At 61.8% G+C, this 133256-nt stretch overlaps 8 protein-coding genes, 1 long non-coding RNA gene, 2 other non-coding genes and 1 pseudogene across 26 annotated transcripts; 9 read left to right on the forward strand and 3 right to left on the reverse strand.

Moving 5' to 3' along the window:
• Positions 1-2460: 2460 nt before the first annotated feature.
• LCN15 (lipocalin 15) lies at positions 2461-5222 on the forward strand. Of its 3 annotated transcripts, none has more exons than XM_032635662.1 (4): positions 2461-3136; positions 3283-3421; positions 4333-4434; positions 4735-5222. In XM_032635662.1, the coding sequence occupies exons 2-4, from the start codon at positions 3310-3312 to the stop codon at positions 5019-5021; spliced, it is 501 nt and encodes a 166-aa protein (XP_032491553.1). In that variant the 5' UTR covers positions 2461-3136; positions 3283-3309; the 3' UTR covers positions 5022-5222. The 3 variants fall into 3 exon arrangements, with proteins under 3 accessions (XP_032491553.1, XP_032491554.1, XP_032491555.1); XM_032635663.1 differs by having other exon boundaries at positions 2461-2889; positions 3031-3421; XM_032635664.1 differs by having other exon boundaries at positions 2461-2889.
• Positions 5223-7103: 1881 nt separating this feature from the next.
• On the forward strand, positions 7104-9999 carry LCN8 (lipocalin 8). The gene is made up of 6 exons (XM_032635146.1): positions 7104-7608; positions 8574-8722; positions 9173-9207; positions 9503-9610; positions 9690-9779; positions 9878-9999. The coding sequence occupies exons 1-6, from the start codon at positions 7525-7527 to the stop codon at positions 9958-9960; spliced, it is 549 nt and encodes a 182-aa protein (XP_032491037.1). The 5' UTR covers positions 7104-7524; the 3' UTR covers positions 9961-9999.
• Positions 10000-11775: 1776 nt separating this feature from the next.
• LOC116755842 (epididymal-specific lipocalin-5-like) lies at positions 11776-14201 on the forward strand. The gene is given in 8 exon segments (XM_032635845.1): positions 11776-11871; positions 12092-12119; positions 12122-12224; positions 12782-12822; positions 12825-12860; positions 13340-13444; positions 13670-13771; positions 13849-14201. Coding segments are annotated over 8 exon segments (684 nt in total). The 3' UTR covers positions 14022-14201.
• A 4893-nt stretch (positions 14202-19094) lies between these two features.
• LCN6 (lipocalin 6) lies at positions 19095-29086 on the forward strand. Of its 3 annotated transcripts, XM_032636411.1 has the most exons (11): positions 19095-19225; positions 19405-19544; positions 22829-22899; positions 23413-23523; positions 23878-23979; positions 24280-24305; positions 26532-26671; positions 27005-27075; positions 27400-27507; positions 28549-28647; positions 28961-29086. In XM_032636411.1, exons 1-11 carry the CDS (start codon positions 19136-19138, stop codon positions 28987-28989), a joined length of 987 nt encoding a protein of 328 aa, XP_032492302.1. In that variant the 5' UTR covers positions 19095-19135; the 3' UTR covers positions 28990-29086. The 3 variants fall into 3 exon arrangements, with proteins under 3 accessions (XP_032492302.1, XP_032492301.1, XP_032492303.1); XM_032636410.1 differs by having other exon boundaries at positions 28549-29030; XM_032636412.1 differs by lacking the exons at positions 26532-26671; positions 27005-27075; positions 27400-27507; positions 28549-28647; positions 28961-29086 and adding an exon at positions 24480-26460.
• LOC116756133 lies at positions 28247-29607 on the reverse strand. Its single transcript, XM_032636414.1, has 3 exons — positions 29419-29607; positions 29008-29293; positions 28247-28571 (listed from the first exon to the last, which is right to left on the reverse strand). Exons 1-3 carry the CDS (start codon positions 29436-29438, stop codon positions 28275-28277), a joined length of 603 nt encoding a protein of 200 aa, XP_032492305.1. The 5' UTR covers positions 29439-29607; the 3' UTR covers positions 28247-28274.
• A 6054-nt stretch (positions 29608-35661) lies between these two features.
• On the forward strand, positions 35662-40188 carry LOC116755581. The gene is made up of 5 exons (XR_004350399.1): positions 35662-35941; positions 36381-36422; positions 36778-36865; positions 38966-39056; positions 39980-40188. It is a non-coding gene; the product is annotated as an uncharacterized LOC116755581 (long non-coding RNA).
• On the forward strand, positions 36571-36701 carry LOC116756191. Its single transcript, XR_004350563.1, has one exon. It is a non-coding gene; the product is annotated as a small nucleolar RNA SNORA17 (small nucleolar RNA).
• On the forward strand, positions 37980-38113 carry LOC116756188. Its single transcript, XR_004350561.1, has one exon. It is a non-coding gene; the product is annotated as a small nucleolar RNA SNORA43 (small nucleolar RNA).
• Positions 40189-41114: 926 nt separating the features above from the next.
• DIPK1B (divergent protein kinase domain 1B) lies at positions 41115-49327 on the reverse strand. Of its 2 annotated transcripts, XM_032635228.1 has the most exons (5): positions 49142-49327; positions 45498-45632; positions 42888-42995; positions 42608-42784; positions 41115-42207 (listed from the first exon to the last, which is right to left on the reverse strand). In XM_032635228.1, exons 1-5 carry the CDS (start codon positions 49202-49204, stop codon positions 41398-41400), a joined length of 1293 nt encoding a protein of 430 aa, XP_032491119.1. In that variant the 5' UTR covers positions 49205-49327; the 3' UTR covers positions 41115-41397. The 2 variants fall into 2 exon arrangements, with proteins under 2 accessions (XP_032491119.1, XP_032491120.1); XM_032635229.1 differs by lacking the exon at positions 45498-45632.
• Positions 49328-52977: 3650 nt separating this feature from the next.
• Positions 52978-53107, forward strand: LOC116756181 (annotated as a pseudogene).
• Positions 53108-67756: 14649 nt separating this feature from the next.
• Positions 67757-81163, forward strand: AGPAT2 (1-acylglycerol-3-phosphate O-acyltransferase 2). Its single transcript, XM_032635426.1, has 6 exons — positions 67757-68113; positions 76813-76946; positions 77372-77547; positions 77797-77892; positions 79576-79648; positions 80452-81163. Exons 1-6 carry the CDS (start codon positions 67932-67934, stop codon positions 80625-80627), a joined length of 837 nt encoding a protein of 278 aa, XP_032491317.1. The 5' UTR covers positions 67757-67931; the 3' UTR covers positions 80628-81163.
• Positions 81164-81619: 456 nt separating this feature from the next.
• Positions 81620-91345, reverse strand: EGFL7 (EGF like domain multiple 7). Of its 11 annotated transcripts, none has more exons than XM_032636353.1 (9): positions 88496-88529; positions 85608-85729; positions 85245-85361; positions 84147-84262; positions 83840-83935; positions 83542-83706; positions 82892-82956; positions 82171-82333; positions 81620-81964 (listed from the first exon to the last, which is right to left on the reverse strand). In XM_032636353.1, the coding sequence occupies exons 2-9, from the start codon at positions 85685-85687 to the stop codon at positions 81942-81944; spliced, it is 825 nt and encodes a 274-aa protein (XP_032492244.1). In that variant the 5' UTR covers positions 85688-85729; positions 88496-88529; the 3' UTR covers positions 81620-81941. The 11 variants fall into 11 exon arrangements, 9 of the variants coding, with proteins under 9 accessions (XP_032492244.1, XP_032492239.1, XP_032492241.1 ...); XM_032636352.1 differs by lacking the exon at positions 88496-88529 and adding an exon at positions 89628-89715 and having other exon boundaries at positions 81810-81964; XM_032636348.1 differs by lacking the exons at positions 82171-82333; positions 88496-88529 and adding an exon at positions 89628-89715.
• Positions 91346-133256: the final 41911 nt, after the last annotated feature.

Raw genomic sequence — 133256 nt, forward strand, 5'->3', positions numbered from 1 at the left:
CATATAAGTGTACAATTCAGTGGGTTTTAGTGCAACCGTCACCACCATCAACTCTAGAACATTTCCCTGACCCCACAGGGAGAGCCTATGCCCATTAAACGGCTGCTCCCCACTGCCCCAGGACCTGGTAACCAGTAATCTCCTTTCTGTCTCCACGCACTTGCCTCTCTGCACGTTACGTACAGGGGGGGTCCTACACCACGTGGCCTTTGGGGCCTGGTCTCTCACCCAGCGCCCTGTCTTCACGGTCCGTCCTGTTCCTTGTCATACGGACGACTTTCTGACGTGTGGATAGACCCTGTTTGTTTATCCATTCATTGGTAACAGGTTTGAAGCTTGGAAACCCTGCAACGGACGCCACTGCAATATAAGGTGACCTTCCTGCTCGGGGACCCCTCCCCAGCCCCAGCAGGCACGAAGCCCCATGTAAGCCCTTCTGCCAGCCCGGCAAGCAGGGTCCCTTTGCTGCCGCCCTGTGGCCGTCGCTGGGACCACACCTGCTGTGCTTGGGTCCAGGGCCTTGCCAGCTCTGGCCTGACCACTGCCCACACCTCTCCTGCCAGTGCCCTCGTCCGCGTCCTGAGCCCCCGCAAGCCTCCTGTGCACTCTTCCTAATCTCCTCCAGGGAGCTGAGGCCGGCAGGAAGCGACGGAGGCCCTGGCAGCGGCGCCCCTGCACTGCGGGGAGGGGGGCGGGGCTCCCACTGACCCGCTGCTATCTGGGCCTGCGGTGCCAGCTGCAGCCACGGACCGTGCAGGTCAGATGTGGCCACACAAACTCTGCCCCGGCAGCAAATGTGTGCTGTGAAGATCCCAGTTTAGCAGACCTGCGGGTCAAAGCGACTTGGCCCCTGTCCTTTACACATTCACAAGCATTAACTAGCCCCTCCACCGCCAGGCCCTGCGCTCCAGGCTGGGGAAACAGACACCAACGGGCTGCCAGCAGGCCGGTACAGCTCCTCTTGTCACGGGGTTTACAGTGTGTGCGGGAGAGCAGACCACAAATAAACACGGCAGACAATTCGGATGGTGCTAAAGCCGCCAGAAAACGACCGGCAGGTGAAGGCTGGGGTTTGAGGAAGGCTGCTTGGAGGATGCAGAGGGTGAGAAGTAGCCCAGGGAGCAGGGGGCTCCGGTGAGGGGGCTGGAAGGGGGCCGCTGGGGGGGAGGGTGCAAGCAAGAGGCCTGGGGCGGGGCGGGGGCTGGCTGGGCTGACCGCTGGGGAGCTGGGCTGGGCACAGGGCCGGGTGCGGGTTTTGCGCTCAGGGCCACGATGGCTCAGCAGCCTCTCAAGCAGGGACGCATCAGATTGATGCTTTACAAGCTTTGCTCCAACCACTTTGTGGAGAGTGGACTTGGGGGGTGAGGGTGAGCGGGGAGGCCAGGAGATGACCGGGCATCGAAGACTCGCGATGGAGACACACCGGTGGCAGGTCCTCCACAGCTTGGCAGGCTGCCCTGCACCTCTGAGGCTCAGAGGGGTCCCCGGAGGGGTCTGCAGGTTGTTCATCTGGCCCCCCGAATGGCACTTGGTCATTTCCACTTTCTAGGGATTGTCAGTAAAATCACATGACCAGCCACCGGCAGATTTTGTGGGTGTCTCATTTCTCTTGGGTAAATACCTAGGCGTGCGAGCGTCGAACCGTATGGTAATGAATGTTTACCTTCCTAAGAATCTGCTAAACCATTTCCCAGGGTGTTGCACCCTCTCGTTTTCTCCATCCCGGTGGTGACAGCCTTGATTTAGAAACAGATTCGCCATCCTGCTGGTGTGCAGCTGCGTCTCCTTACGACAAACGCCCGTGAGCCTCTCTGTGTGGGCTTGCTTTGTGTCTGGGAATCTTTTCAAACCTTTTGTCTGTTTTAAAAAAAAAAAAATTATTTTTTAATTGAGTCTTGAGAGTTCCCTACAGGTTCAGGATTTAAGTCCTTTATCAGATAGATGTGCGTTTTGTAAATATTTTCCCGGGAAGGCTTTCACTGCATTCTGTCCAATGACTCTGGGACCTGACTGAGAGGCGTGGCCTGAAACCCAGTGGAGGCTGTGAGCCGAGCGCTCGGCTCCGCCCCTCCCTCCCTGCTGGCCGCTGGGGTCTTTCTCTGACTCTGAACCCACTTCCACTCCAGAGCGCGGTGCTGGCTTTCCCTGGGGACCCCTGCCTCTGACCCGAGGCCTCGGGGTGGTGTGTCCCAGGTCACACGCTGTCCCTCAGAGTGTCTCTGGGGCCCTCTGAGTGGACACGAGAGGTCGCCTGCAGAGGCCTCGGCAGCTCAAGCCCCCTCCAGCCCGCGGAGCCACCGGGAGACGCTCTGGTCCATACGCTTATGCAGCCAGGGATAAGGTGGCCGGACACCCTAACCCACCCTAAGTGGCAGCCCAGACCCACCCTCCTCTCAGGCTGCTGGAGGCCCAGCTGGGGGTCTGGAGTGAGGGGTGCCCAGGCTTCTGACATCACCTCTGTCATCCCAAGACGAGGTCCGGAGGCCTGGCCAATGGTGGCTCCACCCCTGTGAGAGGAGTGGGGACTCTGGTCGAGGCAACCCGACCGGCTGAGCCGGTCACGGAGGTGGCTGGGACACGAGCCAGGTGAGGGCCAGGCTTTCTGGAGCCTCCGGGAAACGACTCCCGGAGCAGGTGCGGACACTCGAGCGATTGTGCCAGACAGTGAGCAAAGAGGGCCTGGAGCTTCCGGAGCTGCTCATCGGCCGAGCCCCACTGCCGGGCCGGGCTGCAAAGCTGGGCCGGCGGGGCGCGGGTGGACTGGGCGCCAGGGGCCAGAGGACTGGCCTGGGGATGGAGGCCACCCTGCTGAGCTGCGTCCTGGCGCTGCTCTGAGAGTCCTCGGCGCAGGCTGAGGTCCTGGGGCAGCCAGATTTTGATGCCAAAAAGGTATCGGAGGCCTCTGAGCTATGCCACGCGTGTGGGGGTCTGGGCTGAGCCCTCACTGGAAACAATAACGACGATGTGATAATAGTACCTCCGGCCTTCCACTGAGCACTTGTTTGGTGCCTTGGGCCGCACACCCTTTAGAGCCGCTCTCCACTTAATCCTGAAACAGCCATGTGTGTGGGTAATTACCGACCCACTTCGTGATTGGGAGAACTGAGGCTCACAGTGGCCATGAGACCTGCCCCAGGTGAGTGGGAGAGCAGGGACCCAGATCCAAGAGATGGACACTCCGGAGACCCCCGGCTGTGTGGCTTCGGAGAAACCTGTGGTCCTTGTGGCCCAGGGTCCCGGTGCCCGGAGGATCGGGCCTGAGGTCATTGAGCTGTCTTGCAGTTCTCAGGCCTCTGGTACGTGGTGCCCATGGTCTCTGACTGCAAGGTCTTCAGGGACAAGAAGGACCACCTGCTGACGTCCACCAGCAACGTCAAGGCCACGGCGGAGGGCAGCCTCAGCGTCCACATGCAGCTCCCCGGTGAGCGCGCTTAGGGTTAGAGGGGCGCTCTGGGAGCGGTCGGATGGGCGGGGCTGAGAGTGAGGCCGGCTGTGCACCCCCAGGGCTGAAGGCTGTAACCAGATGGGTGCCGAGTACCTGAGGGAGGGCTGCCAGGGGCACATCCGAGTCCCGAGTCGGTGTCCTCCACCTCCTTCTCCATGCGGTGACATGGGACCATCCTTCTACCCGGGACCCTCCCCCACGCCCCCCCATCTCCTGCCCCTCCCCTCCCTCAGCCCCTCCCCTGCCTCGCCCCCCCCCCTCCCCACCTGGCTGCCTTTTCAGACTGTCCCCATCTCTTCTCCTGCCCCCCCCATCACACACTCCCAGGTCAAGGTGGGGGTGGTCGAACTCCACAGCACTTTGGTCGGGTAGGGATCGACTGGAGGGGCTTCCGAGGGCTGGGCACTCAGGCCAAAGCTCATGCCTCCCTCTGGCTGGGGACCCGCTCTCACCTGCTTGGCCCGCTGCCTCACACCCTGAACGGGGGCCGAGATACTATTTTGCTTTCATTTCTGGGGGGCTTGGTAGAGTGAACCGGGGGGCTCCCCAAGGAGAGAGGCTGGGGTGAGGGCTGGAGGCTGGCATTGGGAGCTGCCAATGGATGGATGCCTGAAGGGGGCGAGCCCGGGGGAACCTGGTCCCGGAGGACAGCCAGGCCACCCCAACCTCCCAGGTGCCGCTGTGTGAATTAGGAAAGGGCGCTCCTCTGGGCAGCTGCCGGTCCCCAGCGGTCCCTCGGCCATGCAGTGCACAAGCTGCCCAGCCTCGGCTGGCGGCCCTGTTGTCAGCCTTCAAGAAAGTGCAGTGAGGCCAGGAGACCCTCATCTGCCCTTCTCTCTCACCTCTGTGAGCCACAGGGGTTCACAGGGACCCCTGCTCTGCCCCAGGCTGGACCCAGGAAGCGAGCCCCCAGGCCTTGAAGACCTTCCAGGACTTCTACCCGACGGTGGGGCTGCCGGAGGACACGGTGGTCATGCTGCCCAAGTCAGGTACCCGCCGAGCCCCGTCCTGTGGGAAACCCCGCCCACCAAGCCCAGCCCCGCCCCCTTTCCGGAGTCCTGGGAGGCACAGGCAGGAGGTGGCCTTCTCTTCTAAGGATGGGTTGGCAGCCCTTCCAGCCACTCTTCTTCACACCCCGCCCTTCCCCTTAACACACATGAGGGAGATGTTTGGGACAGTCGGGGCCCGAGGGCCCCACGCTCTGTGGGGGGCTGTCCTGGGCAGGTCCCAGGAGCAAGTGGGTAGTCCCAGCCAACCCAGCCTCTCACAGACCCTCTGCCTTTCTACAGATGCGTGCTCCTTGGGGGCAAGGAAGCACCCTGACAGCTCGGGAGACCCACCGTGGCCCTTCCTAGGTGGGGGCCAGGGTCACTCCCCCCTCCCATCCTCCAGGGCCTGTGCGTGTGGGCTGCCCCTTCTCGCCATGCCTCCTGCCCGCTCACCTTCTGAGGGCTGCAGGTGCAGATCCCCGCCAACATCCATTGTTCTGCCTGGACACTCACCTGTGTGCTCCAGGCCTCAGCTTACACATCACCTCTTCCAGGGAGCCTCTCCTGATTACCTAGGGCTGCCATAACAAACTACCACAAACTGGGTGGCTTAAGACAACAGAAATTTACTCTCTCACAGTCTAGAGGCCAGAGGTCCAGAATCAAGTTGTGGGCAGGGCTGGTCCCGTCTGGAGGCTGTAGGGGAGAATCCCGGCCTCTTCCACCTTCTAGTGGGGCTGGTGAGCCTTGGTGTTCCTCGACCTGTAGACCCATCACTCTCATCTCTGCGTCCGTTGTTACCTGGCCGGATTTCCCTCTTCTTATAAGGACATCAGTCATTGGATGTAGGGCCCACCCTAAATCTAGGGTTATCTCATCTCGAGATCCTTAACTAATTACATCTGCAAAGACCTTATTTCCAAATAAGATCACTCTCAGAATTCCAAGTGGACTTGAATTTGGGGGACACGGTCCAACCCAGTACGTTCTGTGTCCCCGTAGCCCCTGGCTTACCCCTGGGACACTGGGTCCTGCCTTGGAATCCCCTGTCCTCGTTCGCTTCCTGAGGGTCCCACGAGGCAGTCTTCTGGGTTGCTGCCATCACAGGGCTGGGTCCACAGGAGCTCTTGGGACACGGATGCAGGTGGGCTCTTGGGGACACCTTCTCCCAAAGTGGACACCAGGAAACCATTGGGCCCCTCACCCGTGTTCATCGTGAAGAATTTGGGAACCTATGTAAAACAATAAATAATGGACACGACGTGACAGTCACCAGCATTGGGAGGTGCCCCTGCAGCCTCTCCTGGCAGGATTAGATGTCGCTCGGTGGGGACTTCCTGAGTGGCCCGTGGGCAGTGTCCCTCCGGCCTTCACCGCCTTCTGCTCTCCTGGCCGGGCTGGGTTTACCCGGTGCTGTGCTGGGGCCGCCGGGGCTGCTGCATCTTTCCATGGGTCTGAATGACACTGCCCAGGATCCCAGCCCTGTCTCCTGTCGCATGAGTGCTTGTTTCAGCAATGTTACTGGGTGGGAGAAGGTCGATTAGGGATCGCGTCACAACCCCCTCAGGAAGGTTCGAGCTGCGGAAAGTGTGAACCTGTCTTCCTGCTCTGTGCCCCACCCTCCAGGATCATCTTAGAAAAAAGCAGCTTTCGGAGTAAAGTGCCCCATGTGGACCCCCTCTCAGGTGCTGAGTCTGTGGGGTTCAGCATGGTTTAGTGGCCATTCTGGGGCTTTCTTGCCACGCCAGCCCCTCACTGCTAACCAGGGAGTGAGCGAGGCCCTGGGGAGAGTGGCTGGGTCCCCAGAAGCCCGGGGCAGGGGCGGCCTCCAGCCTGGGCCCCCGGGGGGTGGGGGCAGCGCTGCGGGTGTGTTTCTGGTGATGAGGAAATTGGGGGGCCCTGCTGCGTGAGGGGGACAGCTCGGGGTGTTCCAGGAGTGACCAGACCTCTCCTGTCTATGCAGGGTGAGCCGGAACAGGAGGCCATGTCACGCGGAGCCGTCTGGACCCAAGGCCCTCCTGATCCCCGCACCTCCCCATCCGCGGAGCTCTTCCGGCAGCTCCTTGGGCCTCCCCCTGGCACTCAATAAACAGATTCTGCAGTTTTGAGGCCCCTCGCCTCTCTGGAGAGACCGTCAAGGAGGGCACAGCGGGCCAGGCCTTGACCCGGGCCCTGGGGCCACTGAGGCAGGGAGGCTCGGGGCTGAGGGCAGGAGGCGCTAGCCAAGGGTGGCACCTGTGGGGGCTGCCACCACAGGCAGTGTCCGGTGCCCCCCGCCCAGCTCCTGTGGGTTCATGGCACCTGTGGGGAAACCGAGGTGCCCTGTGCCGCCCAGCCCTGTGGCTGGATCTCCTCCAGGTGCACAGATTCCCCCCCACAGGCCCGGAGGCAGAGCGGCTGCTGGCTCCCTGGCGCCTGTAGAGGCTCACGGGGCCTGGTGCGACCCCACTGCACCCCACTGCCATCTCCCGTGGGCCCTCCCCTCCCACTGGGCCTCTGTGCCTTTCAGGCACTGCTCCGTCTGCAGGGAACGACCTTCCCCACGCAGGCTTCGCACTGCCCGCCGTCGTTTCCCCCACCCGGGGGAGGAACCCCCCACCCGGCTCTGCGGTCCAGGCCCATGGAGCGTATGTCCACTTGTCCCAAGAGCCATCGGAAAGAGCCTGAAAACCACCATGTGTCCTGGGAGGAGGGCCCGGGAGTCCGTGTGGAGCTCTGAGCCCCTGGGGGTCTGGGCTTGGTGTATCCATCCCATTAGTGCCCCCGGGGTGGGAGGTGCCGTCCTGGGTCACACCCGTGCAGGTGGGGAGGGCCTTGTCCTGCTCTCAGGCCCCCAGGTGGGCCCCGCCGCGGTATCCACCATCATCCCCAGGCCAGGCAGCGGGTGGCGCCGGCATCTCTAGTCCAGACCACCCCCCCTCGGCCCCTCCCCAGGGCTGTGGGTGTCACGGGGCCCGGATGCACGCCCCCTGAGCATTTGGAGGCCAAGTTCACCGAGGAAACTCTTGGGTGATTGCGCCACCCGCCAGTTCTCCCTCCCGATATAAACCCAGGTGCGGGGGGCACAGGTGCGGGGAGCACAGACCCTCCATGGAGGCCGGGCTGCTGAGCGCCGTCCTGGGCATTATCCTGGTGCAGGTGGAAATGACCACGCAGGACCTGGACCTGCAGAAGGTGGCTTTCTTTCTGGGCCCCGCGAGGAGGTGGGGCGGGGAGGGGCCCACGTGTGCAGCTACTCCAGGCCCCGCCTCTGCCCCAGCTGATGCTGGGTAGCTGCGTCGGGGGCCCCAGGACTCACCCAGGCCAGCCCCATGAGGGCGGGTGGCGGAGCGTCTGAGCTCAGCCCTGCCTGGTCTCCCCTCTCCTAGCGAGTGGGTGTGAGGCAAGTGGCCAGGGCCGCGCAGGGGCGGCGCCCTCCCTCAGGGCCTCCTGTGGTCTCCAGGGTGTGGGGTCCCCGCTGTACCCTCTGACCCCGCACACTGGGGGAGCCAGAGGAGGAGGCTTTCCTGGTGTGGAGACCTCGGCTGCGGGCTCTGGTTTCCAGCCCAATGCTTCTTTGCCGGAGCTCCTTCTTCGCCAGCCCCGTGTCGGCTGTTGGGCCAGGAGCACATCAGTAGGCTCAGAAGTGACAGATGTCGGACACGGATGCGTTTCTCTTGCAAAAATTATCAGTTTTCAAAAGTTTCAGATGGAAGGTCTGGGCTCTGGGTGGCCGTTTCTGTGGCGGGCGCTCGCTCCCCCAGCCTGGTTGGGCAGAGCCGGGCCTCTTCCGCGGGGGAGGGCTGCTGGCCACCGCTCCCCAGCAGCTTTCACATTCAGCTGGCCCTCTCCAGCCCCCCTCTCTCAGGCTCTAACCACCTCCGCCCCTGGCGTCCCGTCCCCAAGGACAGGCAGCAGCAAGGCTGGTTCTCCTTGGAGACTGGGATCCAGCCCTGTGGCAACTGCAGACAGGCCTGTGCGGGGAGGGGCTCGCCCTGTCGCCCCCAAAGGGACCCCTCAGAAGGCCGACGGCTGCTGCTTCAGAGCCTGCCAGCTCCCTGCCTGGGAGGTCCGGGGAGAGGCGTCTGCCTCCTGGGGCCCAGGGGTGGGGTCTCTGTCCGTCTGCCCGAGACGGGCTTGGCCCCGGCCCCTTTCTCTAGATTGCAGGGTCCTGGCGGGAAGTTGGGGTGGCCTCCAGCCAAAACCTGGCACTGCAGACCGCAAAGAGGCTGGAGGCCTTGTTCCTGACCTTGAGTGGGGAGGAGCTGACTGTGAAGGCTGCGTATAACAGGGAAGGGGCCTGGGCATAGCCCGGCTGTACTGGCTGCAGCTGTGGATGTGGACTTTACTGTCACTTGGGTGGACCAGCCCTCCCTGCGTCTATCTTGACCCTCCCCTGAGACCAGACCCCCAGGCTCCTAGAGCTGCATCTTCTCCCAAATAAAAGCACAGGGTCTTAATGAAGCCCCATCAGTTTGCAAGAAAGGAAAATGGACTTAGGGGTAGGTGGCTCTCTGGAGGTCACAGAATCCTTGGGTGAGGCTGGCACGGCCCCATCCTGTGCCTCTGCCATCCTTGCCCTGCCCCAGGCTCGCCTGGGGGTGGACACACTGCCAGAGCCCTTCCTGAAGACACGCACCCCCCCCACCCCCCGCCCCCCGCCCTGGGATGTGCCCAGCAGAAGGAACGCAGGCTGGCGTTTTCCTAATGCGTACTTTCCTGCCTCTCAGTTCAGGAAGCCGTGAGACTGAACAAATAGCTCAGAAATAAATGTTTCGGGGAAATTTGTTTTCCTGGTAAGAGCCGTTCCCTTGCTGCTGCGGCCACAGCCCTCTGGCCCTGCGCACCAGCTCTGCTTGGCCTCACTGTTCCCCGTCCTGCGCGCGCCCCAGACGCCCGTTCTCCCACCAAGACGCTGGTCATCCTGCCAGGGCCGCTCTAGTCCTCCCCTACCCGACCCTGGCATCCCCAGAGGGTCCCGGCTGGGTGGGGAGAGGATGGAGTCAGGCCCTGCCGACCCTGGCCTCTGAGGTCCACCCACCCCGAGGGTGCCCGGTCCGCCCATGCCTGTCTCTCCCACCTGCTTGCACAGGCCACAGGGAGATCCAGGTGATAGACACAGACTACAAACAGTACGCCATCCTGAGGGTGTCCCTCCACTGGCGGGACAAGGAATTCCACGTGCTCAAGTATTTCAGTAAGCTGCCCCTGGGGTGGGGCGGGGCCGCTGTGGTCCTCCTGGGGACCACTCAGCCCAGGCCCCTGTGCTCCCACAGTTCGGAACCTTGAGGGCGAGTATGAACCAGGCTTCTGGAAGTTCCGTGAGTTGACCGCAGACACGGGACTGTACCTGGTGGCCCGGCACGGTGAGCTCCAGACCTTAGGGTGGGTGCTGGGCTAGGGACCCCCCCGGGTGGGGTCCGGGCACCTGTCCCGCAGCCCCTCACACTGTCCCATCCCACAGGGAGGTGTGCCAAGCTCCTGAAGGAGGCGAGCCTTTCCCAGAGTCCCGGCCTGAGGGGAGCCCCTGGGCCTCCAGGGTGGTGACACCAGGCTGCCAGGAGGGGACCCTGGAGGCTGGAGGGGAGGGCAGGGCTGGGTGGGGAGGGGAGGAGGCTGGCCCTCGTCCCCCATTTCCATGCAGCATGGTCCTGCCAGGGACGGTGGGGTAGGCGCAGGCCCTGTGGGCCCCTTCTCGGGCTCCCCAGGTCCCCCACTGTGCTAACACGTCAGCTGCACGACCCCCTCTGTCTCAACGGCCCCGAGAGGTTGGGACAATTACCCCGCTTTGCAGGTAGAGAAACTGAGGCCCAGGCCACACAGCTAGGACACCCACTCCTGGCCGTGGCTCCAACCGCCGCCCCCCGGGGTCCTTGGAGGCCGGGCGGCGCCCTGAGGCCCTGGCCTTCTGTGTCACAGGAGCTGATCTAGGGAAGCCCCTGCCACCATCCGGGATGCTGGGACCCCCGCCTACCCGGGCTCCCCTGGCCGCCCAGCCCTGGGGGGCCCGCCTGCACCTGCTCTGAATAAACTCTACTGCCAAACCCTCTGCCCGAGTCCTTCCTGGGGCCGAGGGGTGACAGGTGGGGGTGGCAGGGTCAACAGAGGTGAAACCAGCTGCCCTGGACCTTCTGCCGTGGGGAGGTGGGGTGAGCTGAGCGCCGTGAGGCCCTGCTCCATCCGCAGGGGCACAACCGCTCAGCTCTCCTTGGAGCCGGGACCCCAGGAGTCGTTTCCGCATTCCGTGTGCATCTCTCCCACCCTGCCCCCTTGTGTTCTCTCTCGGTCTCTCTGTCTCGGCGTCTCTGTGTCTAGCTCTCTCTCTGTCTCTGTTCCTCTGTCTCTCCCCCACCCCTCTGCCTTGGCTACTGTCTGCTGTGTGCTGGGAAACCCTCACCCGGCCGGTCTACCTGTGAGGACGGCTGTGGCACTTGGAGGCGGGGTGGGGTCAAGGGCGAAGGAAGCGGCTGGTATTCCAAGGGCCGCCGCGTGTCTGCTGCGTGGACTCGGACAGGTGCCTTCCGCCCTCTGCTCAGGAAGCTCTTCGCCCATACGATGGGGAGACGCTGTCCCCGCCTGGGGGAGCGATGCTGGGGGTGAAAAGCGAGGACCAGCAGGCGGGGTCTGGTCGGCGGGATGCTGCTGGTTGGCCAGTCGCTGAGCCTGTGGCTCCTTCAAAGGACTCAGCCGGCCAGCAGGGCTGGAGGCGTCCGGACGTCCTGGCCCACTCCTCGCTGCCCACAGCCCAGGGTGGGCTGCGCTACACAGAGTCCGCGTGGCGTGGGCACCCATGTCCTTGGTGCTGCCCCAGTGACCGGGCCCACGCCTCCTCAGCTGGCAGGCCCTGGGGGGCACGCGCCCACGTCCTGAGCATGCCTGGGGCTCCCAGGTGGGCCGTGTACTGGGAGCTGCTGAGGGCTCCTGCTGGAGCCTTCTGGGCAGCTGCTGGGTCCTGGTGCTGTGAGGGGCCCTGCCAGCCGAACTCTCTCAGCACACATTCCCAAAGTGCTTCCCAGAGCACCTCGTGCCCTTTCACGTCCCCATCCCCTCACCCTGGAGCCTGGGGGCCCTGGAGGCCCCTCTGGCCACGGGACGTGGTCTGAGCACCTGGGCGGCCTGGGGCCCAGCCTGCAGGGGAGCGGATTAGGGGAATGAACGCAGGAGGGAACCTGGGCGACACCCGCGCCCCATGGGTGGGTCCCCCTCGGGTCTGGCCCCGACGGCGCGTGAGCTGCCGGACTGCGTAATAAAGCCAGCCTGTGCCTTCCCCGACGCCCACAGGGAAGGGTATAAGCCTGGACTGGTGCCGAGGCCCGTGTCCTGCGGCTTTGGGGAGCCGGCCCCAGCCCCTGCCTGCCAGACATGAGGGGCAAGGTGATCGCAGCCCTGCTGGGGCTGTTCTTGGCGCTGGCGGCCGGTGTGGAGGACTTGAGCCTGAAGGACTTCGACTTTGCCCAGGTGGCCGGGTCGGGGCGCCTGCCGTTGGGGACAGGCCCGTCCCGGCAAGCCTGGGAGACCCTGCAGGACCTGCTGCCTCTGGAGCCCCCTGCTAGCTCCACAGCATGCGGGGCCCTGGAATTTCCCAGACCACTGCCCTGCTCTGTGGTCGGGGGGATGGCCCTTGATCCTGGCTGCGGCTTCCCCGGGGCAGCCCCCCTCCAGCTCTCCATCCCCCCAGTTTTCAGGTATCTGGTACGAGATTGCCTTCGCTCCAACCTGGAGCCCCAGGGCTCGCCCCGGATGAAGAAAATGGGGACCGTAATGGTGCAGCAGGAGGGGCCCCACCTGGCCCTGACCTCCGTGTCTGACCAGTGAGTGGCGCCTCTCTCCCCTGTGCCACGCGGTCACCCTGCTGGGATGAGGGTGGGTTTTGGGCCGAAGGACACTGGGGGTACAACCCTTTCCAGATGAGGGGTCCGCAGAGCAGAGCAGGAGTGCAGGGGGCCGTCATTTTCTAAGACGGCGGAGGAGGTGACGCTCAGCCTCAGGGCCAGTGCGGGCTGGGGCTCGGCCTCTGGCCCCACCGCCCGGGACCCCTCCCTGCCAGGTGTCGGGGCCTCCCCGCGAGGCTGCCCCAGCCCAGGCACTGTGGATGAGCCCATGCTGTCTGCGGGCTCGCACGCCCATGGCCTGGCCACCTCTCCTAGAACGTGTATGGGCTGGGGAGGTGTCTCTGGCCCCTCAGAGGACCCTGAGTCTGAGCCTCAGAAGTGGGCACACTTTCGCTGCAGGAGAAGTTTGTTCCCATTTCTTCCTGCCCGGCCGGGAGGCTGGGGGCTCCCGGGTGGTCTCGGGGCTGCCCCTGGTCCAGAGCAATGGCGTGGCGGGGTTGGAGGCTGCTGGGCTGACAGGCGTCTGCTCCTTGCAGCATGAGCTACTGTGTGGAGGAGGAGAGCCAGGCTGTGAAGGGGTTGCCCCTGGGAAGTTCAAGCTTCCTATGGAGTCTGGTAAGAGCCGCCTGCGGGGGGGCCCTGCACTCCGCCTAGCCTGGAGGCCAACGTGGTGCCCGGTAGGCTGGGGCCCTCTAGCCACGCCTTCCCTGCCGACTGGACCAGGTGGGGACGCTGTGTCCCGCCACATGCGGCCCTTGCTCAGTCACACCAGGCACCGAGGGTCTTCCCGTGGGGACCCGGCCTCAGTGGGGTGCTACTGGTCACCCGGCCCAGAGCCGTCGGCATGAGGCTCAGTGCAAAGCCCGTGCGGAAGCCCCCCAGCCACCGTCTCCAGCCCCCAGGCTCTGGCCTCAGCTGCCAGGACTTCTCTGAAATCCTTGACAATGTCAATCAGACGTCTTCCTGTCCTGGTCAGCGGGGTTCCCTGCCCACCGTGTGTGTGTCCTTTACGAGGTGAGGGTGGGCCCAGCGGCGTGGCCCGTGGGAGGTCCCCACCCAGAGCCTGGGAGGCCTGTCTTTGGTTCATTTCCCAGGAGGCAAAGAGGTCACTGTGGTGGCCTCGGACTACGAGACATACAGCATCATGAACGCTGTCTTCCACAAAAGAGGGAAGGCCCACAGTGTCCTGAAACTTTATAGTGAGCCCATGGGGGAGTCTCTACTCTACCTCTGCCCTGTCCCAGCCCAGAGGGGGCAGGAGAGGGCTAGGAGGTGGATGGGATGAGTGGGACAGGCAGGGAAAGGGACAGGACAGGGAGGGGGACGGGGTAGGGCAGAAAGGGGCACAGGACAGGGCAGGGAGTGTGTCTGTGGCTCCAGTCTCCGCCTGTGCTGCCCCAGCCAGCGGCAACCCTTCCTCGCAGGCTGGATGGTGGAACACGACGAAAAAGCCACGGACAGGTTCCTCGTAAAGGCCATGGAGCACGGGCTGTCAGCAGTGGATGTGCAGCTGCTCTCCAAGGACTGTGAGCGTCCGGGCCCCCGGGGCAGGCCTCGCTCCTGGCACCCATCTCCCCGCGTCACCGTCTTCTCTTCTCCACAGTGACCTGCGTGAACTTGCTGCCCCAGGTGGTGAGTTCCTGCCCCCACTCTGAGGCTGGGGCTCCATCCACCAGGCCTTCCCGTCACACCTGGAAGAGGAGTCTGGGGTCCGAGGGGCGGTGGGACTGTCTGGGGCAGACAGAGCAGAGGTCCAGACAGTGGGCCGAGCCGTGAGGGGCTGCCTGAGGGTCGAGGCCGTCAGCAGTCTGTCCTGGGCCAGCTCCTCCTCTGGTCACAGAGGCTGGACTGAGAGTGTGGTCCGGGCACCTGTCCTGCAGCCCCTCATGCTGTCCCGTCCTACCAGGAGGTAAGCCTTTTCCCCGGTCTGAGCCCCACCCGAGTCCTGGCCTGAGGGGAGCCCCGGCTCGCTCTAGTTCCTGGGCCTCCGGGGTGGTGACACCAGGCTGCCAGAAGGGGACCCTGGAGGCTGGGAGGGGAGGGCAGGGCTGGGCGGGGGAGGGGAGGAGGCTGGCCCTCGTCCCCCATTTCCATCCAGCAGGGTCCGGCCGGGGGCGGTGGGGTAGGCGCAGGCCCTGTGGGCCCCTTCTCGGGCTCCCCGGGTCCCCCACTGTGCTAACACGTCAGCTGCACGACCCCCTCTGTCGCAACGGCCCCAAGAGGTTGGGACAATTACCCCGCTTTGCAGGTAGAGAAACTGAGGCCCTGGCCTTCTGTGTCACAGGAGCTGATCTAGGGAAGCCCCTGCCCCCATCCGGGATGCTGGGAGCCCCGCCCACCCGGGCTCCCCTGGCCGCCCAGCCCTGGGGGGCCCGCCTGCACCTGCTCTGAATAAACTCTACTGTCAAACCCGCTGCCCGAGTCTTTCCTGGGGCCGAGGGGTGACAGGTGGGGGTGGCGGGGTGTGTTTTCTGTGACTGCCCTAAAAAGGACAGCAAACCCAACTCTCAGGTGGCCTGGGTTTACTGTGACCACCTCTGTTCCACCCCTGGCTGGACCTCCCCCTGCAAGGGGGCTGAGTCGGCCGTAGGTCAGGCTGCCCTGGGGGTGGTGCGGGGGTAGGGGGACGGGGGCACCATCTGCCACACTCCTAGGGTCTTCTCTGGTCCCTGAGAGCCAGAGGCAGCCCCAGGCCGGGCTCCCTGAGCAGAGCTCCTCTCAAATGAAAGGTGACCACAGCCGGCGCCTGTCTACCTTCGCCCATGGCTCCCTACTGCCCCAAACTCAAATCCACGGGCACTGGGTCCAAGGCCCTCGACCACGGCTGCCCTCCGGCCCGCCCTGGCTCACACCCGCAGGTCAGCCCAGCCTCGTCAGTGCCTGGGGTCACCCCGCATTCTCTCACCCCAGGACCTGCACTGTGTTGTATGATCCCCCCTCTCCTCCCATCGGCTGGGGCAGGGTAGAGAATGTGGGCGGGTGTCAGCCCCTACCCACGTGCAGAGCAGCGCGACCGGGCTTCCAAGCACGGCTGGGGGGCTGGGGGTGCTGGTCCAGCCAGAGACGAGAGACCCTGCTGACCCTCAGGCGTCCAGCCAACCACCAGTAAGCCCTGCAGGAGTAAGGACCAGCCCTGAGGGAGGACCTACCTGGGACTCGCCTTAGCAAATCCTGAACCGTCCCAACAGACCCACAGGGGAGATGTTTGGAGACCGAATTCTGACACATTTGAGGTGCTTGGGGAACATTTCGACTTTTCCCCAGACCTGTCGGGCCAGAGCTCGAGGGAGTATGGTCGTCTGCCTGAGGGGAATTCCCCATAGAAGATTCTAGGATGTCTGCTTGGGCTTGGGCTGCTTGATTCTGTAACACAGAACCCTGCTGGGCGTGGTACAGAAACAACAGTTCACTTTCTCGGGTTCCTGGAGGCTGGAAGCCTGAGATCAGGGTGCTGAGAGGGCTGGTGTCTGGTGAGACCCCCTTGTTGGCTTGTGGACGGTGGCCTTCCTGCTGCATCCCCCGCTGGCCTCTTCTCTGCACACACACAGGGAGATAGATCTTTGGTGTCCTTCCCTCTTCTGAGGGCACTAGCCCTACTGGATCAGGGTCATACCCTTATGACCTCACTTAAACTTAAACTTATCACCCCCTAAAAGGCCCTAATGCCAAATACGGCCACATTGGGCCGTGAGGGCTTTGGCACAGGAACTTGGGTGGGGGGAGGGACACAAATCAGAGGGTGATAATGGAGGCCAGGGCTTCTACTGTGCGTCATCAGTAACGTCCAGCACAGAAGTTACTACACATACAAAGAAACAGGAAAATGCGACCTATGGTTAAAAAAAAAGAAGTTAATAAAAAGTGATCCTGAGAAGGGCCAGAGCTGGATTTGGAAGGTGAAGGTCTAACTAAAGCAGCCTTTACATTCTGAACTTTTACTCTGCTCCACTGTCCCATCTATTCACGCGTGGGTACCATTCTGCCATCCATTAGTCTAGTCCTTCCTCATAGCTTCTGTTTTATCTCTATCATCTATCTAACTATCTATCTATCATCTATCATCTATCTACTATCTATCTATAGATCTAGCTCTTTGTCTAATAGGGTAAATTTCGGCAAGCTGAATTTTCCTGTAAAATTATCCATCTCATTGAGGACTTCAAAGTGATTTGCTTAGAGGTCAGCAAAGTACTTTCTGTTGACGAAACATCTTTTTCTTCTGTCCCAAAGGTCATTTCCCACCCTTTTGTCACTTCTTACTTCACGTATTTATGGTCTCTCCATCTCTCCTTATTCATGTTAGTTAATTCTGTTCTTTTTAAAAAGAATACTAATGATTTTGTTAATAATTCTGCAAATGAACGGAAAAATTCTGTTTTTTTCCGAGGATGAGGACTTTGTTTCATTAATTATTTCTGCTTTCTCTATACTCTATTATTTCCCGCTTTTATCATTATTATTTCCTTCCTCGTGACATCCTACGGTTTATTTTGTTCTTTGTCTAGCTCTTAGAGTTGGGAATTTAATGTATTTAGTTTCATTCTTTTATTTTTTTTTATTTTATGTTGTTGCTGTTGTTGTTTGTTTTTTTGCGGTACGCGGGCCTCTCACTGCCGTGGCCTCTCCCGTCGTGGAGCACAGGCTCCGGACGCGTAGGCTCAGCGGCCATGGCTCACGGGCCCAGCCGCTCTGCGGTACGTGGGGTCTTCCCGGACCGGGGCACGAACCCGCATCCCCTGCATCGGCAGGCGGACTCCCAACCACTGCGCCACCAGGGAAGCCCCTCATTCTTTCATTTTTAATGGTGCGTTTAAGGTTATGATGTTTCTTCTGGCCCTGAATTACATGGTATTTTTATGATATTTATTTTAAATAAATTCTGTAATTTCAGTTGGTATTTTTCCTTTCATCCAATAGTATTTTTTAAAATAGAAAATTTAAAAAAATCTAGTTTTATTGTATTTTGTTTTGTTTTGGGGGTTTTTGTGGCCGCGCTGCACGGCATGTGGGATCTTAGTTCCCTGACCAGGGATCGAACCCACATGCCCTGCATTGGAAGCACAGAGTCTTAACCCCGGGACTGCCAGGGAAGTCCCAGTTTTATTGTATTTTGGTCAGAGAACGTTGTTTGTAATATTTCTACTTTGTGGAACTCATCGATGCTTTCTCTGTGACCAATCAGTTTTGCGCATGTTTTACTCTCTGTTATCAAGAGTACAATTAGGGCCTCCCTGGTGGCGCAGTGGTTGGGAGTCCGCCTGCCGATGCAGGGGACACGGGTTCGTGCCCCGGTCCGGGAAGATCCCACATGCCGCGGAGCGGCTGGGCCCGTGAGCCATGGCCGCTGAGCCTGCGCGTCCGGAGCCTGTGCTCCGCAACGTGAGAGGCCACAACAGTGAGAGGCCCGCGTACCGCAAAACAACAACAACAAAAAAAGTTAGAACTATGAGAAATAAATGTCTGTTGTTTACAAGCCGCCGGCCTGTGGTTTTCTGTTATTTCAGCCCCAACGGACTAAACAGCCTGCCTTTAATTCCCGCGTAGGAAGCATCGCCCATGGGTCCGCTTCTCACTCACATTGTCTTCGTCTCCCAAGTGTTTTTTTAGGAAACTGAACTTGAAAAAATAACAAACGAGGTTAATGTCAAGGTCGGGGTGATGTTTTGGTCTTTTATTGTCATTTTCTTCCGTCAGGCATCTGGGAGGCCGGTGGTCAGGGACCACCCCCATCCAAGCTCAGGCTTGAGGCTCTCTGGGCCCTGAGGCAGGGCAAGGCTTAGCTGCAGATATGCGTGCGGCGGGCTTACTTTCATCCCCTTTCCTGCAGGGCTCATCTCCCAAGCAGGGCTGGGGTGCTGGCTTGGCCGAGGTCCCTCCTGGGAAGGCCCGGCAGGACAGATGGCTTCATCTGTCCTCACCTTCCAAACCCTGCCTGTTCTGTGTCCACAGCACCCCTGGAAGCCAACCAGCAGAGGGGTCTGGGAGCTGTGGCGTGCAGGATCCCCCACCCCGGGCGAGGCATCTTCCCAGTTACTTCCACCTGGGTTTCGGGGGCTCAGACAGATCCTGCCGAGCCCCCTGCCCTTCACTCCCAGGCAGGGTCTCCGATGACCCAGGGCGGGCAGCCCAGGCCCAGGGAGAGCTCCCATGCGGCCTTGGGGGCCTGGCCAGGGTCATGGTGAGCAGAGGTAGGAGGCAGCAGGGTGAGGCTGCCAGAGAGTGGGCAGGTCCAGACGGGCGAGGAGCGGCGGGCGGAAGGAACAGGGCGTTCCGCTGGGTGTTGCCGTGATGGGGCAGGAGCCCGCAGCCCGCAGAGCAGGAGGGTTGCTGGGCCGGGAGGAGGTGGGAGCTTTCCGAAAAGCTGCGCGGGGACTTTTCATACTTCTAAGGATGAAAACAAAAGATATGCACAGCTGCAGCTTCTGGAGGGGCTACTTGTTCTTGACGCTCTCCTCAGACGTGACCTTGGCCTGGGTTCAAGGGCAGGGTCCCTGGCCCGCCCAGACTGAGCCAGAGACTGTTGGCTCCCCGGAGAGGAGGGGAGGGGAGGGGAGGGGATGGTGCGGCTGAGGGCTGGATGCTCCTTCTGGAACCTTCCAAGTGAGAGAAACGGGGATGGCACGAATGTGTCTACATAGGAGGGGCTTCGCACACGCTCCCCAGGGCCCACGGCCCACTCTCTGGCACGTCTGGAGGATTAATTCCCCCGCCTCCCCCCCCACCACTGCCCCAGTACTTTTGCCACCTCGCGAGAAGAGAGGCCAGGATGGTGCCCTGGTGGTTAGCGGCCGCCCACAGCAGTGCATTCCGAGCCTTTTAAAGAGGCTTCCGGGGGTTGGAGGGCTCGCTCACCCCCGCGCAGGTGTGCTGGTGTGCAGACCTCTGCGAGGATGAGGGCTGTGCTGTTGGCTGCCCTTCTGGCTTTGGTCTTGGTGCCCAGGGCCCGGGCCGCGTGGCTGGGCAGGCTGGACCCTCGGCAGGTGACAGCCGTCTTGTGCCAGCACATGCCTTGGGGCCGCACGGCCTCTGGGCTCCCCCAGTGCCAGCCCAGACCACGGGGGCTGTGGGTGGATGGGCTAGCCTGCGTCAGGGCCCCCAGATCAAGAGGATGGGCCGGGGCTGGAGGGACAGACCCCCTCACCCGTTCCTCCTCCATCAGCTCCTGGGGTCCTGGTACATTCTCGCCGTGGCCTCGGGGGAGAAGGACTTTGTGGTGGACAAGGCCACGAAGAACATCGAGGGGGTCACGCTGACCTTCACGCCACAGAACACTCTGAAGATGCTGTCCTCCCGGAACCGGTGCGTGGGGCTGGGGTCTGGACGGCGGGCCCCACCCTCTCCTCCCTCCCCCTCCGCGCTGGGCTCTGCTCTGAGAGCCACCCTCTGCCTGGCATCTGGGCTCTGCATCCCTGGACTCCTGGCTGGGGCACCCCTGGGTGGGACTCACGCCTTCTCCACCGGGGCCGGGCACAGCTTCTGACCTCCCCCGCTGCTGTTCCAGGCCCTTGGGTAGCTTGGCAGGGTCTCTGGTCAGCGGGAGAGGCCTCTTCTTTGCTTAAGGCCCTCCTTGAGCTGCTACTTAAGGTGGGTCCGTGCATCTGTGGCTTGGAGCCCCTGGTTCTCTCGGAAAATGAATCCCCCAGAAGACGTGGTCACTGAGGTCATTTATCAGACAGGACTTGTGGTGTCAGGCTGAGCCTTGGCCGATTTTGGCCAGTGGAGCAGACCCCACGCACACCTTGGGGCAAGGGATGCTGGAAGGAGGGGTCGTGCTTCTGGGGGACCTTGCTGCCTGGGACACCCGGGGGGAGCCAGGCAGAGGGCGGGGGGCATGGCGTGCTGGGGGAGGTGTCGTTCTAGCGTCCCCATCTTTCACGTGGGGAAGGCCAGGCAGTCACCAGCTGGTGGTGCACCACGGGCATTTCCACCCTGAATCTGGAGCCATCGCGCGGCCTGAACAGCCACGCAGACCCCGGCCTGAGAGGGGAACTTTCTCCCCGGCTCCCCGAGGCGCGCTCACTGCCTTCAGGAGATGGCGGGGCTGCCGTCCACCTGGGCCAGCCAGGCCGAGGATGCGCAAGGACCGAGGGGGTCTGTGCTGGGGCGGGGGCCCCTCTGAGTTGGGTGAACATGGGGTCACATGTGGCGTGGGTGGCAGCCCCAAAGCCACATGGCTCGGTGAGTCCTGATGAGGCTGGTGGGAAAACAATGTGCATATGGAAACCTGGCCTCTGGAGAGCCCTGGGCCCTGTGGAACAGCCGTGGACGGGGAGAGGACTACGGCAATCGCAGGGGAGGGGGGTCTCCGACACTCTTGCTGGAACCTGCTTGCGGTTGGGGCTGGTGAGTGGCCTTGCTCTGAGCCCCGTCAAGGTGCTTCTGTCTGAGGACCTCGGCCAGCCCGTCTGCAGGACTCACACTCAGACCAGGGCTTACAGGACAGGCAAGCAGCCGTTTCATTTTGTTATGTAACGTGAACTTCATTTGCCGGATTTTGAATAGGAAACACATTTGCGTGTTTCAAAAAATCAGAGTGCCCCGGGAATTCCCTGGCGGTCCAGTGGTTGGCACTCAGCGCTTTCACTGCCGAGGGCATGGGTTCGATCCCTGGTTGGGGAACTAAGATTTTGTAAGTCGCGTGGCACAGCCAAAAGAAAAATCAGAATCCCCAGGGGTGGAAAGCAGGGGTCTTCCCCCCCCACCTCAGCCAGCGGCCCCCTCCCCACAGGTGGCCCACGGTTTTGATCTGCTGCAGCTCCTCAGGGACGTTCAGGCACACGCAAGCCCACGCGCATCATTTAAACACGAGGGCCAAATACTGTTCCGTGTCAGTCCCTGCGGTCTCTGTCCTCTTTTTTTAAAAAATAAATTTATTTGTTTCATTTATTTTATTTTTGGCTGCGTTGGGTCTTCGTTGCAGTGCACGGGCTTCTCATTGTGCTGGCTTCTCTAGTTGCAGAGCATAGGCTCCAGGCGCGCAGGCTTCAGTACTTGTGGTTCGCAGGCTCCGTAGTTGTGGCTCACGGGCTTAGTTGCTCCGCGGCATGTGGGATCTTCCCGGATCAGGGCTCAAACCCGTGTCCTCTGCATTGGCAGGCAGATTCTTAACCACTGCGCCACCAGGGAACCTGCCCTCTTTTGAAACATTTAAAATTTTATTCTCTTTTGTCTTTATAGGCGACAAACTTCCCCATGTTAGTTTTTGCTTCTTTCTCTGATCACGAGGGAGTGAGACGTCTCGGTACCTGTTCCTTCTGTGTTTCCTTCCCAGCCCAGCGTCTGTTCATATCTTTTGCATACTTTTCCCTCAGGTGGGTTATTATTGACTTGCAAGAACCCTTAAGTATTAGGGATTTTTAGCCACTGTCTGCGATACAGTTAGATGCAAATATATTTCCCATTTTGTCATTTTTCTTATACCACCGAGGAGCTGTTGATAGGAAGGGCTCTTTTAGTTTTAGTGCAGGCGTAAACACCTGGCTTCTCTCAGGGCTTCTGGGTTTTGTGTTCAGAAGCCTTTCTGTCTCCCTGGAGCTAAGAGGGCCTCTGACCTCTGACCTGCTCGGGGCTGAGCCTGGGGATACATGAGCTGTGACCATCGCTGAAGGGCCCAGTCGCCCAGCTCCACTCACCCAGTGGTTCCTCTTCCTCCACTGACTGAGATGCTACCTTGTCTCCAGCGAACCTCCTCTGCTTTTTGCTTCCTTTTTGAGCTTTCTCTTCTGTTCCTTTGATTTGTCTATTTCTGTGCCAAGTCCCATTGTTTTCCCTCTTGGGGCCCCACAATAGCCCTGTCAGTTTACTGGCTTGTTTTCGCTGGTTACACTTCCTTTTAGGCTTTTCCTTGCTATTCCTGTGTCTTGCGCGGAACTGGGCCGGGAGCTGGTCTTGCTGGGCTTACAGAAGTGGGTCTGCTCATTTTGCGGACTGGCGGCTTAGGGAATTTGGCCCCTTTTGGTGTTGAGTCTCTTTATCCAGAACTGCAGACCTGGGGCTTCCCTGGTGGCGCAGTGGTTAAGAATCCACCTGCCAATGCAGGGGACACAGGTTCGAGTCCTGGTCCGGGAATGACGCCTAGAGCCCGTGCTCGGCAACAAGAGAAGCCACCGCAGTGAGAAGCCTGCACGCCACAACAAAGAGTAGCCCCCACTTGACGCAACTAGAGAAAGCCCGTGCGCAGCAATGAAGACCCAGCGCAGCCAAAAATTTAAAAAATAAATAAATTAATTAATTAACAACAACGACAACAAAACACAACTGCAGACGCCCTGTTTGTCTCATGCTCCTTTGGTGCCCTCAGCAGCGATAAAAAACTTCTAAGTTTTCTCCGTGTGGTTCTGGCAGTGCGGGTCTCTGGGGAGGTGACGGAGCAGACTCGTCTTCTGCAGGTGCCGAGCTGGCCCATTTCCCTGACAGGTTCGCTTTGGTCAAGAGCAGGGTTTCTGGCTAACTTGGGCCACCGAGGGGGAGGCGGAATCCCCTCTGCAGCCACGCTGGCCCCTGGCCGGGTCTGGGTGGCCAAACCTGTCTTCTCTCGTCCTGCATACGGACCCTGGGTGATGACAGATCCTTTTCTTTTCCAGGCTGGAGAGATGCCACCTGCATGCTGTGGAACTGATGAAACAAAATTCCAGATGGGTGTTCGGGAATCCCTGTAAGGATGCCGGCCACGGTGGTCCGGATTCCGGGCAGGCTCCATTTCCCTGACCGTGATCGGGGCCGGGTCCTGCCCCTGGCAGCCCTGGGCCCCCTGCGCCTGCAGGCAGGGTCAGCACGCAGGAGGGGAAGGGGAGGGGGCGACTCCACCCCAGGCTTCAGTGGCGTTCTCCCCCGGGAAGTGAAAGGTCCTCATTTTGTCAGAGGTTTGGCGCCAGTCCTGAGGACAGAGGACTCGACTGTGTCAGGCGGGCTCAGCTGGGACCCCAGGCCTCTCGCTGTACTGTGTGGGGGCGGGGCGGCTGGCACTCTTACCCCGTGGGGACAGGATCACGGGAGGGCACCCCAGGATGAGCTGGGACTCACCTGCTGTCCATCAGCCACCGCAAGCCTCTGTGTGCTGGAGCCGGGTGGGGGTCAGGGACCAGGGGGACAGAGCTGGGAGGCTCTCGGCCAGCTGGGGGGCCCCCCCACGAGGTCTGACCCCACCCCGGCGGCACCTGTCTCCTAGCCCTGGGTGTGCTGGAGTACCGGGTGCTGGCCACCAACTTCAGGGACTATGCCATAGTGCTCACGCAGCTGGAGCTCCAGGACGAGGCCTTCAGCACCGTGGAGCTGTACAGTGAGTGCGGCCGCGGGCGCGGAGGCCTCCCTGCCGTGCTGGGCCTCCGTGCTCCCGGGGTCCCAGCCTTGAAAGAGCCCAGCGGGCTGGCGGCCGCTCCGCTCCATCACTCATCCCTGCATGAAATCCCCACCGGGGCCCCGAGCCTTCCTTCCCTGTCGCCCCCTCCCTGCACTCGTCCTCTGTGGGAGACGTGACCCTGCCTGGAGGGAGGGACGGGGTGGGAGCTGCACGTGGTAAAGGGCCTTGGGGTCAGAAGAGCGCAGGGTCCCAAGTGTCTGTCTGGTTCCTGCTGCGGACCCCCTGCTCGCCCCCGTCCCCCAGCCCGGCTCTCAGGGGGCACCTCCCCTGCAGGCCGGATGGAGCTGGCCAGCCAGGAGGCCATGGGCCTCTTCACCAAGTGGAGCAAGGGCCTGGGCTTCTCGTCCCAGCAGCGGGCCACGCTGCAGAAGGACCGTGAGTGTCACCGAGCCTGACGCCACCGTGTGCTGAGGGGCACGGACCGTGGGGCCATTTGCTGGCTTCCGCTATGCTCGGGGACCCTCCAGGCCTCAGGGCTGGCAGGGCTCGGGGGTCTTCAAGGAGTCAGCTAGTCCCCGCCCAAAGTCAGACCTGTGGGGACGGGGGGTGCGGGGGGGGGCTGTGTGCAGGGGCCGGCAGGGCCCCGGGTGCTCTGCGGCCATGGTCTGTCTCAGGCGCCCGGCTGGGCAGGGAGACCCGCCCCGTCCTCACTGCCGTCTCACTTTCCTCCCCCAGTCACCTGTGCACGCAAGGTCTTCCAGGTAAGCGGCCTTCCTGAGCGTCCCTGAGCTCCTGTGTGGTGGGTGGAGTCTGGGGGCCCTGGGGGCCCCTCCATCCCAGTGGCTCTACCACCGCCATGCAGGGCTGGGGGCTTGGGGGAGCTGATGCCTCTCCGGGCGAGCCCAGGGTCCCCCAATGTTCCTCATGGTTTCCAGTGAATGCTGCAGCCCCCAGGGGACCGGAGGAGGCTGGCCAGATGCTACCCTCCCTGCTCAGCCTCCCAGGTGCTGGGCTTTGGGCCGGCTGCTCCCAGGGGCTCTCGACGCAGATTGCAATAAACCGGTTCCACAAACTTGTGCTATGCCTCTCGCCTGTGTCCAAGCAGGGCCCTGGGCTGAGAGCAGACAGAAGAGCCGACAGGGAGCTGCCTCCTCAGGGCTGGGTGGCTGCAGGGAGAGGCGGATGGGCGGGGTGGGCTTGTCAAGGGCTGAGCACAGAGCACAGAGCCAGCCTGGGCACGAGAGTGCGGGCCTGCAGCCCCGTCCCTCCCCAGCGGCCCTCTGGCCCGGAGGTGGGAGCTGGGCTGCAGGCGGCTGCCCCTTCCACAGGGCTCACGGCGCCCCGGGCAGGCAGGAGGCTGGTCCGCTCAATTTGGAGGACGACCCTGTGATCTGGATGAAGAGTGGGCAGGGCGCTGGGCTGGGATGCCCAGGGTGTGAAAGATTGGCTTTTCCTGGCTGGAGCTCTTGGATGGGGGGTGGGGGCAGGGACCCCAGAGGGCTCGAGCCTGTTGGTCCTCCTGTGTCCTGAAGTCCTGGCAGAGCACAAGCCGTCAGGGGAGGTGGGCTGGGAGCAGGGTGGGGACTGCCTCTCACTTGAGGTGAGGTCAGGTGTGCACAGGCTGCCACCCTCTTCACACACACGCATGTGCACCTATGCAAACACGTCAGTACCTTCTAAGGGCATCGAGAAGGCAGCCCCCGCGTCAGCGCCGGCACCATCTGAGCCCCGTCTTCACGTCCTTCACTTTCGTCCCTGTGAAGTGACTCAATGACACGTTCCAACCTTTGCCTCTCTCCCCAGGGGGCTAGGACAGGAGGCCCAGGAGCCTCCCTGCCAGGTGCAATGGCTCTAGGGGACATATGGTGACCGGAGGCCCAGGAGGTGACCTGGAGAACATCATGGTCTCCATCTTTGGGGCATCCCGGGACAGCAGCTGTGCCGCTCCGAGGGCCAAGGGTAGGGCTGGCCCTCCGTGCGGGGAGGGAGGGCCCCAAGCTCCCTCCCCGCCATTGGCCCACCAGGCTGGCTCGCGGCTGCAGGCTGGCCGGACACCCACGCAGGGCTGGTGGGTGGGGACATTTAAGCGTGGCGTCCAGCGGGCAGCTGGGAGGAGGGCCAGGATGGGGCCAGGCTGGCTGTTGCCCATGCTGGGCCTGGTGCTGGAGCTGCCTGGGGGGTCCCCGGCGCAGAAGCAGCTCCCCAGGGAGCCCCACAACCTCAACTGGGGCAAGGTGAGTCTCGTGCCCCCAGCCCACCGGCCGGGCGCCGGGGCCAGGGTGGGCAGGGGCAGCAGGAAGAGGGGTCCCTGGAAATCTTCGCAGAGCCACTGGAATCCGCTGGATGGGCTTTCAGAGGGCTCCGGCACAGGCTTCTGTTGGCCCCGTGGGGCAGCCGACGGCCTCTTTTGGGGACAGGCTGGGGCTTCAAAACTCAGCTGACGGCCGTGGGCCACATGCCAGGAGCCCCGAGGAGGGGCCGTAGCAGAGGCCCCCAGACAGGCACAGCCTGAGGTGGTCCGGAGGTGCCAGGTGGGCAGAGGGGAGGCAGCGCGAGCAGGACACGTCCTGGAATAATGAGGCCTCTGGCCGGGTGGAAGTTTCCTGTGGGGGCGGCCATGGGCACAGGCTGAGGAGACTGGGGGGCATCTGGGAGGGGTTCTGCTGCAGGGAGAGCAGTGGGACGGGGTGCGGGGGCCAGCTGGGAGGGAAGGGGCCCCCACGAGGCCCACGTGGGCAGGAAGCTCTGACACCCGGTGCCCAGGGCCCTGCCTGGTGCCGCCTCGGGCCCTAGAGCAGCCAGGCATCTGCGTCCTCAGCCTGGGGCGGCAGCGGGGGCCCCGAGGCAGGGCCGTGCCATCCTGTGGGTACTGGACGTACCCTGGGCCTCAGGCTAGGGTCACCTGTCCTGTGGGTTCTCTGGGGCTGGGGTGGGGGCTGAACCCGTGTGGCAGCCCAGACCCCATGCCCCCAGCACCCTCTCTACAGTTTTCAGGGTTCTGGTACATTGTTGCCATCGCCTCTGACACCCAGGGGTTGTTGCCGGCCAGAGACAAGAGGAAGCTGGGGGCGTCTTTAGTGAAGGTTCACAAAATGGGCCAGCTGAGGGTGGTCCTCGTCTTTAACTGGTGAGTGGACCAGGGCAGGGGTCTCAGCACATCCTCTGCAGACCCCTGAGCCCAGGGAGGGGAAAGGGAGCCGGGGGGTGGGGGCGGGGACCAGGCCCGAGCGTCAGTCTGGAAATCCCACAAGGGCTGTCTCCGAAACCCCAATACCCATCACTTTCTGCCCCTAAAACTCAAACGGCTGCTTTTGGGAGAGGCTCCCACAGTCCACCAGGGGCTCAGCGGGCAGAGGGCATTTGGAGTGTTTCCCCTGAGCTGTGGGACCGGCCCGGGTCCACGCTGGAAAGTCCCAGGGCGGCAGAGCCCAGAAGGGGCTCACAGCCCACCTCCCCCCAGGTCACAGGGGTGCAAGGCACACTCGCTGATCCTGCGGAAAGACAGGAAGAGGGCTGTGTTCAGGAACACCTGTGCGTAACCGCTGGGCCCTCGGGAGAGCAGGGGGAGGGGTGTCCAGGGCTTCCTGGCCACCGGGACCCAGGCTTGGGCTACCGACCGCACTGGCCCCAGCTGTCCTCCTCTGAGAACATGGGCCGGTGGGGATGAACGCCCAGGACACGCGGTCAGGCCACCGTGGCCCAGAGCCAACGTGGCAGGTGTGTGCCCAGGGGCCTGGGTGGAGGGGACTCTGCGGCCCTTCCAGACACCCCCGCTGGGCAGCCGGAAGGGGTCAGGGGGTCGGGACCCGCCGTCCAGGCGCGAGCAGGCGACTCTGTGCTTCTCTTCCCGTCCAGTGAAGGGGGTGGCGGGCTTCCACGTTCTGATCTCTGACTACAAGGACAGCGTGGTCTACCTGCGCCTGGGCCGGGCGGGCCAGGCCACCAAGACCCTGCTTCTCCTCAGTGAGTCCAGTGGCCGGGCGTGCGGGGCAGAGAGTGGGGGCCGAGCGGGCATCGTGCCGGACACCCAGACCAGCGGTCACACAATGGGCACTCACCCCTCAGTCCAGGGTGCCAGCCTGTGGGGTCTGGTGGTTTGCAGATGGCTGCCTTCTCGCTGTGTCCTCGCACAGGGGTTGGGGCGGTGCTCTGGTCTCGTCCTCTTCTAGTAAGGGCACCAACTCCATCATGAGGGCCCCACGCTCACGACCTCAGCTACCCCGATCACCTCCCAAGGCCTCCTATGACCACCCAGTTGGGGACTCAACACGTGAATTCGGGGGACACACGCACGTAGCCCACAGTGGCCGGTCACGGCCCGTGGGGTGTGGCCTGGCAGGAGGGGTGACGTGGGGAGGTAGGGCTGGCCGAGGATGTGAGCACAGGGAGGGAGGGAGGGAAGGAAGGAGGGAGGGAGGAGGGAGGAAGGGAGGGAGGGAGGGAAGGAAGGGAGGGAGGGAAGGAAGGGAGGGAGGGAGGGCAGAGCGCAGGACCCTGTGCGTGGAGACCATGCGGGAGGGTCTGGGAGGTGCCCCCAGGGGCGAGTGGGGAGGCCATTGCAGAGGGGGGTCAGAAAGGCAGAGGCCGGGAGGGGCAGGCTGTCCATGTGGACGCAGAGGCCCCCAGGCTGACAGCAGGATTGGGGGGCAGGAGGTGAACCAGGAAGAGGTTCTGCCCCGGGTTGGGTGGGTGGTACAGAGAGGGCGGGAGGGGGTGCTGGGGCGTCTCCGTCAGGGTAGGCCCGTCCAGGGATGCAGTGGGAGGGGCAGCAGCCAGGCCAGAAGGAACTGGAGGGCGCTGCGTGGTGACCCTGCGTGGTGACCCCACCTCCCAAGGCTCTCTGGGGACCCGCCCTGGCCGACGCTTCCTGTCACCCACCAGTAGCCGCCTGCCCCTGAGTGCACGCACCTTGCTTGTCTGTCCCAAAGCCTGCGGGCGTTCCGGTGCTGAGGGGCAGGTGCCACCTCGCACGGCTGATGGCGCGACTCTGCTTCCCCACTGCAGGCAGACAGAGCACGGCCAGCTTCCTGAGTATGAAAAAGTTCATAGACGTGTGTGAGGCTTTGGAGCTCACCCGCAGTGTGACAGTTCTCCCGAAAGATGGTAAAGTGCGGCCGCAAGCGCTCGGGCTCTGGCAGCACCGCTCCCGGCCCCGTGCCCATCCCGCTGGGGTGCTGACTCCTGTGGGGGACAGAGAGGTGGAGCGGTGACAAGGGCACTTGTTAAAGATCTAAAGCCACCGTGAATGCACGGCCACGTGTGCGAGGCCACGGCACCCAGAGCACAAATGCTGCCTTGGCCAGGTCTCTGCCATGTGGCTGGGGGTCGGGGCTGCACGGCTTTGCCCTCTGCGGTGCCCGAGGCCCCCGGGAGAGCCAGTCCCCCACCCCCTCACTGCCTCTTTCCTCTCCCGCAGCTTCCTGTGCACACACCATCCTGCCGTGAGAGTGAGCTGCCACCCACCTGCTCTTCCCTTTGAGGCTCGACTTGTGGTCCACCTAGACCGCAGGAGTGTTGTTCCAAATTGCAGGCTTTCACATCCAACTGGTTGTTGAGTGGTGTTTGGGGACCCCAGGCCTCTGATGATGTGGAACCTGGGGCCCGTGGCTGTAGCCCAGCAGGGTCCTTTACGATCACTGAGGGATGGGGTGAGGGGCAGATGCTGACCAGGCGGGGGATGCGAAGCCAGGCCCCGTCGGCCTGTGTCCTCTGGATTCCGCGGCAAAAAGGTGCGGCTGGGCCTTTTCTGCTGCAAAATAGACCACGGGTCCCATGTAACGTGCCACGTGCTTTCTCTGCAGTGAGTCTCTGCCACCGTCCTCCGCGTTCCGTGACACCCTACACTGTCTCAGGAAGCCGTACACTTATACGCACCACATGCATGTCGCGGACATCGTGCTGGCTGCTGGGGAGAGCAGTGGGCACACAGGCAGCCGTGGTTCTCTCTTTAGGAGAGGCGGACGCTGACTCAGTCATCCAAGCACACGGTCATAGACCCTCAGGAATACGTCCAGAGGTGCCAAGTGCTCACCACAGCAGGCCTGGCTCATTCCAGGTCGGGAGGAAGGGTCAGGGAGAGCTTCTTGGAGGAAGTGACGTTTGAGCTGAGAAATGAAAGGCGGTGCGGGTTGAGAAAGTTATGGTGAGGCTGGGAGGGAGCAGGCCCTCCCTGGAAGATGAAACAGTCTGAAAAAGCCCAGAGTGGTGGAGATGGAGGGGAGGGCGTGGGTGCAGGGCCGGGGCTGAGCTTGGAGCAGCTCAGGGATGCCCGGATGCAGGTGTCCTGAGGGAGTGCGAGTCTAGAGCAGAGGTCAAGGTGGGAGACAGATATTTTGGAGTGACTGATATTTATTTGGTGACAGAGGCTGCACACGGATGAGATCACCTAAGGAGAAAACAACAGGATTGAATCAGTCAGCCCCTGCTGCTTAACAAACAGCCACACAGATGTATTTTTATTTTATTTTTTTGGCCACGCCACGTGGCTTGTGGGCTCTTAGTTCCCCAACCAGGGACTGAACCCGGGATTCACCTGGGCAGTGAGAGTGCCGAGTCCTAACCACTGGACCAGCAGGGAATTCCCCCCTACGAATGTGTTTAGCTGCCCTGCCTGGGGCTCAGCTTGGGATTGGCTGATGTAGGCTGGGCTTGGCTTGGGATTGGCTGATGTAGGCTGGGCTTAGCTTGGGATTGGTTGATGTTGGCTGGGCTCAGCTTGGGATTGGCTGATGTAGGCTGGGCTCAGCTTGGGATTGGCTGATGTAGGCTGGGCTCAGCTTGGGATTGGCTGATGTAGGCTGGGCTCAGCTTGGGATTGGCTGATGTAGGCTGGGCTTGGCTGTGGAGCTCGGCTGCATTTGTTCTGACAGTTTTGTGTCGGCGGGAGGTGGGTTGATCTGGGCCGGCTCTGCTCCGCTTGTCCTTCAGCTGTGGCACTTGTCTCGTGGCTGTGAAGAAGGAACAGGGGCCCTTTGAAGGCTCAGAACGGGCACAGCGTCACTTTGCATCATCCTCTGAGTCACTGCCTGGTACTCACTCTCAGCCACAACAGCTCACGTCAGGGGTCTTCGTCCCACCTTGCGTCTCAGGTCCCCCGAGTCTCCTGTAACCGGGGTGCTGGAAAGTGGACCCTTGTGGTCTGCGTCCTGCAGGGGCTCCGCTACATCACACACCTTCCAGCTAAACGAGAAGTGGCCCCAGCCCAGGGGTCAGCATCCCCAGTGGACCAAGGGCGGATGACGGCCTGGGAGCTCCCGCCCAGGAAGGAGAGGGGCGGCCCCCTCTGGAGGTGGGTGTCCCTGAAGCACTGGCTCTGTGGCTGCAGTGTGCTGTCCTCTTGTCTCTGTCCTCTGAGACGCTTCCGTTTCACATGTTCACTTGCTCCGGTCACATCTGAAGGAGGCGTCAGGACACACGCCATGTGTGCAAGGCGCTCAGCCCGTCTCCTGACTGGAGAAGTCACCCCGCGGCAGCCGTACCCCCACCTCAGCCACGCGGGGCTTCTGACACTTGGAGGGTTTTCTGTATATTTGATTCCAATGTACTCCAGGTGCCCAGGGCCACCCCAGGGTCCTTTAGGAAACGTGCCTCTTTCTCCAGGTTTGAGGATTAGAATTTGGGGGCGCTCAGCCTCGAGGACCTCCCTGGCAATTTAATTCTTCCAGAGGTCCAACAAAAACATCGCACCCCAGTCTTGATTTGGTCTGTACCCTGAGGACGTGTCTCGCTGCGGCGCCGGGATTGAGTTTTGTTGCCTGTCTGCATTTTAACAGCCATGTCCTAGATTTGACCCCCGGCCAGCCTCAACCCTCCCATGGAGTTTACTCTGAGATGAGAGTCCCTCAGATCCTGGAGGACCCCTGCCCACCCTTCCCATGCGGAGCCCATCCCTCTGGGCCTCCCCACAAGGGCACAGGTGCACACACACACACACACACACACACACTCACACACTCACACACACACTCACACACTGACTGCCCTGCTGGGGGTCAGAGGGGAGTGCATATGGGGGAGGTGAGAGGGTTGAGAAGGAGGTTGGGGGCAGCTCTGCCATGGGGCAGGGATATTGACCGCCTAGCAACATGCCTGGTCCCATAGCACAGGGAGGGGAGAGATGCCAGGCTGATGGCAGGGGGTCCCCAGGGTGCCCAGGGTCCGGGGCCCTAGGATGAGACCTGCCCCTACTGTGGAGGGGCTATAGGAGAGGAGGCCTCAGCCTACTTCTCTGTAAAGTGGGTGCACAGACACGGTGATCCCTAGGGTCCATAAGCTTGCAGAGGCGTCTGCGGGCCTTGGTTCTCCATCCCTGACCCACTCTGCTCCGAGTCCATGGAAAATGCTTTCTACCCCCTGAGGCCCTTCTGAACCGGGGGCAGCCTAGGGACCTGGGGGACTGGGGACCTGGGGGTGTAGAAAGTGGCAGAGACTGGACCACTCGTCGGGGACCAGGGACAAGACCCTCCTTGCTGGCGCCTGGGGGTCCGCATTTGGAAGTGGGTGGAGTCACGGCCCTGGTTGGGATGAGGAGGCCTCCGGAGTGAACTGGACCTGAGGACAGTGGAGGGAAAGAGGGAAGCAAGAGGGGCTCTGAGGTCCCTCTCATCCCCCAGGAGCCGGCAGGTCCTGCTCGTTTGCCCTCTCGGCCGTGGTGGAACCACCGCCTTGAGGACCCCCAACAAGTTCTGTGGTTAGTTTTCTGGTCTCGGGCCTGGGGCTGCAGTTCCTGGGATGACCACCAGGGGGAGGGCCGTGCGCACTCTACTGGATGGAGCAACTGGAGCAGGGAAGGGACACCCGGGGTCATTCTGGGCGTCCCCCTGCCGCGGACCCAACAGGCACCTTTTATTGTTAGCCTCCAGGCCCACAGTGGGAGCTGCTCAGAGGCGGGAGGGGGCTCTGAGACCCTCTATAGATCATTCAGCTACCGTCCCCCCTGCACTCACCCTGAGCAGGGGCCCTGTTAGCCCTGGGGGCGGTGCTGACATGACAGATGGTCCCTGCCCTGCAGGAGCTCACAGCCTGGAGGGGCAGATGGACAAGAGCAGGAAAGCAAATTCACGTGGGAGAGAAGGGCAAGTGCTCTAGGGAATGAGTCAGGGTCCTGGAAGGAGGGCCAGGAGCCCCTGGGGGTCTAAAAGGCTCCCTGGTGACATTGACGCCGGGACCAGAAAGACAAGAGCAGCCAGCCCTGCACACTCTGTGACAGTGAGCTGGGGCGGAGCTCAAAGGTGCAGAGACTCGGAGGCAGAAGAGAATCTGGCCGGAGAGCAGGCGAGACAGCAGCCAGTGTGGCTGGAGAGAGCTGGGAGGAGAGGAGGTGGGGGGATGGGGGAGGCAGGGCCAGACCCGGGGCCGGAAGGACGTCCCGGTGTCTGTGCCATGCGACAGCATCCCCTGACGTAGCGCGTACGAGGACAAACACTGACCCCCTCAGTGTCTGTGACCAGGAGGCAGGCTCAGCTCAGCTGGGAGCCTCTGCCCCGAGGTCCCCCAGGAGGCTGGGCTGTGGTCTCAGCTGAGGCTCAGTCAGGGAGGGGTCTGTCTCTGAGACCATTCTCGGGTTATTGGCGGGATTCAGTCTGGACGGGGGCTCGGGTCTTTCCTGTCTGTGGGCCGGGACCCAGTGTCGGTTCTTTGCACTGGAGCCTCTTAGGGCAGCCCGTTAATACCTGATTGCTTCTCTAGAACATTGGACCAGAGACAGAGAGACAGAGACGGGGAGAGAGAATGGACACAGGAGGGAGGGAACCAGGCAGAAAGTCACAGACTTTTCATAAACCAGTCTTGGAAACAACCTCCCATCCCTTTTGCCCAATTCTGTTAGTTTGAACCCAGTCCCACAGCCCATCCACCCTCAGGGGAGGGATGACACAGGCATGTGTGGCAGAGGCAGGGACGCTGGGAGCCGTCGTGGGGCGGCCCACCCACAGGCCGAGGTGAGACAGGACGGGAGGACCTGGAGGGTTGTATGTTATCTAGCATTCATCTATGGAATAAAGTACATTATTTCATTTTTATCTTTTAAAGGTTTTTACTCCGAGGACAATAAATGTAAAATAATGAATTCTAAAGGATTTAAGAATTAACTAAAGAACAAAGTCCTCCCACTCTAGCAGGTGGTGGCCCATTTCCCGCCCTCCCCCTCTGTGTGTGCCTGTGCTTTTGCGGGAATCGGGCAGGGAGGATTCTGGCGCATGTGCTCTTCCAGAACCCGGTTTCCCCTGGCGGACACTGCTCAGTCCATCCTCTTCCTCTTTTGCATTTCCTGGGGCCCCGAATCACAGTTTCCGAAGAGCCCCTACTGTGCGTGTTGCGTCCATTTCCTATTTATCCCCCTCATCACTGTGCTGAAGGGAACGTCCGCGTCCATACATCTTTGTTTATAACAGATTCCTGGAAGTGGAGAGTCTCGGTCGAATGCAAACATGATTTTAACGTTGGTCACAGTTTCCAACGTCTGAGATCTCCTTGACCACTCTGAGCCTCGTTTGGGAAAGCAGGGGTCCACACTCTGGGGCTGAGACCCCTGGGAGGGCGGCAGAGGCGGGGCTGTGGGGGGGGTGGGCGTGAGCGTATGAGACAAGGTTTGTGCTGGACACACAGGGCGCAGTCCCCAGAGGCTGAGGTTAGGCCGGGAGCAAAGATGGTCGCCCCCTACGTCCCCAGCTTCCAGAGCTCCAGCTCCGACCAGTGACCCTGCCTGGGCCTGGGGAGGACTGTGGGTGTTGAGCTGCAGTGTGGCAGAGCCGGAAGCCCCTCCCCCTGCCCCCAGGAGCTGTTCAAGAAAGCGATGCCCTACCACTGCCTGGGCTCCATCTGGTCCCAGAGGGACAAGAAGGGCAGGGAGCACTTGGCTTTCACCGTTGTGCCACTGTCACTCAGTTCAACAGTGTGACCAACTGCGTCATCACCACCTGCCTCGGGGACCGGAGCGTGACGGCCCGCGGCAGGGCGGTGGAGCAGTCGATCCAGGGGTGGCCGAGGGATGCTGTGAGAGGGGCGGGGAAGTCCCTCTCCAGTTTTGGAAACTTCTTGTTCTTGGAGAATTGGATCTCTGGCTTGCCAGCTGCTCCCTCTGGCTGGGACTTAGCTTCCTCCAGGCTGTTGGGTGGGTGGGAGGGGACGGGTCCTTCCTTCCCCAAACCAGCTCAGCCTGTGCCTGCAAAACCACGCCCCATAGCTCCTTCTGTTTGCACTGTGCTTCAAGGGGAGGGCACCCCACCTGCCCAGGGACAGGGTGCTGCTGGGAATGCTCTTGGCTAAGGGGCCAAAGGGGCTGCCCAGAGGGGCAGGTCTGGGCTTCCCCACTCTGCCCCGAGGACAGGCGCTGCTAACCACAGAGAATCCTGTAGGATTGTGGCCTTGCACTGGGGAGTAGCCCAAGTCAGCAATAACTTGTTAGCGTGTGAGAAACCTCAGAGGACTAATGAATTCATGGCGGGTCCTTGCTGACCCCACTTCAGAGGTCTCCCTGTCAAAGGGGGCAAAGTGTCGCTCCCCGGCGACCCCCGGCAGCCCCTACCCCGTGTCAGAGGTGGGACCCAGGAGACCCCTCCTGAGAGAGCGAAGGCAGAGTTCCCTACGCTGTAAGAAACGTGAAGCTTTAGCAGGGCCTCAGACCCAGCCTGAGTGGCAGGGGCTCCAGGGGCGCTGCGGCAGGGAGAGCAGCTCAGCCAAGGCTCCCCAGAAAGCGGGAGGCCCTTCTGCAGGGAACAAAGAGGTGGCCCCAGCTGCAGGGACGCTCGTGGGGTCACGGCAGTAACTACGGGAGACGTTATCAAGTGCCTCTGTGCCTGGCCCTGTTCTAAGCGCTTCGAGGAAGCTGACTCGTGCCGTCCCGCCGGCCACTGGTCCGGGCCGTACGCGCGGGCGGGAAGGCGGGACTTCCTGACAGCTGGGAGGGGCTGGCTCGGGAAGGGCCCGTGGACGCGATAGGTGAGCCCAGGAGGCGCGGAGCTCGGCCGAGGTACGGAGGCGCCACATGCTCGGTGCAGCCTGGAGGGTCCGCTAGAGGGCGCTGCGGCTGCGGCGAACTCGGGGAGGGCGCGGGTTGGGCCTCGCGGGCCGCCGTCCGCGCTATAAAAGGCGCGGCGCGCAGTCGCGCGGCCTTTCCGGGCTACGGGGATGGTGGGGTGCCGGGCTCGGGTCGCCGCCGGCCGAACCCCGACCCCCGCGTCTCCATCGTGGGTCGCGATGGTCGAATGTGCGCCCGGGTCCGCGGGATAGGCGGGCGCAGAGGTCCCTTGTGTTGGCGGGGGTGGGTGCGGCGAGGTTCCGGCGCCTCCGCGTAGCATCGTGGGGCCGGGGCTGGGGGCGCCGCGGATTGCTATGCTTTCCGCACCTTCCCGGCTCTGAAGCCTCGAGAACACGGCTATAGGCAGCAGTAGTTTAACGGGTGAGTCGGGACATTTCATTCGGAAATTGCCCCCTCCCGCCTTCGGCGCCACTGCTTTCCCTGCTTGCGACCTTGAGGGAGTCACGTTATGCTCCTGGCCATCTGTTGTTTTGTTTTTAAACGGACTGGTTGTCACCGCTTACTGAGCTCTAAGAGTGAGGCGATCTCCGAACTATAGTGGGTGTGAATGCGGTGGCCTCCTTGTGGAAGGGGTGGCTGCATTCATAGCCTGGTCCCTTGATCACCTGCGGTCTGCGCTGCTGTATTGTAACCTGCAATTTCCACACACCCCAAATTAAACAGGGAGTAAAACACGGAGGGTACCTGGGTTTGGTGTGTAGGCCCTGGAGATCAAATGCAGCAAAATAAAGCCTGGGTGAAGGGCCTTTTTGTGGGCTTGTAAGGTTGTTATAAAGCGTGGATTTCTTTTTTTCTCTAGGGAGTTTGCCTGCTGGGAAGTAGGGGCCTGCTGGGGTCTCAGGTGAGTTGACACGTGTGCTGGGACAGGTTTGCGCTGAAGAATAATTTTTGTGCTAGTTGAATGCCTTTTTTGTTACATTTTAAGCACGGGGCCAGGGCATCCATGTGGTCAGGGAATAAAAACTTGAGTTATTTAATCTTCTGTAGGCACTGCCCCTAGAGGCGTTGCAGGTGTGGTTGCTGTACCACATCTGTGTCATTAGGTGGCGGAGAGAAGAGAGGCCTGACTGTGCCCAGCGTCCTGGCCCGTGGATGTCTGGATGATTGATAGTCTGACACTTGACTGTGCTGACTGGGGGTGTGTCTACCGGCAGCCTGAAGCCTGTCGTGTAAAAGCACTCTTAATTCCCTCCTAGTTCTTGGCCGGCCCTGGAACACGAGGTTGCCAGGTGTGTGACGGCAGCAGGTAGGAGTGACCCGCTGGTGCAGTGATGAGCAGGAAAGGTGAGTGGGTTTCAGTAAGACTGACTTGCTGAAGGTCTGTCACATTGGACTAAAGGGTGGCCCTAAAATTTTCCTTTCTAGCGTGAGCGCAATAATAACCACCTAACAATCTGAAATAATGAGACTTACATTAGGTGGATCCATGGGTAGTTACTCTCTCTTAAAAGAAATTTTATGATGGGTTGTGCAGCCAGAAACTCTAGAAATAAAGTTGCCAGGTTTAAACGTTACAGAGACAATTCCGAAGGCCGGCTGTGCTACCTTACGTGAGGCTTTTCTAAATTCTAGACGATTCCAAAGGCCGGCTGTGCTGCCTTACGTGAGGCTTTTCTGAATTCTAGAGGACTGTTTCTTGTGTTGCTTTGTATAGTGTACTTTGATCCGTTGATCTATCTAGGACCTCACTAGTAGCTCCCTGGGAGAGGGTGCAGAGATTTCTGAGGAGGGTCCTCCTGGCTGCACTACGGTCCCCTGGGTTCATCAGACACCAGCCTATTGCCAGGTGCCAGCATAGGCAGCCCTTTTCAATTTTTGCCTCGGGCTGCCCATTGCGGGTCTGAAAGGTGACGGTGGAAAGGTGAAGGGTTCATGTGTCAGTAGCAGCCTTCACTACTTCTTTTTTATATATAAATTAATTTATTTTTGGCTGCGTTGGGTCTTCGTCGCTGCACATGGGCTTTCTTTAGGTGCGGCGAGCGGGGGCTCCTCTTCACTGGAGCCACGGGCTCTAGGCGCTCGGGCTTCAATAGTTGTGGCGCAGGCTCAGTAGTTGTGGCTCACGGGCTCAGTTGCTCCGCAGCATGTGGGATCTTGCCGGACCAGGCCTCGAACCTGTGTCCCCTGCATCGGCAGGCGGGTTCTTAACCACTGCACCACCGGGGAAGCCCAGCCTCCACTAGTTTTAAATACTGGCAACAGTAATAACGGTAGCCAGCTTTTCCTGCGCTCTGATTCTGGGCCGACCACTTGTTGTTCAGCACAGGAAGGACAGCGGCTGTTGGCCTGTGAACCTCGGCAAGAATGACCAGCCGACACGGTCCAGACCGAGGTGAGAGGCGGTGCTCTTCTGAGCTCCTCCTGGAGGCCTGCTGGGCGGGCGGGACACTGCCCTGCAGATGCCGGGCTTGCTGGCACCACGGGTGTGGCAGCCCTGCTGCACCTGTGACGTTGGGGCGGAGAGGAAGCGGCTATTTCTACGCTCAGTGCTCAGAACAGTGGGCGCTAAGAATGGTTTGTAGCCGGACATCACCAGAAGCTGCAGGAGGGAGCACCTTGTTTCCACGTGCACTTGCAGTGGGAGCTGTGTGCAGGCCCTTGAAGACTTCGATGTTTTTTGTTTATAAAATAAAGCTCGTTGTGAGAATTAAATGAGATATGTGTACAGGCATATGGCAAGCTTTGGGCACAATGGGATTGACCAGGAGAGAGTCCTTACTGGAAATGAATGTTCTGTTGGTCTGACTGGCGAGGAGTTTTTAGGAATCCCTGGGCGAGTTTGACCTGCATCCCTGGCTGAGGGCCGCTGAGCTGGTATCAAGGTCCTGTGGGGCTTCCAGGCCATGTTCAGAGTAGGACCCTAGGTGGGGATGAGGGGGGCGCCCAGAGCCACTGGTCCACGAGCGCTCGTACTCTGAGGACCTTGAGACGAGTCACTCTGGAAGGAAGGCCAGAGGTTCGCTCCTGGCTTTTGTCCTGTTGGTGAGGCAGAAGTCGGGCCCCTTTGTGGAGCCCCTCGACGGGCCGACTGTAACCCTATAAAATGATCCTCCAGACCAGGGGTGTCGTGGTCTCCTTGCAGATGGAGAGTGCAGTTTGCTGTTTGCCGAAATGTTGAAGTTGGAGGGTTGGACAAAAGCTGTAGGTTAGTGGCTCTTCGCCTAGGGGCAGTTTGTCCCCCTCCCAGGGCACGTGGCAACTCGCAGGGCAGGAAAGGGATGGGGTGCTGCTGGCGTCTAGTTGGTGGGGTCCAGGGCTGTGGCTGCATGTCCTGTGGTGCCCAGGACAGCCCCACAGTAAAGCTACAGGGTCCCAAATGCTGGTGGGGCCAAGGCTATAGAAGATAATTTGGGAGGGATTCACGGATTGGATTCCGTTTCTCAGGTCCGTGGGCCCAGCTTGGTCCTCTGCGGCTGGTCAGTGGAACAGACCTGCAGGTGTGGCTCCTGTCACTCTAGGACTGGCTTCAGGACAGGTAAGTTGGGAGCGGGGTGCCTGGCTGGGGGTCTGACAGAACTTTTGGACCCTTTAATACAAGCACATGGTATCAGTTGTGGGTGTGCTTTGAGGAGAGGTGAGCATGTCCCAGTAGCTGACAGTGAAGGCCTCGGTGGGCAGAACTGGCGGTGAGGCAGGACAGTGGCCTGACCTCAGCCACCTCCCCCGTTAGACAGCGTGTTGGCAGCAAATGGCCAGGCCTGTGGCTCAGGGCGGCCCGGCCGGCTGGCTCGGGCCAGAAAGAAGCACTTCCAAGACGGCATGCCCGAGGCTCCTCGCGACGGGACAGCCGGCTTCCGCCGGAGCTGGTGTGACCCAGCCTCAGAGCCAGCCCCGGTGCCCTTGGGAGGGACCGTAGGGTGGGCGGGAGCGGCCTGCACAGCGTGTGTCTGGTTGGTCCTTAATCCCGGTTTTGGAAGTGTGCTCTCTATTTTGTTGTGTTTTGTTTTTTTGAGAATCTGGAACTTTTGGCTGCTACTAAGCAGCTACCAGCGTTTTTGCCCACTTCCTCGTGTCGTGTGCTGTGGCTTGTCAACTGGAGTGGGGTTGGGGTGAGAGTGTAATTGCCGGAAGCAAGCCGACTTGGGCAGAGAGGGTGGCAGGTGGCAGGTGGCGGTACATCCGGTAGGTCCACCTTTGAGCCCGGCAGCAGCTGGGTTTCCTGTCCCATCCTACTTGGTAGAACCTCCCTGGCTGAATTCCCCTAGAAACTGGGTGGAACGGTCAGAAGGCGAGGGGAGCAGGGCTTGGCGTGTCTGGCAGGAGAGGCTGAAGAGGCTTGAGCAGCTGTGTCCTTGCGTTCCAGAAGCCGGGTGCTCTGCTGAGGAGGCTCGACTGGGGTCCAGCCCACCCAGCGCTGGGAGGCGTGGCGAGTGGGTCATCTCTGTTTTCTGTCTGCAGATCCGGCCGGAAGAGCCCAGGGCACCGCCCTCAGTTCTCCAGAAGTGTGTGCCAGAGTGGAGCCAGGAGGGGTGTGTGCGACAGCACGGGGGCCACGCATGTCCAGTCTGCTGGCAAGGGCAGTGGGGAGCCGGGGGAAGTCATGGCCTTGCGAATGTCCTCTGATGAAAAGGAACCTGCGGGCTTAATAAAATAACTTGTGTGTGGAACGTCGGTGCGCCGAAAAGCAGTTGTGTGTGCTTCTCCCCCTTGGCGTGGATCAGCGGTGCTGAGGCAGCGGGCGCGACACGCAACTGTGAGCGGAGACCTTCTGGAATCCCCAGACTCCAGGGAAACTGAAGGTGACGGCCAGCCTAGTGAAGAGGACAGGGGGCGGGGGCGGGGGCGGCAGCCCAGCAGGCGCCCCTCGTCTCGGGGCCCTAATCCTGGCTCCAGCCCGCTGGTCAGGGGAGCGGCACGGTCTCCTGGGTGAGCAGAGCCCACAGTCCTGAGCCGTTCTTCGCTGTGTTGGGTCATCTCCCCCCATCCAGGGGGGGAAATCTAGATGAGGTTTAAGAACTAGTGATTTAAGAATGTGGATCTCATAGTTGGAACACGTGTCTTCAGCACAAGGTGTTAAAGTGAACGGAAGGATTCAACCCCTTTCCAAGGAGGGTGTCTCCATGTGGGCAGGACTAGAGAATGAATGGGTCTTGAATAAACTGTCTTGACTTGCGCTTCTCTGTCTTACCAGCTGAGGGCGTGAGAGGGTCAGGCTCCTGGGCTCACAGCTTCCTGTTTCCGGGGGAGGAGGGAACAGGGGTCCCTTGGCCTCTTCCCGGACAGTGGGTGTTACACCTAGCGGCTCATTGGCACCAGTGGAGAAGCCTTCGTAGGCTGGGCCACACTGCTCTGGGCAGCACAGGGAGAAGTTAGTGTAGAAGCTCCTTACGAGGGGAAAACTGGAGAAAAAACTTCCGTCAGCCCACCCTCCCATCCCCATCGGAACCACACCGGATCCGGGTTGGGGGCTCAGCTTGCAGCGCCCTTGCCCTTGGCTCCAGTCGTAACCCCAGCCAACCAACAGCCAGGATGTGGCTGCCCTCCAGCAGACCGTCCAGGCTGGCGTCTGGAGTGGGCCGAGGGGACTCGGGTGCTCACGGAAAATCTATTTATTTACACGCATGTTCTCCAAAGTAACAAAACCTTGGTCTAGGCAGGTCCCCTGGCCAGTCCTTGGTGCTCGGGCTCTAGGTCCTTCCCTCTCCTCCCAGCCTCTCCCGCTCCGGCTGCACAGTCGCGTCTGGGAGCCTAGAAACCCGTGGGGGTGGCGGGTGTAGGGGCAGGAGCCCCACGGCCGCCTGAGCTCTGAGACACGTAGGGTCGACACGAGCAGCCCCGTCCTTTGGGGGGGGGGCCAAGGGCAGGCGTGGCCGGCCTCAGGTGTACTTGGTGTTGGAGATCTCCTTCCAGAGCAGGGTCTTGAGGTGGCTGAGCACCAGCGCGTGGTGCGCCTCCGCCCGGCCGGCCAGCCCGCTCAGCGTGGTGCACCTACGCAGCTGCTTGCCCAGCGCGGCGCGCAGGCCGGCGGGGGCGCCGGGCAGCAGGTAGTCCTGCAGCAGCTCGCACACCTTGGCCAGGTTGGGCTGCACCAGGTCGCCCTTGCACTGCCGCAGGAGCGTGTCGCAGGGCGCCCTGCAGTCGCGCCCGTAGGTGCAGTCCGAGCTGTGCTCGCAGCGGCGGCCCCGCAGGAAGCGGCGCACGGCGGCCTCGGGCGCCACCTGCTCCAGGTCAGCCATCCTGAAGTCGTACTTGGCCGTGTAGCCCACGTTGGCCAGCGTGGTCTCGCACATGTAGAAGGTCCCGTAGGCGCCGTGGAACAGCTCCTCCACGAACTCCAGCAGGCCGATGGCAATCTTGGCGCGCCAGGGCCACGCGGGCCCCAGCCACCGCTGCAGGGCCCCGTGCAGGGCGGCTGGCAGCAGCGGGCGCAGCAGGGGCGGGAGCACGGCCCCGGGCCAGGAGCTGTGCGGGACCCCCTCGGTGAGGTACAGGTCCCCGCAGTAGCCCAGCAGCCGGGAGGCATGCTCCTTCGGCAGGGACAGCAGCAGCAAGAACTCGTTCCGTTGCAACAGGGCCCACACTGACTTGGCCTCGGCCAGGGACACCCTGTGGTCCTTGTTGAAGTCGGCCATGAGCAGGACCTGTCCGGCCAGCGCAGGCAGGGAGGGCAGGTCTCCCAGGTTTGCCTGCGGTTTGGGGGCAGGAGAGAGGAGGCCAGGGCGTCGGCCAGCCGGCCAGCAGTCTGCGCTCCGGACCCCGCACATCCGCCAGGCAGGGGGAGCCCCGCCTCCAGCCGACAGGATGGAGGGGACAGCCAGGGACCTGCAAGGCCCCCTCGCCACCCCTGGAAGCCCAGCTGCGGAGCCTGGGGCCCCCTCACTGCTCATCTGCCCCTCCCACTCTCCCCGAAGATGCCCCTGGGGCGGGGCCTCAAGCCCCCGGCTGCTCCCTGAGGGCGGGTCTGCTTGGAGCTGGGGGGCTAGCCAGGCACCTGGCTGGCCCGTGTGGCCTCCACCCAGCCCGCCTCCTGCCCTGTCACACGTCCCTGGGCATGAACTTGACTGGCCCCCAGGAGGGCCAACTGACCTTGAGAAAGCTGAGGGTCATCTCCTGGAACTCCTTAATCGAGGTGCCGCGGGTGGGCTTGTCAAAGAGGACCAGCTCCCGCCGGGGGGCCGCGTCTGCCCCCGCCTTCGAGTCCAGGCTCTCCTCAATGCCACACTTGATGGTCACCTCCTTGCCCTGCCAGAGCCCGCTGTACACCTGCACGGGACCACAGGGACCCTCCGTGCAGATGTCCTCCTCTGGCTGCACCGAGGGCGTCTGAGCCCCGGGGCTGACCCTGGCCCGACCCTGCTGGGCTTACCTGCTGGCCCGGGACAGAGGAGAGGCAGGTCCTCCACTCCACCTGGCGCAGGTGGCACAGGTCCTGGCAGATGGAGCCTGAGATGATGCCCTTGCGGTACTGGTCACACTGCGGAGAGGAAGATGCAGGAAGTGGCCTGGGGAGGCGGGGGCTTGTCCTGCCCGCCCGCCGGCCCCTTCTTTAGCCAGATGCACAGGGAGAAGCTTTCTGCAGTGATTAGGTCAGGCTCTGGAGTAGCTGCCGCCCCCACTGGCCCCTTCTCGGCTCTAGACGAGGCCTTGCAGCCCCCTGAGTCCTGGGGGTCTGGGCTGACCTGAGCACGTGAGGCCGGAGGGGATGGAGTCAGGCCCGTCCCTGCGGGGGGTGGGGGGGAGTCGTGGCGTCTGGAGCGAGTGGGGGGGTGAATTCCCGGATGCTCATCACCGTAGCCATGGTGCCCAGGCCCTTGGTGGAGAGGGCCTGGAGGAAGGAGAGGGAAGGGAGGTGCAGAGAGAGTGCTGAGGGGCGGGAGGCGCCAGAGGCCCTGGACTCACCTATGGGGACCAGGGAGGCCACGACAGCCCTTCATCCAGAGGAAAACGAAGAGACCACACACTGTCATTCTGCCACCTTGGAGGGAGGCCCTCCACCACGGGGGTCTGTTCTGACCCGCGAAAAGCCCCAGGGCCACAGGGCCCTTGTGGGGGGGCCTGCCAGGGAGCCTGGGCGGCAGGGCTGGGCCAGGGCGGGGGAAGGGACCTGTCAGCCACACCGCTCACCAGTGTGGGGAGGGGCTTCCACGGAAGCTGAGGTGGGCAGTGTGTCCATCAGCCCCAGGGCTCCGGCGACGCATCAGACATCTCCCCTCCCAGCCTGTTTACTGTGTGCAGACTGGGCGGTGGTGGGGACCCGGCCGAGCACCCAGAGGCCCATGGGCACCAGGTCCGCGGCCCCTGGTCCTGCCTTCCCCACACACACACTGGGTGGCCTTGGACAAGCTGTGGAATATCTTGGAGACGGCTGTTACCCCCATGAGGCGGGCAGGTCTCCCCTGGAAAGGAGAGGGTGTCCCCATGGCCCCAGGGGCAGGCCTCAGGAGAGCTGGGCCCAGCAGCCAGGGCACTCTGGGAAAACGGAAGCTGCAGTCCCTCTGGCTGGGAGGGGCGGGCTCCTCCTCTGCTCCCCCAGGGCCCCTCAGTCCTCTGCATGTTGGGGCGCCGCTGGGGGCACACAGGAGGTCCTCAGAAAACACCCGCCAGCCCTGAGCAGTCTGCTCCCTGCATGCCACTGGCCAGACCCCATCGCGTGCCACCTTCCAGGTCTTGCTGCCCGCAAAGGCCCCTCCACCCACTGCCAGCACCAGGCGGCCCCGGGCTCATCCCAGCCCTCCCGCCCCGCTCCCTGGCCAGAGGGGTCCCCAGAGCAGGGCCTTTTCCCGCCCGCACCCAGAGGCCGGGCTCCATCCCCACACACGCCTGCCCCTGGGTCTCCCCAGCTCCCCCCCGGCCCCCGACTGTGAAGGCAGAGCCATGTGTCCGGCACCCAGCTCGGGCCAGGCCCCTGGAGGCCCCCAGTGGGCCTTTCTGGAAGAAATGAGCTTGCCTGAGAATGGCCGGGAGGCCCGAGGCCTTCTCCTCTGAGCTGGGACTGCGCCCTCGGTGCCTGGTGGCAGCCCCGCCCCCAGGAGGCCTGAGCCAACCATCAATGGGCCCCGTACAAGTCCCTACGCGGGCTCTCCCGCTCTGGAGCCCCGTGCCCGCTCCCACCGCCACCTCTGGGCTTTCCCAAGTGTGGCCCCCCTGGGACCTTGCCCAGAACAGGCCTGCTGAGCCCTTCCGGGGCGCCACACAGCCCCCCAGGAGGAGTGCTCTCATCCTGCAGAGGAGGAGAAACTCCAGGCCCCTGGCTGCTGCGAGGCAAGGCTCCCCCTTCGAGACCCCAGGAGCTCTGCTGGGGCAGGGCAGGTCTGTCCCCAAGTGGCATGGAGGCCTCAGAACCCTGGTCGGCTCACCAAGGGCTCCAACCTGCCCGGGGAGGCCGGGCCGGGCGGCCGGGGGTGGCGGGGGGCATGAGAGTCTGAGGTTTGCCAGGGCCCCTTCGGCCGGCCTCACCCCGTCCTCCAGCCAGTCACTGCATCCGCAGGGGCAGTAAGCCACCCTGTGTGCACGCTCATGGGTGCACAAGCGCTGGCGTGGACAAGCACACGCGGGCTCACGCGCCCTCCCATGCACGGGCACGGCCTTGCCGTAGACGCCACGGTGGCGACTGAGCGCTGTCTCCCGTCTGAGGCCCCGAAGACCATGCCCCGCAGCCTCCTTTGCTGGGCTCCTGGCTCCAGGAGGGGCCCTCAAGGCCACCAGTGCCTGCCTGTCCCCGTCTGGGCTAATATGTCTCCCTCATGGACACCTCTACATCTGGCTCTGTCCATCTGCCCGTCCCCAGCCGCCCGCATCTGCGCAGCCTGCCCTTGGCCTCCGCATTCCTCTCTGGCCTCCCCCGTGGCCCGCCAGGGGCAGCTCTGCAGTCGGCACGGTCAGATGTGTCTTAAAACCCGCTGAGCCACGTCTCTAAGCTGCCACGGCAGGAGCGCTGGCCCAGGAGCCCACAGGCCTGGCCCGAGGTGACACTTACGATGACCACCTGGCAGATATGCCCGCGGCAGAGCTCAGCGTAGGACGAGTAGTGAACGTAGGCCAGCCAGCTGCCCGCGAAGATGCCCAGCCAGACCAGGAAGACGTACTTGACCCTGAGGCCCGGGAGCCGGCCCTGCGGGGGAGGGGGCCATGAGGGAGCGCCGCATTTGGGGTGCTGACCCCACGTCCTGGACCCCAGCCTTCCAGAGGGGTGCCCCTCCCTCCGGGGGCCAGCACCTGCCCAGCCCAACGTCTCCCTCCCCCTCCACCTACTCACTGCGGGTGGGGCCGGGGCCTGGTGTCTCCCAGACCTTTAAATCTCACGGGCAGGTAAAAATAAATTCCAAAATGAGGGAGATATGGGGTAGATGCTCATTATTTTGTTGAATAAAGAGATTTCGAACAATTTTCCCTCCTGTCCTGCCCGCATTTCATAGTGACATGTAACCTCTGCACAAGGCCAGGCGGGAAGAGCACCCACACCCCCGCGCACTGACCCCCTGGGTGGTGGAGATTTCGGGCTGGACCTGGGCCAGCAGGGGCCGCGGGGTTGGAGGCACGGTCGCCCTGTGAGCCTTTAAGAGACACGGCCTCACCCACCCACGATCACAGAAGCCAAAGGGTGGATACAGCCCGCTTGTCCATTGACAGATGAGTAGATAAGCCAAATGTGGTCCGTCCACACGACGGAATATTATACAGCCATGAAAAGGCAGAGAAATCCCGACCCAGGCTACAGCAGTCCCTGCCCTGGCCCCCGTGGGTCCTGTCACCCATGGGCGAGTGAGCCCCTAGGACGGGAGGACATCACGTCCAGTGAAATGAGCCAGACACGAGGCAGATCCTGTGATTCCACCCATGCGAGGGCCTCGAGTCAGATCCACAGAGACAGGAAGGGCTGGGGGCCAGGGGCTGGGGAGGACGGGGAGTGAGTGTCTAAAGGGGATGGAGTTTGTCTGGGAAGATGATGAGACGGGTTCTAGAGACGACGGATGGTGAGGGCCGCACAGCAATATCAATGTGCTTAGCGCCCCCGAACCGTGCGCTTGAAAAGGGTTAAGATGCTCAATTTATGTGATGTATCATTTACCACGATAAAGAACAGATAACCAAGACATGCAGCCGCTGGCCCTGCTGCCACAGGCTCTGTCCCGGAAGGCTGGGCCGGGCCGGGAACTGCTTCTATGGAGGGCTCAGCCCCTCTGCCACGTTTCGCCAGCTGACGGGTAGAATCACAGGGTGGGAGAGCCCCAGAGCCCTGCAGGAGCTGGGGGCACTGTCTCCCATCCAGCCCCCAAGCCGGGATTGCAGGGGCATCAACTTCCTTCCCTACCCCCACCCTGGTAAATCACAGGCCTCACTGGCTGCTGTCCAGGGGCGGCCAGCTGATGGGATGGGGTTACCATGTGCTGACCCATGCAAGAGCTCAGACACCTTGACCAGGCAGCTGAGCCCCAGAGAACAGGGCCCGGGCCCAGGGCCCAGGAGGGCAGGAGGGCCTGGGGCTTCAGGCCAGCCTGCCCTAGAGGGGAACCACTGCCAGCACTGGCCACGCACCCTACCACCCGCCGGCCAAGGAGCGGCTCCAGTCCTGGTTAGTCCTGGGTCCTAGTCACCTGGGGGCTGGGGCCGAGAAATGGGGCCAACGGGTCCCCACTGAGGACAGGGCAGGGCCCTGCAGGCCCAGCCCAGGCATCTGTGCTCATTTTTACGGTTCTTCCAGGAGAGGCGGGGTCCTCACCTCCCGCTTCCCTAGCACCGACTCACACGGAGGTGCCGCAGCAGGAGGGCCTCTGAGAGCTCCAGGGGCAGGCTGGGAGCCTCAGAGGCCTGGGGTGGCCCTGGGGCTGCCCTGGGGCCGAGTGAGCGGGTTGGGTCTCAGGCCCACCAGTCCCTGCCACTGCATCTGTTTCCGCCAGTTTTGTTCAAAGGGAAAAACAGGAAAGCACAGGGACAGTGGGTGGGGGGCCGGGGAGCTGGGGGTGTTGTCTGGCAGGATGAGGTCAGAGGACTTCCAGCCGCTGGTGACCCACGCCCCGAGGTGGAGGTGGGCAGGGCCTCTGGGGGGCCAGCGCTGGGAGTCCTGGGGGGATGGCCAGGACGAGGGCAGGCTGTAGCCTGCACTGGACCCAGGGGCTGCCCTGGGCCAGACCCAGGCTTCCCAGACTGACTGCAGGGCCCACCCTGGACACTGCCCAGTGTCCCGCCAGACGCCCTCCAGCTCGGGCCTTCAGGTGGCGGCCCAGCTCCCAGGACACCGTCCGCACTTGGCTAGCTGTGACCGACCCCCGGGCCCTTATCTTAGGTGGGCACCTCCTCCAGAAGTAGTCCCTGCCCTGGCTCTTGTGGGTCCTGTCACCCAGGGGCGAGTGAGCCCCTAGGACAGGGAGTGCGCTGCTCCTCAGTGGGTCCTGTGCAGCTGCTCCCCCACCGCGGCCTGCCCGGCTCCTCGTGGAGCCGCCTGGGGGGGTCACTCGGGGGACAGTAACAGCACAGTGAACGGCAGCCTTGGGGCCAGTGACCCACATGCGCCACGACCTCCAACCCTCACTACCAACCCACGAGTGTGCTTCACAGGCAGGGAAACTGAGGCTCAGGGTGTGTCCTGACATTAACGGGGGTCCTGGGCTCAAACCACTGGGAACCCACCAGAACCCCTCTCCTGTCCATGCCCATCTGCCGTTCCCGGGCTGAGCTCGGAGGCCGGACACCCAGGGTCCGGGACCCGCGACTCTGGCCTCCCCTGCGGCAGCTCCGTCAAGGCCTTTCCCGCAGGACGGGGGCTGCTGCACCCCCTGCCTCCCAGCATGGGGGTGGACACAGACCCTCAGCTCCCACCTTGCCCAGCGCTGGGTGGGGACCACCACGAACCCAAGGCCCCAGGCGGGCAGGAAGGGCTTCTGGCACAGACAAGCACCGGTTACCCGGCTCCCACCCTTCTCCACAGCGGGGAACACGGTGGCCTGGGCTCTGATGCCCAGGGGCTGGGGTCCTGGAGGGCACTGAGGTCGTAGGTGTGGCCTGGATGATTTGAGACTCTGATGTGGGCCTGGCTCAGATCACCCAAAGCAGAGGTGACAGGGCTCCTGACAGCTGGCACCCGAGGCAGCCTGGGCCTCCCCTGCAGATGGCAGGGTCCTGAGAGGGACAGTGATTCGTCCAAGGTCACTGCGGGGTCAGGGCACACTCCTAATCTCGGGCTGGCTGGGGGATGGCCCGGGGGGAGGGTAGTCCTTAGGGTGGTTCTATGGGTCCCAAGTTTTCCATCACAGAAAAACAAACCTGGTCTTTTAAGTAGAGGGAAGCGGAGCGGACTTGGTGTGGCTTCTGGGCCTGCGGGAGCAGGTCCAGCCCGCGGCGGGGTGGGGCCTCCTTCAGCCCCAGAGTCAGGGGTGCCACCCTGCAACATCCGCGGGGCCCTGCCGCTCCGCTCACCGCATGGACAACCCTCACCCCAGTCCCCAGTCCCCTCCCTGCCCCCAGCCTCCCCGGGGGCCACGCACCGCAGCGCTCATCGGCCTTGCGTCCCGAACCCGCCCCGGGCCCCAGGCTGGACGCCGCGCGCCCCCGCCGAGGCCCGGGCCCCACAGCGGGCGGGGCGGGGGCGGGAGCCGGCCGGGGCCGGGGCGGGGGCGCGCCTACCTGCAGGCCCTTGGAGAAGGGGCAGAAGAGCACCAGGTGCGCCAGGCGCCGCAGCCGCCGCATGGTGGGCGCGGGCCGTGCACCGGCCCGGCTCGGCTCGGTTCGGCTCGGCCTCAGCCCCGCGGGCCGGCCCGCAACGGCCGCCGCGCCTCCTCCCCGCCCCGCGTCCGCGCCGGAGCGCTCGCCTCTGACGGCCGGGCGGGCGCGCGCGGAGGGGAGGCGCGGGGATGGGGCGCGGCGGGGACGCGCGCGGGGTGGGGGCAGGGAGCAGAAGGCGGGAGAGGGCGCGTGGCCGCGAGGGTGGCGGTGCGGGGGCGCGCGGCGGGGAGGAGGAGGGAGGGAGGGAGGGAGGGGGAGGAGGGGGGAAGAGGGGGAGGAGGGGGAGGAGGGGGGAGGAGGGGGAGGAGGGGGAGGAGGGGGAGGAGGGAGAGGAGGGGGAGGAGGGGGAGGAGGGGGGAGGAGGGGGAGGAGGGGGAGGAGGGAGGGGGGGGGCCGGGGGCGCGGCGGCGGGCCGCGGTGCTGGTGGGCGGTGACTAAGGCCCCGCCTCCACCCCACCGCCCCCTCCCCGCGCCCCGCCCTGGAGAGAAAGGGGAGGGCGCCGAGGCCCCGCCCGCCCGCGCCCCCAGCCCGCACCCTTGAGCGGCGGGGTTGTCACAGGCGGGGCCGTCGTCTCGGGAGGGGACTGTCACGGGCGGGGCTGTCGCGCGGGCCCCTGCAGAGAAAAGACGGGTGGTGGAGCCGGGCGGCCTGAGGAGGTCCCACGGGGCAGGGTCGGTCGCGCGGAGCGCGGGAGGGGCGGTGAGCCCAGGGACCGGGGCGTGTCGCGGCTAGGTCCCTAGTGGGGTCCCGCGCCAACCACCCGGCCTGGAAGGGCCGTGGACACTGCGGCAGCGTTTGCCTCTTTCTCCCACTGTTTAAAGAAATACAGGCAAATGCGCCCTTTCACTGTGCATCTCTGCCGGTGTTTACACAGACAGCCCCGTGGGCACCACCGCTTTCAGGCTACAGAACAGTTCCACCCCCGACGGACCCCGGGGCCCCTCTTCCTTCCAGCCCTCCCGTGGCCCAGCCCTGGGGAGCTCGGGCTCTTCCCCTGCACGTCACATAAATGGAATAAAGCAGCCACAGCCTTCAGGTCTGGCCTCTGTCATTAGGCAGAAGGTCCTGGAAATTCAGCACCCCCTCTTTGCCAGGGGGACTCCCGGCACCAGGCACCGGCTTGATGAGCCAATCACCACCTGAAGGCCCTCGGAGTTGGTTCTGGCTTTGGGAGAGCAAGAGCAGAGCTGCCATCAAGTCTGCATTCGAGGTTCTGTGTGAAGGAAATCCATTTTCCCTGGGGTGATACAGAGCAGGGACGCTGAGCAGGTGCGGTCAGGGTAGGTTTAACTTCCTCCAGAGTTGCCAGGACGCTTTCGGGCTGCGCGTTTACATCCCACTGCAGGGCGTGGGAGTTCTGGTTGCACCACATCCTCAGTAGCGCTTGGTATTGTCCGTTTTTAAATTCTGCCCATGCGGGACTTCCCTGGTGGTCCTGTGGTTAAGACTTCGCCTTCCAATGTAGGGGGTGCGGGTTTGATCCCTGGTGGGGGAGATAAGATCCCACATGCCTCGCAGTCAAAAAACCAAAGCATAAAACAGAAGCAATATTGTAACAAGTTCAATAAAGACTTTAAAAACGGTCACGTCAAAAAAAGAAAAATTCTGGTCATTCTACTGAGTGTGCAATGGTGTGTCTTTGTGGTTGTTATTTGCATTTCCTTAACAACTAATGATGTTGAATATTTTTTATGTACTTAGTTGCAACCTGTATATAATGTTTGGCAAAGAGTCTATTCAAAAATTTTGCATTTTTTAAAATTGTTTCCTTGTTGTTGAGCTTTGACAATTCTTTTATATCTTCTGGAAACCAGTACATTATCAAACATGTGATTCGTGGGCTTCCCTGGTGGCGCAGTGGTTGAGAGTCCGCCTGCCGATGCAGGGGACATGGGTTCGTGCCCTGGTCCGGGAGGATCCCACATGCCGCGGAGCGGCTGGGCCCGTGAGCCATGGCCGTTGGCTGGGCCTGCGCATCCGGAGCCTGTGCTCCGCAACGGGAGAGGCCACAACAGTGAGAAGCCCGCGTACCGGAAAAAAAAAAAAGAAAAAGATTTGCAAAGATGTTCTCCCAGTCTATGGCTTACCTTTTCATTTTCTTAACAGTGCTTTTCAAAGAGCACAAGTTCTTAATTTTGGTGAGGTCCGATTTGTCCATTTTTTCCTTTTTTTCCTTTGCACCTGTCAAGTCTAAGAAACCTTATCTTCGCTTAACCCAACCCAGGGGCACAAAGATTTCCTTCTGTGTTTTTCTTCTAGAAGTTTTACAGTATTAGGTTTTACACTTGGGTCAGTGATTCAATTTGAGCTAATTTTTGTACATGGTGCAAGGTATGGGTCAAGGCAGTGTTTTGGTTTGGGGTTTGGGGGTTTTTGTTTATGGGTTTTTTGCATGGATATCCAGTTATTCCAGCACATTTGTTGAAAAGATGAGCCCTGGGATGGTTCTGTAGCAGAGGGAGGGCCTCCGACGAGACACTGCCCCGCAAGCAGTTTCCCCAGCTCCCAGATAGTGGTTTTCCAGCAAGTTCCGGAGGGCAGATTTCCTGCAATTCTGCCAACACCACAGTGACTTCTCTGCTGTCCCGAGAGCCACAGCTGAGCTCTGCCAACAAGATCTTAGCCTGGGTGCTGGGGTTCCAGCTCAGCCCTACAGGTTACTTTTTTTTGGCTGTGCTGCGCGGCTTGTGGGATCTTAATTCCCTGACCAGGGATCCAACCCGGGCCCTCGGCAGTAAAAGCGTAGAGTCCTAACCCCTGGACCACCAGGGAATTCCCTACAGGTTACTTCTTGTGTCTGGTCTTCACTCCAATCCTCCGTTACAGTTAGTAATTCTTGTAGCAAACTTTCCCGGTTGAGATTGCCACGTGGCTTCTGTCTCCTGATGGGACCCCCGCTGACACAGGTCCGGTGCAAAAGGGACATGGGCATTTTTATTTTTATTTATTTTTTTGGCCACACCGCACGGCTTGTGGGATCCTCTTTCCCCAACCAGGGCTTGAACCCGGGCCCTTGGCAGTGAACGCGCAGAGTCCTAACCACTGGACTACCAGGGAATTCCTAACATGGACATTTTTATAAAACTTATGGAGACCCATTACAGTCCACAGCGCGGGCACCCAATGTCCTCAACCAAATGATTGTTATACTCGGATTGATGACCAGGATGGTCCCATCAGAGAGTCCAGGTGGCTGGACCAGGATTAAGTTTGCACCCCCTCGATCCCCTTGTGGACCCTCCAGGCTGGCCAGAGGGTCCCCTTAGGAGAAGGGAGAAGCATCTGCACAGGAGGGTTGGGGTGTGGAATCCTGGTTCTCTCCAAAGGATCTGCATAGCCGCACCCCCACCCTTTCATGCTGGTCATTGCCAAGGCGACCAAACAGAGGTGCTCCTCTCTGGGGCCAGCCACATTCAGTGACCAAGCTGCCTGGCTAAGGTGTGTGGGCCAGGAGGAAGGGATGGAGGTAGAGTCAGAAATCTCCTAAGCGAACTTTGGAGAGGCCATGCCAATGCTCTGTGACACCAGCGGCTGTGGGCACTGGGGCCTCTGGCACCTTGACTGCCAGCCCACTGTGGGGCGGCTTTTGTGATTGAAGAAGCACCATATCAGGCTGCAAATGAAGCCAAACACAGTCGCTGCTCAGAGCCATGTCGTGCCTTCTCTGTCTTCGTGTCCTCACATGACCTTCAGAGACCCTATTTCCAAATAGGCCACATTCTGAAGTCCTGGGGGTAGCTTTGCGCAGTGGCTGTATCGTAGCCAGTGAGGTTTATCCGAGGCGCGATTATTGCTAATTGAAGTTCTGGGTCACCATGAACCCGGGCGGGGTGGCGGGGGTGGGGGCACTATCCAACCCAATACACAGACCAAACAGATACATCATTGGAAACGGCCCAAGAGTCAGTGAAAATATAACACGTTTTATCAAGGGACCCCAAAATAGAAATGGCTTAATCAGGAGAGAAGTTTATTTCTCTTTCATGTAGTACTCTGAGTGTAAGCGTCGGAGGGCTGATATGGAGACTGCACTTTCTCAGGGACCTCCTCAACACCTGGTTTTTTGTCAGTCCGGCGGTCCAGAATGGCTGCTCCAGCTCCAAACATCACCTCTACACTCCAGCAAGGAGGAAGAGCAAAAGGGACGTGAATAGCAAAAAAAAAAAAAAAAAAAAAAAAAAAAAAAAAAAGGGACGTGGAGAGCATGACTTTCCCTTTAAAGACAAGACCTAGAAAAGCATACCTCTTCTGCTCACATCCCATTGGCCAGAGATTAGTCATATGACCTTTCTTGCTGCAAAGCCTGCAGGGAAATGTAGTCTTTTTTTTTTTTTTTTTTTTTTTCCTGGGCAGCCACATGTTCAACTAAACTCCAGGTTTTTCTGGTGCCCCTCAGCCTCAGGCACAAGTATGTCAGGGGCAAAATGGAGAAATGGAGACTTGGGTCCTGGGCACATTGCCCTTCCAGACATAGCTCATCCCACTGCCGCAGGCCCCGCTGACCTAGGACTGAGGTCAGGGGTCACGCAGTTCCCTTCAGACAGGTGTTTTGGGAGGTGTGGATGCCTTCAGGCTCAGGCCAGGCCTGGGGAATGTGATGTCTGCATTAAGACCCAGAGGATGGGGGCAGGGGGAGGGAAGGGGAGGATGGAGTCCAGGCAGAGGAACAGAACCTGCAGAGGCCCAGAGGCACTGGACCGTGGGCAGACATGGAACCTGCACTTTGCACGATGGATGTTGGCACATTCAGGTGACGCAACAGCAGGGCTGTGAGTCCCTCGTGCCTCTCTCTGCACTTACACTTCGCTGTTCCGACCAGGCGGGTGTCTGAGGGTCCTAGGGGTCTCGATCCGACGTGTGTTGTCCCGTTCTCTCACTCGCGCTGCGTCTCCTCCACGTGCTTCTCAGTCTGATCTTGAACTCATGTTTACTTGACCTTAACCCATGGGAATCCCGTAGCTCTAAATCCAGGGTGCTGGGAGGGATTGCCCCTGTGCGGGTGGGGGCCCCGCAGAGCTGGAGGTGCAGGGCTCAGGGCACAGCTGCGGGCATCTGCCCTCGTGGCCGGGGTCTTCCTGCCTGCTCACCGCTCACCTGCTCCACAGAGGTCAGAGGTCTTGGGAGACTTCCGCTTCTCAGATCCCAGAATCCAAGTTTTGTTTTTGCGGTGGGAGGGTCCCTTGGGTGTCTAGTGCACTGCCTGCAGTGAGCTGAATAGTTGCCCCCAAAAGAGATGTGTTCACATCCTCACCCCTGGACCCTGTGAATGGGGCCTTATTCGGAAAAAGGATCTTTGCAGATGTCATTAAGTTAAGATGGTGAGAAGAGGAGACCACCCTGGATTACCTTGGGGTGGGGGGCAAATCCAATGACCAGTGCCCTTATCAGAGACTCACAGAGGAGAGACAGACCCAGGGGAGAAGACGGGGCAGAGTCAGGAGCCGTGCTGCTCAGGCTGAGGAAAAGCTGGCCAGCAGGAGCTGGGAGAGGAAAGGGCCTCCCCTGGAGCCTCCAAAGGAAGTGCGGCTCTCCACACCGGGGCTTTGGACTTCTGGGCTCCAGAATGGGGAGACTAAATTTCTGTCATTTTAAGTCACCCTTCGTGGTAATTTGTTATGGGCGGTGCTTTCAAGAACCAAAAAGTTCCGTGTCTGGAATGTGGCTTGCAGCAGGGGCCCTGGACAGATGGGGCTGGTGGGCCTGGTCCTGTGAAGCTTCCAGCTCCTGCCCCGGAGTCTGGACTGATCCTATTTTCCAGATGCTAAGGGATTCTTTTCAAAATGCCTTTTGGACTCCTCCTTGCACTTCTTCTTCCCAGAATATTCTCCCTATGGATTCTTTTTTTTTTTTTTTTTTGGATTCTTTTCCACGCATCCAGTTGCAAAAGCATCTCGTGTCAGTGATCCACTGCGGTATAACAAAGCACCTCAAACCCAGCAGCTCAGAACAGCAAGCAGTGCTGTGTGTCAGGAATCCCGGAGCACCTCAGCCATGCGATTCTGGCCCAGGATCTCTATGACATTGATGTCAAAACGTCAGCCGGGCCTCTCGGTCCTTTGAAGGCTTACGTGGGACTGGAGGACCACATGCTGGCAGGTTGGTGCTGGCTGGAGGTCAGTTCCCGGCCATGCTGACCTTTCAGCGGGGCTGCTTGAGCACCCTCACAACATGGTGGCCAGCGATCTGAGCTCCAGGCCAGAGCCGCGGTCCCTGGAAGTTGCACACCAGCTCTCCCCCCTACACCGGGAGTGAGGGTCCCCGGGGTTTCCTGGGGGCCTGCACTACACATCCCCAAGGACGAGTCAGGTCTACACAGGGAGGCTACAAGGGGATTAAACCACAGCAGGAGACCCTGAGGTTAGACCCAGCGCAGAACTTTCTTAGTGTGACACCAAACAATGCAGGATATCTCCCGGAGCGTTCTCACAGGAGCCCTGAGATGGAGGACGGTTCCTCCACGCTCTACAGATGGCCACCCGGGTCCAGAAGGTGAGCAGCCCCTCCAAGCCACGCGCTGCGGTGATGGGGCCGGGATTGGAGCCCATCTGCTGACTCTGGCCCAGCCTTCCCCTCCCTACTGACACCCCTGCTGTCTTGGCCTAGTGCCACGGGCCTGTTTTCCGGGTGAGGCCCCCTGACGCCCTTAGTCAGATTGTGTGGTCCCCTCGCCATCCCTCCTGTGTCCTCTCTCCCCTCTCTGTCGCTCCCTCCCTCTATCCCCCCTCCCCCCACCTCCTCCATCCCCACCCTGACCCGCTTGCTGTCTCTGGAGGGAGGCAGAGGTCACTGTCCTGCAAGCTCTTGGTCCAGGCCGAGGTCCAGCCGGCCTCGGGGAGACAGAGGACACCATGGACTCGGCAGCACAAGGGCCTCAGGCTCAGTGGCCCGAGCCTGCACCCTCCTGACAAGCATTCCCAGGGCCATGTGTTCTGTCAGCCAGCCCTGGGCCGGGCCCTGCTGTGTGTGTGTATGAGTGAGAGAGAGAGAGAGAGAGTGTGTGTGTGTGTGTGTGTGTGTGTGTGCAGGCTCACGGGTGCCTGCACGCCCAGCCCTGGGCTGGGGTGAGGAATCCAGCAGTGATCGGGGCCCGACAGAGACAGACTTGGCCCCGGCTGCGGGGGCCTCAGGGTCGGTGGAGAGCCTGACACTGCCGGGTGAATGGAATGGGGGTCCCACGGGCAAGCCCAGCATTAAGGGAGCCTGAGTGACCAGCAGATCAGGAGGGCCTCTGTGAGAGGGTTTTTTGGGCTGGGACGCACCCAAAGGGGCCTGCTGTGGAGGGGAGCGTCATGCGTGGAACTCCCGGCAGAGGGAGAAGCATTGGAAAAGGCTCTGAGGCAGGAAGGGGCAGACGCATTCCAGGCCTGAAAGAAGAATGTGAGGGGGTGCTGAGGGTGGGATCACCGGGAAAGACAGTCTGCTGCCCAGAGGGAGCGAGGGAAGCAGGTAGGAGGCTGAATCCCCCGGGACTGCACCCCGTGTTCTCACGGTTCCCAGGGCCTGCCCCCTCCCCCATCAGCGGCCCAGGGACAGGGGACGGCGGAGTCTCTTCCTCAGCCACCCCGGGGTGGGGGGGGTCCATGCAGTGTTACCGTGGAAAGCAGCAGGTTAAAAGCCTTTGACCCAGAAATGTCACCTGCTGGAACCCGTCCTAAGTTAATCATTAAGGAAGGGGGCACAGATTTCGCGGGTCACTCAAGCAGCCTTGTTAAGAGAAAGTTCAGAACACCCTAAACGTCGAGAGGTGACTGGTTACATAAATGAAGGTCTGTTCAGAAAGCACGGAATCCTGCAAACCTTACAACAGAGCTGCAGCCCTGGGCCCTCAAACGCCGGGCGCTTCTCAAGAGATGCACGTTCTCCAGGGCCCGGGGGCCTGCCCCACACCCACAGGGAGGCCACAGCCTGCTTGGATGCCTTCAAAAGTCCACGATTTGGGGGAGAAACAAGTCTTTCTGATGCCGAAAGGAAGCTTATTTTTATGATGACGTTTAGACAAGTTTTTTATGTGTCATCCAAATGAAAAAACAACATTTAAAAACTTCACTTGTAATTTGTGGGTCCCCGAGAATATAGCCGAGGGCTCTAATCCTGATGAGAAAAGCAGAGCAAAGAAAAGTAGGGGGAGTGTTACCCCATTTGTGGGAACTACACACAGGTATGCAGGTGTATATTGATGGGTGCGTGTGACAGAAAGTCCTAAAATCTGGAAAGCCACACACTTAGATGCTACAGTGATAGCACTGGTTAGGTGTTGAGGGTACAGGTGACTTGCTTATTCTTGCCCACCTGTATCTTTTTTACTGAGGTGAGATTCATATAACATAAAATTAACCATTTTAAGTTGCAGAATTCAGCGGCATCTAGCACATTCGCAGTGTCGTGCGGTCAGCACCTGTCTAATCCCAGAACATTTTCATCCCCCCGAAAGGAAATCCCCGGACCTCATAAGCAGTCACTCCCCATGCACCCTCCCTCCAGCCCCTGGCACCCACCCATCTGAGGTCTGCCTCTAAAGATTTTTCTAGATATTTCATATAAGTGGAATCGTACTATATATGCCTTTCTGTGTCTGCCTTCGTTCACCTAAAATTAGCTTTCGACGTTCATCTGTGTGGTAGCATGTGTCAGAACTTCATCCCTGCTCATGGCTGAACAGTATCCCATGGTATGGACGGACCACGTACGATGGACTATTATTTCGTTCGTGAACAGAAATGTACATTCATCAGTGAGTGCACATTTACCTGTATCTTTCACAGTGATCGTCTAAGACCTCCCGTGAGAAGGGATGAGTCAGCCGCAGGGACCATTTCCCTGCGTTCTCTCCCAGTTCCTTCCCCTCTCCTGTCCTGCTGCCCTTTCTCCTCCACCCCCACCTGCTTTGGGGCTTCAACCCATCTGACATCAGGATCTGCAAGAGGTAAAGTTAGGACTGTTATCAACACAGATCATGAAAACGGCTCATGTTCCACTCTGGGCTCTTTCAGATCTACGGCACCTGAAGACACCCAGCAGTGCCACTCCAGTCGCAGAAGGACAAATGTCGTGGCCCTAAGAAAGGGGAGCTGTGCACGTGTGTAGGTGCGTGTGCAAACATGCAGGGACTGTTCACGCACGTCGAGGGTCTGGAGAAGGCGTCAGCCAGCCCCGCCGTGGGACGCCAGCTTGATCCGGTCTCCAAAGGGCAAAGAGGACTGGGGTGGACTCCCCGTGCGGGCGTCTCGGCCTGGCTGTGTGCAGTGTTCCTCTACGAGAAACACGGAGGGGAAGCTTGCCCAACTTCTTCTCTGTGGGACAGGGCCCGGTGGGCACAGGAAGGGAAAATTTACCTAGAGGCAGCTCTACGGGACAACCACAGCAGATCAGAACCCACAAGCCATGGCCTGGGGGGCGAGGCCTCTCCCTCGAGGCTGCCCTGCGGGGCTCAGTCTTCTGAAGGCGGTTCTCCCCAGAGGGGGGCTGCATGTGGGCAGCACCCTGCGGGACCCCTGTGGCCTTCAAGACGGGCTCCTGTGCGGCTGTGGTGTCACTGGGCCGGGCGCTGAGCGCCTGCCAGGCCTCTTTACGCTTTGTCTCACCAGCCAGGCCATTTTCCCTGGGCGGGCCTGAGCTTCTGCCCAGGCATTGAGAGGGTGGTGTGAAAACAGATCCACCTTCAGCGCTGCCTGGGCCGCCGCGGGGCAGGGACCGAGCTCTCATGGACGCTCGGGGTCAGGCATAGCCCCGGATCTGGCCCCGCACCCGCTGGGCTGGCTGTGTTGGGCAGCACAGTGCGGTGGGAGGATTCTGCGTGTGCCCTGGGGAGGCCCTGGCCAGGGTGGGCCCCGCACGCGTCTCTCCCGTCTGGGGCGGCGGTGCCCTACTGACCCCACGGTGGCCCGTGCACTGGGAGCCCGTGGCGCCAGGAGCGAGCCAGCCAGCACTCCACAGCAGCCACTGCCTTCGGTGGGGATTCTATTCAGAAGGCAGGGCCATCAGCCCCAACAGAGCAGGCAGGGCCTCCCCGGATGCTGGCCTTAGAGGGATTTTGGGGGCTGAGGCAGGTGGTGGGGGGGGGCCAGGGCCAGGCAGAGGGGAGCGGATCTGCCCGGGAGCCCCTGCCCCCTCATGGTGCCCATCCGCGTAGGGGTCGTGGCTGCCGCTTTGCTGGGTCCACCTGGAAGCAGAGCTGGTGACCAGGCCCGGGGTCTCCCATGGGTCAGGACCCCCAAGGGTAACTAGGAAAAGCTACCTGCCGGCTAGGACGGCCCAGGGCGCGGAGAGGCTGCAGGACGTCTGGGGCCACACCCATCTGCTCATGGCTGCTGTGACCCCCCAGGACCCCTACACGAAGCCCGAGTAGGGCCATTGCCCAGCAGGCCATTGCTCAGGACCCTGGGCCCACAGGCTTTTAGGGGCCCACAGAAGTGCTTTCACCTTTTTTTCAGATCAGAAAGGAAACAGAAGGAAAAAAATGAACTCCTAGGGTTCCTTTTATACCAACATAGGCATAAAATAAATCTTCAATGTTTTCACAGAGGAAGGAGCCCATGGAGGCCGAGTGTCGAGGACACACCTCGGCCCCAGCGGGGAGGACCAGGGGCGCTGGACCGGAGACGGAGACGGAGACGGAGACGGAGGCCTGTCAGTGCAGAGCTAGGGAGGAAAGCAGGGAGGCAAAGGTGAGAAGGGTCAGGGAGAGGGAGGGAGGGAGAGGGAGGGAGAGATGGGGGAGGACAGTCACGGAGCCAGAGCTGGGAGCCCACAGCCTTGGTGGCGGGTGGCAAGCCCTGCTGCCCCCAGCCTGCAGGGTAGCGCGGCCCGGCGCCGCTACTCCCGCCCTGTGCGCCCCGCGGGGACAGGGAAAGACGGCCTGCACCGGGCTCCGACCCTGTGCTGGGTGCACAGATGGGCGGGGTTCGGAGGAAGGGAGCGGAGCTCAAACGGAGCTCCAGCGGGTGGGAGGATAGAAGTGCCCCCAGACTCTGCACAACCCCCGAAACCATCTCGGCCATAGGGTGGGGGCCAACAAGAGCCCAAGAGTGTCGGCCGTCCAGGGCCAACCATTTGTGTGCATCGCCGGGGCAACCAGAGCCAGGTTGACTCTCTGGGGGTTGTGCCCCGCCAGGGAGCGGAGGGGCCCGGGAATCCGGAGCTCCTCCCTCCGCCCTGCGGCCAGGGCTGCTTCCACTAGAAGGCAGTGCTGCTCAGCCGTCGGCAGAGGCCGGGCCAGCTTGGCAGGTGCAGCCCAGAGTGAGAATTGGGGCTGCAGTACAGGATGGGGCCCTACTCTAGGGAAGGGGTCACCGGATAAAATACAGGACACCTGGTGAGATTTCCATTTCAGATAAACAACGAATGACATTTTTTAGTATGGGACATACTTGTCCTAAAATAGTATTCCTTGTTTATCTGCCATTCAGATCTTACCCAGTGCCCTGTATCTTTTTTAAATTAATTAATTAATATTTATTTTTGGCTGCGTTGGGTCTTTGTTGCTGTATGTGGGCTTTCTCTAGTTGCGGCGAGCGGGGGTCACTCTTCGTTGCTGCGTGCGGGCCTCTCATTGCAGTGGCTTCCCTTGTTGCGGAGCATGGGTTCTAGGCACGCGGCCTTCAGTAGTTGTGGCGCACGGGCCTAGTTGCTTCGCGGCAGGTGGGATCTTCCCAGACCAGGGATCGAACCTGTGTCCCCTGCACTGGCAGGCGGATTCCTGAACACTGAGGCACCAGGGAAGCCCCCTGTATTTTTAAAAAATATTTTATTACTGATATTTATTTTATTAAAGTAATTTTACTTTATTTATTTATTTTTTGGCTTCATTGGGTCTTCCTTCCTCACACGAGCTTTCTCTCTAGCTGTGGCGAGCGGGGGCTACTCTTCGTTGCAGTGCACAGGCTTCTCGTTGCTGTGGCTTCTCTTGTTGCTGAGCACAGGCTCTAGACACGGCGGCTTCAATAGTTATGGTGGGACTTCCCTGGTGGCGCAGTGGTTTAGAATCCACCTGCCAATGCAGGGGACGTGGGTTTGAGCCCTGGTCCGGGAAGATCCCACATGCCGTGGAGCAACTAAGCCCGTGCGCCACAACTACTGAGCCTGCGCTCTAGAGCCCGTGAGCCACAACTACTGAGCCCGTATGCTGCAACCACTGAAGTCCGCGTGCCTAGAGCCCGTGCTCCGCAACAAGAAAAGCCACCGCAATGAGAAGCCCGCACACCACAACAAAGAGTAGCCCCTGCTCACCGCAACCAGAGAAAACCCGTGCGCAGCAATGAAGACCCAAAGCAGCCAAAAATAAATAAATAAATTTATTAAAAAAAAAAATTATGGTGTGCGGGCTTAGTTGCTCTGCGGCATGGGGGATCTCCCCGGACTAGGGGGCGAACCCGTGTCCCCTGCATTGGCAGGCGGATGCTTAACCAGTGCGCCACCAGGGCAGTCAGAGCATCCTGTACTTTATTATTTTATTTGCTAGGTCTGCTGACCGTTCCTGGGACGGCACAGGCAAGTGCAGGGAAGGCGTCCAGGGCGGGGCTGCAGCCCCAGCTCCAAGTTCGTCAGCTCAGTGACTGATGTCCAGATGGGTCACCAGGAGGCCGCACCTGCCCTGCACGGTGACTCAGGTGAATGTTGGCAGTGGTGCTGGCTGACATCCAGGCAGACCTGGGCGGGGCGGGGCAGGGCGGGGTGGCTTAGACCGAGCTCTGGAACCTTGCCTCTGACCTCTTACCCAGAGGTAGCAGGACCCACTGACTTTGACTCGGGACTCATTTATCTAGGCCTCTGAATGGTGAAGGGTGTGGTGAGGTTCAACGGCCAGAGAACTGGGTCTGCTCACTCTGAAAGGGACGGCTGCTGTAGTTCATGTTGTTGGAACTCTCTAGACTTTGCCAGGTGGTCCTGGGCTGTGTCTCTGTTTCCCTCTTCACCCAGGGGCTCTCCCTCATCTCCACCTGCCAGGCTTCTGCTCCCACCACAGTCCCTGTGCTCCCACAGGAGTTTCCTTGGTTATATTTAGGTCATGAATTCACCTGGAGTTTCACTGGGTTTATGAACAAAGGTAGGGGCTCTGACTCACTCTCCCATCCGCCGGGGCTGCTCTGCCCCAGTGCCACGTGGCCAGCACTCCACGGCTCGCTTGAGCGGGTGTGTGTGAGTGCCGCAGAGGGGCAGAAGCCAGAGCTCAGATACCCCGTTCCCTGGGACTGGGTCTCCACGGGGAAAGACGGAGAGGGCAGGACAGACAGAAACGGCAGCGGCACCTGAGGCCTGTGTGCAGGTCAGTTCAACGACCAGTGCCTTCTTGTGTCTGCTTATCCGGAGGGCCGTCGCTAGCGCAGAAGCAAGCCAGCCGTTCCCGCCAGTGGCTTTTCCCCGATGATCGAGTCCCTCGGTTCCTTTCTGTGGGCGGTGGGCCCAGCTCAGCAGTTCAGGGCCTCGAGTGTCCCCTGACAGCCCGGGAGCTGGCAGGCTCCAGGCAGCAGGCGTGCTCCTCTCTGGACTTGTAAGGGAGGAGTCCTTCACTCGCTCACTCTCGCGCTCATTCATTCATTGACCAGTGAACTGTTCGGGCCCCGGCCATGGAGCAGGGAGCTGCGTGGAGAGGTCTCAGGGGCCGGACAGCGGGACTTGAGCCAACGGGCGGTGGCGAAGTGGGGCAGGAAGCCGCCTACCTCTGCCCACAGAGCCCCAGGGCCAGCAGGACCCAGGGACACCGGCTCCTTCCCATGCACACAGCACCCCACGGCCCAGGCCTGGCCTGGCTGCGGGGGGGTTGGGGGCTCCCTGGAGGCCCTGGGTGGCAGCCATGGGTCACCCAGCGCAGCTCGGGGACAGAGAGGAAATGTGGCAGGAGGAACCCACGGGGAGGGTCTTGCCTCCCCCGGTCCCTTATTCCCACTGGACCAGGAGGGACGATGGCCCACACAGGGGAAGGCCACCGGCCAGCGATGGCGGGCGGAACACAGACCCGGGTCTCTGCAGAGCGAAGTGCCCAGCCTCCCACCTTCCGCCTCCTCTAGTCAAGGGGCCGCCTGAGGAAGAGTGAAGACCTGCTCCCTGAACTGGAGAGTCTGAGTCTCCAGGGTGAGTTTGCAGAGCTGCCACCAAAGGCCCTTCCCAACCACGTAATGGACAAGACAGGCGTCCCACCTGACCTCATTCAGGTCAGGGTGGCGGGGGTGAGGGGAGAAGGCCGATTTGGGATTTCGATTCAGCACATGCAGGGGAGGGTGAAGGAGGCCTGGTCAGGGGGGCAGAGCCCTGGCCCCTCCCCTTCCCTCCCCCTTCACGGTGGAGAGGACGCCCCCACCTGCCCCGGCCCAGGGGGCTTCCCTAGTATCTGTGGCCTCCTCCCTCTGCGGTGGTGAGGCAGGACGGAAGGAACCAGGGCACCTCCGAGGCCCCATGGCCCGAGAGGCAGCCCCTTGGGCAGCAGCTGAGGCCGGGACTGGGTGGCGTAAGGCAGCGGGCGACCTGTCTGGCCTCCAGACCTGTCCAGCACCACGGGCTGGCCAGCTGGGGCAGCTGACGGAGTCTAGATGCCAGCTGGGCCAGGGGTGAGGCGGCCGAGGGCAGCTGCCCAAGGATAGGCCTGGCACGCCACGCAGCCTGTCCCCCTTCAGCTCACGGGCCCCACACACAGCTGAGGAAACTGAGGCCCAGAGAGGAAGGGCTGGGCCGAGGTTATCCAGGGGGCTGGACGGGGATGCCTGGGTCCGACCCTGGGCACCAAAGCCCATCTCCTGCTCCGTCTTGCTGGCCGGGGACCCTGGGGGGCCCTCTCGCCCTTCTGGGCCCCTGTCTGTCCAGTGCGGAGTTGAGTGAGCCCATCTCTGAGGACCCATCGGAGACCTGGGGTACGGCTGGTGTCGGAGGCAGGGAGGCCGGTGGGGCCCTTTGGGCGCCGGCTCCAGGGCCTCGGCTCCGCCTCTGCTCGGATGCCTTCTGCCTCCAGCCCCTCGTCCCTGCCGCCCCTCCCACCCAAGCCTGGCACTCAGACACGTGTGTCGTGGCCATGAGGGGCTGTGCGAGGGGGCCGCCACCTGGGACGGGGGGGCCAGCTCTCCAGCGATGGGAGGGGCTGCTGCGGAAAGGGCCTCACCCCGGGGCCTTCAGCTCTGGCTCCTCTTGGGGCTTTTGTCTCCCTTGCTCTGTCCAGTGGCATCTGCCCCACTCCGGCCCTCTGTCTCCCAGGCCAGACACCCTCTCTGGGAGGAGAAGAAGCTGCTCTGCCCGCCCGGCCCCTCCCCTCGGTCTTGTGACCCAGGAGCTCCTGACAGTACAGCCAGAGGGCGATTTCCTGTTGACCCCGGAGCCCGGGTCCGTGCCCCTGGCTCCCCGTGCCCTGGCCAGCACCCCTGGGGCCCCGGCCGCACGGTCCTCTCCCCGCTCCCTGGGGAGTTTGTGGCCCCAGCACCGCCCCCTGCAGAGACCTGGGAATCAGGCCCAGAGGCCTCACCTCATCTATTTTTAAGCACAAGTCCATGAAAGATTCACAGGCTCCTTTATTTACTGGTGGTGGGATGGCACTGGTGCCTTGTGGCACACCCACCAGGAGGTCCCAGGTCCCAGGTCCCGGCAAGCTCACCTGAGTGCCCCCCGGGCAGCCCAGGCGCCTCCCTCTGCAGGGCCCCGCTCTGCTCTCCCGACCTTCCTTCCTCCCAAGGAGCTTCTCCCCAGGAGATGAGACTCCTGGAGATGCCTCCCCAGAGGGAGTGGGGCTCCTCCCTGCGCCCCGACCAGCTATGCAACTGGCTGCTCCCCATCTAAATGGTCCCTGATCTCCGGTGACTGCTGAGACTTTGTCTCCTCCCTGGCTTTCTCGTCCTGGCCTTTTACCTGGGCAGGTTTGAAGGGAGAGGAATCCAGCTCCTGATGCCAGAGGCAAGGTCGGGAGGGGCCTTGCTTCCCGCTGGCCTCCTGGAAACAGGCCACAAGGAAACCGAGGCTCGGGGATATTGGAGCTTAGCCATTTCTCTGGAGTTCAAAGGCTGGGCAGCCCGCCCCTGCCCCTAAAGCCACATGGCGAGGAGGGGTGCTTTATCTGGGCCTCCAGAAACGCAGAGGCTCGGCCCTTCCTTCCAGATACCCCACCCAACCCCAGATAAACACAAGGACCTCAGGGCCCCTCCCCTTGGCTGCTGCGGGCTCCTGTGGCCTCAGGAGGTGGTGCGGGTTCAGCCCCGATTGTGTCACCTGGTGTCAGGTGCTGTCTGGCTGGGCAGGTCCCAGCTAATGCCCAGGAGGGCTCTCAGCTGTCCTCCAGCAGGGGATGGGACTGACTTAGCAACAAACTCCCCCAGCACCTTCCCTGGGTGCTTGTGGGGACTCGGGGCACCCAAGAGGGTCAGGCAGGACGCGGGTACATCCCTGCCTGTCAAAGTAGCATTCTCCACGTGGGAGGGGCCTGGAGAGAGCCCACGCCAGGCCCTGCTTCGTCATGAATCACTCATTTTAGAGGAAAGTCTCATGCCTCGGTATCTCCACCAACCCAGAAGATTCTCTGGTGATTCACTTTCAAGAAACAAAAAGAGTTATTGTTAGCCTTCCAAATGGGGCATTACAGGAGAATATTGAATATTTGTTTCAGACCCAGCGGAGCCTGAGGCCCCTCCTCCTCTCCCTCCCTGTCAGGGGAAAAGTGGACGTTTTCTTTCAACACTTCCCCAGAGGAGGAAGGAACTGGGAAAGAAGGCAAAATTGAGCAACAGCCTGTCTGTCTGTCTGAGGACAAAAGAGCGGCGTCCAGAACCCGCGCCCCTGGGAGCAGGAGGGCAGCGCACCAGGCGCACCAGGCGCTAGCAGCCTTCCCGGCGCAGTGGGTGTGGGATACGGGGCCGGGCCGGCTCTTCCCCTGTCACCTCTGTAAAACGGGGAGGCGTTTGCTCTGGGGAGTATTTGTGGAGCACCTACTGTGTGCCAGGCATTATCCTCTTGGGTGTCAGACGCCAGAGCAGGCACGGCTCAGTGGAGCAGCCCTGGGAGGTGGGGGAGAACGGCCACGAACACGAAAACCCACGAACGCGTAACTGAGTCATGGGAAGGGATGTGAGGGGTGGGTGGGGCTGCCTTGGCAAGGGTGGTGGGCTGGGAGCTAAAGGACCAGAAGGAGCCCTTGGGTAAAGCAGCTCCGTCTGCCCGTGGTGGTTGTGAGCATGGGATTCCGTTTCTCTGTGAGGACCCTCTGGGGCCTCCAGCTCAATGTATTTCTACACCCCCTCCGAGAAGCCCTCCTGGGACCCGGCCTCCTGCCCCAGTGCCCAGCTCCTTGCAGCACTGCTGGCTGTCGTGCGCCCACCTGGCCCACGAGCCTTTTCTGGAGTCTCGCTGGGGTCTGTCCAGGGAGCCCCAAATCCTGCAGTGCCGGCACCCCCTCCCCGGGGGGCTCTCAGGCCTCCTCTAGAGGGGGCAGCTATATCCTGTTCCAAGAGTGGAAAAAGAGACAAGCCGTTCTATGTGATGCAGAATGATGGCCAGACGGATTTGCAGCAGGACTGAACTAGAGAGCGCTCTCACAGGTCTTACTGTAAATCGCCCACGGGTGTAATGCAGACGCGCCTGCTGTGCAAAGCTAAGAACACCTGTGAATGGGCTACTCCACCCACAGCAGGGAAATCGCTCCTCCCTTTGGGCCTGGGACCCCCATTCCTCCGCGATGGAAGCTTTTGTACTTGTCAGCCAAAGGGGAGGGGGTTGGCTTCAGAGAATTATTTCGGTAACAGGTCACCTCAGCGTCTGAAAAAGGGAAGAGGCCCCTGGGGCTCCACACACGCGGCCATTGGTAAATTGCAACAAACCCGGGACCCAGGCCACAGGTGGAGGGCACTTGTGCAGAAAGGAAACTTGGTTTTACAGCCTCGATCTGCTCTGAGGCCGGTTGGCTGAGCCCACAGGGGGTGACCTGGAGCACCGGGCAGGGTCCCTGCTCCTCCCCAAAGCCAGCGCAGGCCCATCCGCTGATGTGGCGAACATAGTCGCCTGATACCGGCCCTGGCCTGGCACCGGGAGCGCTGGAGATAACACGCGGGCCCTGGCACCCGAAGCCGTTGCTCCCAGCCCCTACCAGGAACACGCCTCATGCCTACCCAGAGCCTCCTCCCCTCAGTCCTCGCGCCCACTGGGCCGCACAAGGCTGGGTCTCCCCTCAGTCGCCGGAGCGGACCCGAAGCGGCAGGCTACCCGTCGGTCACCGGGCGCGGTTCGAGGGCCCCTTGTGTGGCAACCGGGCCGGCAAGGGCAGCCGCGTCCTCGGCCGCCTTTGGAGCCGCGGTTTGGGGAGTGGAGCGGTGGGTTAGGGCTCGGAGGCGGTGCCCGCGGGCGGGGGGAAGGCGGCCCGGCGGCGGGGACCTGCGCGGTGCCACGGCCCAGGCGACCCGCTGCGGGGATGCGGGGGCTGGGGAGGGGCGCAGGGCCAGAGGCCGGAGGCCTGGCGGCAGGGCACGGGCAGTGTCGCGAGCGGGGCGGGGCGGGGCGCGGCGGGGCGGGGCGGGGCGGGGCGGGGGCGGCGCCGGGCCGGTGGCCGAGCGGCGGGTGTGGACGTCGCGGGCGGGGCGCACCTAGCCTCTTCCTCGCTCGAACTACGCTCGCCGCCCCGGCCGCCCCGCCCCGCCGCCCTCGCAATAAGGGGCGCGGGCGGGTCAGGGCGAGGAGGAGGGTCGGCCGCCGCCAGCACGCGGCCGGAGCGCCGTCGGGGCTCGGGGCGCGGCCATGGAGCTGTGGCCGTGGCTCACCGCGGCGCTGCTGCTGCTCGTGCTGCTGCCAACGCTGAGCCGCTCCGCCAGGTTCTACGCCAAGATCGGCCTGTACTGCGTGCTCTGCTTCACGGTGGCCGCGGTGGCCTCGGTCGTCTGCCTGCTGCGCCACGGCGGCCGGACGGTGGAGAACATGAGGCAAGGGGGCCGGGCGGGGCGGGGAGAGACACCGAGGCGGGGGCAGCGCCGCGCGGCCGCCCGCTTCCGCTTCCCTAACTTTCCCGTGTCCTTTCCCTCCTTCCTGCCCTGCCCGCGCCTCTCCCGGGCTCTCGGACCGGCCGAGGGGAGAGAGCGGGTCGGAGAGCGCGGCTGGGGAGGCGGCCGAGGGTGGGCCGGGGTCCCCGGAGCCGGGGCCCCGGCCAGGGGCAGGCACGGAGGGATTTAAACAGGTCTCGCCCTCGGCGCCGCGCGGGGAGTGCGGGGTGCGGGCGGCCCCGAGAGGAATGGGGCCGGGCCAAGCGGGCAGAGGCTCGGTCCTGCTTCCCCGCGGGGAGGATGGGCCGCCCGCCGTGCACCGCCCCGCCCGGACCCGCCTCCGCTCGGGGCCTGGGGCGTCCCTCGTCTTCTCTCCGCCACCCCCTCGCGCCCACCTGCCGCGGGCGAGGAGCGCACTTGTGCTCCGGCTCCAGGCCGGTTCCCCTTCCCTTTCCTTCCGCTTAGGAAGGTGTGATGGCTCCGCGGGGGAGGGTGGGCGCGGAGTCCTTGGGGTCCAGCTTCTGGGCGGGAAGAACGGGTGGTGGCTGGGACGCCCCCCCAGAGTTGGGGAGCTTGGAGTTGCTGGGGTGAGGGGTCAGGCTGGGCCGACCAGAAGAGTCGGGGGGCCTCTCTTGGGTCAGAGGCTGGACTGGTCATGGTGGCCTGAGAGGGGGCTCCTTGCCCTTTCTCCCAGTTACCAACTGGGAGGGTCTGTTGTTGACGTTCCTCACTGGCTTTTGCAATGATGACCCTTGGCTGTGGCCTGGTGTGGGCATACTGTGGTCCCTGAGGCCCTTGCCACCCACATGCTCACAGGGCAGTGGGTGAGGGTTCCTGGCTTTCTGCCGTCCGTCCCTGTCCTTGTTCATCTGGGCGGGCTGATCCTTCCGGGACTGGCCCACACTCAGTGGGTCCTCCGGGCCCCGTTTTCAGGAGTTCGTGGCTCCTGTGGCACCAGGAGTGGAGTGTGGCCTAAGAGTGGGGAGCCTGGTGGCTGGGCCATGGGTCTCTAGCTCCCCCCCCAATGGCCCAGGCCAGCGTCCCAGGGAGCCCAGACCCCAGCGGCGGCCCACTTGTTGCCCTTCCAGCTGTCTTCTCAAGCAGCCGACCCTCTGGGGTGCGGAGGGCCTGTTTCCAGAAATGGATCTCTGAGGGCCTGGCCTGAGATTGAGGATCCCCTGCAGGCAGTGGGCTCACAGCCAGAGTCTCCACTCAGCACCTGCTGGGGACCGGCCTGGAGGGGCAGGGGGAGGGGGTGGCTGCAGGCAGCAAGGGCCGGTGGGCTCCCTGGAGGGGGTGCTGTCCTGGGTTCGGTGGGAAGCGAGGCTGGAGCAGGCTTTCAGCAGGTGACAGGCGTTCCTGGAGGTGGCCCTCCCCCTCCCTGGTTCAGTATTATCAGGTGGCCTCTTCACAGGCGCTTCCTTGTCTTTCAAAGGCGCAACTCGCTCTTCCAGGCCTGGGCTTCAAAGCTGCTTCCTGGCGTCAGATCAGAAGTCACCAGCTGCCCTTTCTGACGCGGTGGCTGGACGGGCAGGCCAGCCTGACCGGCACTTGGCGCTCCCTCCGGCCCCACCCTGCCCAGCCCGGCCCTCCAGCCTCTGCTGGCCGGCTCCCCTCAGCCCAGAGCCGGGCTTGGCCCCCAGCCTCCCCCAAGATTCCGGCCAACTGGGGCATCGTCTTCACGACCCTGAATGGTGCTGAGCAGGAAGCTTCCTGCTGCCCTTCCCTCCCCAGGGCAGCCCCCGACTCAGGCTCTGCAGAGGGACCAGGCCAGGACGTCACAGAGGTGCTGTGTCCTCCCCAGAGAGGGGCGGGCCTGGGGGTCCGGGAGCCCATGGCCTCCTTCTCCTGCACCCCCAGGTCCCACGGGGCGGGTCACAGTGATGACCCCCAAGGCTTCCCTTGTGATGGCAAAGAGAGGGGGTAGGGACGGGGTCCCTTGTGAACACGAGTTCCCCAAGGCGTGCATCTGTGGGGGGCTGAGAAATGCAGAGGAAGAGGAGGTGCCCTGTGCCTCTAGGTAGCCGGTCCAGGGACGGGGCCCAGGAGGACGGAAGGGGAGGTTGGGGTGCTGTGTGGACAAGCTTCAGGCCCCACCTGGGACCACTGAGCACCGTGGGTGCCTGGCTGCTCCCCCTCCAGTCCCACCCTAACTTCCGGAAGGACTCTGCCCACCATCCTCGACACCAGCCTCTGCTTCCATCTCCTGAGCCCACACCATGCGCCGCGGATGCCTGAAGCTCGGGGACAGGGTTTATTACGTGTTCCATTTTACAGACGAGTCTGCAGAGAAGCAACTCAGGCCTCCGAGGCGGGGAGTGGGGAGATGACTGGCAGGGTCCCGGAGCTAGGACATGGGGGGCCCGGGCTGCAGACCCACTGAGAGTGGCTCCAAAGTGCACGCTTTTCATCTTTCCTCTGTCTCCCACGGCATTAGGGGCTTGGGGGCAGCGCCATGGCTGCTTTGGGGCTGGAGACCAGGCTCGGGAGAATCCCTGAGTTCCAGGAGGGGCAGCCCCACTCCGCCCGCCCCCTCACTTTCCCATGTTCCCCGTGGGCAGCCGCCCGTCCCCATGATGGGGCTCTGGGTGGGCACCCAAGGAGGCCTTTGCCATTTAGTTGTGCGTTCTGAGTGTACAGGGCAGTGCCGGGAACTGAGAAGCAGAGGCAGGCTCTGTTCTGACCAGGCTGTGGGCTGAGGCCAGGGACCCCTCCCAGAGTGGCAGGGTCCCGCGTTCAGGGTGAGGCTGGAGTAGCAGGTCCTGTTTCCTTGTCCCAGGGGCACGTGCCCTTATTACACGCATTCGACAGAGAAGAGAGCGAGGCCCAGGGAAGCGGTGTGTGTTAGAATTGGGTTCCCTGCAGGATCAGGAAACCTAACAACAGTGGCCTAACCTGGAGAGTTTACTTTTTCATGCGTCTCAGGCGACCAGGGCGGGCAGCCTGGGGCCACGGAAAGCTGCCGGCTCCTCTGGCCTGTGGACCCCCATTCTCGGGGTCCAGCATGCCACTGTTACGGCAGGACCTCTGGGGACTGAATTGCCCACTTCTGCGTCCATCCTAGTGGCCGGGACCTGGGGGACATAGCTAGGCTGCGGGGTGGGGTGGGGGGCAGGGCAGACGGAGCCCCCCACCTGCGCGAAACATCGAGGACGGGCATCACTGCAGCCAGGGGCGGGGGACTTGTCGATGCCGGTCAGGGTTTGAACCTAGCACTGCCAGCCACTGCGTGTTTGGGGGGGGGGGGTGCGTGGATGCAGACACAGCGCTGTCGGGGAGCCGCAGCACCTGGGGGCTCGCCTGGGGCCCTGGTCTCGCAGGAAAGTCTGCCCTGGCTTTGCTTGGGGTGGGATAGTGAGGGGCAGAGCCTCCCCTCTGGGTGTACTTCTGCGGGCCCCGGAAGCAGAGCTCCCGAGAGCCCTGGACACTGCTCACGGCCCCGCCTCCTTCCAGGCCCCTGGCGTTCAGCCCACTCCCGTGCCCCTCTTAACACCTCTGGGCACCTGAACGGGCTGGAGCCCCCACCTCCTGGCCCCCTCTGTGCTCCAGCTCTCGTGACACTTGGAAAACACTGCTGCTCTGCCAGGTGGCCCTCCCAGGACCTCCTGTCCCCTGAGCAGATCAATGGCTCTGTGTGCTGCCCTCCTGGCAGGGCCGCTCTGAACAAACCCCATCACGCCCCTCCCTCTCCGGGGGCAAAGCCCGTGGGGTCTGGCTGAGGTCCGGCGCCTCTCGGCCAAAGCAGCTGCCAGGTCTCCCCAGAGCCACCTAGTCCGAGTCCAGGGTCTGAGGGCAGAGGTCAGCAGGTAGCTCAGACCTGACCTTGAACTGCTTCCCAGCCGCCCGGAGCAGGTGCTGTGGCCGGAGGAGGATCCTCTTGCTTTCATTTACTTCGGGTCCTTCTGTCCTGCCTGTGTCATCGCCGCCGACACAGCTGCTGTTTGCAGAGGGCTTCCAGGGTCCCGCAGGTGTCACGGGTGTTCCAGCCTCATCTCGCTCAATCCCTCCACACCCTTCCCCTTTCACGAGCGGAAATGGAAGTTTAGGGAGGTCAAGTCCATTGCCCAAGGTCACAGCTGGTGAGAGGGAGTCAGGGTCTGTCTGACCCTGAGCTTGGGCCAGGCTCAGGTGTCCTCGGGCGAGCACAGGTGGTCCAGGGGGCCTGGCTGCCAGGAGTTCGGCCTCAGGCCCCCCAAAATCTGCAGCATTTACGATGCTCACTTCTAGGCGGGCGGCCCCGGTCAGGGTTAAGTGGAGGGCTTCTGAGAAAGACCCAGGAAGGGCCAGGAAGTCCCCTCTGCTTAAGGGGATGGCTGCCCCTGTGGGCACTTGGAAAGAACCTGTCCTGGGGGCCACTTGCCTTGCTATGGAAAACTGACACCAATCACCTACCTGGCAGCTGTCCGCAGTGCTTCTGGAACCTTGTGCCATGCACTCAGCCCAGCCCTGTGCCACCTGGGCTTCAGGCAACCTTAGCTCCACCCCCAGGGGAGGCAGGACGTGGAGTTGAGGGCTGGAGGGTGTGGGACAGGCACGTCCCTGGCCTGCACCCGTGACCCCTGCTCTGCTCCCCGTAGGGGAGAGGAGGGAGCAGCTCCCAGACTCCACGGCCGAGGGGTGGGGCGCTGGGGTCAGCTGGGTGTTGGGGCACAGGGGGTGTTGGCGCTCAGGGTGAGGCCTGGGCTGGGCAGGCAGGGCAGCCTGGGTAGGGTGGCTGCTTTGAGCTTCCTGCTGGGAGAGGATGACAGAGCCACTTGCAGCCCTGCTTGGGGTGGGGTGGGGGCCATAGAGCCCCCCAGGGGAGGAGGGGGAGCCCTCAAAAGGAGCTCGAGACTCCACCTGACAACCCTGCAGCCGTCACCCCACCTCCAGCAGGCCCTCTGCTTGACATTTTTCACACATTTTTCAAAAGTCAGGTTTAGAGGTGGGCTCGGCCCATCCTGGCCTCCCTGCTGTGTGACTTTGGGCAAGTCACTTAACTCTGCTGAGCCTGGACTCCCTCACCTGGGTGTAATGAGCGTACGACCTTGTGGGGTTATTGTCTGACCGAAACCGGACAGTTAACGTCTGTCTAGGTGCAGGCGTGGCACGTAGCATTCAGGAGATGCTGGGCGTGGCTGTGGGGCGTCTGTGCCTGTGGTTGGGAGCGCGCTGCACTCCAGGCAACGACAGACCGGCTCTCCCTGCCCGGGCGCTGGAGGGGCCTCTGCAAAGCTCCGTCCAGGCAACGACAGACCGGCTCTCCCTGCCCGGGCACTGGAGGGGCCTCTGCAAAGCTCCGTCCAGGCAACGACAGACCGGCTCTCCCTGCCTGGGCACTGGAGGGGCCTCTGCAAAGCTCCGTCTGCTTCCTTCTTCTTCAAGGAAGCACTATTAAAATGATAACAGAGGGCTTCCCTGGTGGCCCAGTGGTTGAGAGTCCACCTGCCGATGCAGGAGACACGGGTTCGTGCCCCGGTCCGGGAAGATCCCACAGGCCGCGGAGCGGCTTGGCCCGTGAGCCGTGGCCGCTGAGCCTGCGCGTCCGGAGCCTGTGCTCCGCAACGGGTGAGGCCACAACAGTGAGAGGCCCGCGTACCACAAAAAAAAAAAAAAAAAAAAAAAAAAAGATAATAGATACTTTCTCACCACTTCTACAGAAAACCTTGAAAATATGGGACATTAGGAGAAGGAAAAGTGGGCACCCACGTGCACACCGCCTGCAGGGAGTGACCGGTCCCCTCCCCTTGAGGAACATCCTTGCCTCTTTCCTCTCCTGAGATGCCCCTTTCTTTCCCAGCTTCCTGTACTCACCCCGCGGCTGTATCTTTTAGTTTGTCTGAGAGCAGTTATTTGTAAATGTGTGGAGAGTTGCCATGGGCGCCTCCGTCTCCCGCAGCACGTGGGGCAGCCCTGGGCCTGTCTGTCTGTCCTGGAGCCTTTGGTGCGGGGGCTCTGCCTTGGCCTGGGCTCCCAGCCGGAGTGGGAGAGGCGGGAGACAAGCAGCAGAGCGGCTGCAGAGGGCCCCTGCTCAGCTGAGTTTTTTTTTTTTTTTTTTTTTTTTTTTTTTTTCAGCTGAGTTTTATACGCAGCATCTTCCATAGTTCAAACAAAGCAAAACACCCACCCGTGTACAACCGATCCCTTAAATCAGACACAAAGAAAATATAGAAAAGCTCTGGAGACGGATGGTTGGGGACGGCTGCGTAGCCACTGAACCGGATGCTTATAAATGGCTTAAAATGATACATTTGGTGTGTACTTCACCCCAATTTTTAAAAAAGAAGAAAAATGGAACCAGCAGATGCCACTACCAGAGAGAAACACCGTCCTTTCCAGGTGTGGCCTGGGAGGGAAAGGCCAACGATATGTAGCTATTAGGAGTCAAGGGAACAGGCCTGGCAGCAGATAAATGCAGATGTTTGCTGTTTTCCTCTGCCACAGCCCTGTTTATTTTACCTCTCCCCATGGGGCACGTGGAGGTGTTTTCGGATTTCCCTAATTCAGACCGTGCCTATGCCTGCCTCACACCTGCTTTAGGACCCATTGCCGGAAGAGGATTGCAAGCTCAAAGGGAGCAGGTCTGTTAAGGGCTTTTGCCGCGTGCTGCTAAGCTGCCCTCCAGAAACCTCTGTGGCCTCTGACTTCTGCCAGCAGCCTTCGGGCCATTTCCTAACAGCAGGCCAACACCTCCCGTTACCAGGCTTTCGTCTGCCAATCTGAAGGAGGAAGACGGGGTTTCTTGTTTCAATCTGCAGTTCTTTGACTGCCAGTGAAATCGCGTCTTCCCCGTGTTTATTGGACACACGTGCCCTCTCCCTGTGCCCTTCAACCCTCGAGATGACCCGAGGCTCCCCAGCTGAGACAGCCAGTCAGTTCTCCAGAGAGTGTCCAGCCTGGCAACCCCTGAGCCGGATGGGGACAAACAGGAAGGTCTGGCTCGAGCTGGCCGAGGCTTACAAAGCTGAGGAAGAAGCCCTGGCTTCCAGATCCGGGGAAGGCTGGCCGGTCTGACTGTGAGAGCAGCCCAGGCTCAGCTGCTTCCTGGAGCCTCAGTTTCCCCATCCGCACCGCGCGGTAACATGGGGAGCTAGGCTTTGTGAGCTGGATACGAGTCTGCCTTTCAGACGCAAAGAGGCAGATCCGACAGGGTCCACTCGTGAGGGCCTAGAGGAGACAGATCCATAGAGACGGAAAGTGGACAGTGGGGCCCGGGGCTGGGGAAGTGAGCGTTTCATGGGGACAGAGTGTCAGTCTGGGAAGATGAAAGAGTCCCAGATAAGGGGGGACGCTTGCATGACAATGTGAGTACACTTAACGCCACTCAACTTAAAACGAGTTGAGACGGTAAATTTTATGTTGTGTGTATTTTACCACAGTTTTAAAGGCCTGAGTGTGGCTTTGGGTCAAGGGCCCAGCTCTGAGTCTCTGCTCTATTGAGGGCCAGCTCTGAGCCCAGGCCCTTCCGGATAAAGTGGGAAATCCCTCCCTTCCGGTCAGGACTGTGGGGAGATCAAATGACCCTGGTGTGTGTGTGCGCGCACACATCTTCTGGGAGAAGTGGAACAGTTCTGGGTCAGGAACCCTTGGGTCACTGGGGCCCACCCTCAGCGCCCTGCCACCCACGGATGGGAAGGACCCAGGGGACCTGCCTGAGTTGTAGAGGAGTGACCTCAAGCCTCGGGCTCCGTCACCCCGAGCAGGCTGACCCCTCACGGGCACCTGTCCCTTGCCGAGTGTGTGCAGTGTTCCCGCAGAGCAGGGGGCCGGGGCCACCCTTCTCCCTGCCGGCCAGCCACCTGCAGACACCGGTCCCAGGGGCATGCCCGGTCGTGCCTGCCTGTCGAGTGTGAGAGCTGCTGGGCAGGGCCTCTCAAGGTCACGAGTGCCCAGGGCAGCCTGCTGCTGGGAGCGGGGCCCACACACATCCTGGCTCCACCGCCATCCCCATGTGACCTTGGGTGTGTCTGTGAAAGGCGCTGGGGCGCTGTGCTGTAGGATGCAGGGGAGGAGTGAAAGCCTGGCGGGGCCAGTCTCCCCAGCGGTGGAGACTGGAAGCAGCCTTCAGCTCCTCGACAAGGTCTCCGCTTGGTGCCCATACTTTCTTCCCGGTGTGGCTCTGCCTTGAGGGGACGTTCACTTCCCGTGCATGGGGGCCCAGCCTCCTCTGCAGGGGCCTCTCCACATCGGGTGCTTCGGTCGCTGACACGTCTGAGAAGGGAGCCAGCCTGGCCCCGGGGGCTCTCGGCCTTCAGCCCCGTCCAGCTGGGCCCCCCCCCACCCCGGCTTGTGGTGACGAGCAGGGGTGTGGGGTGAGGGCTGGGTGGCAGGTGCAGGCCTGGGAACGCAGACGTGGAAGGAGGCGTCCTCCCCACTGCCGGGCGTCCAGGCCCCCAAGGCCTTGCTCCTGTGTGACCCAACCCTCGCTGGCTGGGGTAGCAGGGGGGCAGGGAGGCACTCGCCATCCCGTTGAGGGGTTGAGGGACAGGACCTGAAGGCTCTCCGAGGGGAAGGCGAGCTCAGGGTGAGCGGCCAGCCTGCCAGGGCGGGCGTGGGGGTCCCCGTGCTGGTCCTGCACTGGGATGACCCTGCCTAGGTCTGCAGGCGGAGCCTGAGTTACACGGTGGGTGGTGGCCTTTGCTCACGGCCCGTCTCCCCCTCAGCATCATCTCTTGGTTCATCCGGTCCTTCAAGTACTTGTACGGCCTCCGCTTTGAGGTGAAGGGCCGTCAGAAGCTGGCGGTGGACCGCCCCTGCGTCATCATTTCCAACCACCAGAGCATCCTGGACATGATGGGTAGGCCGGCTGCGGAGGGTTTGGCGGGAGGGCCGGCCCTTCCCAGTTGCCTGGGGGGAGGGGGAGGAGGGGGCATGCTGCTTCAGTTGGTGGAGGCTGGGCCCCGAAGAGCTGGCAGGTGAGGGGCAGATGCGGACCGCGGACCCGTGCCCCCCTCCAGACACAGGCCTCCAGCTGGTAACGGGAGACAGGGCTTCCTATGCCTGGCGCCGGGCACGGGAGCCCTGCTTCAGCACCTTCCCTCTGCAGGGGAAACTGAGGCTGAGGCCAGGTGATGCCCAGGTAGCCAGTGGGAAGGCGTGACTGGGCCCAGGCCTCTTGGTGGCCAAGGCCGAGGGCCAGCTCGCTCCTCCTCGGGGCGGTGGCCACCTGGCTCTGAGGCTGTGCTCTGTCTCTGTCTCCCCCGCCCCCCGACCTGGGCTCAGGCCTCATGGAGGTCCTCCCCGATCGCTGCGTGCAGATTGCCAAGCGCGAGCTGCTCTTCCTGGGGCCCGTGGGCCTGATCATGTACCTGGGCGGCGTTCTCTTCATCGACCGGCAGCGCTCCAGGACGGCCATGACCGTGATCTCTGATGTGGGCAAGCGCATGGTCAGGGAGAAGGTGAGCGCCTGGGGCTCGGGGCCTGCTTGGCGGCGTGAACGCTTTTGTGCTGTCGGGACAGCCCGCAAGTGTGACTCCCTTTGGCAGAAGAAAACGCGTCATCGGTGCGTGTCTGTAAACCGCATACAGAGAAGCCAGGTGCGGTGCCTCGGCTGTCAGTGGTGGTAGCGGTGGTGTTCTCGGCTGAGCGGTGGGGCTCCTTGGGGGTGGGGGGCGGCCCCCGCGACCCGCCTCCTGTCTCTCCAACAGCTCAAAGTGTGGATCTACCCTGAGGGCACGCGGAATGACAGTGAGGATCTGCTACCTTTCAAGAAAGGTGCCTTCCACCTGGCCATCCAGGCCCAGGTACGCCAGGGCCGCAGCCAGGGGTGGGAAGCGCGTCCAGGTTGGCTTAAGGCTGAAGTTGACCTCCTGGCCAGGCCGAGGCCACTGGCGCTCCTGGACCACCTCCCGCTGGGCAGGCGGCGGGGCCTCCCCCCACCCAGCACCTGTCCCTGACCAGCTGAGGAGGGCAGGGCCGCTGTACCCACTCTGAGCGTTAAGGCTGGCACCTGATCCGGCCCAGCGCCAGCTAGAATGATGCCCGTCGCCACCATACCTGTGCCTGGAGCTCCAGCACCCCGCTTCCTAGCTGGCCAGGCGAGGGGCCTGCAGAGGGAGGCTGGGGTTGGCATCAAAGGCGGAGGCAGGAGGCCTGCTGGCTGAGCTGTCTCTGGAAGGCTGTGCCAGGCGCAGGCCCCCAGCACCCCTAGCTGGGCGTGGGCGTGGGCAGTGGCTCAGGGGGAGCAGGGCCTGCGGCGTGAGGCAGGGTCGGGCCGGAGCTGGCCATGGGCCAGGATAGGTGAGCTGGGAGCCCTCCACGGGGCTTGATGTTTTTCTGGTCCTTGACTTCTAGGGATGCAGTTTGTCCTAGAGGTGTCCTGGGGTCTAGGGTGATGGCAGGAGAGGCTGGGGCACATCCATCCTTCGGGTGGGGTCTCCTGGTAGGTGAGGGGTGCCCTGTCTCACCCTGGCCCTGTGCTGGGGGACTTGTGTAGGGGAAGGCAGCCATCGTCTGGGGTCAGGGGAGGGGGCTTTCATCCTGCCTGATCGGAGTCAGGGGGGCAGCTGGGCAGGGGTTTGCTTTTTCTCCTGTCCTTCACCTGTGACAGGTGGCCTCTAGCACCCCCTGGTGGCCCTGAGCAAGGACGTGAGAGCCCTCCTTCCAGAAGCTGCCAGCCAGTGCCAGGCGGGTGTGGGAGCTGGAGCGTGGGGTGGAGGGGCCCCGAGCCGGCAGTGGGTGCGTGGGGATGGGGGCGTGAGCCTGGGCTCTGCCCAAGCAAGAGGAGGAGGACACCCCCGACACAGGCCTGGGACGGAGGTCACTTCCCTTCGCCGGGGTCATGGAAGAGGAGACAGGAGATACCGAAGGAGCTTTGGGGGGCCGGGGGCAGCAAGTCTCAGCCAGGAGACCGGACATTGTTGGCTGTCACCCCTCTCCCCCACCCCGGGTTGATGATTACCCCCAGGTGCCATTTCCGACATTGGCATCACCATTGGAGTCACCATTGGACTCAACGCTGGTGTCTTCCAGGAATAGCCTGCCCCCTCCCCTGGCTGGAGCTGCCCCATCTTCCCTGGGATGGGGGAGAGGTTGGGAAGGGAGGGGTGGGCAGAAAGACCTCAGTTACCTCCTCTGGCTAAACCGGACAGGGCCCTGGTTAATCTTAGGACCCCGTGAGGAATGCAGATGTGCATCATATGGGTACGTGCCAACCCAGAAAGTCTTCCTGGAGGAGGGGATGCTTGAACGAGGATGTACAGGATGTGCACTCTGGGCCCAGGGCGGGAAGGGCGTCCGAGGCCCAGGGGTCAGTGTGTGGAAGCGCCCTGGCGCAGGATGTGGCCACAGGGACTCCTGGCACCAGCCCCAGGTGGGGGCAGGCTGGCGGCCAGGCAGGCCTCTCCCCAGAGCTCATCCTTGGGGATCAGGCTGGGCTGGGTGAGGGCTCCAGTCCATCCTCAGGCTGCCACGTCTGCCGTCCCCAGGTGCCCATCATCCCCGTGGTTTACTCCAGCTTCTCCTCTTTCTACAACTACAAGACGAAGCTCTTCACCTCAGGTACCCCAACCTGTGCACTCGCCGGCCCACCTGTTCTCAGTCACTGCGACACCCGCGCCCCTAAGAGAACAGTTCCCGTTTCTGGGTGGTCACTACAGACCCCTGCTACTCAGTGACTGCTTGGGGAAGGACGAAGGGAGGGAGGGAAGGGTCTAGAGTCCCAGCCTTGGGCTGTGGGGAGACTGAGGTGCCCAGAAGGTGGGCTCGGTGCCCAAGTTCACACACACAGGCCCGGGCTGTGCACACGGCCCCGGGGGCCTTGAGGTGGCCCCTTCCTGTGCCAGGGTGGGCTTCTGAGCCAGCGCATCCAGGCCTAACTCTCGGGGGCAGCAGCCTCCCGGGCACCCCCATGCCCCCCAGCCATGGAGCTTGGGACCTCCCCCCGCCCTTCCCTTTAGACCCCGCACAAGGGCACCTGGTGCCCAGGTGGGAAGTGGGGTCCAAGATAGAAGCTGCCTCCGCCCACATCTGAGGCCCTGAGGCCGCCTGAACCACTGTGGAGGGTGGGAGTGGAAGGGAGGGTGGGTACCTTCTGGGGGAGGAAACGTCTGGACCCTGGGTGGTCCTCACGGGGGAGCACACGCTTGTCCACACCCACTGAGAACATGCTTGGGACTCGTGTGTGTGACCGTGTTGGTTATTCTCCACTAAAAGCCAACCACCCGGGACCAGGGTGTCTGGGGAAGAGCCCGGCCCGGCCCCTCGGAAGGCTCTGCGGGGGAGGCTGGCGGGCAGCCGAGGAGAGGAGGGGCCCCCCTGGAGAGCCCCTCAGGCTGCTGACGCCCCCCCCCCCCCCCCACCAGGAACCATCAAGGTGGAGGTGCTGGACGCCATCCCCACCACTGGCCTCACTATCGCCGACGTCCCCGAGCTCCTGGACACCTGCCAGCAGGCCATGAGGGCCACCTTCTTCCACGTATCCCAGCTCCCCCGGGAGAATGGGGCCCCTGCAGGGCCCGATGCTCAGGCATCCCAGTAGCCGAGGCCCGGGGCGGGGCAGGACCTGGCTAGACAATGGACAGAGCGACCCCTGCCCACCAGATATCACTGTGTCCCCTCCCACGGCTCTCCCAACTTTCCTCGGGCCCTGGAGGCAAGGGACCCCTTCCTGTCACTGGCCTCAGGTCCTGGCCCCTGATGTCCCTGCAAAGGAGAGTCACCTGGAGCCCCCCAAGCTCTGAGGGCGGGGCCTCACCCACCCTTGTGCCTCCGGGGTCTGGTGTGGGAGTGGGCCTGGGCCCCGATGGGCTGACGGGGCGGGGCCGGTCTGCCCAGCCCCCACCCTCCTGCCTGGGCTTGAGGGGCACAGAGGCTGGATCCGGGGTCCCAGCCACAGCCTGCATCAGGCTCTCGGAGAGGCGGGGCTCTGGGGGGCCAGGACGCCTAGTTTTATGCCACCTGGGCCTCAGGGCGGCCAGAAAGCAGTGTCTGTGGCCCCCACCGGCCTTGGGGAGCAAGCCTGCTGAACTGGTACTGCGCTCATCGTTGTTTTTATAAACGAACTCTTGGAAGTGCCTGGTGAGTTGTGGTCACTGGGGGCGGGCAGGGCTGCCCTCGCTCGTCCTCCCTGGGAGGACTGTAGAGCGCCATCCTCCACCCTCGGTGGGGCTCCCTGCCAGGGCCTGGGCCCACGGTCATCCTGTAATACTTTTCTCCACTGGGGGTGGCAGGCAGGCTCAGGGGTCAGGCAGGCACTTAGGAAGGAGGCTGAAGATTTGCTCTTCGGCTGCTGGCTAGGGGTGGGGCCGGCTTGTGGGGGGGCGGGGGGCGGGGCGGGGCTGTCCCTGGGGCCAGCATCACCTTCACGAAACCACCCGCTTCAGCTCCTTTTGAAGAGGGGGCACCATGACCCTGCCTAGGAGGGCCCAGGGGGCGCGCTGGCAGCCTCCGCCCTCCCAGCACGTGGTGGTCGGCCGGGGGAAGCCCGTCAGGTTCACAATGTTCCCGCAATCCATCCACGGACACAGCGGCTCAAGCCTCACTTTATTCTGACGATGATCAGGGCTGCCCGGTGAGCAGCACAGGGGCCAGGCCCTGGGCAGGAAGCCCTCGTACCTTCCTCAGCCGTGGGCCCACCAGGCGCAGGGGTCTGGCCGGGCTCTGCTCACAAGGCCAGAGTGCTGGCTGGGCTGGGGCTGGATTCGCACAGGAGGGCCCGCACTCCCCCCTCCCCACGCGGGGCAGGGGGGGCCCTCCTGGTGGGAGAGGTGGCAGGGCAGGGCCCAGGGCAGGGCAGGGTGGGGCTGGTGTCCTCGGACTCTTGGTGGCCAGAGCGGGGGCCTGGGTCGGACTGTCACACCTCCTTCTTGCAAGAACCTATGGGTGGAAGGGGTGGGGCTGGGGTCAGCAGTCTCCCTTCCCCACCAGCCTCCGGCCCAGCCAGATCTGCCCACTCGGCCTGTGGCTGCCCCTCCCTGCACCCTCTGGCCTCTCTGGGCAGGAGTTGGCCCCAGCCCCGGGGGCCCTAGGCTACCAGAGGGGGACCCTGTGGGTGGGGAGGTCACAGGGACCACGGCACTCACAGGAACCCAGCTGCTCCTCCAGGAAGGAGATCTGCTCGCTTAGAGAGTCAATGCGGTCCAGCTGCCGCAGGGAGTGGGCCAGGAGGCTGCCCGGGTCCGGGAGCCCGTGCTCCAGGGCCCGCGAGGCCAGGTTGTGAAGCGGGGTCAGTACGAGCTGCAGCTTCTGTGGGGCAGGCGGAGGGCCCGGTGGAGAGGGGCCTGTGTGACCCCGGGCCAGCCCCTCACCCTCCCTGTTCCACAAGGATTTAAGGACAATAGGGTGGCCAGCAAGGGCACCGCCAACCCCCAGACTCAGTTCTAGCTGCAGGGCCCTGGACGTCCACCAGAGTGAGCTTCTGCGCCAGGAGACCGGGGCAGGGGGGCGGCACAGACGGACGTCACACAGACCAGCCTGGCCAATGGTCCCTGAGGCCTGGGGCCCCTGGTTGGAGGAGCTAGGAGGGGTGGGCAGGGGCTGCTGAGGGGTCTCGGGCCAAGGACCCTGCGGAAAGGCCGCAGGGGCACTCTGTCCCTGCAGGGACGAAGGCGGGGGTGGGCTGGGCCGAGTCCTCGCTCTCTGTGTGGCCCCACCCCCTCCTGTCCGTCTGCTGCCCCTGCCCAGCATGGCGCCCAGGCCAAGGGCACCCTAGGCTGTCAGCAGCGGGGAAGCCTCCCGCCCAGGGCTCCCCTACTGAGCCCTGCCCCCATGCTGAGGCCCCCGGGTACCCCGCCCAGCCCTCACCTGCTCCAGCACGTCCACCCTTGACTGAAGCCTCTGCATTTCCTCCTTCACCTCACTGCCCACTCCTGGGGAGAGCCGGGTGCCGAGTCAGGGGGGGCCGGGCTCGCATCCCGACGCGGGGCCTCCAGCCTCTGCTCCAGGTGTGGGGCGCAGCCCCGGGCACCGGGTGCCCGCCCCAGCTGTTGTGGCGAGTCCTCCCCCAACCTTGGGTCCTGGCCGTCCACCAAGGCCGTCCTCCTGGTCCGGAAGGTGGCTCTGGGCAGACGCAGCCTCACCCCGCCCGCCCCTCGGTGCTGGGGTCCCCGTCATGCTGAGGGGCTCCGGGCTGAGGTCCATGCCGCACTCTCGCTCTCGGTGCCGGGCTGCCAACGGCGCATTATTACTCACGGTACGAGTTTGAAGTGTCACAGCGCGTACCAAAAGTAATAATGTCCCGTCACCAGCGGAGGGAGGTGCTGTGTCTCCAGGCTGCCCAGGCAGGGACACATGGGCGCCTTCTTCCACTCCGGGCTGAGTTGAGGCCCTCCCCGTGGTCCCCGTGGGAAGCCACCACCCATCCACCCTCCAGTGCGCCCGTCACCCCCACCACCTCGGGCCCTCCCTGCCCACCCCCCGGGCGCATCAGCAAGGGGGGCAAGCGGGGAGTTTACCTGTCGCGGGGTTCGCGGCCACCCTGGGGGCCCCTCTCCCGGGCAGGCAGAGTGCCCCGTCCACAGATGGGCTGTGCCCCTCCCGGCACTGACACCAGTAACTGCCCACCGTATTGACACAGCGCTGGGGACAGCCGCCCCCTCCAGCCCTGCACTCATCCACGTCTGTGGGAAAGGGCTGTCAGGCAGGGGCGCCCACCCTGAGCCCCCTCTAGACCCACCCATCGGTGGGCTACCCAGGACACACAGGAGGTGCCCGGAGGCCCCCTCCCCTCTGGGAGGGTGGAACCAGCCTCACCTGTCTGGCAGGTGTCGCCCTGCCATCCTGCAGGGCAGTGACAGCGGCCGGGCTGGACACAGCTCCCTCCATTCTGGCATGGTGGCTGGCATATTGCTGTGGGTGGGTGGGGAGGCCTGTCACCAACTCAGGAGGGTCCCCAGGGCCCCGCAGGGGTGGCAGCCAAGGAAGGGGTGCCGTGCCGGAGATGCTTATCCAGGTTTTGAGAGACGAGCAGCTGGTGCTTGGCCCCGGGTCTGGAGAGCGGGATGGACCGCTCCCTCGCTGGGTTCTACTTTAACTGACCCCAGGCACTAGGGGCCCGTACCTGCTCCACAGGACCCGGGCAGCCCGCTGGTCCTCTTCCAGCCGGGGCAGCAGGCATAGCGAGGCCGGGCGGGGGCCGGCCCAGGGCTGCGGCGGTAGGCAGTCCTGTAGAGGGTCCTGCGGGATGGGTGCGGGCAGCTCAGAGGGGCCCGGCCCTCACGGGGGTGGGGGGGGGGCCTCAGTGGTGCCACCAGGTCTCCTGGGCCCCGGCCAGGGCTTCCCCAGCCGCTGGCCTTCCAGGCTGGCTCCGTCCCCGTGCTCTCCAGAACCACATGAGCCGTCTCCCCCAGCATGGACAAGGTCACCCAGGTGTGCCCCCAGAGGTCCTCTCCCCCAGGGATGGCACCTCAGGGTCACAGCACAGGCCACCTCCCCGGCCCAACCTGCCGTGTTGAGCAGGACCCCGAGGCTTGGGAGGAAGCCTGGCTGAGCCTGGCGTGGAGCAGAGGTGGCACCCTGGGGGAGAGCCTCCTATTCTGGGGGCGGGGATCTAGGCCCTGAGGGGAAGGGGCTTGCCACGCCACCTCCCACCCCGACCAGGGAGGTCTTCAAGAACCTCACAGAAAATAGAATCTTCTAAAGCCACATCCCCACAGCGGAGAACCAGAGGTGCACGCCCCTCACACTGGCACCGACTGGGACGTCCTAGGTGTTGGGGGCGGTGGGATCTCCATCTGTAACTGCCGGGGGCTGCCATGGGCAGAGGGGTGCCCACTGGAGCCCCAAGGGCAGGGCCAGGACGAGGAAGGTTTCAGGGAGCCAAGCGGGTAGGAGATTGCAGCCAGCGATGCTGGGTGGGGGTGGGAGCGCCCCCAAAGTGGAGGGGAGCAGACAGGGTGGGTGAGCCCTCTAAAATGAGGGTGGGGAGGATGCGCCAGATGCCCTCGTAGCAGCTGATACTTGAGGTCACAGCGGTAACTTCCTGAGTTGGGACTGCCCAGGTTACAACAGGTGTCAGTCTCCACCACCCACTCAGACGTGGCCTCGGCGAGTCCCTTCACTGCTCTGGGGCTCAGTTTCCCTTCTGGGGCGCACTGCCCTCCCAGCCCCAGGGCTTGTGCGTGGCAGATGGGGCCCTGCGGCAGCGGGCGGCGCTCACCGGTAGGTGCTGCAGGCTCGGTGCCCATCGCAGGTGGTGAGGAAGGGCTGGTACACACGCTGCACAAAGGACTCGGACACGGGGCCCCTGGGAGCCCCGATGACACACACCCTGCGGCTATGGGGTGATGGGGGCCAGAAAGTCAGTGGGGGGGCTCCCAGGGCTGTGACCCAGCCCCAGAACCCAAGGGAGCCGGAAAGTGGGGAAGGGGTTTCCCAGTGTCACTGTGGGAAAGACCGTCGGCAGGAGCCACAGGGAAGCCTCGGCTCCGCAAACACCGGGGGCTGCCCTGGGGAGGGGCCGAGGGCTCCCCGCCGCGCACCCCCACCTCCCGAGCACCCAGAGGCCCGAGCCCTGGCTCACCCAGGCCGGTAGACATGCTCGGTGCCACCCGCCGCCAGCACCAGGGACCAGAGCAGAAGCAGCTCCTGGGAGCCCCACATGGCCTGTGTTTCCGGATGGAACGGCCTTCTCCTCAGGATGGCCTGAAGCGCAAAGCACAACCCTGGAAGTCCCTCTGCAGATCCCGCCTCGAGCCCGTGCCCCTCGTGGAGACTGTCCTCTTGGCTCCGTGACACCTGCCCAGCTCACCCACTTTGTTGGGACCTCACCGCAGCGGCAGAGCCTCCACGGGCGGTGTCAGCTCTCCCCACCCCCATCCCACCTGGACAGGGAGGCCGGCCCCTCACCAGCCACATACAGCCCGCCCAGGGGCCACAGAAGGGCCACGACATCCGGGGCCTGGGAACAGAAGCTGAAGCCCTCGCCTGGGGAGAGAGACACCTGGGCAACGCTGGGCTTGGTCAAGTTCACTGGGGAAGGTGGGGGCCCAGGGCCGGCATCTGGACTACGTCTCCGTCCCCCGGCTGGGTTGGTGCCCTCCCCACAGGGCAGGGTTTGTGCTCCCCGCCTCAGTCTGCAATTGGGGTGTTAGTGGCGGGGCGGAACCCCCCCCGTCCCCAGCTGGCTGTGCCCTTGTGGGCTTCAGTGACCTCACGTGCCAGACGGGGAGCCAGCCGTGGTGGCTTGGGGGTCCACTGGGGTGCAGGTGCCCAGCAGGCAGGGGCCACTATGGTCCTCCTCAGGGTGGGGCCGGGGCCTGCACTTAAGAGGGGGTCATTCCCCTGCCGGGGACTAAACCGCTGCTGCAGACAGCCTCCAGGGCTCCCAAGACAGTGGCCCTACTGGGCACCCACATGGTGGGGGCACTGGAGCAGCCCACCCCCCACACGCCAGTGGAGCCGGTCACCGTTCCTGCCCTGGCTGTGGATGGGAGCCAGGGAGGCCCAGAGAGGAATTCCCGGGAGCCCCCAGCCGGGAACTGATGGCCTGCGGCAAGCCAAGGGGACGGGGGTGGGGCTGCTATCTGTGCGCACAGCCAAGGGTCTGGGGAGCTGGGAGCTCTCTGCTCCCGTGCTCCGGGCGCCCCATCTGAGGTTTCCCCCAGGTGGGCTGAGCCCGGCCCTGCAGGCCCCCCCACCGCCGCCCGCGCGAAGGAAAGGGCACAGGAAGGAGATGAACTGGTGTGTGTGGTGGGGGCGGGGAGCAGAGGCTGGGCACAGTCACCTTCCTCTCTGGGACTCTGGGACTCACTTTCCTCAAAGACACCACTAGGGTCTTGGAGGCCCCTCCTCTGGCTCCTCTGGTTTATGGGCAGTCCCATAAACCACCGTGAGCGTTACTGAGCCCCAGATGCCCGCCCAGGCCGACCCAGAGGGAGGCGACGCCTCGCCTGGTCCACGCGGGGGTTCAGCTGGGTTTCGGTCCATGCTCTTCCCAGGGCACCACGCGGCCCTGGGCTGGGCAGGAAGGCAGCTGCACGAAGGCTTTCCTGCACCTCCTGTTCTCTGTCACGGGCCTGAGAGGGGAGGGCTGGGTGGCCGAGCAGGCAGAGGCTGCAGCGGGCAGCTGAGCTGCTGCACTTAGTTTCGGGGCGGCGGGGGGTGCTTCTTAGCTGTTTCTGGGCAGGGACATGTCCTGCCAGGCACAGTTGGCTCGGAAGATGAACTCTGGGGGGGAGCACACTGTTAGACAGCGGGCCTGGTGGCGGTCCAGGCAAGAATTGAAATGGTGCGGACAGGTGGTCCTGCGGAGTGGGTCCTGGGAAGGCAGAGGTGGGCCGGGGGGCTGGCAGGGCTGGGCAGGGGCCTCCGGGGTTCCGCAGACCCTGAGCTCTCCCACACCGGGCACCTGGAGGGCGGTGCACCTCATGCAAATGTAACTGTCCTCCACAAACACCCCCCCCAAGCACCTCCCCAACCTATCGGAAGCTGGTTAGAAAGGAAATCGTGCTTTTTAAAAGAAGAGCGTTGATTTTTGAAAGTCACGCTTTTCCCCTAGGCCAGAGGAAGCCGATGGCGCTGACCAGCCTGTGCTGGGCTGGCAGAATCTCATTTCCCTTTGGTGTTACAGCCCTGCTGGGGCGGGGGAGCCAGGGCAGGGTGGTCTGTGGTGCCTCCAGAATGATAAGCAATAATGTCCCATCCCCTTTGAGTGTCTGCACGAGCCCTGCCAGCACCTTCCCTCCCACCTGCCCCGGGCTGCCGCCTCGCTGCCCCCACCCGGGGAGACAGTCGTTAGAGGGAGGGGCCTGACTCCACCGCGGGGCGATAGCCCTGGGTTCCCCCCTTCCACCGTGAGGGGTGCTTTGGACGTTTGGATGGGCGGGGGTGGATGCGGAGAGGCGGAGTGAGATTACAAGACTGATTCCCTGGGGGTGCGCCCTCTCCACCGCCCACCCCACGTCTCCCCTTCCCCCTGCACGGCCGGCTCCGCGGGGAGTGGGAGCGAGGGTGGAGTGACACGTCCCCGCGCTCCGCCACCGCAGGGTACCGCTGGCCTGGGCTGCGGGGTCCGGGACCCGCGAGGCTCTGAGTCAGGCCCTGGGGGAGCCGCAGGGCCCGGATAGGGGGATGAGGAGCTGCGGCGCCCCACCCCTCCCCCGCCCGGGCCCCCCGACGCGGCCCGGCCCGGGTCACCTGTCACCAGCAGGGGGCGCCCTTTCCCGAGGCCGCTGGGCCCATTCTCCGGACCCAGCCGCGAGATCCGGGGCCGGGCTGGGGTTCGGGTGCCCGCGCGGCAGAGCCCGGCGCTCCCGGCCCGCTCACCTTTGGGCTCCCCGCGGTCGCCCTGCGTCGCCCCCCAGCTCCGCGCGCGGCGAGGCCCCCGCCCCCAGCCCGAACGGCGAACAGACCCCCGCCCGCGGCCGTCCCCGCGTCCCCAGCCGGGCGCCCCGCTCCCTCCGCACTCACCGCCCGATCCGGGGCGCGCACGCGCCGCTGTCGCCGCCGCGCAGAGGGGCCCCGGCCCCGCCCGCCCGCCAACCCCGGCCCCGCCCCTCCCGGCCCGCCCCCGGCCCGCCCCCACCCTGGGTGGGCTCCGAACCCCCGCCCGCCCCCATTGCGCAGGTTGGGAAACTGAGGCCCCGCGGCGGACGGCGCCCCGGGGGCCGAGCAGTGAGTCAGCTGGAACCGGGTCTCCTGACGCACTACCCGCCTCCGAGCGCTACTGCCCCTCCCAGCCGGCTCCCGAGGACGCAGGGCTGAGCCGGCAGCCAGGTGCCCGGAGGCCGCACGGGGAGCCCGCGCTGGCCGCGGGTAGCTAGCTCTCGACTCCCCTAGGCTGAGCACCGACTCCCGGGGATGGCCATAGCACCCGGGTGGCCAGCTCCCTAGGCACCAGGGGCTAGCTAAAGCTGACCGCTGCCCTGCAGCCACACGTGGGGTGGACGTCAGTGATCCCCAGGCTCATAGCCGGTACTTCCAGAGGTCATACAGGTGGGGGCGGGGCTCGGCAGAGCGCCGCCGGGTCCTAGGTGTAACACCGAGCCTCCCTCCCAGCCAGTGTGCCAGGTTAGGGGGCCTGCCAGGCTCCCACCTGGTGCCCCCTTTGTTCAGGACAGTTGGGACCACCCCTGAGTTCTCATCAGGCCTCCAAGGAGTCCCTCAAGTGCATGGTCACCACTGGGGGCTCCTGGGCCAGTCACCTCTCCTCTCCTCTCCAGGCTCCCTCTCCACATTTGCAACATGGGCTAAAGAAGCCCCATGTGGTGGAGTGGCCAGCAGTGCCCACAGAGACAGCAGCCGGCACAGCTGGAGCCAGGTGCCCCAGCCCCTCCTCCCCTGGGGAGCTCTCACGTCTGCACCAGCGTGTCACAGCCGTTAGTGCGCGTGACACCCTGGGCCTGCGCCTCTCGGCACTTTCTGCCCTGGAACTGCAGCCCAGTCCCGCGCGCGCGCGCGCGCGCGTGTGTGTGTGTGTGTGTGTGTGTGTGTGTGTCTGTGTGTGTGTGTGTGTGTGTGTCTGTGTGCGCGCGCGTGTAAACCGTGCCCAGGCCCAGCCAGGCTCCAGGCTGCTGCCCAGAGCATCACCTGTGGCACTCACCTGGAGAAGCAGTCTCCCTCATGCCCCGGACACTGGTGGCAGCTGCTCTTCTGAGCGGTGGGGGCTGCCCTTTCCTCTCCTGTGCCGGGGTCTGCGGATCAGAGACACGGTGTGGGTTAGCGCACAGCCTTGGTCACCGTGACATCCAGGGGCTGGGGAGGGGGACGGGGCCAGCCTCCATGTGGCTGTGGGAGCTTGGCCTGCACTTGGCCTACAGACCCCCACCCCTCTGATGGCCAGAGATGAACGGGCCTCTCAGGCCTGCCCACACCCTGTTGCCCGGGGGTCCTGAATCCCGGGATGGAAAGCTCTGCAAAGCCCGGGGTGCTGGGAGGGCATCCTGTAGGTTCATGGGGAGGGGGGCCTTCAGCTCGGGGGGCATACGGATCAGGCCTACTTTGGTGCACAGGAGGTAAAGGAAGGGAGGGGACACAGGAGGCTGGACAGGAGCCCCTTCCTGGACCAGGGGTCCCTGGAAGCCCCTGGAAGATGACCTGAGGGTGGCTGGGGTGGCGGGGGCTGGGATGCCTGTGACTGTGAAGTGGGGGGTGGTCCCTGGCGTGGTGTCTCTCCCCCCACCCCCAACCCAAGCAGGCAGCCCCAGGCAGTAGAGAGTTAAGGGCCAGGCCCAGGGGGACTGGAGGGAGAGTTGCCCTGCCCTGTTCCCTGCCCCCATCCAGTCCCTGAAGCTGGTCACTTGACCCTTTGACCTCAGGCCTGGGCAGAAAGGGGCCTGGCGAGCTGCGTGGCTGGTCCTCGCTCCGCTGCTAAGCCGGGCGGACCGTCAGCACCTGCTTTCTCATCTGGGAAGTGGGTGTTTGTCACACAGACTGCTGGGGTGGATGTGACAACAAGACTGTCAGAGGCCAGGAAGGGCCCTGCCGCTCGGGGACCTGGGCTGCTCTGGGTGGGGGGCTCCCCTAGGCTGCAAGGGGACCCAAGAGAGCGCCCACACGGCGCTGCACCAAGCTGTCCCTCTGCCCGCCCCCAGCCAGCGCAGCAGAAGAGGGGGGCTCCTGCTGGGGCTGTGCTAGTGCCCCCCACTTGCATGGCTCCTCCTGGCTCTAGATTTGGCTTTGGGGTTCCCACCCCTCACCGGCGCCCCTCCCCGACACCCTTGGGGTGCTCTCCCACCCTTGGGGGATGATGCCCTCGGGACACGCAGGTCACAGAGAAGAGGGGCCAGCTGAGGTGGCCTTACTGCCAACCCTGGGGGCTTCCCTGGGAAATCAGAGTGGGCTCGGGAGGGCGTGCGAGGCGCAGGGAGGCCGTTGCACTGGCTTCTCCGTCCAGGGGTCACAGCAGCTGCTGGGCTGCCCAGCGTAAGCGTCAGTGTTGGGCAGGCCAGACTGGCATCCAGACTGTGCCCCCCCCCAGTGGGTGCCCTTGGCCAAGGTGAGGATGGCACCGATGGGGGTATGATGCGGTGGTCCCAGCTAGCGGAGCGCAGACCCTCGGAGCTCAGCCCGCAGGTGCCCGCGGTTCACAGAGCCCGCAGAGGGGCGCTCGCCCTGCCCTCCCCCCTCCCTGCCCTCCAAGGCCGCCCCTGCCCTACCTGGTGCCGCCCCGGGCCTGGCTCGGCCATGGCCACCACTGCTGCCCCCTCAGGCCAGGGTTGGGCCCTACCCCTCGCCGGCCGCCTTGAGGCAACTCCCGAGGCCGCCTGCCTGTCCTGTTGGCTGGAGCCTCCGTCTTGGCCATGGGGACGGTGGACTCGGGGCAGGGAGGCTCCTCCCGGAGCGAGGAAGGGCGGCTTTTTATGCTCCGTCCCCGTGTAAATCGGGGTTGGGATGGGCCCTTCCCAGCCGGACTTCCTGTGTGTGCTGTCCGCTGATAACGGGGATCTGTCAGTGAACAAACAGGAGGCCGAGGGGCGGTGGGGGGCCGCCGAGGGAGGGGCCGGGCCCAGCGGCGGGGGCAGGGGTGGGGGAGCTCTCCCCGGGGACCAGACTCTAATCCTGAAGCAGCCAGAGACGGCGCTTGGGCCCAGCTGCAGCCTGGCTGGTGACCCTGGGGCCCAGCTGGGCCCAGTGTGTGACAGAGGACATGGCTGGCACACAGGGCCCTCCCAGGGCCGTGGGTCCACCAAGCTGGTGGGACCACATTAGTGCGGCTCCATGGAGGGGGCCGTTCTTCCTGTGACCCCCAGGGCGTGCACCTGCACCCCCGGATGTGTGTGCCAGGGCCCGGGGGTGGGAGCGGCCAGAAGAGAGCTGGGGATGGGGCAGGAGGCTGGGTGGGCTGAGAACAGCCCGCTCTGTGAGTCCCTGGGGCCTAGAGTGGCCATGGTGGGGGGTGACGGAGAGAGGCAGACGTCAGCTCAGAGACTCAGGACTTCTCTAGGAATGGGGCGGTGGGCCCCCTACTCCTGGGCGTGTGCAAGCATGGGCGAAAGCCCCCAGTCCTACTTCCAGGCCCCTCCTCAGAGGAGGGCAAAGCGCGTTCCCAGGCCCCCTCTCCTCCCTTGGCTTCCAGAGGCTGAGGGGGGCATTGCGGGAGGGATGCAGGAGCCTCTAGGTGGCCAAAGGGGGTGCTCCTTCAGACCCTCCAGGTGGTCCAGCCCCCCAGCTCAATTTCCTCATTTAGGTGGAGCTGGGGGCCCGCAGGCCGAGCACCTGTTGCCGAGATGCTAGTTGGCTGGGTGCCCAAAGGAACTGGGCAGCTACTGAGGACACACCTGGCTGAGGGCTCTGAGTGAGCAGCGCCCCCCAAACCCCATTGTCCTCGGGTCCGAGCCCTGCTCCGGGGTCAGCACTCGCCCACCCACAGGTGGGACCCTCTCCGACTCTCTGGCCTTGAGCATCTCCGCTCAGCCCTACCTCCCTCCGGCCCCACCCAAATGGATTTTCCGGCCAAGAGGGAGGCCGGAGCAGCTTGGGAAATTCCACCCCCAACCCCCCACGCCCCCGAATGCCTCCGAGAGCAGGAGGGAAGTCTGCCCACCCTTCTGGCAGGTCTCAGTGGCCAGCAGGGACTGCTCCCTTCCCCGCCCCCATAGGAGGGTCTCTTGCAGGCATGAGGCTGGGATCAGCCAGGGCCTTCTCTTCTCCGGGCCTCAGTTTCCCCATCTATCCCATGGGGCCAAGAGAGCTGCCAGCGAGTGAGGTGGCGGTGACGGCTGACAAGGCTCCGGGCCGTCAAGTGTTGCTGGTTTGAGCGCAAGGAGGTCTGGGGGCGCTCATCCCCCATCTCTTCCCCTCCAACCCACGTGGCCCACTCTCGGCCCCATGGCTCTCCCACCCGAGGGCACATCTGTCCAGAAGGGTTAGCGTTCCCAAACCATACACTGAGTATGTCCTGTTGAGTGTACTTTCGAGAGTGTAGGGGCCAAGTTGGGCTTTGCTCCCACCAAGGAGGTGACCCTCTGCCCACATCACAAAGACTCTAACCCTAACCCTAACCCTATCCCTAACCCTAACCCTAACCCTATCCCTAACCCTAACCCTAACCCTAACCCTAACCCTAACCCTAACCCGTACCCTAACCCTAACCCTAACCCTAACCCTAACCCGTACCCTAACCCTAACCCTAACCCTAACCCTAACCCTAACCCTATCCCTAACCCTAACCCTAACCCTAACCCTAGGCCCAGGGATCTGCTCTGTGCCCCTGGGTGGAAGAAACAGCAGACATCAGGGTTGGCTGGGCCCGCCCCTTCTGTGTATGGATGCGGAGACTGAGGCCCAGGGAGGAAAGAGACTCACCTCAGGTGAGCAGGGACGGATCAGGACAGAAGCTGTCCCCTTTCTCTCTTTTCTCAGTGAGCCCCCAGTTCCTCCTGTGCCCCCACTCCAGGGGCAGACCTATCCCTGCCAGGGGACGGGCTGAGGTTGGGAGTAGCTAATTAGCCAACTTTGTGTAACGGTTAATGGGCCACCCCTCCCTCTAAAGCATGAGCCTGATAGGGAACTTTCTGGAAGGATGCCCAGAGCACAGAGACAGAGTGGTGGGTTGAATGGTGGAATTACAGGTATGGGGAAGGCAGATCCCGGGTCCTCCACATCCCAGCCTTCCCTGCCCAGGCTCTGCCGCTGCTGCCCACTGGTTCTGGGACCCCCACTGCTCTGTGACTCCCCCGCTCCCGACAAGCTCTGCCCTCCCACAGCCCCTCCTGGGCCGAGACCAGAACCAGGGCAAGGAAAGGAGGCTTTGCCTCCACATGCCAGCCTGGTCCGGCCTGTCACCTAAAACCCCACGGTGCCCTCCACTCTCAGGTCCCAGAGCCTCAGAGCCAGACGCGGGAGATGGGCTAGGGTCCTGCTCTAACCCGCCGCAGGTCCGGGACCGGGAGGGTCTGCACAGGACGGTGGGCTGGTGCTGGCTGGCACCTCCTCAGACTCCAGGAGGGTCTTGGGGGCCGGCAGAGGGGTCACAGGTGCTTCCTGCCCCATGGGCCCCCTTCCCAGGTGCTGGGGTGGGTGGAGCTCACTCTGTGGTCCAGGCTGGAGGGGGAGTCTACTGGGGCAGGCCAGGACTACCCTCATCCTCAACGAGGCCCCCCTGCCGCCCCCAACCCGCCCGACCCTGGCGTCTGTTGGAGATCATCCAGCACACCACCACAGCAGGAGCCAGTTTGGGAAGGAGTTGGTGCCTCCCCTGAGGGCAGGGCAGACGCCCCTCTGGCCAGCTACCCCCACCCCACAGGCCCAGCGTGGAGGTGGCCACCTGGTGGGATTGATCAGCGACCTCCAGGCCGTCCACACCTGGGTGGCTCAGAGACCCGAACCCGGAGCCTCGCTGGCCTTGGGTGTGGCGTCCAAGGCAGGGCCCCAGTGGGGTCGGGAAGCTGGTGTTCTGATCCCAGCTTTGGCTCGCACGGCTGGAGCCTCTGGCCACAGCGGGCCTCGGTTTCCCCATCTGCCCCACGGTCAGTAGGTGAGATGGAGCTGCCTCCCAGCCTGCCTACAGGCGTGCTGAGGTTGACTGAAGGTGAGTCGTGCTGCCTTACCTTCCCAGAGCGTGCTGGTCAGGCCGGGGGTATGGCGGGGGCGGCCAGGGTCTCCTGGTCCTCCTGGGACCTTCCTGGGAGCCCTCACCGCCGGGCTTTTGGCCTCCACAGGCCCAGGAGTGGATGGACCAAGCCCCCAGCAGAGGCCAGCGTGGGCATCTGAGGCGGCCTGAGGGGTGCCGGGCGCGGCGTGTGAGCCGGGCTGCAGGAGGGAAGGCGCAGCGGACAGAGCAGGGGAGAGATGGGGCTTCCTGTTTATCCCCCGGAGTGGCCCGCTGGCCTCGGGGACAGGATGGCTCTGTCAGCCAGATTCACGCCAGATGCGGCTGACCCTTCATCAAGGGACGCGTGCGCTCGGTCCAGTGACCCGTCCCCAGTGGGGCTGGAAGGCAGCTCGCCTTCCCCTGGGGCCAGTGAGCTGTCTCCAGTGCTGGGCCAGGTCCCACAGGGAGCCAGAGGTCCCACAGGGAGAATGGGGTCTGTCCAGCAGCTGGGGGTCTTCATCTCCCCCCCAACACCCCTGACTCCCGCCTTGCACCTCTGTTAGAAGTGCCCATGGCCGTGCGGCTTGTGGCAGGCGCACGTCTTACCCTCGAGCTGATGCAGCTGGGGCTCACAAGGGAAGATGGTCATCTGAGGTCGGCTGGCGGGAAATGGAAGCTCTGGTCCTGGAGCCCAGGGGTGCCTGGGCAGCAGGAGGCCCTCAGGGGACCCTTGGCCCCTTCTCCTTGCTGTTCCCCATCCTCCCTCCCTGGGGACCACCCACGCAGCCGTCACAACCTTTCTGCTGCTCAGATGGAGGCCCAGAACATGTCCTTCACTGCCCCCCGGCCTCGGTTCCCAGAGGGTCTCCATGGGCTCTGCCACTGACCCATCCTGGTCACCACACTTCCTGGGAGAGTCGCTGCTTCCAGGAGAGGCATGAAACCAACCACTGCCCAACATTTCTCCGGGTCTCCCACACCCACAGTGCGGGAGTGCACTGGACGCCCGGCAGCCTCGTCAGCACTTACTGCTCTCCGCTCTTTCATTTTAGCCACTCTGATGAGTTTCTTTTTTTTTTTTTTGCGGTACGCGGGCCTCTCACTGTTGTGGCCTCTCCCGTTGCGGAGCACAGGCTCCGGATGCGCAGGCTCAGCGGCCATGGCTCACGGGCCCAGCCGCTCCGTGGCATGTGGGATCTTCCCGGACCGGGGCACGAACCCGTGTCCCCTGCATCGGCAGGCGGACTCTCAACCACTGTGCCACCAGGGAAGCCCCCACTCTGATGATTTTGCAGGGGTATTGCCGTGTTGTTATTTCTTTAATACAGGGAGATGGAGAAAATCTTTTTTGAACAACAGATTTCCTCCCTGGGGAAAGATTCATTTTTTGGGGGAGATACCAGGGTGGGGGTGAGAGCTGGGCAGGGGGCACTTGGGGAGCAGGGCAGCTCTGAGGGGGCCAAGCTCCGAGCCTCTGCTTCGCTGAGCGGTCTGTAAAATGCAGGCACAGTGAACATCCCAGGGCACCAGTGGTCTGGACAGTGGAGAGAGGAGAGACCACCCCTGGGGAGTAAGCTTGGGGGGTCCCCTGGCGTAATTTCTGCTGTGGGTGTGCAGTGCATCCCCGGCTCCCAGGAGCCTCCATGAAATGTTTGTTTCTAGAGCTGTTGGCCAGGTCGGGGTCAAGGTCAAGGTCAAGGTGCTGACTATGGCCAGGAGCTGGGCACCGGGTCCCGCCTGGAAGCTGGCAGGTGGGCAGTGGTGGTCCGGGCTGACCCCTGCAGGAGACTTGCTGAGCAGGGAGAGCCCAGGACAGAGCCTGACACCCTCCTTCCCGGGGCTGTGGCCGGGCCCTAATCCTCGGGTCCTCAGCCCCATGGCCCGGGCTTGTCCCCGTGCCCGGCTCTGCCTGGAACCCACGCTGCCCCCAGCCTCTCAGAGCTCCCCCTGTCGTGGGGGGTGAGGGAGGGAGGCTTGCGCTCCCTGCCTGGCTCCCTGGACGGAAGCCCCACTCACGGTCAGGCTGCAATTTGCCAAGCCCGATGGATGGGGCGGCCATTAACATGGAGGGGAAAAAACACTTTATCTCCCGGGAGGGAAAGGGAAGTTCCAGAGAACCGACGTGTGTATGTGGAGGGGGGAGCAGGCTAATGGAGGTGGACCACGGTTCAGCACCCCCATCTTGGGCCATCCTGTCCCCTCCCCGCCCTGCCCACTCAGGGAGAGCCGGGAGCCAGGCCCTCCGAGGCCTTCGGGGAAGAAAAGAGCAAGCGGGGCGGCTGAAGCTTCGCTGCTGCTGGGCTGCGTGTGTGTGGCTCCCGCAGGCTCTCAGGCCCACCCTGAGGGGTTCACTCTGCCATCTGACCCTGTCTGTGGAGGACGGCTGACCTCTCAGGGTCACGAAGACCATCACGGGCAGTCTGACCTCCAACCTCCAGCAGTCTGCAGGGCGGTGGACACGGTGGCCCCCACCCCCAGGCAGGTCTCGGGCACCGCGTCCGGACCGCCCATCATCCCAGCCGTCTGGGGGGCCAGGGGGGCTGCTGGGAGCAGCGGGGGGTCCCCTCCGCAGGGAGACCGTGTGGCCAGGAGAGTCTGCCTCTCCGTGGGGCGGCCGTGGCCTCCAGACAGGTCAGGGAGGTTAGAGGCTGGAAGCTGCCCTGCCTCAGTTTCCCCACTTGTCAGATCAGACGGGGAGCCCTGTGGGGAACCTGGGGGTCTCTAAACACTATCACGGTGGACAGCTGGTGCCCAAGCACTTTTTTGGGGAGGGGGCAGAGGGGCTCACAGCTTCCACCAGGTTCTCAAAGGGGCCCATGCCCCCCGGTGCAGAGCTCCCCATGGGTGGCCCTGAGGTCCCCCTGGCCTCACGGTCCGTGCTGCTGAGCTCCCAAGCCGCCTGTGGTCATTACAGTTTAATATCTTGAAAAATGTAAAGAGACAGGCGGGGGTGGTGGTGGTGGGGGTGGCTACCCGGCCAGAAATCTCTGTTTCCTCTCAGCCAGGAAACAGGAAGTGAGTGTGCGGGAGATTGGGAGCCAGGCTTCGAGAACAATAGAAACCCCCTCCAGAGGGGAAGGGGAACTGCGTCAAGGGGCCGGGGTGGGGGCCTCCTGACCTCTCCCCGCTGTGCACGGGCCTGGGCGTAAATTTAGTCTGGGTTCTTTTCCCGGTGAAAAGCTCCAGTGCCCCGTGGCTGGGCGAGGGGGTGCAAGGCCCTCCTCTGTCCCTGGGTGCAGGGCTCCTGGGGTCTTAGGGACCACCTGGGTAAACTGAGGCCCAGAGAAGAGCAGAGCCTGGCCCAGGGGCCGTGGGGTGTGGGGCTGGAGCGCCGTGGCCATCCCGTTGGGGCTACGGGTCTCCAGAGAGGCCCACGTGTGCAGGGACAGAGACCCCCCACCAGGCCCAGGAGAGGAGGAGAAAGGCTCCCCCGCCCCCACCTGCTCAGCCCCGCCGCCCACGGCAGGCGACTCTGCTCCAAACAAGCAGGCTCTGTCCCGAGAGCTGTGTGACCTTAGCCAGAGCTCCGGGCCGGGCCGGCGCTCGGTGGGAACCCAGGGCCAGCCAGTGGTTTCTTTTTCTAATGTAACAGCTCTATTGAGGTGTAATTGACGTACCCCACAAGCCACCAGCTCAAAGGTACAGTTCCACGGCTTTTAGTACGGTCACTTGAGTAGCCATCATCGTGATCAGTTTTAGAACATTTCTGTCACCTGAAAGAAACCTGCGTCCGTATGCTGCCTCTTCCCCATAGTCCCCATGGCCCGCACCTCCCAGCCCTAGGCAACCACCCATCTACTTTCTGTCTCTGTACACTTGCCTGTTCTGGACGTTTCCTACAGCAGGAGTCCTACGATGTGGGGGCCTGTGTGTGTGACTTCTTTCACTCGGCATCACGTTTCTTTGGTTTTTTTTAACGTTTTATTTCTTTCTTTTTATACAGCAGGTTCTTATTAGTTACCTGTTTATACGTATTAGTGTATACACGTCAATCCCAATCTCCCAGTTCATCCCCCGCCCCCCGCCAGCATCATGGTTTTGAGATTCACGCATATTGTAACGTGAGTCAGTGCTTCGTCCCTCTTTGCGGCCGAATGACGTTCCACTGTGCGGATGGACGTGTGTTGTCCATTCCTCAGCTGACGTGCATCCAGGCTGCTCTGAACACACATGTGCAAGTTCTTGTGTGGACGCCTGTATACCCTTTTCTTGGGAACGTATCTGGAAGTGGGATTTCTGGGCCGAGAGGTCACTCTGTGCTTTATCATCTGAGGAGCTGCCCAAGCTGGTGCTGTCTGGTCACACTCTCCCTGCTAACCCCAGGAGAGCTGGAGGGGCTGCTCTCTGATCCTGCCAGGACCCCCGGATGGAATAGGAAATGCACACGTGGGACCCAGAGTTTGTGGCCTTTTCTGGGCCAGGCTCGGAGCTGAACCAAGGCCCCTTGAGGCTCACGGGACGTCACGTGGCCCGTGAACCATCCCCTCCTTGCAGACTGTGAGCCAGGGGTCACATTGGACCCCTCAGGAGCCTGTCCCTCCCCTGGATGTGCTGGACTCAGCCACTGGAGCCCCTGGGAGTTGCAGAGGCTCCCCGGCACTCACCCTGATACCTGGGAAGCACCTACAGGCCCAGCCCGACCCCGTCCTCGCCTCCCTGGCCCCCAATCTAGGGATGTGGGACCAGGATAAGGAAGGCTGGGCCCCCAGCAGCTTGGGGAGAGCAGCAGTCTGGGGTCTGATATGGGCTGTGTGTTCAGGACCCCTGGGGTCCAGGGTGATTCTGGGCAAGCCCCATCTTCTCTGGGCCCCAGTGTCCTCTGTGGCAATGATTACTCAGGACCCCTTGGCTAAATCTTGGGTTTTCTCCTCGGCCGCCACTGCACCAGGAGTGAACTGAGGCTCAGAGAGACCGACTGCCCCTCCAGGCCACATGGCATGAGGCAGAGCCAGGATTAGAATCCGGGCCACCCAGCGCTTTCTCGAAGCCCTTTCCTGCCCCGCCCTCCCCCCCGTGTCTAGGATTCCTGCCCCGCCGTCCCCCGCCCTGTGTCTAGGATTCCAGACGTCCCAGGTGAGCGGGGCTTGGAGTCTCCTGACTCCCTGTGAGCTCTCCACCAACACCCTGCTCTGGGGAATGGTTCTGCGTTCCCCACTCGCGCCAGAGTGTGACCTGTGAAGGGGGCCCCGCGTCCTTTCCTGGGGAGGGAGGGGATGCGGGTCAGGCCCCTCCCCAGGCCCGGCAGGCACCCAGGTGTGGGAATCACCCCCACATCTAGGGTATTGGTGCTGCCGCGGGCTGCCATCCTGGCCCAGAGGACGCCAGCTGGACTCTCAGCCAGGATGTCCCCTGCCCCTCCCGCCTGGGGATCACAGCTTCCTGAGCCAGCCCCCCTCCCCCCACCCCCCACAATGGCCGGAAACCCCAGGCTCAGGCTGCGGGCCAGGCAGGCCAGCAGCGGCCCTGGGACAGGCGGGAAGGCGGCTCTGCACGAGCACCCCTAGGTGGAACTGGGAGCCCCGAGGGCCCGTCGTCTCGGGGCCGGCCGTGGACAGCTGCCCACGGAGCCCCAGGCTGGTGGAGGGCTCAGGAGGCGGGCACAGGTGGCTGTCATACCCGGGCCCCCCCGGCCGCCCCAGGCTTCCGAGACTGATGACCACCTCCACCGCCACCGAGTCCCAGCTCCGGGCTCCGCTGCGTTAATGGGGCTCAGGAATGCGATCCTGGACGAGCATGACTGTTTCACTGGGTCTGACTCAAGAGGCACCCCATTCGGCTCCCCCACCATTTGAAGGAACAGGTTCAGAAGGGAAAGAGCCGCATCCCCTCGCTGGGCTGGCTCCCTGGAGCTTGTGGGCTGTGCTGTGGAGGGACAGAGGGACACGGGCTAGGGGAGGAGTGCCCCCGCTTCCCCCAGAGCCAACCCCGGAGCCAGATAGGACGTGAGTCCTCCAGGGGCAAGGACACCAGGGGCCTGTGTCTGGGGCAGGACAGGAAGGGCCCTCTGGGCCCAAGATTGCCTACTTATATTGTATTTTACGATTCCAAAATGAAAATCAAGTTTTCTGTGTGTGTTGGTCAGCCCATGAAGTAATAAGTGCTCGTTTTGAAAGAGCCAGTTGGATTTGCTGCCCAAAAGCATAAGAGAGAAACCGCCAATTCTCCATCGCATCGCCTGGGGTCCTGGGGGCCCCTGTGTTCCTACAACACCCCGCCCGCCACTTACGGGCGGAGGGCGCCAGGATGAAAGCTAGACTATTTTTAGCACAGCTTTGGGTTCATGGCAATATTGAGAGGAAGTTAGGGAGAGTTCTCGCAGACCCCCGCCCCAACGTGCAGCCACCCCTGCCGTCCACGTGCCTCCCAGCCGTGCGCTTGTTACAGGGGTGAAGCCACACAGACCACGCACAGAGTCTACCGTGCAGCCTGGTGTCACGCTTGGTGTGGTGCGTTCCCTGGGTTTGGACAGGGGTGTAAAGATGCGTGTCCACCATATGGGCTCATGTGGGCAGCCTCACTGCCCTAAACACCCTCTGAGATGCACGCATTCTACGTGGCTGGTTTCATGATTTTGGTAGAGGTAATCTCCCTGTAATCCCCACCACAATCGACCGAGGGGCCACCCATCCCCCAACGCACCCACACCCCCTGTGGTGACTATGCCCTCCGCTGGCCCCTGCCATCCTGGAACCACACAGCAGTGCCCTGCGCTCAGCTCCGGGCCTCAGAGGCGGTCTTGGCTGTGATTGGGTCCGTGATGTTCCTGCCCGTGGCTGAGCGGGACCCCTCGGTGTGGGTGGACCACAGTTCATAGCAAATACATTTTATTTTATTTATTTACTTTTTAAAATCTATTTTATTTTTATTTATTTTTGGCTGCGTTGGGTTTTTGTTGCTGCGCATGGGCTTTCTCTAGTTGTGGCGAGCGGGGGCTACTCTTCGTTGCGGTGTGCGGGCTTCTCATTGCGGTGGCTTCCCTTGTTGTGGAGCACAGGCTCTAGGCGCACGGGCTTCAGTAGTTGTGGCTCGCGGGCTCAGTAGTTGTGACGCACAGGCTTAGTTGCTCCGCGGCATGTGGGATCTTCCCGGACCAGGGCTCGAACCTGTGTCCCCTGCATCGGCGGGCGGATTCTTAACCACTGTGCCACCAAGGAAGCCCCGCAAATACATTTTAAATGAAGGGCCCGTCGTTTCTCAAAAAGTAAACATAGAACTACCTCCAGCCATTCCGCTCCTAGGTGTGGACACAAAGGACCTGAAAGCGGGGACAGCACAGCCCGTGACTATTATTACTCACAAAAACCAAAAGAGGGGAACAGCCCGAATGTCCATCCACCGATGAATGGTGGATGAAGGACACACGTGGTCCAGCCAGGCAGCGGAATGAAGCTTATTATCCAGCCATAAAAAGGAATGAATCACTGACACATGCTACAACATGGATGAGCCTTGGAAACGTGAAGCTGAGTGAAGGAGGCCAGGCTCAAAAAGGCAAATGTCGTATGATTTCATGTGTAGGAAATGTCCCGCGTGGACAAATCCAGACAGACAGAAACCAGACTGATGGGGGCGGGGAACGGGGAGTTACTGTTGAACGGATGTAGAATTTCAGTTTGGGAAAATGAAAAAGTTCTGGGAAGAGATAGCAGTGGTGGTTGTACAAATGTGGATGTGATTAATTCTACTGAATGGTACACTTGAAAACGGTCAAAATGGCAAATTTTACGTCATATATTGACATATGTTACCACAACGTAAAATAATTAATAATGCAATATATCCAAACTCACTAAATTGTGCCCTTTGAATGGGTGAATTGCATGGTATGTGAACTACACCTCAAGAGCTGTTGTAAAAGAAAAAGAAATGCCCCAGAGTGCTTCCCGAGCAGGTAGCCCGAGCGTCTGCCCTGCTACCAACCCCACAAGGTGTGGGGACATGTTTTGGAGGCACCAGGGAGCCAGTGGGGAGGCAGCACCCCAGGGGTCCCAGGCCCTCTCTCCCACTCTCTTGGGAGTTCCAGAAACAGACACCCAGCCCAGCCTTCCTGGGCTCTGCCTACAGCCCACCGCCCACCCTCAGACCTGGGCACGCTTTCCCAGCCAAGCGCAGCTCCTGGAGTTCACTGGGTGGGAGAGATCCCTTTGGGGGCCAGTGGAGCCCACCTCAGCCCAGCCCACCAGAGCTACTGTGTGGCTGAGTCCTGTGGGCACGTGGGCAGTGGGGTGGGGGGACAGCCCTCTCTCTGCTTGATGTCGGGCTCACGCGGACTGGGTCGTTTTAGGACAGATGAGCAGCCTAGGAGGTGGGTTCTGAGTCCGGCTGAGCTAGGTCCATGCTTCCCTGGGACCTCAGGCAGGGAAGGGGGCAGTGTCTGCTCCCGAGGGAGCCTGAGCCGGGCCTGAGGCCCTGGAGCCTCCCTGAACAAACGCTCCCCACTTCCCCACCGCCCTGAACTGAGCCAGCAGACTGCTGGCCCTGGAGAGGACCCAGCAGGAAGGAAGCCTGGTCAGCTCGGTCCAGATTCCTGCCTGGTCCTGGGGCCCCTGCCACCTGGGGCCTCAAACTCCCCCAGACCCTGGACCTCGGAGCCCAGGGCAGAGAGGAGGCGGATGGGAGGAAGGCCACCGCCAGGCGCTCAGTCCTTCTGTCCTGGCAGGAAAGAATGACCGGAGCTGGGGACAAAAGGCGGACGTGCGGCTGGCCATGTGCGCCCTTATCAGGGTCTGCACTCGCTGGGCCCGGGGCCTCGGCGGAAACACTCCTCTCCGCCTGCCTTCCTGCCCATTGCTGGGCCACACCGCAGGCCAGGCACTGTGCAGGGCAGGGGAGCCGGGGGGGGGGGGGGGGCGGGGCAGCGGTGGAGGGGGGCACCTGGCCTGGGTTTGGGGCTGTAATTTGAGTAAGGCATTAGCATCATTCGCCCTGCTGCTGGGAAGTGGAAGCTAAAATTCTCCCCATCTGTCAGATGAGGAAACTGAGGCCCAGAGCAGCAGCGACCAGGGAAGGTGGGGGCAGGCGCCCCGGAGCTCTGCAGGGCCCGCTGGGAGTGCCCTGGAAGGGGTGGGGAGACCGGGGGAGCACACGTGTCACAACCACGCTGTACACTTAGGAGCCACTCGTGTTATTCTGTGTACAGAAAGTGCGTCTCGATGGACAGACACCAGGAGGTGGCCGCAGGCAGTGGGTGCTGGGGGGCTCCGTGGGTTTCCTACAAGGGAACGCTCGGTCGTGGCGGTGGGGGTCCCGTCCCTTCCCACAACCCGGCCCCTGCCGTCCCCGCCCCAGGCCCCGCCCTCTGGTGGGCGGGGCGGGGCCGCAGGCGCGGTGTCGCAGAACTGGGCTGGTGGGAGTGGCGGACCCAGACCAGCCAGGTCAGCGGCCCTTCGTGCTCACCTTCTGCCCATCGGTTGTGGCATGAGGTCCGCCTGAGGGCTGCCCCGCTATGAGAAGGGGCGGCCGGGGGCACCTCCAGCCCCTGGCCACATGAGCGGATTGGCCTCAGGGTGGGCCCCGTGCGGGGCGACCTGGCCCGGCAGCTTTCCCAGCAGGGCTCCAACCTTTGTTCCCTCCCAGCCCTGGGAGGACACAGGAGCAGGTGGGGACACTGGGGAACACAGCCAGCCCTCTGGGGGTTGTCAGTACTGTCCCCCCAGCATATTAAACCCAACGTTGGGGTGACTATTTACCCCAGCACTAAGCCCAGGGTTGGGGGTGATGACTGCTCTGCCCCTCCCCCTGGCACACCAGCCTGGGCCACAGTGGCCCCAGGTCCCCGGCTCTGCCCTACAGACTTCGGACAGGTCTCTCTTGAGCCTCAGCCTTCTCTGTAAAGTGGGCAGAGGGGTCTCTCCTGGATGCCCGCGGCTGCCCGGGCTAAGGCATGATCTGGAAGGGCCCTTAGGTGTTTATGGCCTCCACATCCACTGCCATTGCTTGATTATTCCCATTTCCCAAATGAACAGAACGAGGTACAGGGAAGGGGAATGGTTCTCAGTCCTGGTACCTGGGGAACCCTTACAAGTCCACTGTGTGGGCCCGTCCCGACCGTGGGGTCAGGGCCCGGGCAGTGGAGACTTTGAGAGCGTCCCCCGGGGATGCTGGTGTGAGGTCAGTGTTCCACCCTTTCTTGGGTGGAACAGGGCACTGGGGCTGGGGGAGACCCTGACAAATTGCAGGACACAGAGGGGGGCAACGGTGTCCTGGTGCCCACCGCCCCCTCCCCCCGGGGGCATCTGTGGTCACACAGTCTACCTTGATGACACCGGGTGCAGGAAGGCACCCAGGGCCCTCCGCAGGGCCCCCCTTTCTGCAGAGAGCAGGAAAGGACATGGAAGAGGCCCCCAGATGCTTCGGCCCTATAACCCAAGGGCTCGCCTCTGGGTGGTTGGGTAGGCGAGTGGGGAGGGGCTGGTCAAATGTTCCTGTCTGCATCTCGGGGAAACATGGGGAGCCCAGTCTCCCAGCCCAGGGTTCAGGTCGGGAGTCCGCCGTGGGATGTGGCCTCCGCGTCCTTGCCTGAGAGCGGGTGACGGCCGTGCCCCGTGGGCAGTGTTGGTACAGCGTCTGGCTGTGACAGTCCTTCCCGTGGGTCCTGGCTGGGGTCTGTGGCTCACAGGACGAGAGGGCGAGGCCCCAGCCAGGATCCGGCTGCCAGCTCCATCGTCACGTTGGGCTTGGCCGTGCCTCAGTTGTCCCCGTCACAGGGGGCCAGGCTTGGAGCGTGAACAGTGCCTGACCCAGCCCTGGAGGCAGCCCTGCTGAGCTGTAGGACGGGATGTGCTCGGGGCCACAGGAGGGCCAGCAGTCGTGTCCAGAGCACGTCCACACTCGGCCCTGGCCCAGCCTGGCCGGAGGCCCTGCCGCTGCTGACCAGAGAGGACGGAGGAAGTCCCTGGTGGCCTCTTTCCTCACTGACCCACCCACCTGGGCTGCTTCAGGAGCAGGGGGGTGCACTGGGGCCCTGCAGCCAGCCCCTGCTGCCTGTCACCTCTGAGGCCTGGTCCCCGATGCCTTGCTCTCCGTGACACCTGGCTCCCACCTCCAGGTTGGGGGGCTCCCTGGGGGCAGGGGTCATCTCTGTGTCCCATACCCCAGACACAGGGCCTAGTACTGGGGGGGGGGGGGACCAAGGCCTACTTGGTGAGAGGTCAGCGGCACATCTGTCGCCCATCCCTGTCCCCTCCAGGCCCGGAGGAAGGGGTGGGGCAGGGAGGCCTGGGGAAGCCTCTCAGGACGGAGGAGCCCCGAGGCCGGCCGAGGGTCCTCAGCCCCACCAGTTCCACCGCCCCTCCCTCCGGGCAGCAGTCTGGCTTGGAGTCGAGCAGGGCACCAGCCCCGTTCAGTTCACCCACTGGCCACCGGGCGGCAGTGTTCACCGCGTGGCCCGGCCCCAGTCGCCGGGGAAACCCTGGGCGGGGCTTTGGGCGGCGGGGCCCTGAGGGGACCGTTTGGGCGGGCACACTCCCCTGACCACGTGGGTAGATGTCCAGGGCGGCCCGCGCATAGTTTCCTCCCGAAGGGGCTTCAGGTGCACAGGGGTCAGTAGACCAAGCTGTGATGAAGCCGTTCCTTCCGTGCGCGAGAACCTTCCGGCCCCCAGGCTTCGACCCAGAGGCTTCACCCTCGAGCCGGTACCAGACCCCGACCCTCTCTAGGTGTCTCTGACCCTCTAGGGTCCCACCGCCTGCAAGGGGCCAGCGGGGCCGGACCGCAGCGTGGGAGGTGGGGGTCGGGGCCGGTCCCAGGGCCGCCGGCTCGCGCCCCGCGGCCCTCGGCGCTGGCCCCTCAGAGCTCCTCGCATCCTTCAGTCCGCTCGCTCTGTGGCAGCGCTCAGGGCGGTGAATCCCGCTGGGTATGTGCCTGGCCTGGCCTCGGGGCACAGTAGGACCAGGAGGGGCAGGAAGCTGGACGGGCACCTGGATGCTTGTGTCTTTCTGGGCTCCCCCGAGGTGCCCGGTGCCCTGCGGGCTGAACGCTTGGTGAGGGAGCTGGTCTCCTGGCCTCCTGGCTCTGCCGCTGGAGAGGAGATTCGCACACCGTTGTAGGGGCAGACTGGCTCTGGAATCTCTGGGACCCACAGGGGCATTCCTGTGATGATGAGGTACCAGGATCACAGCTGAGCCACAGGCTTAAGGAGTGGCCAGTGGAGAGCGGACGGGGCACAGAGGGCTCCAGGGCACAGAGGGCTCCAGGAGGCAGGCATTTGAGAAAAAGGTGGACTCGAGCAAACCCCATGTTTTGTTTGTTTTTTTAAATTTATTTATTTATTTATATATTTTTGGTTGCGTTGGGTCTTTGTTGCTGCACGCGGGCTTTTCTCTAGTTGCAGCGAGCGGGGGCTACTCTTCGTTGCAGTGCCCGGGCTTCTCATCGCAGTGGCTTCTCTTGTTGCAGAGCACGGGCTCTAGAGCGTAGGCTCGGTAGCTCTGGCGCATGGGCTTATTTGCTCTGTGGCACATGGGATCCTCCCAGACCAGGGCTCGAACCCGTGTCCCCTGCATTGGCAGGTGGATTCTTAACCACTGTGTCACCAGGGAAACCCAAACCCCATGTTTATAACCACACTGAAAGACTGTGTTGCGAGACAGCTCGCAAATCTTGTTCAAGCTTCGGGAGGCCAGGCCATGTCACGGCTACTGCTGGCGGGGAAGGCCACGGAGGCTCTCTTATCTCGGCTGCCGGCTTCAGTCGGGTCAACCGGCGCTGTGGCTGCGGTGGCAGTGACTTCCGGGTCCCTGGTGTGTGGCTGTGGTTCTGGGTGCCATCCCTCTCTGCACAGAGCTGAGGTGTTCGGTTCAATGTTTGTCGTAAAATATACATGACCTAAAATTTGCCATCCTAACCTTATGTCTAAGTGCACAGCTCAGTGGCATAAAGCACATTCCATTGTTGTGCCACGATCACCAACAACACCCACAGAACTCCTGCCTTGTCCCAAACTGAACGGCCGTTCCCACTAGACATGCACTCCTTCTCCCCTCCCCCAGCCCCAGGCCCCCGCCAGCTACTTTCCGTCTCTACGGATTTGACTCCTCTAGGGCCCTCATTGTATTAGTCAGGGTTCTCCAGACAAACAGAGCCAGTAGGGTGTGTGTGTGTGTGTATTTTAGAGAGATTTATTACAAGGAATTGACTCATGCGATTATGGAGGCTGACAAGTCCCAAGGTTAGCAGGATGAATCCACAGACACGACATGCAAGGGAACCAAGGCTTTATTTGGAGTCTGAAGGTAGAAAAAGATCAATGTCTCAGTTTGAAGGCCCTCAGGCAGGAAGAATTCTCTCTTATTGGGCGTGGGGGGGGGGGATCGGCCTTTTGTTCTTTTCAGGTCATCAACTGATTGGATGAGGCCCGTCCACATCAGGGAGGGAAATCTGCATCACTCGGTCTACTGATTTAAACGTTAATCTCAGACACACACACACACAAAACCCTCACAGAAACATGCAGAATAATGTTTGACCAAATATTGGGTACTCCTTGCCCCAGTCAAAGGGACACATACAATTAACCATCACACTTATATGAGTGGAATCCTACAGGATTTGTCCTTTGGTACCTGGCATATTTCACGCAGTGTGATGTCCTCCAGATTCATCCGCGTCGTAGCCTGTGTCATCATTTCCTTCCTTTTTAAGGCTGAATAGTATTCTGGTGAGTGGATACAGCACATCTTGTTTACCCTTCACTGGTCCGTGGACACGTGGGCTGTTTCCACCCTTGGCTACCATGAATGACGCAGCTGTGAACACCTCTGAGCAAATCTCTGTGTTCCTACTTTCAGTTTTCCAGGGTTATGCTCAGAGGGGGACCTGCCGGATCAAGTGAGTTCAGTGAGTTTTGTCCATTGGATACACCTATGTGGTCACCATCCAAAACCAGACTTAGGACATTTCCAGTAGGAAAAAGTTCCCCTTCCAGATGTGATGGAGAATTTACCCTCCCACTAGAAACAACCAAAAAACAACACAAAACCGGACAAAATGCATGAAACAATGGCTCTGAAGGCACCGGATACCAGGCAAAATGGGACAATGATCCCTGAGAGATGGGGGCAAGTGAGGCGAGCCCTAGACGTCCCCCAGCTCACTGCCTTGAGGGAGTTTCCAGACTGTGACATGAGAAGTGGGACGAGATGGTCCCCGTGGATCCCCTGGGTGAGAGTCTGGGGAGGTCAGGCTGCTAGCAACATGACACAGAGTGTCAGAGAAGAGGGAGCTGCCCAGAGAACCCGGGTGAGCTGAGAGGGTCCGTGGAGTTTCCAGTGGAGGATTGGCCCATGCCTACCTTGGAAGGCGCATGTGAAGAGTCACCTGGAAAGATTAGAGGCTACAGTGCCCCATGGCACTGCTGCTCTCATCAGCCAGACCTCTGGACAGACCTGCCCCTGTGATGGAGAATAACTAGTCCTAGACTGAGCCCTGCTCTGGACCCACTTAACAAATCATAAAATCGAGGGTCAAAAGGATCCCACTGTTCCCAAGTAATGTAACTGCATTCTAGAACAAAGTTCAAGAGGATTTGCAGGAATAATATCCAGCACTCGGTGAGGTAAAACTCACCATGACTGGCATGCAAGCAGAAATGACCAGACACGTAAGGAAGCACAGAAACGCAACCTATGATGAGAGTAACCAACCCCCCCAAACCTCCCCAGTGTTGATAGAGATGTTATCACAAATCAGCAGAGGAAGACATTGAAACAGTTATTATAGCTGAATTCTGTATGTTCAAAAGTTAAGTAGAACCCTGACGAGGTACCACTATCAGAAAAACAGTAAATAAGTGTTGGTGAGGATGTGGAGAAATTGCAACCCTCGTGCATTGTTGGTGGGAATGTAAAATGGTGCAGCTGCTGTGGAAAGTGGTATGAAGTTTTCTCAAAAAATTAAAAATAGAGACTTCCCTGGTGGTCCAGTGGTTAAGAATCTGCCTTCCAATGCAGGGGACGCGGGTTCGATCCCTGGTCGGGGAGCTAAGATCCCACACGCCGCGGGGCAGCGAAGCCTGCGCGCTACAACGAGAGAAGCCCGTGCGCCCCAGTGAAGAGCCTCAGCATCACAACGGAAGATCCTGAGTGCCACAACTAAGACCCTACACGGCCCAATAAATAAACATTAAATAACTTTTAAAAAATAGAATTACCATATGATCCAGCAATCTCACTCCTAGTTGTATACCCAAAAGAACCGAAAGCAGGGTTTAGAAGAGATATTTGCACATCCACATTTACTCCAACATCTTTCACAGCACCCAAGAGGTAGAAGCAGCCCAGATGTCCACCGATGGATGAATGGATAAAGAAGATGTCCTCTCTCCATACAATGGAATATTATTCAGCCTCAAAAAGGAAGGAATCCTGACACATGCTACAACGTGGGTGAACCTTGAGGGCATTATAGACAGAAAAGGACAAATATTGTATGATTCCGTCTACCTGAGGGACCTAGAGGAGTCCAGCCCACAGACGCGGAAAGGGGAGTTGGTGTTTAACGGTTGTAGAATTTTCTACTTGCCACATGAAAAGTTCTGGGGATGGAGGATGATGGTAGTTGCACAACCATGTGAATGTACTTAATGCCCCTGAAATTTACACTTAAAAATTGTTAAGGGACCTCCCTGGCGGTCCAGTGGTTAAGACTCCACGCTTCCACTGCAGGGGGCACAGGTTCCAACCCTAGTCGGGTCCCGCAAGCCGTGGGGCGTGGCCAAAGGGGGAAAAAAAATGGTTAAGATAGTAGATTTATTTTATGGCTATTTTACAATTAAAAATAACAATTTAAAAAAAAGTAGAGACAAGGAAGGCATTACACTAAAAGGTTCCCTCAGGCCCCCTCCCACATCCCCTCCCGCCCCCCACCTCTGCCCCACAATCACTTCTGATTCCTGTCGCCACAGACCGGCTGTGACAGCGCTTGGACTTTGGACATCGGACATCGTGTAAATGGAATCAGACAGCCCGTTCTCGTCCTTATCCGGCTTCTTTAGCTTAGCGTAATTCTTTTAAATTGAAAATCACATATTGGATTTTACTATCACAGCTTGTTTAAAATACATGGACGTTTGGACTACTCTCAGGTGTTCCATTTCAAACTTTGAAAAAGGAGTTTTATACAAGTAAGAGGTAGTTATACTTGATAAAGCCGATAAACTTAGATAAATTCGTAGAGGGAAAGAAAGAATTGGGACAGAGATCGGACAGCAGGGTAGGTTCGTGGGGGGAGGTGGGTCCCTCCTGGACCAGATGACCATGTCCACACACCCGACAGCTTCTCGGGCCCCAGCAGGGATCAGATGGACGACAGTTTTTAAAAACAGATTGGAATCCTGTCCTGGGCATTTTTAGAAAGTGAGACCAGGCCTTGGCGTCCACTGTGTTTCATTTCGATGTTTCTATCCACGGCATATGCTTTGAGTTACCAGGAATGGAGTTTGGATTTTACCAATCTGCCCCCTTCTCTGCCTGCCATGTGTCTGCAGCCCACATTTTAAGGGTTTTTAAGTAAACTTTTAATTGTAGGATAGATTCAGACTTACACAAAACATCAAAGAGAGTACGGAAAGTAGCCATACACCCCACACCCATTTCCGCATTAGTAACAACTTACTTCAGGGTAGTCACAACTAATGACCCAACGTTGATACGATATTTATCATTAACTAGAGGTCCGAACCTTACTCAGATTTCCTCAGCTTTTCCCTAAGTCCCTTTCCTGTCCCAGGACCCACACGACGGTTGGTCGCCGTGTCTCCTGGGGCTCTTCTGGGTGGTGACAGTTTCTCATACTTTCCTAGTGTTTGATCACCTTGATGGTTTTAAGGAGGACTGGCCGGGGATTTCATAGAATGTCCCTCTATTGGGATTGGTCTCATGTTTTCCTCAGGACTGGAGTGATGGGTTTGGGGGGGAAGACCACAGAGGCGAGGTGCCCTTCTCATCACATCGTATCAGGGGCATTTGCTGTCCACATGACTTATCACCGAGGATGTGGACCTTGACCACCTGGCTGAGGTGTGCTTCCAGGTGTCCTTGGTAAAGCTACTCCCCACACCTTTCCTGTTGTCCTCTGGAAGGACATCCCCATGCACACCTGAAGAGAGGGGACAATGCTTCCCCTCCAGGGGGTATCTACATAAACCATTTGGAGTTCTTCTGCATGAGAGATTTGTCTACTACCTCCACTTACTGAGCCAATCATTTATTTGTATCATTATGGACTCCTGGATATTTATTTTACACCGTGGGTTAGAATCCAATAAGAAATTATTTTGTTGCTTAAATTTCTCCAGCTTTGGCCCATTGGGGGCTTTTTGGGGTTGGCTTTTGTGTCCCTTTGATATACACCCCACCATTGTGGGTTTGTTTATTTCTGGGAAGGGGGTTGAACAGTTCCTTACTTTCTGGCACCACAAGACGCTCCAGGCTCATCATCTGTACTTCCTGCCCCAGCCCTAGAATCAGCTGTTTCTCCAAAGAGCCCGGGATCCTTTCATTGGAGGATGGTGTTAGAAACCAAGATCTGGGTGCTGGGCTGCTCATTGCCCTTGGGGTGTCATAGCTTCTAAGCCCTCTCACAGTCAGAGCAAGGAAACATATGTGCATGTTGGAACCTATGTATGCACACATATCCATAAGTATTTCTCTATGTAGCATCTGTTTTTTTGTGGGGTTTTTTTGCGGTACGCAGGCCTCTCACTGTTGTGGCCTCTCCCACTACGGAGCACAGGCTCCGGACGCGCAGGGTCAGCGGCCACGGCCCACGGGCCCAGCCGCTCCGCGGCATGTGGGATCCTCCCGGACTGGGGCACGAACCCGTGTCCCCTGCGTCGGCAGGCGGTTTCTCAAGCACTGCGCCACCAGGGAAGCCCCTAACATCTGTATTTATATGAAGCTAATCACGGGTTCATACTGATGCCTCCAACTCGAATCCATCACCACAAGGACCATTCTAGCACCTCCCCTGCAACGCCCACTCCAACAGTGACACACTGGTTCCCACCGTCCATTTACTTAAATGTGCCATTCCAAGATGCATGCACAGTGGGTTCAGAACTGCTACCCTGTACTCCTGTGGGAAACAATCTTATCACTGTAATGTTTTGATATCATCCAGGTTATGTGGCTCTGTAGTTCCTTTTCAGTGCAGAGTATGTCCACCATGTGACTACAGCACGGAGGCTGATCCACGCACCTGCTGATGGACATCTGACTGGCTTCTGCGTTTTGGCTCTCACAAAGGAGGCTACCTGGGACATCCCTATACAGGTTTTTCGGTGAATGAGGTAAGCAGATTCTAAGACGGTCCCTAATGACTTTACCCTTCCATTTCGAGCAAGTGGGACCTGTGAATATGGCCAGCTATTACTCCTGAGATCAAGTTACGTTGTCTGGCAACAGGAGACCATGCGGTGAGAAGAAACTAATCACATGATCCTTTCAAAGCAGAGGGTTTGGGGGACTTCCTTGGTGGTCCAGTGGTTAAGACTCCAAGCTCCCAATGCAGGGGGTCCGGGTTTGATCCCTGGTCAGGGAACTAGATCCCGTATGCCACAACTAAGATCCCGCGAGCCGCAGCTAAGACCCGGCACAGCCAAATAAATAAATATTTAGAAAATAAAAATAAAGTAACATAAAATAAAAGCGAGGGTTTTCCCCAGTGGAGGTGGGGAGGGAGTCGGAGAAGAACACTGTTCTACTGCTTTAAAGATGGAGGGGGCATGAGGGTGACCTTTAGGAGTGGAGGGACAGCCAGCAGGAAGTGGGGACCAGATCCTACAACGTGAAGAACTGGATTTGTCCCTGAGCCTCCAGACAAGCCCAGTCTGACTGACCTTTGATCTCAGCCTCATGAGATCCACGCCACAAGAGACTCCTGACCTATGGACCCATGATTTAATCAGTGGGTGCGCTCTTAAGCCGCCAAGCTTTTAGGGATTTGTTACGCAGCCACAGATGACTGATAACGGTGATGTGTTTTCATTTCTCTCAGGTAAATCCCTGAGAGTCAGATTGCTGGGGTTTAGGGAAGATGCATATTTAATTTAATAAGAAACTCCCCAAGAGTTCTCTGAACGGTTATATCGTTTTAGATTCCCACTGGCAAAATAAGAGTTTCAGTTGTTAAATGTTCTTTTTTTTTTTTTTTTTTGTGGTATGCGGGCCTCTCACTGTTGTGGCCTCTCTTGTTGCAGAGCACAAGCTCCGGACGCGCAGGCTCAGCGGCCATGGCTCACGGGCCCAGCCGCTCTGCAGCATGTGGGATCTTCCCGGACCGGGGCACAAACCTGTGTCCCCTGCATCGGCAGGCAGACTCTCAACCACTGCGCCACCAGGGAAGCCGTTAAATGTTCTTAATAACACTTGGTGTCATCAGTCTTTGGATTGTAGCCATTCCAACGGGCGTGTACTGGTATCTCACTGTGATTTTAACTTGCATTTCCCTGATGTCTGCAGATGCTGGGTACCTCTCCAGGGTTATTGGTCATTTGTCAATCTTCTTTTGTGAAATGCCTATCCAAATATGTTGCCTATTTAAAAAATTGAGTTGTCTGTATTTTCATTGTTTGTTTGTTGGTGCTCTTTACATATTCTGAACACAAATCCTCATCAGAGATTGTACTGTGAATTTTTTCTCCAGCTTGTGGATTGCCTATTCATTTTCTTAATGGTGTCTTTTTAAAAAAAAATTGAAGTAGGACTTCCCTGGTGGTGCAGTGGTTAAGAATCCGCCTGACAATGTAGGGGACACAGGTTCGAACCCTGGTCACGGAAGATCCCACATGCCTCGGAACCGCTAAGCCCATGCACCACAACCACTGAAGCCTCCGCACCTAGAGTCCATGCTCTGCAACAAGAGAAGCCACCGCAATGAGAAGCCCACACACCACAACAAAGAGTAGCCCCTGCTCGCTGCAACTAGAGAAAGCCCGCACACAGCAACAAAGACCCAACACAGCCAAAAATAAATAAATAAATTTATTTTTAAAAATTGAAGTATAGTTGATTTACAATGTTGTGTTAGTTTCAGGTGTACAGCAAATTGATTCAGTTATGTTAATGGTGTCTTTTCATGAGAAGAAAATTCTCTACGTGTATCCAGTTGTTTCAGTACCATCTATTAAAGATTTTTTTCCCTATTGAATTGATTTGGAATCTTAGTTGAAAATGAATTGACCATATGTTTGGGAGTCTATTCCTGGATTCCCTGTTCTGTTTTCCATTAACCCATTTGTCTATCCTTCTGCCAGTACCACACTGTCTTAATTACTACAGCTTCATAGTAAATCTTTAGAGTGTAGGCCCTTCAACTTTGTCAACTTTTCCAAAATTCTCTTGGCTATTCTAGATCCTTTGCAATTCGATTTCAAATTAAAATCATCTCTTTTTTTTGGCCTTGCCGTGCAGCATGCGGGATCTTAGTTCCTCTACCAGAGATCGAACCTGAGCCCCCTGCAGTGCAAGCGCGGAGTCCTAATCACTGGACGACCAGGGAATTCCCTCAAATTAGAATCATCTTGTCAAAACCTTTTAAAAAGCCTCATGGAATTTTGATAGAATTTGCAATGAACTTCTACATTATTTTGGAGAGAATGAGTGCCTTAGAAGTATCGAGTTTTCTAGTCTACAAATACAGTATATCTCTCCCGTTATTTAGGCCTTCCCTAGTTACTCTCAGCAAAGCTTTCCAGTCTTTTTTGGGAAAGTCTTCTGTATTTTTTTTCATTCTTTTGATTCCTTAATATCTTGTTCATTATTTTGATTATTTGATGTTTTTAACGCTGTAGTAAATCTTTAAGAATTTTATTTTCTGGGAATTCCTTGGTGGTCCAGTGGTTAGGACTCTGGCATGGGCTGGATTCAATCCCTAGCTGGGGAACTGAGATCCCGCAAGCCACGCAATGAGGCCAAAAGAAATTTTTTTTTCTCCAATGCTTCAATACTAGCATATGGAAATATAGTTGCTTTTTCTAAATTTACCCTTTACCCCTCAACTTTGCTAAATTTACTTATTAGTTCTAGAAGTTACTTTTGAAGTTTTAAAAGGATTTTCTACCATAGGATCACGTTGCCCTTTTAAATCTGTATGTCTTCTATTTCTTGCCTCCCTGCTCTGGCTAGGACCTCCAGGACAAGGTTAAATGGAGGCAGCAAGACTGGACATCCGGGCCTTGTTCCTGCCATTGGGGGCAGCGTTCAGTTTTTCCCCATTATGCATGACTTCAGCTAGAGGTTTTGGATATAGACGCTCACGTCAAGTTAAGCTCCCTTCCATTCCCACTTTGCCGAGCATCCGTATCATGAATGTGGTTGAATTTTGTCAAATGCTTTTGCCTCATCCATTTTTTCAAAACATATTGATTTTGGCCGTGCCGGGTCTTAGTTGCGGCATGCAGGCTCCTTAGTTGCAGCATGTGAACTCTTCGTTGCAGCATGCATGCGGGATCTAGTTCCCTGACCAGGGATTGAACCCGGGCCCCCTGCGTTGGGAGTGTGGAGTCTTACCCACTGGATCACCAGGGAAGTCCCCTTGCTTCTTCTATTGAGGTCATCACATGGATTTTCTTGTTCACTCTGTTAATATGGTGCGTTATGTTGATTGATTTTAGAACGTTAAACCGGTCTTGCATTCCTGGGATAAACTCCCCGTGGTCATGGTGTAGTCTCCTCTTACATTTTGCACAATTGGATTTACTAAGATTTTGTTAAAAGATTTTTGTGTCACTGTTTATGAGGGATATTGGTCTATAATTTTCTTTTGTGATATCTTGTCTGATTTTGGTCTCAAGGTAACGGTGGCCTCATAAAATCTTATTTTCTGGAAGAGTCTGTGTAGAATTGACATTTCTTCCCTGAATGTTTGGTTGCATTTGCCAGGGAAACTGTGTGGGCCAGGAACTTTCTTTGTGGCAAAATTTAAATTATAAATGGAATTTCTTTAATATTCTGAGTACATACTTCTTCTTGTGCCTATTTTGATCATTTGTGTCTTTCAAGGAATTTTTCCATTTCATCTAAATTGTCCAATTTTTAAAAATTAATTAATTTATTTTTGATTGTGTTGGGTCTTCATTGCTGCATGCAGGCTTTCTCTAGTTGTGGTGAGAAGGGGCTACCCTTTGTTGCGGCGTGCAGGCTTATTGCGGTGGCTTCTCTTGTTGCAGAGCACGGGCTCTAGGCGTGTGGGCTTCAGTAGTTGTGGCACGTGGGCTCAGTAGTTGTGGCACACGGACTTAGTTATTCTGCGGCAAGTGGGATCTTCCTGGACCAGGGCTCGAACCTGTGTCCCCTGCGTTGGCAGGCGGATTCTTAACCACTGCGCCACCAGGGAAGCCCTAAATTGTCCAATTTTTGGTCATCAATTGAAAATACTGAAATATTATTCTTGTAATGTCTTTAGGGTGCGAAGTGATACCTTCTCTTTCACTCCTCGTATTGGCCATTTGTCTCTTCCTTTTATTTTTCTTGATCAGACTAACTGGAAATTTATCCATTTTATTGATCTTTTCAAATAACCAGCTTTGGGTTTCACTGCTTTTCTCCATTGTTTGTACATTTTCTATTTCATCTATATCTACTCTTATCTTTATTATTTCTTCTACTTCTTTGGGGTTGAATTTCCTCTTCCGCAGTCCTTGGCAGGGTCTGGCAGCTCTGCTTGGCTTCCCAGGCAGTCTGGGTCCCCAGGAAGGGCAGGGCTCTGCTGGGACATGTGTCCTAACTTTGGACCCGGCTCTCTAGGGAGAACGGTCTTGGAGTCCCTTCCTCCTGCACTAGGGAGGGGGTGGGTTACTGTTAGGTCTGGAACCCAGGGCTCCAAGTACCAGACTCAGACTGTCCCCGGAGACTTGCGGGGCAGAGCAAGGGGTCCATGGCTCACAAGGTTCTGCCCTCACCCAGGCCTCAGGGTCCCCCTACAACACGGGCTGAGGGACCAGCATTCCTGCCAGGGCCTCAGAGACTGGGTGGTTGAACGGGCTCCATGCAGCGCACCCTTCTGCCACAGGGGGGCAGTGCGGCCCCAGGAACGCCCACTGTGAAAGAGAGAGAGAATGTGTGCGTGTGCCCGCACCAACCCTCCTCAAGCCACCCAAGGTCTCACGGGACTTCTCTGACTCTCCCCATCTGAGCCCCCTCCGCACCTGAGCCACTCCCCATCTGAGTTCCCACCTGGGCCTCTGTGGTTGAGCCGGTGGAACACCGCAAGCGTCCACTTGGCCCAGCAGGTGGCGCCAGGAGCTTAGGGAACTGACCCGGGCGGGCAGGTGGCGGACGGGGGGTGCGGGGTGCGGGCTCGCGGGGCTGCGGCAGAGCCCCAAGCGCTGGACTGGAGTGCGGGGGCACCGCCAGGCCTCACCGAGCTCAGTTTTCACTTCATTTATTACCACCGCTGGGGCTGGGGGAGGCTGGGAGGGGCGGGGCCTGGGGGTGGGGATGCTGGGCGGTGAGCTGCGGTGGGGCCGCAGGTGGGGGCAGAGCACTGGGCCTTCCCCGAGGTCTCGCAGAGGGAAGTGGTGGAATCCCGCCCAACGGGGGATGGGGTGGGGGGTGGCGGGAGGCGTGGGGGAGGGAACTGGGAGGCGTGTGGGGCCTCGGGCTCAGGAGAGGCAGCGCACAGCAGGCGGGGCCCCACTCTGCCGGCCCCGTCGGGGAGCAGGACGGGCCTGGGGCTTCGGCGCTGGGGAGGAGGTGACCCTTCCCCCCCCACCTCCTGGTATGGAGCTGGGTAGGATCCTCTCAGGCCTCTGGTCTCTCCCAGCGACCCCCCAGTCCTCTCCCACCCTCTGGGGACTGAGCTGTGACGCCCCGTGCTGACCGCCACACATGGGCAGCCCGCCCAGCTGGGGCAGCGGAGGCATCGGTCCCAGGGCTGTGGGGACGGAGTTGGGGGAGGGGGTTTGGGGGGCTGGGGGGACCGCTGATTAGGGAGGGGCCCGGCAGGCTAAGAGGCATTTCTGTGGTGCCAAGGTGGCTGGGTGGGGTGTGCCAGGGCCCCCATTCCCCCCAGGCCCCCCCAGCCCAAGCAAATCAGAGCAGCAGCATATGGTCAGCAGGGCCTTTGTTTGCCGAGAGAGGGCTGGGATGCTGTGGAGGCCCCATCCCAGCGCCTGGCCCATCCCAGCGCCTGGCCCATCCCAGGGCCTGGCCCATCCCAGCGCCTGGCCCATCCCAGCGCCTGTCCAATCCCAGCGCCTGTCCCATCCCAGCGCCTGTCCCATCCCAGGGCCTGTCCCATCCCAGCGCCTGTCCCATCCCAGCGCCTGTCCCATCCCAGGGCCTGTCCCATCCCAGCGCCTGTCCCATCCCAGCGCCTGTCCAATCCCAGCGCCTGGCCCATCCCAGCGCCTGGCCCATCCCAGGGCCTGTCCCATCCCAGCGCCTGTCCCATCCCAGCGCCTGTCCCATCCCAGCGCCTGTCCCATCCCAGGGCCTGTCCCATCCCAGCACCTGTCCCATCCCTGGTGCAGAGCCACAGGTCCAGGTGCTCCTGGGGAGCCTGAGCTGCAGGGCAGGACGCTGGTCAGGGCAGTGCCAGGGGAGGACCCTGGTCTCTATCCCTGACACAGATGACGGGGTGGGGGGGGTCTTCTGAGTGATGGGGGAGGCAGCTGAGGGGCTCCGTTCCTGGTTCCCCCTCCCCGTCCCCGCCTGTGCCCCTCTCCCCTCTCCAGTGCAAAGCTAAGGGGAGGGGGCCCCAGTTTTCTCACCTGTGGGATGGTGAGAAGGCTGTGCAGGGCCTTGCTCCTCCTGGCAGGTATTCTGGTCGGGGGCTCTCTTGGGGTTCACAGGACAGAGGGCTGCAGCCTTCAGGTCTGAGCAGTCCTGCCTCGGGGTCCTTGAGGGGCTGCTGGGTGCCTGGGCCCCCCTGAGCCCGGAGGAGGGTGGCAGGGGCTGTCACGGCCAGCGGAGGGAGGAGGGGACTCCAGAGCAGCAGGTGTGGCTGCCCTGACTGATGGCAGTTTAGCCGCCAAAGGAGGGAGGAGGGAGGGTAGGTGGGGACCACAAGGGCTGCTGGTCCCCAGGCAGGTGGTCCCAGGAGGGAAGTAGGGCAGACAGTGGGCAGAGCTCTGTAGCTGGGAGGCCGCAGTGCAGGGGGTCAGAGGGAGCTGCCCCAGCCCCACCCCACCCTATTTCCCTCCTGGAGCGCTGGGTGAAGACCCCCCAACCTGTAGAATGCCCCCTTTCCCCCAGGCCTTCCGTTGGCCTTCAGGAACCTCCCTGGAGACCATTTAGCCCAACCCTTCATTGTGCACGGGGGGAAATGAGGCCCAGGGCCAACCAGCCTCCTGATCGCTCCCTACTGGGACCTCTTCAGGCTGGGATCGCTCCCTGCTGGGACTCCCCCCCCCCCCCCCCCCCCCCGACACCTGCAGCAGCGTCTCCCCCACATTCTGGGCTGCAGCTCCAGCCCCTCCCCCCGCACCTTACCCCCCCACCCCCACTCCTGCGTAAACGTCCTGTGGTTCCTCTAGGTGCTCGGGACAAGCCCTAGCCCCAACGAGCCGGGTGCCCACCAGAGGCCCCGCCCACCCGCCTCCACGAGGCCCCGCCTCCACACTTGGAGGCTGCTGGAACCCTGGCTCCATCAACCTCCAGGAGCCCCAGGCTCTTCCTGCCTCTTCCCCCGCCCCTCCTCTCTGTCTGGCTCCTCCTGTGTCCTGTTCCGGGCTCTGGTGTCACATTTTCTGAGTCGCATCCCGGACCCCAAGCCCAGGTTAGGCCCCTCCTCTGGACTTCTGAATCCCCAGAGACTGACTCCCCTTTCAGGCCCAGAGACCAGGAACCAGGAGACTTTCAGAGGCTCAGGGAAGTATTTTAATGTCTCTTAAAATCAGGAGAAAAAACTGAATTTTTAAGAACAAGAAAATGCTTTCATATATAATATTAATGTATTTGTCTTTAGGCCAACACATCCATAAGATCTAATTTTCACTCTTTTTGTTTTTTACGGAGGAAAGGACTTGGGAAGGCAAAGGGCCTGGGCTCACCCAGGTCACACTGCAACCTGGTCCCGGAGCCACCTGACCCTGGGCCGGCCATGCTGGCACCCTTGCCTGGGACCAGCCTGCCTGCCTAGACCCGGGCTCCCCTGGGCTGGACGCGGTGACAGCACCGTCCGGGTGCCGCTGTCCCACTGAGGCCCTCGAGGAGGCCAAGGCTACCAGCTACCTCCTTGCCTCTTCCTCCTGGCCCGTCCCCCTAAAGCCCGTGAGGGCCCCCAAGCGCAGCAGGTGGGTTTCCATCCTCAGGGGGTGGGCCGGAGGATCCTCCAGGCTGCTGGTACCAGGCGGGCTTTGAAGCAACCAGAGGTCCCGTAAACTGGGTGGTGAGGATGATTAACCCCCAGTAAACCCAGAAAGGAAAAGGGCCCTCATTGGAAGCAGCCGGGGAGTGGCTGAGGGTGTTGGAGGAGGCTCCTGCTGGCCTGGTACCTGGCTGGGAGGGCATGCCCAAGCCCGCCTCCCCTGGGGCCTGGTCAGCCTGTGGGGTGAGGGGGGCGATGGCCCTACTGGGCCCAGTGCGGAGGCGGGCGGTGGTGTGTGTGTGACTCAGCATCTCGTCCATCTCCCCGCAACTCCATGGTGTGGGACTCACGAGCACCCCGTTTAATAGCTGGAAACTGGGGCTCCCCAAGTCACACAGTGCCCAAGTGCACGGAACCTTCGTGTGCCTTAACCACCAAGCCACACTGCCTCCTTCGGGCAGGGTCTGGGCACCCTGCCGTGGGCCCTGACTTGGGGCTGGGCCCGGCCTCCTGTGGGGCTTTGCTGTCCCCAGCCCCAGCACAGCCCCTGGACACTCCAAGTGGACTTTCCCATGTCCCAGGTGTGGGCTGGGACAGCATGGGGGCAACCAAGCCCCGCGGGGGGCGGGGGGTGCGCAGCTGTTTCTCGAGCTTTCCTATGAGAAAGGGCTTCTCCGGCCACGCCCTCGTGTGCCGCTATCGGAAGCCAAACTCAGAGCTGGGGAATGTCAACACCGCAGGCACCCCACCTGGCATCTGGTGCCCGTGGGAGACCCCTCCGAGCTGAGAGGCTCGTACTATTTATAACACCACCAGAAGAAGTGGGCAAATATTGTCAGCCCCTCCCACCCCGCTGTGACCTCCAGCCATGTGTGAACTCTCGATGGGCAAACAGGCGGCGATAAGGCCCAGAGATTAGAGCTCCGAATAAACACAGCTTCTTTCCCCCCAAGCTCGGGGTGCCCAGCCTCAGCTTCTGGGAGGCTCAGGGAGCCCGAGTTGGTGGCTGCAGGGGCCCAAGAGCCCAGGCTGGCCCCCCTCCCACCTGGGGGCCCAGATCCGGCTCCGGCACCCCAGCTCGGTGGTCCCCTGCGTCTCCCCCGACGTCTCCCCCCGCCCCCGTGAAGCTGCCCCATCCTCTCAAGGCAGCCCCCGCCCCATAGGCTGAGGTCTGTCTCCAGCACGGCTGACTGGGCTTCGGGTCAGACTGCCTCGGGTCGTGCTGTGTACGTTTGGGTATCACTGACCCCGTCCGGCCCGGTTCCTCGTCCACAAAGCAGGGCGGGCGCACTCCGCCTTTCAGGGCTGGCTGGAAGACAAGGTGGTGGAGGTGGCACGCCGGCTCACACGCTGGAGGTGGCATGGGTCCCACCAGGCTGAGCAGGCCTCCTGCCTCCACACCAGCCAGCCTTGGCCCCCTCGGCGCCCCCAGGCCTGCACTCTGGTCTCCCTCCTGCATCCGCTCCAGCTGGTCTGCGGACCTTTGAAAGTGCAGGGCCAGGAAGGGACACAGCATCCAACAGCGTGGACCGTCACCTTCCCGATCCCGGTGGCTGGCCCCTGCTGATGCAACCCAGGATGGTCTCGGCCTGGGGGCTGAAGAAGCAAAGAGCCAGAGGTGGACAAAGCTGGAGCTGGACGTCAGCAGAGATGAGGCTGGTCCGTGCCTGGATCAGGGGCCGGTCTGGTTGGGGTCAGGGGTTGGTCCAAGGCTGGGGTGTGTGCTCAGTCACGCCTGTGTCAGGGCTCAGTCTGGGGCTGGGGTGAGACGTCAACCTGTAACTGGGATCAGAAAGCGGCCCGTGGCTGCAGTCAGGGGCGTCTGCACCTGGGATCAGGGCTCAGCCAGTGCCGGGGCTGGAGCCCCATCTTCACGGCCTGCGTCCGCCCCCAGCAGCTCATCTGCTCCACAGCAGCTGAACTTTGCTTCCTCTTTGGATCAGACCCGCCTTGGCCGGCGCCCAGCCGCTGATTCCTGGGGGAGAGGCCCTGTTCCCGCCAGTCACATTCCCACGCCTGCCTGGGGGGTTGCCAGGGTGTCGAGGGGCTGCCTCCCAGGGGGCCTGCCTCTCCATCTCTCCAGCCTCCGACGGCAGCTGGTGACTCCTGCGGAAGTAGCTCTGAAGCTATGGGGCCCTTTCCCCAGAGCCCCGCGCCCCAGGCCCTCCTTCCTGCCCGGCGAACGGCCTGCACACCACGGCCAGGAAGGCCCGGGGCCTCCGGGGGCCCAGCTTGGCTCACGAGCCCAGCCGTGGGCTTGCACCTCCCTGGGCCTCAGTTTCTCCACTTGACAACAGAACTGAGGAGGGTCTGTCCAGGGCGCCACTCCGGCCTGTCCCGTGTCCCACTCTGCCCCCGCCCCCCATTGTGCTGAGGCAAATGGGACAGGCCAGGTACTCGTGCCACCCTCCTGGGGACCACCCTCAGCCTGGGTCCCCACTAGCCCTACAGGGGTGGTGCCCAGAGAGGATCCGGTTTTGTCTTTACAGCCAGAGGCTCACACCAGGACCTGGTGGGTTGAGGGGAACCACAGGCCAGCCTGACCTCAAATGAAATGGATTTGCTCAGGGGCCAGTCTGTCACCAGGGGGTTAGCCCCTGAAGGACTGGCTGGAGGCGGGGGCCCTGCTGGAGGGGGGCCTCCATCCAGCTCTCAGCTGGAGAGTGAGCCTCACCAGTTCTGGCCAGAGAGATCCGAGCTCTTGTCCCGGGACTGAGTGAGGTTTGGGAATCGGGGGCCATCAGGCCTCTGTCCCCGCAGCACATCAGCCTCAGGGGCCCTTAGGAATTCCTGGCCTTCTGTCCCAAAGTCACAGCTGTGATGCTGCAAGGCCCAAGACTCCCAAAGTGTGGATTTCTTGTTGGAGCCTCCCAGCAGCCCTGAGGTAGCTATCCTGTCATCCCACCCTCCAGAGGGGAAAACTGAGGTCAGCACTGCTGACCACACCGCAGACTCCGACAGGGTGCGGGGCGTGTGTGTGCATATAGGCGTCCCGACGAACCTTTATGATCCTCAGTTTCCAGCTGAGGACCAGAGTGGGGCAGGGCCTTGGCCCAAGCTCCCGGGTCCACCTCTAGGAAGGATGGGAACCCACCTCCCCAGGCCCACCCATGCTCTCTGCCCTCCCCGGTGGGGGGTAGGTGCCAAGGTAGGCGGACGGACTAGGACGCGGACCAGGTGTGGGCCGGGCGCCCTGCAGCTGCTCAGCCGGTGTCACAACCCGGCTCCACCACTCCAGGCCGTGTCTTGACTTGCGGTGGCCCCTGCCCCCAGGCCCAGAGGAAAAGCCTCGCCCACCTTCCCGGGATGGGGTGACAAGTCCCAGCACGCAGGGTTCACCATGCCAGCTCCGAGCGTGAGAAAACGCTGGGCCGAGGAGGAAGGTGTGGCAGGCAGCGGGGTGGGGGTGTCAGCTGGTGTCCACCCTTCTGCTGCCCGAGAAGAGGCCAGGCCACCTCCGGCCCCTTCCCTGGCCCTTCCCGGGACTGGCCTGGAGACCACACCCACCGCTGGCCTCTCCAGGGCTGAACCCTGGCAGCCGCTCCCTCACACCCCATCGGTTGTCTCTAGCAGGAGCCTCAGCTGGGCAGCTTGGCCATGTGGCCAGTGGGGGTCTGCAGAGAGGAGAGCTGCCGGGACACTTGCCTCAGGCTCACTGAAGCCCGAGCCGCGCCGGCCCTTGGGGACAGGCCTGAGAGATGCCCAGAGGCCCTTCGAGAGACTACTGATCCCCGGCACAGGGGAGGACAGAGAGTCCCCAGGCTCCCAGCAGTCCCTTGGGGCCCCGGCTCATGGAGGTCTGGTTTCTGGGTCTCTAGTTTGCCGGAGAGAAGGAGGGAGGAAGGAAGCGGGGGCCCAGAGCCAGGAGGGTGTGACCTGTGGGTGGGCACCTCCCTGACCCTGACTCCCAAGGGGACATGAGCCAGCGACGGAGCAGGAGTGCCATCCTCTGAGCCGCCAGCTGCAGCGGGCCCTGCCCGGGCACGTGCCGGCCCTCGGCACCTTGAGCTGCCTGGTGGGGACGGGATGGGGGACCCCAATGCCCAGCGGGGTCAGTGAGCGTGGGACCCCCCAGCAGGCCTCCTGAGTGTCCCGGGTTTCAAATGTCCCGAGGGTCCAGCCGGGCCCCACAAAGGCCCCTCAGGGCTCCCTCGAGGCAGTGGGGAGATGCGGGCTCTTCCCATCTTCCCGGGACCTCTGGGGGGTGGCCCTTGAACGCCAGCATGACTTTCGAAGGGGGCTGAGCTGCCGCGGGAGCAGAGATGCACCTGAGGGATGGGGCACGGCTGCACCAGTGGCTGGGGGTGCTACCCGGGAGGGGGCATGTGGAGGGGCTTGGGCTCCTGTACAGAGGGCGAGGTAAGGCCCGGAAAGCCTGGGCTTTGTGTGAGGCAGGGAGGCGGGGATTCAGGGCTGGGGGGCAACTGGGGGCTGCAAGGGTCCTGGGGGCTGGCAGAGGGACACGGTGCCCTCAGTTCGCTGGCCCTGGCCCTGAGCCCCTGACCATTGGCTCCCCTGCGCCCACCTGCTCCCTCCACCGCCAGCTTACTCTCTGCCCCAGTCCTGGGTGCCTTACCAGCAAAGCCTATCTCCCACGGCCCCAGGCCCCTCCCGCCCCCCTGCCTTCTACAGACCTCGGTGGGATTCCAAAGTGGTTTGATTCCGGCCCTGGCAGAGCCCACAGACCAACGGGCCGGGATGGTGGAGAGAAACGTGTCCCAGGGACCAGGAAGTGACAGCATGGTGTGACCAGGGTGCCGATGGGGAGGGCAGAGGCAGCAGGAACACAGAGCTCGCAGGGAAAGTGAGACCCAAGCTGAGAGCCATGGTGGGGGCGGGGGGCAGAGGAATCAAGCTTCATCCCTTGGGGTGGGGGGGCATGAGAGGGTGCGTTGCTCCAGGTTTAAGCCAGCACTTGAGGAGGGGCTCCAATTCGAGCTTTGGGAAGATGCCTCGTGTAGCAGGACCACTGCCCTGACGACTCACAGTCCCTTGAGCAGTGCCCAACCTGCACACACATGCAGGGTGGCCCTGCCCGCTTCAGAGCAGAGAGCAGCCAGAGGGGCCTGGGCCTGGTGCAGGGAGGAGATTGCCTGCCTTTAGGAGGCTTCTGGCCGCAGGGCCAGCCCCTCCTCCACTGAGCGCACCTGTGAGGACCCTGCTCTGACAGGGACGAGGCCCGTGGCTTGTTTATCCCCCATCACCACCGCTCCTTCACCATATGCTGCAGAGGAAGGAAGGTCCCACCTGCAGTGGCCAGTGCTGGGAACAGGAAGCCAAGGGTATCAGGCCACCTGCCCACCTGCCCTCGGCCTTCCCACCCCCTCAGCGCCCAAGAGGAGCAGGGGGGTAAGAAGGCTGGGCCTGAGGCTGGACGGGTCCTGGGCTGTCCAGCTAGAATCTAGGGGCCCCAGTGCCCACTAACCCACCCGGATCTGCTGCTTCCTCCCAGCTCTGATCACGCCAGTCCTGAAGAAGCTTCCTAAGGCCTGGACATGCCTGAGCGGGACCCACCATCTCCCCGTGGCACCCAGGGTCCCCTTCCCACAGACCTCACGGAACCCCTCCTCCCAGGAGACAAGAGTGGGGCCGGCACTGGAGAGGCAGGACCTGAACACCCACCCGGCCCCGGGGCAGCCCTGGGCTCCTGGCAGAATCAGGACAGCTCGCCCCTCTCACCTGGGGAGCAGCGTGGCACCCATTCTCCTGCAGGAAGCTGGGCTGGGGGTGCCAGCCCCAGGCATCTGATGAGGGTCTTGGGCAGGCGTCCCATTCCCGGATGGGGAAATTGAGGTGCGGGGACTGGGTGGACTTGCCCAGCTGCCAGAGGGTCAGGGGCTGGTTTCTTCCACAGCCCTGGCCGGCTGGAGGGACAGAGGCCTTTGCTGGACGGCTCCGTGCAGAGGGTCCCGTCTCGGAGTCCCTTTACATGGGAGGCAGGGCCGGGCCAGTGCCCATGGCTGCCCTCCTGAGAACCTGCAGGCACGAGCCATGGGTCTCCGCGGGGTCTGGGACCGGCGGCCCCACCACGGAGAAGAGCTTAGTGGGACGGGCGGCAGGGGCACGTCAGGGCCTGAGCCCGAGATCGGGTTTCTGTGCAGCCCTCACGCAGTGTTGCAAGAGCTGGCAGGAAGGCTGGCCGCGGGCGCTGGGTGGGCCTGGGGTGGAGGCCCTGGAAGGCCCTTCGCGTGGGAAGAGGGGCTTTCTGGGATCCCATTCTCCCAGGAACCCCTCTGCCCTCACGGGGCCCCGGGTGGGCGTGAACAGGTGTCTCCTTCTGCCCCCCGCCCCAGGCCACAAGTCACACGCTGGGCCTGGCACAGGGTAGCCCCTGCCTGGGGCACGGGCTTGGGCCGGCAGGTCCCTGGCAGGGCTGTGCAGCCCTGGGAGCCCTGTGCAGGGACGCGTCCGTCGCGGCGAGTGCATCCCTGCCGTCCTTCAGCTCCCTCCCTAGTGGAGAGCAAGCAGCCAGGCCTGCAGACCGTGTGGCCTGCATGGCAGAGGCCATCTGTGGGCAGGAGGTCGGAGCCCGAGTCCCAGTCTAGGCTCTGCTCAGATACACGTGGGTGTCAGGCAGTCCACGCCCTAAGTTTCCTCTCCAGCGGGACCCTCAGACTCACCCCGACAGCGCCCGCTGGGCTGAGCCTCTCCACCAAGTCCAAGGCCACCTCCCCGCTCCCTTCTCCGTGGCCACTGGGAGCCGGCCCTGCGGTGTGTTCCCAGCATCTATCTCCTCTCTGGGCAGCTATCTCAGGCCGGGCGGGGCAGCTCCAGATACTGGGTGCGGGGGCGGGCTGGGAACGCCTCAGGCACCCCCGCCCCGTGCCCAGCCTGGGCCTGCTGAGGTCAGGGCTCAGTGGCCCCTGATAACCAGCCTGGCTGGGGGCTCTGGACTCTGTATCCAGTGCCCCGCCAGGGGAGCCGAGATAACCAGGGTCCGACCAGCCCCTCCCAACCCCAGATCCGAGCTGGCCTGGGCCTGGGTGTCCTGGGGGGTGGGCTGCCGCCAGGAGCTGTGGGAAGAGCCGTCCTGTTATCCCCATGTCGCCACCCCTGTGCCTCCCGCAGCCTGGCCTTCCCTGGCACACGCTGGGCCGAGGCAGGCCGATTCCTCACCTGGGCCCATCTGTTGCCCTGGCCTTTGCCCGTGGCCCCCTTGGCCTGCAGTGGCCTCTGTGGCTCCTCCCATGCACGGTCCACCCAGAGACACGCCTGACCCCCTCCCAGACCTCCTCTCCCAACGCAGCCCCTAGGGCAGTCCTGGGCCGGTGAGCGGAGCCCTTTGTGACCCCCGTGTACAGAGGGGGGGAAGGGTTTTGCTGCAGGGTGCACTTGGAAGAGGTGCTGACCAGGACTCCAACCCAGGGCTGCTCGGAGACCAGAGCCTGGCTCCGACTGAGGACCAGGCTTCCTGCTCTATCCTGGGGGATCGAGGGCCCAAAGGGCAACATGATAGGGGCTGGGCTTGGACAGGCACCCTTGGAGGGAGGACAGTGGCCACTTATGCGTGGGTGGGGAGGATGGCCTAGCCCCTGGGAGCCCCCAGGGAGAAGGCACTGGAGCTGGGTGGGGGATGGTGAGTGTGGGCCTCAGTGTTCGGAAGGGTAGTGGCGGCTGGGGTCCTATTGGCCGGCTCAGGTGGGGGTGACGTGTGGTCGTGGCTCGCCCCGGCCACCTGGGCTAGCGGGCCGCCTCCTGGGTGACCCCTCGTCCTGCCCGTTGCGTGCGGCCACAGGCAGCCAGCTTTCCGGACCCCAGTTTTCATTGCACAAGCTCACGAGGTCGTCGGCACCACAGACTGGGTTGCACCACTAGGTTCCCAGCCTGGCTTCCTCTTTGCTCTGTTGACAGCCTCCCAGAGGGTCAGCAGCTCTCCCAGCCGGGAGGGTGTGGACCTCCGAGCCCTTGGCAGGTCCCAGAAGCTGCTTCGTGGGCTCCTGAGACGGGAGTGTTGGGGGGGGAGGCGTGCAGAGCACGGACCGGCCTCGGTCTGCCCAGGGCTCAGCCTCCAGGTCGCCAGGGCTTACCAGTGAACCCTGGAACACGACGACTCTTGGGCCCATTGTGCAAACGGGAAACAGAGGCACACAGAGGGAGCAGAAGTCCTAATACCTTCTTGTCCATGAGCTCATCTGCTCTTTTCTGAGAAATAAAAACAAACAAAAATCTGTTCAGCCAACGAGACAAGCATCTTCTCTCCATTTCACCAAGCGGGGGAAACTGATGTCAAGAGAAGTGACTAGCCTCTAAGAGCCCCTGAAATTCTTCTTCCTCCTCCAGGAAGTCTTCCCGGATTACTCCACCTAGAAGGAGTCTCAGCCTCCTTAGGCAACAGGGAGTCCTGCCCTACCTGCTACTACACCACTCCCCTCAACTCACAGCCACCCCTGGGCCCTCCCATGTCCAGCAGTGGCCCCTTTCGGGCTGCTCAGGGACAGTGTGTTCATCCAGTTCTTTCTCTTTTTCCTCCACTGGACTCAGCACACATTAAGTGGTCCCTAAATGTTTGCTGATTGCCTCAGTTTCTTTACCTGTGGAAGGGGTGATGGCTTCCCGCGAGGGCTATGCCCGTCTGTGAGCCATGGGCACCCAATGAGGCCAGGCCCCAGCCAGGCTGTGGTGCAGGGGGCAGGCTCTGGTCCAGAAGCCAAGCCTTGTTGTCGCCGAGCACTGTGCCCTGAGCCCTCGAGGGGAGGGGCGGCTGGCGCCAGCCTGCGGAGGAAGCAGGACAGGTAGCACTGTGTGAGGCCCGACCTGCCCTCAACCAAAGGGTGTCTTGTTTACAAAACAACCAGGCTGTACTGCTCAGTGCAGACAAACAGGTAGATGCACGGTAGGGAAGAAAGGAAAGAACGCGGGCGGGTGGGCGGGCGGGCCTGGAGCTCCGCGCTGTGGGCACCGATGGCTGCTCGGGCCCCCTCCTCCCCCCAGCCCAGACGGTTCTCACAGAACCAGAGCCACCCTGGAAGGGACCCTTCACAGCCCGCTGCCTTTTCCCCACCCTACGGCAGGCCCTGCACATCTTGCCTGACAATTAAACTGAGTTCACATCATCTTGTCCTTTAGAGGTTGAATCCTCGTTCAAACCGGGCCCTACTCAGGCTTCTCCCGGAGTAATTGGCCAGGCAGCACCAGTGCCCCCATGCTCTCTGCCCTCCTGCCTGCCCTGTCCTACCTGGGAGCCCTGACAGCAACCCGCCCCACCCCACCCCCCACGCAGCTTCTCCGCACGCTGCCCGTGGGCTCCAGGGTGGGCGGGGCTGCCCCATAATAGCAACGCTTGGGGCCAAGCAGGCCTGGGCATCGCATCTCCTTTCTCACATCCCTTTCTCCCGGTTTCGGCTGGTGGGGAGTTTATTGCCCTGAAATACAGGTTCTAGCCCTGGCCTGCCTGTCTCTGCACCTGTCCAGGAGGCCTCTGCTAGCCCTCCCCATCCGGGGCACCCCCGGAGCAGGTGAATGCCAGGGCCCAGGCTCCTGATCGCCCCAAACCTGGCAACTCCCTCGCAGCTGCTCCCAAGGTGCCTCTTCTCATCCACAAACTCCTTTCCTTTCCAGCAACTCAACGTTCTGTTCCCAGTTCACAGGCGAGGCTCTCAGGACCAGCGAGGCAGACTTGCCTGAGATCCCCTGGCTGGGCGGGGCGGCCTTCTCTCGGGAGCCCTCCCCACCCAGCGCCTCTGCACTGAGACTCACACCAAAGCCCTACGGTCCAACGGGGTCCCCACCTCCCCAAAAAGCACCTTGACAGCCAGCCCTGGGCCCTTGGGCTCGCCCCTTGCAGCTGGGCCGGCGGGCGCAGGGCCATCCCACAACAGGCCTACAGCGGGGCCCAATGCCACGGGCTGGGAACCTGGCCAGCCGGGCTGCCCTGGGGCGACCTCTCCCTGCCACCCCACCCCCGAACATCTCAGCTGCCCTGTCCCCTCCCTAGCCTTTGGCTCAGGAACCTCCTGTCCTGGCACCTTGGGTTCCCCCACTCCTTGCCCCAAGCCTACCCCTCCCAGACAGGACAAGCCCTCTGGCCCAGGTGCCTGCTGACCTACTTCTGCACCAACTCGCCTCGGTGAGGACTCCATTCCCCACCCAGATCCACAGCCCCGGGCCATGTGCATTCTCCGCCTCCCACCGTCCTGAGCTCAGAGCCACCCCTCCCCCAGCACTTCGGCCTCCCCGCTCTGGGGAGCAGTTGTGTCTCCTGGACCTGTCTGAGCCCAGACCCAGGGCTCGGCTAGGTCCCCACCCTCAGGGCCTGTTGGACCTCAAGGCTGAGACTCATTCCCAAATCCTATCATCCTTCCCCTTCCCCTGCACCCCCATGGTGGCCCACGGCTCGCTGACGTCTCTCAGCATCCGCCATCCCTTGCACCCCTGAGGGTCTCCCCAGACCACCCTCTCCGGCTACCTCTTAAAGTCCAACAACGGTGACAAACCCCTGACACAACAGGGCTGGCGGGGGGCTCCCGGGCAGGATGGGTCCCTGAGCCCCCCATTTGGGAGCTGGGTCAAGCAGCCTCCCCCGCAGGTCACCCTGTAGGCACGGGGTGTTTAGACAGCTGGGAGGGCCAGAGCCAGCCCGTGACCTGGCCCCGTTTCATTTTTAATTAGTCTTTTTGGAAGCGAACATGGGAGGATGCCGAGCAAAGGAAGTCACCTCCATCAGGGAAGAATAACTCAGCTGGAGCTGGAGGACCCCCACCCTGGCCGCGGTGGGGTTGGGGGGAAGGGGGGGCTCCGGAGAAATCTCTGGGGCTGGCTGTCAGCCAGGATCCAGGAGAACTCCTCCCCGGGAAGATGCTGGCAGGGGGCAACGTTTCCGTGACCCAAGAACGAACGCCCACCCCCCCATCTTCCCCACGGCCCTCCCCCCCGGCAGGAGAGCCAGGAACGACCCTGCACTCCCTCCCCCCAGCCAGGACCCGGCGCCCGCCTGTGCCTGCGCTGGTGAGGCTGGCGGGGGTCAGTCCGATAGGGCCGGAGGGTGTTCACGGTGTGACAACCACTCTGACCTGCTGTGCCTCGGTTTCCCCTGGGCACACAGAGTTCCCTGCGGGCTCGAGACCTCTGTGGGTGCTCAGGGCCCACCCTGCCCCCGTGGGGCCAGGTCCCTGTGGGGAGATGGTCAGCACCGTGACCTCTGTCTCCTGGCCTGGTGACGAGGCCCAAGCAGCCCACCGTCAAGTATGATGCAGGCCAGGCAGGACTTCTGCCCTGACCGGGGGCGACCCCGAAGCTGGCATCCCCCGCTGCCCCGGACAAGACACAGCCCGCGGGGCACGTGGCGCAAGCCGCCGCTGTCTTCTCAGGGCAGGGACGGTCCTGACGGGCTCACGGCCGGGCTGACGGGCGACCTGATATGTCTTCCCAAGAGGAGGCAGGGGCCGTGGTGGTGGCCGGGGTCCCTGGGCTGAGCAGGGGCAGGACAGGCCCTTGAAGGAGGTGGGGGTGGGTGGGATCGGAGTAGGCTGAGGTGGCGGGGTCTCTGCCAGGGAGGGCGTCCGCAGGGGCAGGCGAGAAAGGTAGCCAAGCTGGCACCCCGGCCCCCGCTGGCCCCAGCCTCTCCTAGCTTTGTTCCAAGAGCCTCTGAGGTCCCTCCGGCTCTGACAGTCCAGTGGCTGCACTTCCTGAGCACCTGCTGCGGCCGGGCCGGCGGGAGCTGGTAGGTGACAGTAACGCTCCCGCCACGGCAGGTGCCGCCCGTGCCCTGTTCATCCTCTAAGTGGCATTTCGAGGCAAACAGCTCCATCCTACCCCAGGACATCTCAGCTCAGAGAGGTTGGGTAACTTCTCCGCGGTCCCACAGCCCGCAGTGGCCGACTTCCCAGACGGTCCCGGATCCCAGAGTGGAGGCGGACACAGAGAGGTAGAACAAAGCCAGGGCTGAGGTGGAGCCGGTGGGCACTGGCCTGCAGGACGGATGTGCTCCCAGGGAGGGGTGGCGGGACCAAGGCTCAGAGGTGGGACTGGGCAGCAGGAGTGGCGGGAATGCCGGGAAAGCAGGGCCTGTGCGCTGCTCGACTCCTGAGCCCACGAAGCGCCCTCAACTCCCCTCACACCCTGCGTCTGCCAAGAGCAGCTGCCGGCAGGGGAGGGGTGCCAGGCTCCGCCCCGGGGGCCCCTGCATCTCAGGCTGGGGAGCTGGTGCCAGAGGGTGAGAATGCTGGACCCAGGGTATGCCCCTCCCCACTCAGGACGAAGCCTGCTAGGCCCAGCCTTGTCCCCAAGGCCCCTTCCCCAGACCCCCAGCCGTTACAGGGATCAGCAGGGCCAGTGTCATCCGGCCTGCTTAGCGCAGTGCTCGGGCCCTGCTCACAGCCTGGGCCAAGCCCCAGCAGGCCGAGGAGCCTCATTTTTTGAGGACCTGGGCTTTCCTGCTTTTGCCTCTCCTGAAAGTACCCCTCAACTGGCATCTTCCGCTCCCCGGAAGATTCCAGCACGTTGGCTGGAGAG

This window comes from Phocoena sinus, chromosome 6 (assembly GCF_008692025.1).
Source record: "Phocoena sinus isolate mPhoSin1 chromosome 6, mPhoSin1.pri, whole genome shotgun sequence".
In the NCBI taxonomy this organism is placed as follows: domain Eukaryota; kingdom Metazoa; phylum Chordata; class Mammalia; order Artiodactyla; family Phocoenidae; genus Phocoena; species Phocoena sinus.

Excerpts from the sequence above, each read along its gene's own strand:
- LCN15 (XM_032635662.1), top strand. The coding sequence starts at position 3,310 with ATGGTCTCTGACTGCAAGGTCTTCAGGGACAAGAAGGACCACCTGCTG. Across the intron at positions 3,422-4,332 it reads CGTCCACATGCAGCTCCCCG|GCTGGACCCAGGAAGCGAGC; the intron begins GTGAGCGCGCTT and ends GCTCTGCCCCAG. Across the intron at positions 4,435-4,734 it reads GGTCATGCTGCCCAAGTCAG|ATGCGTGCTCCTTGGGGGCA; the intron begins GTACCCGCCGAG and ends GCCTTTCTACAG.
- LOC116756133 (XM_032636414.1), bottom strand. The coding sequence starts at position 29,438 with ATGTCCGCGACATGCATGTG. Across the intron at positions 29,294-29,418 it reads ATGTCCGCGACATGCATGTG|CAGAAAAGGCCCAGCCGCAC; the intron begins GTGCGTATAAGT and ends TCTATTTTGCAG. Across the intron at positions 28,572-29,007 it reads AGCCTCAAAGGGAAGAGCAG|GAAGCTGGCCGTGCTCTGTC; the intron begins GTGGGTGGCAGC and ends TTTCATACTCAG.
- AGPAT2 (XM_032635426.1), top strand. The coding sequence starts at position 67,932 with ATGGAGCTGTGGCCGTGGCTCACCGCGGCGCTGCTGCTGCTCGTGCTG. Across the intron at positions 76,947-77,371 it reads GAGCATCCTGGACATGATGG|GCCTCATGGAGGTCCTCCCC; the intron begins GTAGGCCGGCTG and ends ACCTGGGCTCAG. Across the intron at positions 79,649-80,451 it reads GACGAAGCTCTTCACCTCAG|GAACCATCAAGGTGGAGGTG; the intron begins GTACCCCAACCT and ends CCCCCCCACCAG.
- LCN6 (XM_032636410.1), top strand. The coding sequence starts at position 19,136 with ATGAGGGCTGTGCTGTTGGCTGCCCTTCTGGCTTTGGTCTTGGTGCCC. Across the intron at positions 22,900-23,412 it reads ATGGGTGTTCGGGAATCCCT|CCCTGGGTGTGCTGGAGTAC; the intron begins GTAAGGATGCCG and ends CCTGTCTCCTAG. Across the intron at positions 27,508-28,548 it reads CAAGACCCTGCTTCTCCTCA|GCAGACAGAGCACGGCCAGC; the intron begins GTGAGTCCAGTG and ends TCCCCACTGCAG.
- EGFL7 (XM_032636348.1), bottom strand. The coding sequence starts at position 85,687 with ATGTGGGGCTCCCAGGAGCTGCTTCTGCTCTGGTCCCTGGTGCTGGCG. Across the intron at positions 85,362-85,607 it reads GAGCATGTCTACCGGCCTGG|CCGCAGGGTGTGTGTCATCG; the intron begins GTGAGCCAGGGC and ends ATCACCCCATAG. Across the intron at positions 84,263-85,244 it reads CGAGCCTGCAGCACCTACCG|GACCCTCTACAGGACTGCCT; the intron begins GTGAGCGCCGCC and ends CCCATCCCGCAG.
- LCN8 (XM_032635146.1), top strand. The coding sequence starts at position 7,525 with ATGGAGGCCGGGCTGCTGAGCGCCGTCCTGGGCATTATCCTGGTGCAG. Across the intron at positions 9,611-9,689 it reads CCACGTGCTCAAGTATTTCA|TTCGGAACCTTGAGGGCGAG; the intron begins GTAAGCTGCCCC and ends GTGCTCCCACAG. Across the intron at positions 9,780-9,877 it reads GTACCTGGTGGCCCGGCACG|GGAGGTGTGCCAAGCTCCTG; the intron begins GTGAGCTCCAGA and ends CCCATCCCACAG.
- DIPK1B (XM_032635228.1), bottom strand. The coding sequence starts at position 49,204 with ATGCGGCGGCTGCGGCGCCTGGCGCACCTGGTGCTCTTCTGCCCCTTC. Across the intron at positions 45,633-49,141 it reads CCTTCTCCAAGGGCCTGCAG|GGCCGGCTCCCGGGCCTCAG; the intron begins GTAGGCGCGCCC and ends CCTCCCCCGCAG. Across the intron at positions 42,785-42,887 it reads CCTCTGTCCCGGGCCAGCAG|GTGTACAGCGGGCTCTGGCA; the intron begins GTAAGCCCAGCA and ends GGTCCCGTGCAG.